The sequence below is a fragment of the Dendropsophus ebraccatus genome, chromosome 7 (genome assembly GCF_027789765.1).
Source record: "Dendropsophus ebraccatus isolate aDenEbr1 chromosome 7, aDenEbr1.pat, whole genome shotgun sequence".
Lineage (NCBI taxonomy): Eukaryota > Metazoa > Chordata > Amphibia > Anura > Hylidae > Dendropsophus > Dendropsophus ebraccatus.
The window spans coordinates 81554987-81699165 of NC_091460.1; positions in this window are offsets into that span (position 1 = coordinate 81554987).

The window sequence follows — 144179 nt, forward strand, 5'->3', positions numbered from 1 at the left end:
CCGCATGGAAATCCATGGTCGTGAGTTTCAACATTTCCATCCTCAAACAATGGTCTTGTTCATTTTTCACAGCGCTGTATACGATCCGTCCGTAAGCTCATACGTAGTGTGCACTGTGCGGGCGTATATCGTATACTTTCAAGCGAACACATCAACCTCAAAACTACGTGCGTATATTCGCGGTTCGCACTACGGATGGATTCATACGCAGTCTGAACATAGCCTCAAAGTGTACCTGTCGTTTGTAAAAACTTTTCAAATGTCATAGAGAGATGTCAAAAGTTTTTTTTTAGAAATGATGGTGACACTTTAAGATTATTTTTCATTTTCCATAAATATACTGTTTATTCCTCTTTTGTTTTGGTGGATATGCTGAAAAGAAGAAGTTAAAATCTGAACAACTTTTGTTTTTTGAAACTAATAGTAACATAGTATCATAGTTAATAAGGTTGAAAAAAGACAAGAATTCATCAGGTTTAACCTAGGGAAACCCTACTGTGTTAATCCAGAGGAAGGCAAAAAACCTGATGAGGCAGACGACAACCGCCCCGCCACAGAAAGGAACCCCCCACCTCCAATGGCAACCAGAATAATCCCTGGATCAAGGTATCATCAGAAGTCTAATGCCCATAATTTGTAATATTATATTTTTCAAGAAAAGCATCAATGCCTCCTTTGAACTAAAGGAATTAGCTATGACAACCTCATGTGGCAGAGAGTTCCAGGGTCTCGCTGCTTATACAGTAAAGAATCTGCATCGATGCTGATGATAAAATCTTCTTTCCTCTAGACGTAGAGTATGCCCCCTTGTCATTGTTACAGAAATAGGAGTAAAAAGACCACTACAAAGATCTCTGTACTGTCCATTCATATATTTGTACATTGTGATCAGATCGCCCCTTAGACGTCTTTTTTCTAGCATAAATAACCCCAAGCTTGATAATGTGTCTTGGTCTTGTAACCCACCTATTCCACCTATTTTATTTATAATGTTACACTGGTTCTCATCATTGGCCTTTAATATAAAACTTTCATAAAGTGGTTTAATATGAGTATCGCTAGTGTTCTGTATTCATTCTTTGTGCATTACGGTGTCACTGTGCTTTTACATTGCCAGTAAACAGCATGGCAAAAAAAGAAATACTCCTGTGAGATCAAGGATTTTTCTATCAAATTATATTCACAATGTGTAGAGAAATTAACTGCAGGTGTGTTGTAATTTTTTTCCAAGGTCATCTAGTGCTCAGGTTTAGAATTAAAATGCAATTTTAGTGACCTTTCTTGATAGAAATCAAAAGGAGTTTTGAAAGAGCAGTTCTATCTTGTATATATTCTCCCCCAATGTCCCAACAACACTTCCAGTGCAAGCTCTAAATCAGAAAGAAAAAATGTACATATATTGTCCAGATATTCTGGAATTTGGAAAAGTGCACCTAGGTCACTTAAGAATATACAGTGCCTATTTTACATCTGGAATTGACTCTAGTAAAGATCCTTCAATGCATTTGCACTACAGATTGTCCTCATAGCCATAATAATAAACAACATACAGTCAGACCACAGGTATTGAACTATGGGATACTGCCCTATGCTAAAGATACTAAACACCACAGCACTGTCAAGTATATGGAAATCTCCATCTCTGTTATACTGTTAGTTACATGGCAAACAATATAATAGACACACTAGGTCTGTGGATGCTTTAGTTCTTCAATCCCAACAGTTTGAAGCTGGAATGGCATTTCTCTGTCTTCTGCCTTTAATATAACCCTGGATAGAACGGCACCGTCACGGGGAAACCAGTGCCGCTGTCCGTTTTTTGAACCGTGGCCCGGTTCCCATGTATGGCGCCGGCAGGCTGGAGGCGGGCCGGCCTGCCCTCAGTCGGAGGAAACTCCCACCCCTCTATGACGCGGCTCCATTGATTCTAAAGGAGCCGCCTTATAGTGGGGAGGGATAGAACGGCGCAGTACACGGGAACCGCGCCACGATTCAAAAAAACAGACCACGGCACCTGCTTCCCCATGATGGTGCAGTTCTATCATACTAAAGAAGATGTACCTGATGGTACATCCTCTTTAAGAACATATGAAACCAAATGGGGGTGGGTGTAGGGAACAGACTGACAAAAGCATACATAAAAGTAATAAAGTTACAAATGATTTATACTGTTTTAGACTCTTTCTTAGAGGCTTCCAGACTATGCAGTTAATAGTACAGTAGTATCATGAACTTTACTCTCACGGTATGTTTCTTTCCACATGCACAGAGGTAAGTCATGGAGCATAATACTAACAATCAGAGCTAAACAGGGAAGTGCGGTGTTATTGGAGGCTGCCAGAATGGGAGCACAACTGCAACCAGTGTAAATAATAATAGTAATAATAATAATAATAATAATAATAATAATATTTATCTGTATAGTGCTAACAGATTACACAGTGCTTGCTTTTTTTTATGTTTTTTATAACAATACAAGTGTTACATTGACATACAATACAGAAAGAGTAAGGGACCTTCTTGTAACAGCTGACAGATGAGGAGGATTGGGGTGACACGAGGCAATAAGTGCTTTATTTGCATATGATCCAGTTATTGTACATAGAATCAGAAATCACCTATCAGTGTTGGGTGAGACAGTCACTAGCCAATTTCTGACTAATGATACAAAGTCCAAGAAAACGTCAGAGATATGGAGTAAAAAGAGAGGGGACAGCATCAGGGGAGACAAATTTAAGGAATGTTATAAGCGTGCCTTACAAGATGAGTTTTTAGGGCACGCTTAAAACGGAGAGTGTTAGGAATGAGTCTAATGTCTTTGGGTAGGGCGGTCCAAAGGACTGGTGCAGCACAAGCAAAGTCTTGGAGGCGGGAGTGAGAGGTTCTGGTTTTGGAAGATGATAGTGTAAGACCATTAGCAGAAGGTAGGATGGTAGGTGGAAATGAGGGAGGAGATGTATGGAGATGCAGAATTGTGGAGAACTTTATGGGTGAGGAGTTTGAACTGAATTCTGGATTTAATAGGCAACCAGCAGAGGGAGGAGCCGTCAGTGTCAGATGAGTCTGGCTGCTGCATTCAGAATAGACTGGAGAGTGAAGAGTTTAGAGAAAGGAAGGACGATTAGTAGAGAGTTACAGTAGTCAAGACGGCAATGGATCGTGCGATAGTAAGAGTCTGAGCTGTGTGGTAAGAAATGGGGGGGGGGGGATTCTGGAGAGGTTTTTGAGGTGTAGATGACAGGAGCATGCAAAAGCTTGGATATAAAATAAAAGATAGATCAGAGTCTAGCATGGGTCTGAGTGGGGACCTGGGATGTGACGTGTGAGGCCCACCCAGCCAATCAGCGGCTGTGACAGGACCTCTGATATTTCTAATATTGAGCAGTAGGCTCAAACTGTTAGACTAAGGGCCCCATTACACTGTGCGATAATCGGCTGAATCAGGCCAATTGTGTCTGACTATTGCTCTGTGTAATAGAGACAACAATCAATTGATGAAATGATCACTAATGATTATTGGGCAGTGTATATAGAATCATTAAGCGAGCACATTTCTAAAAGATCGGCGCTCGCTTACAGAAAGTCATTGGGCTGTAATAGGGCGCTTTGTTTTGTGTTTTATGTGCGCTGTTAAGGCTGGGTTCACACACAGTATATTTCAGGCAGTATTTGGTCCTCATGTCAGGTCCTCATAGCAACCAAAACCAGGAGTGGATTAAAAACACAGAAAGGATCTGTTCACACAATGCTGAAATTGAGTGGATGGCCGCCATATAACAGTAAATAACTGCCATTATTTCAATATAACAGCCGTTGTTTTAAAATAACAGCAAATATTTGCCATTAAATGACGGCCATCCACTTAATTACAACAGTGTGTGAACAGAGCCTTTCTGTGTTTTCAATCCACTCCTGGTTTTGGTTGCAATATGAGGACCTGACATGAGGACCAAATACTGCCTGAAATATACTGTGTGCCTTACTATGTGTGAAGACAAATAGCTGGACAAGGTCAGTGTGAAACCAAAATCCATTCCCTCGACTGTGCTTGTGTAATATGCCACCCATCTCGACGGACCGGAGATAGAGAACACCACTAGTGGGTTCCCTCCCATCCCTCCAAGATTGCTACAGGTTTTACTGTATATGTTTACTGTATATTAGGTATATCTCATATGTTATACCAAGGCATAACTGATTGCTAAAGATCTTTAAGAAAAACTGGCACCTTTTACCTTTTATTTTTTTTTCCATTCTTTCTCACATCAAATTACATTGTAAAATGTTTATTTTATTTTTTTTAATTTTTTGCTTAAAACTTTAATTACAAAGGATCATTAAACTTTAATTTGACATAACCATTAACAGTGATGTAGGAACAACATACTGCTATTCTGCACACTATTAAATTGTCCCGAAGATTTATCACAATTTGTAGAATGACTGCACTGTATTGCAGACTAAAATTATTTGTAAACAAATGCGGTTTAATGACATGAAAAAAACACATAATTTGGCACAAAAAGCAGATTTTATTACTATTAATTTAACAAACGGTGTAAAAATAACAGACCAGAAAGTAAAAGAACTAGCTCCAGGCGAGATGCTGTTCACTTCTTGTAGTTTATCAAACAAAAATGAAATAGTAAAACATCTTTTATAGTATTCCTTGGTTGCTGTGTTTATTTAATCTTTAGTTACTAGAAGTTTAGTTTCCCATTTTGATGGATTAATATGCCATAAAAATATTTTTTTTTAATAAAAAATATATAAATTTGCAATATTGTATCAAAAGTTATAGCTACTATGAAGTTGCACAGCTATAAAGTCTGGCAGATCAGCTCTAGCAAGTATTGCACAGCAGTGTTATTTGGAGAATAGCCAGATTGTCAGTGGTATCAAGGATCCAAGCCATACCCAGCACCATGTGAAGTGTATAGTTATGACCCGATAATGTTAAAATGTACTCATGAAGAGAGTACTCCAGGAATATGTTTAAAAAGAATTGCACAAGACTTTAAAGAAAACCCTTTATTTTTAATCTTTTTTTTCTTAAACCTGAATGATTTTGTTAACCTTTTAGAGTAGTGACAAGGCAATTTTAATGCTCTCACTGCTGTTGTTGAGCTCCTGAGAGACCCCACCATGATACACAGCTATATATATATAATTCTCTCTATTTTAGGGGTGGGATAAGAGCTGGGTTATTAGCTAGTAGTACTTACACAGCACCTTCTATTCCTTTACTTTTCGTCCAATCACAGGACAGCACTCCATGCAATGCCATAAAATATTGTTGATCAAAATGTACTGAACTGAATAGATTGCCATTATACTATAGGATGATTTAAACAGATGGCATATGTGGAAGAATGGGTTTGCAATGCTAGGGCTTTCACTGCTGCTTTTGTATTAATGAGAGGCCCCCCATTTTGCTCAGCTATTTTATATTCTCTTGATTTCAGGGGATGGGACCAGATCTAGGGTGATTGTCAGTAGTGCACACAAATAATGCTTCCTTTAACTAACTTTTATGGCCAATCACAGAACTGCACCCACTCATATCTGCAGTGCATTTACATTGTGCTTTCCTTTCAGGCATAGCATGGATCCCTCTTAAAAAGGTGTACAGGCTCACAGATTTCAGATACACAACCCAAGGTCTTCCCCTTTGTCATACACATAGTAATAGCTAAGGCTATGTGCCCAGCAGATCATCCACCATGGATTCCGCAGCTCGTCCGCGTGCATCTCCGCTACTCCCATAGGCTTCTTTCTATGTTTTGCCAGATTCCACTGTCCGCCCGAAGAATTAACCCGCTCATTTTCCGGGCGTACGATGAATGGCATGCATGGCAAACCATAAAATGAAGCCTATGGGACCAGCGGAGATGCATGTGGCGGATGAGCTGCAGAATTCATGGCGGGTGATCCGCTGGGATTTTGTAGCGTGCACAAACCCTAAGCCTTTTTCCATTTTTAGTGTTCTATATTGGTGTCTCAGAGACTGAGCTTATTACTACCCACTGAGCCTAAGAACAGACAGTAAACAGCAGATTACTGGAAGTGGAAACACCTTGTGGTCAAAGCCTTTTCCCAGGGTATGGAGTACATTTTTTGTAAAAATGGGAATTAGAAATCACATGGGCTTTTTTTTAGGAATTAAATGGAGAGAATTTGTTTAAAATGATAGTAGTGCATGTACACCTTTAGAGTGGGTTCACGGTGGATTTCATGCTGCAAGTTCCACATCAAAATTCTCTGTGATCCAGGTACTGTCATGTTGTATAGGTTTACATACTCAGGCTGGGTTCACAGACAGCATATTTCAGTCAGTATTGTGGTCCTCATATTGCAACCAAAACCAGGAGTGGATTGAAAACACAGAAAGGCTCTGTTCCCACACTGTTGACATTGAGTGGATGGCCGTCATTTAATGGCAAATATTTGCTGTTATTTTAAAACAACGTCTGGTGTATTGAAATAACGGCAGCTATTTACCGTTATATGGCGGCCATCCACTCGATTTCAACATTGTGTGAACAGAGCCTTTCTGTGTTTTTAATCCACTCCTGGTTGAGGTTGCAAAATACTGACCAAATACTGACTGAAATATATTGTGTGTGAACCCAGCCTCACAGTGCATTTTTCATTCCCCTGTGAGCATGTAAAGCCCCATCCACCTTAACCCACCGCTGCCCGGTGAATACTTTAACCATCCGCACTCCAGTCTGCTTATGCAGCTTCCGACATCCTAATGTCCCACTTAGCCAATCAGTGCTGGGGTGGGATGTCAGGGAGCCGGGAGCCACAGAAGCAGGCTGGAGCACGGATGGGTAAAGTATTCACCGGGCAGCAGTGGGTTAAGGGGGGTGGGGCTTTACATACTCGCAGCGGAATTAAAATTCCACTGTGAGCATGTAAACCTATACAAAATGACAGTACCAGAAATTGCAGCAGATTTCACTGTGGAACTCGCTGCAATCCGGTACGTGTGAAGCTACCCATAAAGGCTTAGCCCACATGGCCATTGTGCCATGCACACAGAGGGCCAAAGAACCTCCAATAATAAACACATGTGAGTTTACGTATATGTCTAAGTTGCTTTTTTTGCATATACTCATGTATATACATATACTACACTTATATGTACATTTTTACATAAAATAAGAATCATTGTATTTGTAACATTTTGTCTTGGAGATTTTTTTTTTATTCACTATTCAAGACTTACACCAGCATTGCTTGTTACACAATTTGCTTTATTGTTTTTAATATAGAGGTAGTACATGAGTCCTAGAAAAGAAATGCCACTGTTATCTGTGTTTTTTCATGAACACAACTTTGTTTAACTCCATTTTACAAAGCTATAAAGCTGAGTTCATTTGTGCACTTCCAGATATATTGTTTTATACGAGGTTTATAGTGAGAAAAAGAAACACCAAAAATATTTACTTCCATACTTCTTCATTACAAGTTCCAGTAAAGAAGTCTCCCTGCTCGGTGAATGGCTATTTAAGAACATGTTGTAATAAGTGAACTTAATAATTTATACTACAGATCTGCAAATATGACAGCTTTTTTTCTTAAGAATAAACCCAAAAGCATTATCGATATCCTACCTGAGCTATTTTATAAAGTAGAGACAATATCATCTTCGGTGCTTTAAGATACTTATGAGAATAAGAAAGATTTATCTCAGTGCAAAGACTTTGTTTCATTCTATAGAGTTAAAGTTTACTTTTTATAATAGTTAACACTAGTATTTTCTGACTGTAAATAACTGTTCTCTGGGGATGAAGCAGAATTTCCGCCTGCAAATCAGAAATATAACAAAATACTGTCTCATGAATAAATGATACCAAACTAATTTAAATGAGAGGAAACTTTTGTTCACCAATCTGTGAAATAGAATAAAACTGACTAGTGTAAAATAATGTTTTTAATTAATATTGTATATTGAGATCAGTTAAGCCAAACATTATTTATGGTGAGCAAATGTACTCGCCACATTTATTTCTAGGGAAATTATAAAAATATATCTTGGAAATGTGCATCTATAAAAATGCTATAATAATATGATATTAATAATGCGGCATGAATGAATTGTAAACAGCAACTGAAATAATACAAGCATAATTCTCACAGTAAGAGAATTTCAATAAAAATGTTATATGCATATATATATATATATATATATATATATATATATATATATATATATTTGCTTTAAAGGGAAATATGCATTCAATACCACCTCTTGGGGTCTTGAGAATAGCCATCAGTATAGATTTTACTTGTGCTTCAAAGGAGCCACTTCTATGGCTGCCCTCTTCCAAAAACAGAACAAAACCTGTGTGTTGTGTTGCAGCTTAACCCTATTCACTTCAATGGAGCCCACTTGTAATACCAGACACAAACGAGGGACAACGGAGGTATGGAACAATACTTAATAACTATTTTAATACTAGAGCATTACATTTTCTATTTATGCAAATATAGTAAATCACAGTGTTGCCTGTACCGTATGCCGCCAAGCCCTGACACATACTTCATCTCCTTCATCAGGGTGGAAGTTTTTTCTGGACCAACATAGAAATTAAAGCCAGATTCACATAGCCCTTTCCGTAGCCGCAGATTCTCAGCTATGGACAGGGCTATAAATGTGAATTTGTAATTGTCCACAACTGTCCACATTTGCATGGACCTCTTTATTTAGAATATGTGATAAGTGCTGCAACTACAGGCCGCAAAATGGCTTGCTTGTATATCGCATGTGTATGGGGCCATAGAAATGAATGGGTCCACATCCATAAATGCATGTGTTAATGGGGCCTAAAGCTGAGAAATATGTGATTTCCCTCTTGTTCTGTAGAATATACCATGGGTGCTCTCCTCTCTCTTTATACAGACACACATTGTGTGATTCACTCTTCATCCCCCTGGAGACTGCTGTGTGTGCTCTTCTTCATACCTACAGTACAGCCTGTGTGATGCACTCTTCCTGAAGGTTCGGATTCTTTACACCAGGGGTCCTCAACTGGCGGACCGCAGTCTAAACGTGGACCCTGGAGGCCAGCTGTCCGGACTCCGGCTGCAGCTCAGTATACCTGTATACAGAGCTGCGCTGTGCACAGCAACTATGAGCACTCGTAACAAGCACTCTGCCTCTGGTTTCGGCGCTTGAGTGATGTCAGGACAAGGGGAGAGCGGCCTCTAGTAACTGCTGCAGTGCGGCCACACGAGCGAAAAGAAGAGGAGACCCCGGACCCAGGTGAGTATAAGTGTTTGTATTTTTATGTTATACTATATGGGAGGGCGAGTGCACAGGGTGGGATATATACTACTGAGGGAGGAAACAGGGGGGGCTATATACTACTGGGGGGAACTCAAAGGGGGGCTATATACTACTGGGGGGCTATATACTACTTGGGGGGAGTGCACAGGGGGCTATATACTACTGGGGGGAGGTCACAGGGGGGCTATATACTACTGAAGGGGGAGCTCACAGCGGGCTATATACTACTGGGGAACACACAGGGGGGTTATATACTACTGGGGGGGCTATAAACTACTGGGGGGAGCTCACAGGGGGCTATATACTACTGGGGGGCTATATACTACTGGGGGAGTGCACAAGGGGGCTATATACTACTGGGGGGAGCTCACGGTGGCCTATATACTACTGGGGGAGTGCACAAGGGGCTATATACTACTGGGGGGAGCGCACAGGGGGGTTATATACTACTGAGGGGAGCTCACAGGGGGCTACATACTACAGGGGGGGCTATATACTACAGGGGGAGCACACAGGGGGCTATATACTACTGAGCGCACAGGGGGACTATATACTACTGGGGAAGCGCACATGGGTCTATATGCTACTGGGGGAGCAACAGGGAGGCTATATAAGGGCTAGCGAGAGAGAAAAAAAAGCCAGTTTTCCCACTAATAAGCATAAATTCTGTATGTGTAAATAGTTCAACAACTTTGTGAAAAGTTAACAAAAAAAAAACAGTTTTTTACTGATGTTCAGCTCGGACCTTGATATTACAATAGACCCCAGTAAGTGGACCTTCACTAAAAGTTGAGTACCCCTGCTTTACACCATCTTGACACTGCGATCTGCCATTTACAGCCTCCATCTCTGTAGCTATCTCCAATGCTGAATTCACACAAAGATTAGTTACAAAAGTTTCTGAGACTGTAAAATCTATTCCATATATCTGCAATGGGTTGTTTAGATTTTGCAAATATTATTCATTTAAAAGGAACAGCTGAAAAAGTTTTCACAACAGAAGCAGCAGAGTTTCATACTCTCCAACAAAACGGTGGAGAATTTGTAATTGGAACTGTTAAAGGGGTACTCTGGGCTGAGGGGAATTTTTTGCCTATGGCTGGGAAGGAGGTGGATGAGGACAATGACGTCCCCTTACCTCCCCAGTTCCAGCGTGCTGCTCCGGTCTGTGCTGCCCGGCCGCTTTCTGGTCTCTGCATTGGCTTGAGACGTGACGTTTCAAGTCTGCTTAGCCAGGCAGTTGCAGGGTGGGACCCCGCCTCTGCCACTGACTGGCTGAGGGGACTTGAAACGTCACGTCTCAAGCCCACGTCAGAGACCAGGAAGTGGCTGGGCAGGGCAGACCGGAGGTATGCGTTCCGGGACACGGCGCTGGAACCAGGGAGGTAAGGGGACATCATTGCCCTCATCCACCTTCTCCCCGGCCATATGCAAAAAAAGCTCCCAGCCCAGAGTACCCCTTTAAGTTGCCCAATTTTGCATTTAGGAAGCAAATGAATAATAACAAAGAAAATAGACCCCTATCATTATGCTGGGTTTTGGTATGCAGGGCAGGACCTCTTTCCATATCCTTTGGATTGATAGAATACTCCCTTGTACCATGCAGTCCCTCTAAGACAACCTGGTGACAGTATGAGCTATCTCTATAGTACATAAACTGTTGTGAGCTTACCAAGTGATCGTGGTACATAGTGGAAACTGTTAGGGATAAAAGGGCTTGGAAAGCTGAGCAAGATGTTAGGTAGTAGTTAGTCAATACAATGCGTATAAAAGAAATCAATCACAATGGATTTTATTTATTGACAGTGATCAGCAGAAATAAAGAATCTTTAATGCCAGAATGAAAACAAATTTCTACAAAGTGATCTATAGCCTTTATAATTGTTAAACATGTAGTTGAATCTATTAGAAATCCCCTCTCTCCACTTATCTATTCAGTAGAGATGCCTTTGGCAGCAATTAAAGCCTTGTATACAATGGCTTTCTATTACCTTTGTACATGTGAGAATTACATGGTTCCCTAGTTTCCCTATAAAATTATTTAATCTCTATTAAATTTACATCAAGGTTTTATTTAAGCTATTGAAAGGGGTATTCCAACCACTTAGGTCACATGGACACAATCCTCAGACCTCCTTTGCTTACCTTTTCAACTTTGGGCAGAGTACACTCACACAACTCCAGGGTGTCTCATACAGCATGGCTCCCATTTTCTGTTGACATCATTTATCACTGGGAGGCACCCCTTGGCAACAGGCTTCCTTCTCTGGAGAAAGGGATATCTGCCTATTCCTGCATTTTGAGACTCGGAACTGAGGCTCCACAGACCTCTTCTTTGCATATTCAAATCTTGTAGGGGGCAATCAGTGGAGACTCTGAAAGAGTACTCCATTGGATTTTTATCATTGATCTCCCTGAGCTCAGTGATAGTTGTGTTTTGTTGGAATATATATAGATATTTCATGTAAATGGCACATTTTTTCCATATTCGAGTGCTGCCTGTCTGTATCTTGTCTATATATATATATATATATATATATATATATATATATATATATATATAGACTTTTTGTGATTTTTTTTTCCTAATTTTCTATTTTACTATACAGTGAAAGGTGACACCAATATATAGATACAGATGTAGGCATAGTTAACATGATACCTGACACAACAATTGTGCCAGGGAGGTATGTAAGGTCAATTAGAACATTGAGTTAAATGCATCAATGTGATTAAGTTCACACTACGCATATTTCAGTCAGTATTGTGGTCCTCATACTGCAACCAAAACCAGGAGTGGATTACAAACACAGAAAGGATCTGTTCACACAATGTTGAAATTGAGTGGATGGCTGCCATTTAATGGCAAATATTTGCTGTTATTTTAAAACAACGGCTGTTGTATTGAAATATTGGCAGTTATTTACTGTTATATGGCGGCCATCCACTCAATTTCAACATTGTGTGAACAGAGCCTTTCTGTGTTTTTAATCCACTCCTGGTTTTGGTTGCAATACTGACTGAAATATACTGACTGAAATATACGTAGTGTGAACACAGCCATATATATCTGTACAACATATATTCACAGTAGCTGACACTTCCCCTTCCTTGTTGAATGACCTCTACATAGGTTACAGAGCATGCCTATAAAAATATCCCATTCAAATGAATAGAGTCTGGGTAGTCTATTATGCTGCTGATGATGATGATGATGATGATGATGAAAAAAATCAAATAATGTAAAAAAAAATCTGTATCTGTCTTTAATCAACAAAAAAATCAGATCTAGATGATACACTGTCTTTTAATTGATCCTGTGTACCTTTGGCTTTATTTTACAGTATATCTATTGTAGTATACCTTGGCTCCAAACCAAATTCATTATTAACCTAGAAATAATTCAAAATATATGCATTGTGAACATGAAAGTATTAACTCCTTAGTGACCACCGCACGCATATTCACGGCGGCCACTAATGGGCTTTATTCGCATGCGTTCGCCTTTTAACGGCGGTCGCATTGGAATAAATCACCGCCCAGTGGCGGCAGCAGAGCGGGTGATCAGCGGTCAGTGTGACCGCTGACACCCTCCTGTAACTGCCCGGAGCGGAGGATTCTCCGCTCCGGGCAGTTTAACCCGTTAAATGCCGCTGTCAAACCATGACAGCGGCATCTAATGGGTGCAGGTGTGTCCCGGTCGGCGCCGCGGGTCACTTACGCGATCGCGATGTCCCACGGCGCCGACCGGTGTCCTGGTGGTCTCCATGGTGATCCGGGGTACTAATGAAGGTCCCCGGGGTCACCATGGAGATGCCTCATGCTGACAGGGGTGGCTGTGGCTATTGCCTGTCAGCATGAGGCATGATACAATACATTGCAGTACATCAGGTACTGCAATGTATTGTATCAGTGATATAAGTATTTTACACTAGTGTACAGTAATGTACACTAGTGTAAAAGTAAAAAAAGTGAAAAAAGTGAGCACCAAACACAACACAGCCCCCCTTAATAATAAAAATGCATTACATTCCCCATACACAATAAAAGTTGACATAAAAGTGATCAAAAACACAAATCATATACATATTTGGTATTGTTACGTCCGTATTGTTATCTTCCCGCATAATATAAGCCCAAAACCAGCTCTGTCGCGCAAAAGATAAAAACGCTATGGATCTTGCAATGTGGCAACAGTTTTTGTGGGTTTTTGCTAGGAAGATAGTTAAAAAAAACCTACACAAATGTGGTATCGCCGTAACTGTAGCGACCCAGAGAATACATGTATTATGTTATTAGTGACCGCCGATACGGGTTTTTACGGCGATCACTAATGGGCTCTATTCTGCTGCCATCAGCTCTTTATGGCGATGGTGCAGAATAGTGCAGCAGCGCCGGTAATGGCCGCTGCCCCCTCCTCTCAGCTGTCGGAGGTAGCTGAGGGGTTGGGGTAGAATGTGGGGTCACTCCCGGCCAGTCCCCTCACCGGCGATCGCCGTTATTACCAGTATAACTGCGGCCACCGGTAACGGACATTGCCAGCGCAGCTGAACGCTTTCATCTCTTCTCACAGTGAATCCACAGTGAGAGGAGATAAAAACATGTCCCCCCCCTGTCCCCAGAATTAACCCTAGTGACCTGGTCACTGACCCTCCCCTCCCTGGGCGGCCATCTGATCCAAGATGGCTGCCGCCATCACTGTGAACAGACTCTGTTCACAGTGATGGATTCCTAAAAATGATCAAAGCTCCATTCTCTCCACCACCGGAGGTGGCAGAAAGAATGGGGCAATGATCCGGGACCACCCGGTGTGGTCCCAGTACAAGCGATCAGCGGTATATACTATATACCGCTGATCGCTTGTTCCAAATGGTACCGGCACTTTTTGACCCCTGTCACCAAAGTCAAAAGCTGCCCCGGATTAGCTGTAACACACAACTCAAACGTTATAGTGCCTTTACAAATCGGGGGTACCCGGCTATTCCACAATTGGTACTACAAACACAGAGGGCCAAGAGCCCAGACAAGCCGGGATAACCCCAAAAAACAAATAAAACATAACTTTTATTATAATATAAATAATAAATTTGTAAAGTGAGAATGTGAGTTAAAAACACTACTCCACAGTCAATCCCTATAGTTATATGAGTCCACTGACAGTGGTACTAATTAAAGTCTGACTTAGCTGCAGTCTAACCAGACCAATATGACTGTGGTAGTAGAATTTTAAAATCTGATCACCGCCTCCACAACTAGTTTCGCTCCTAAACGGAGCATCTTCAGGTGTAGGGCAAATGGCCATATTTTGATGTTTTTCACAAAAAAAACACAAGACAGTGACCAAATTTTCCTACTAACATAAAGTACCATATAGTACGAAAAAACAATCTCAGAATCGCTAGCATACGTTAAAGCATCACTGAGCTATAAGCGCATAAAGTGAGACAGGTCCGATTTTGAAAAATGAGCCTGGTCATTAAGGCCCAAATAGGCTTGGTCCCTAAGGGGTTAAGACTCAAAAAAAGGCACCTAGCAGTAGCATAATACAGTAACATAGAGACATGGTCAGTAATAATAATGAAACCTACTAAGTGCCTAATTGCCTATACTTTATTTTACTTGTTAAACCCGCCCTGGCTGGGAATGCCCACATATAGAGCTTTACTGTCCTCTTATAAGACAATGGTGGCCTATTGGTTAGCAGTGTTGAGCTGGTTTCTTCTTAGTACTTCACACTTTTCCCACACTCCAAAAACATACTAATAGGAATGTAGAATTTAGATAATGAGCCTCGATGTGCGTTCGATAAAGAAAGATTTTTGATCAGGTACAAAAGATGCGAGCAGGAAGAAAAGATCGCTGCCCCTTTTACACGGGACGATTATTGGCTGCAGGAGCGTCTCATAGCTTCTGATGCTCCTCTCCTGCAGAGATGCAAAAAGATGACAGACATAGCCACATACTGTATGAGGTCAAGAGCCTGAACCAGAATACTATGAGAATGAAACAACAAGCCATAGCCTGAACAGAAAAGAAAAAGATATGTAAGTCATAATGTAAGGCACAACAGCTGTTACAACTGGATTCACAGAAATCTCATGAACCTCTGATTAAAATGAAGCAACTGAAATGTAATGTATGAATGTAAAAAATAAATTATGTATCTTGAGTGGTTTGGAGGTCTCAGTGAGGTTTCTATTAGGATACAGAATGCATATCTAGCAGATAATATTTGTTAATTTTGTCACAAATGATATTTAAAATTCCAAAAGGATATGAATTCCATTTCCAATGATCTGTATTAAGTATTATTAAAGTCACAGCGATACATTCTACATGCATGAGCAAAGTATATCTGATTAGACCTTATGTTACTTGAATAATGCAAAAGAAATGCAAAGTTTCTACAATGATAATATCTGCTCTTTTAAACTACAGTAACATTTTACTCTGCAGTCATATTATATCCATAACCTGTACAGTATTTGGATTGTTTCCCATATCTAAATTACCATTACCTTGGCTCCAAACCAGATTCATGAATAAGCTAGAAATAATTCAAAATATATGCATTTTGAATGGGAAAGTATTGGAGAACCAGGACTGTTATTTTAAAGTGTTCAATTGTAAAGGTGATCGCATTGTTCTTACAATTTCCTATGCTTTGGAATTGTATGGAATTTTAAATGATTTTCTACTACAATGTAATTGAAGTTTCTCAGATGTTAAAAGAGAGTCTCGTTGTACAACCTGATGAAAAACATAATTGCAATTACCAATGGATAAACAGTCAGCACATAGCAGTAGCATAATACAGTAACAGGGAGATATGGTCAGTAGTAATAATAAAACTAAGCAAGTGCCTATTTGTAAAAAAATATTATACATTACATGTTAAGCCCTCACTGTCCGAGTATGCCCACATACAGAGCTGCACTGTCCTTATAAGACAATGGACATTTAAATAAAGGGAATTGTATAAAAGTGGTTGTCAAACTCCCCCAAATTTTCATTGATTACACAGGCTTTAGAAAAAAAAGTTCTCATCTCATCTGTTATTTTTCCCTATCATGTTTATCCCATGATTCCCAGAGTTGGATGAGAAGTTGCTTTCAATTTTCCTTTTTTTTTTTTTTTTTTCAATCAATGAGTAAGATAGCTTGAGGCTATGTTTCCTGCATGACAAAATAAAAGGAGGAAGAGCTGCTTAGCCACGACTGTCAGGTTAGATGCGCCAGGGATCAAAGTGGTTAAAAGGAATCTGTTGGGTGATACCAGGTACAGAGCTGCGGGCACAGGCAGATAGGTGATGGGGAGATAAAACAAATGATGCCGTTGTCATTGCTGATGGCCCTTTGCAGAGATATAAAATTGCATTTTTCCTAGGAAGCTGAAGTACCATAGAAGTGATGCCCTGTATGTCAATTGTTTAAGAAAGTTGGAGGCTGATCAAGAGTGTAGGGCATTGACTCTCTAAATTTTTTTCATGGATCCCATATCTGTGCATATTTATTATGAGTTCTGAGCTCCCAACTGGCGAGTTCTTCCATGCTACAAAAATAATCCATTTTTGTGGCCCATGCCGTAAATGAAGGTGGTTGGGTTAAATGCCATAGTGTAGGGATTAATAATTTTGCTGCTGTGAGCATATTTGGAGTTAGGTTGCATTTTTAGGGGAAAAGGATTGACAAGGGGCCCACAGTAAGATAAGGGGAGTAGAAAGAGGAATTTTGATTCCTGTGATTTTTGAAGATGGTGTCTAAAACTGAAGACCAGAAGTTTTTAAGTGACGGACAGATGATCCAGATATGTGAAATATTACCGTGTGATTTTCAACACCTCTACAAGAGGTTATTTTGAGATAGATTGAGGGTGTGTAACCACTCCAGAGTTCTATACCATCTGATTAAAATTTTGTATGAATTCTCCTGTACTCTCACACATCTGGAGAAACCGAAAGAATTTGGCTCGGTTTCATGTGTTGTACCACACATTGCTATCCTGGAATGTACATAGTTTTTGCTTTTGTTAATTTCTGTTAATTTTACTAGGCTTTTCCGAACATGCCTTTACAAATTGTATCCTAGTTTTCAAACTCTATCCGGAGTATCAAATCTCTAATAACTACATGACTGTATGGGCCTGCACGCCTATTTAAATACACTGTCACTCATTGCCTTTCCTTTTTTTTGTATAGAAAAAAAAGATAAAATTAATAAAAAGAAACTTGAAAAAAAAAGAAAAGAAAAAAGAAAGGTGGAGATGGGGGAGGAGGTGTGCATGTTGTGGCTCAGCATTACTTCTGTGGAACTTCAGCTTCCAAACCAAAAAATGCAATTTTATAAATATGCAAATGACCATCAGCATTTGGTTTATCTCCTGATCACCTATCTACCTGTGTCTGCAGCTCTGTACCTCAGATTCCTTTTAAGCATACCTTTTTTACTTGTTCAGAGAACCCAAGCCGATAACTTAAAATTTGGCGGGCTGGGCAACACATTTAAAGCATTCAGAAAGGGGTTCCCACCTTCTAAATTGATGGTTTTCCATTACTCCTGACATGTTTTACTGTACATGTATGACATCATCAAGGGTTCAGGACTGAGAGGCAATGTCAGTTCTTCACCTTGGCTCAGCCATCATTTTTTGTAGCCTATTCATAAATCTCTAGGTGAAGGTGAATTGTGGTAGCGTTATGCCTGTATTCCGAAACAATGTGAAAAGACAAGTCTTCAAATTATCCAATGCTGTAATCCTTAAGACATCTTTGAGTGCCTGTCTGGTTCATCTTGGCTGGCAGAAGTGCAGTATGTGCAGATGTTAGATATGATGTGTTAATTGTACAATGAACAATATCATTGTGGGGCTATGTTCACACTACGTATATTTGAGGCTGTATGTTTGAGGCTGTATAGCAACCAAAACAAGGAGTGGATTGAAAACACAGAAAGGCTCTGTTCACACAATGTTGTAATTGAGTGGATGGCCGTCATTTAATGGCAAATATTTGCTGTTATTTTAAAACAACGGCTGTTATATTGAAATAATGGCCGTTATTTACCGTTATATGGCCGCCATCCACTCAATTACAACATTATGTGATCAGAGCCTTTCTGTGTTTTTAATCCACTTCTGGTTTTGGGTGCTATAAGGACCTGACATGAGGACCAAATACAGCCTCAAATATACATAGTGTGAACCCAGCCTAATTAAAAAGGATACCACCGGAGAAGTAGAAGAGAGGATAGGGGCCTTCAGAAGGATGAGCTCCATGACAGGACAAGTGAAGGATGGAGTGTCACCCAGTACACTGAAGCCAATCTATAGCTGCTGAAAGCTTTCATTGCATTGCAAACAGATCCTTCACTTAATATGAATTGACTACGACATACACTAGGACTGTGAGACTTTTCTCAACTATTCATTTCTGTAACTCTTATTATTTTTAAAGAAGAAGCAATAAATATCCATTTTACTGTGGCGAGACGTAATATTCCAGTCAAGTGAGTGGGATATGAAAAAGAGGTTACCATTTTCTACAGCAGACTCCCCTTGAGTGTGTACTGCACTCTATATTGGTCTTGAGATAAAATGTAATAAAAACAAAATAAATTCTTTCAAATTTTGGCAGCTGTCTTAGGTTCTTGGAGTACCATAATGGATATAGACATGGAAGAGAATATCATGCATATACCCTATTCTTATCAAGTTAACTTCCAAAGGACAGTTCATTTTCAACAATTCACTTTCACCTTCCATTATATGTGTATTTTTTCGTGTTGTTAAAACTCCATAAAAAATTGCCTTAACCTAGGAATAACCACAATTACCTGTCTGAAACTCAACTGCGCATAATTTTAAATTCTGCTGAGACTGTATTTTCCTTTCTTTTTATAGGGATGGATAATGTTAATTTATCATAAGTGACAAATATTATACACTATGACCAGAGATGATGAATGGATAAATAAAAGGCCATTGTGAGATAGCTTTTCCAGTGCTGGTTCCTTAGCCTTAAGCCTATCCGTTGCTTTGGAATTCTTTTTCATAGCTTCAGCTTTTATACATTTTTTTGTTGCCATTTTTATATAAAGCTAGATTGATATTTGTTTTTATCTTATTCCAAATCATCACAATTTTATGCTGTAGGCCATATTAAACCGACATAAAATAATATTGATGACATTTGACTTAATAGCTATTACTGTTACAGCTTATAGCCTGAGAAACATCTCAGCTATAGTACATGGGATATTGACATGGGGAATACTCTGAGGGATAGATTAATATAGAAAATGATTTATTATCCCACTTAAAAATTCAAGTGGCTGTTGCTATCACATTTCCCAATATTACTTTATATGATTTAGAGCTATGTTATGAATATGCACATTGGGACCCTAGTTAAAACAAGAATTAATTGCATACTGAGAAAGTGTTAGCAGAATTGTGGCTTAGTTGAATTCCACACACAATGGTCTATTGTATATTTGTTTCAGTATACATATAGTAGAAGTGGCACCTGTGTAGTATAAATAATAATAATAATAATAATAACTATATTAATAATAATTATCATCATAAAAACACAACATATAGTATATTATTCAGGTATCAAAATTATCCCAAATATAGGAGGAAATAGTCCAGAATGGTAAAAAAAAAAACCTAGATTGTAGTATATTTGGAGATGTACTATACATCTGGTAAGTTAACACTAGTTCAATAGTTATTTTCATAGCACTTTCTGTATTCCTTCATGTAAAGTGAATTTAGCATTACCAGTTTTCTGAAACCCAACTTAGCCTGGTCTCAATGGAATTAAAACCACAACATACTATTTCCCAAAAGCATTGTACACACGGTAAAATGTTTGCCAAGTCATGCCCTTCTTATGGTGTGTTTACACAGAGAGATTTATCTGACAGATTTTTGAAGATGTTCACTAGTATGAGAATTCCCTGGATTAAAACCCCACCCCCCCACCCCCCCCCCCAAAAAAAAAAAAAAAAACCCACAGTGTGAATTTAGTGTGAATAACTATAGCAGTTTTTGGCATTTTGGCCCCTGTTTTCTTTTTTTTGTTGTTTTTGAGCACAAGTCATAGGATTCTTTATCATGGGATTCCAAGATTTTCATTGAAGAATTGAGGGGGAAAATGCATCCCCCACCCCCCCGCCAAAAAAAAAAGCAGGGAAACACCAAACTACCCTGTATAAAAAAAAAACGGCAAACACAAAAACATCATGTGGGCATTGCATTTCATATTATTTCATATTTTCCTATTGACTCTCAGCTAATATTTGTCCACAGGGTTTTTGAGTTGAAAAAAAAAAAAAAAACAACAACAACCACCATACTACTTTAATTCCTATACATGACTTTGTAACATCATGAATTATGAATGTATTTGCTCTTGGTTATAGTATCAGTATTTCCTGCATTCATTTTGTGACATTTACGTTTAGTTGCTGCAGCTTGCTCTCAATGCATAATGACTCCATCCATCTAGTTCAACTCACCAAGCGGAATGAAAGTGTTTTTCACTGATCTATTGACTCAGTATGAACTGTGCATTGTAACCAATGGCAGAAACTGCATTTAGACAAATGGTGGCAATTGGCAGCACTGATACACCGCTTTTTGCATAAAGAAAGAACAATTGCTGGACATTCTTATCAACGTTTTTTTTTTTTTACCATTATATGGTTATGTATGATGCAGAATGAATAAAAAGCAGACAAAATTAAATCACACAAATTTTTAATTAGCATTGCCATCCTGTATCAGAAGGCATTTGTTTCGTCAACTTTATGTAAAGAATTTATCTTTACAAGTTAAACAAGGTATCCCAAAATGCTCATGTATAGCATAGATACAACTATAGCCTTATTTATGCCTGACCATAGATAATAGAAGTAAATTATAAATCTTTGGCACTTCATGACACCAGTTGATTAGAAAGATTTTTTTTGTGAGTTACCTCTTTAGGCCCTTAAGGATGGAGCCAATTTTCATTTTTGGGCTTTTGTTTTTTCCTCTTCTTGTTTAAAAGACCATAGCTATTGTATTTCTTGACCTACGGACCAACATGAGACCTTATTTATTGTGCCACTAGTTGTACTTTGCAATCACACACTTAATATAAAATATGCTGTGAAACCAGAAAGAAATTATATGAGCGGTGAAATTGAAAATAAAACACTTTTTTTTTTAATTTGGGGTAGTTTTTTGTTCACACCATTAACCCTATGGTAGAACTGACATGTTATATATGTTCATCAAGTCTGTATGATTATAATGATATGCAACTTGCATAACTTTTATTTTATTTGATAGCTTTTAAATGAAAATCTTTTAAAAAAAACCTAAATGTTCCTTAAAATTGCTCTATTACCATGCTTATAACGCTTTTAACCATTGGTCTATAAGGCTGTGTGAGGTGTCATTCTTTGCGCCATGATCTATACTTTCTATCAGTACCTTGTTTGAGTATATGTTACTTTTTGATTGCTTATTATTATGCACTTATGCCGTTTACTACATATGATCAGGAATGTGATAATTTAATAGTTTGGGTGAATATGCATGCAGCGATACCAAATACGTTTGTTTATTTATTTTTATTTATAAAATGGGTAAAAGGGGGGGGGGGTGATTCAAACTTTTATTAGGAGAAGTTTTTTTTTTATTAATAACTTATATATCAATTTGAAGTCAACCTGGGTGACTTATTACTATCACTGATCTTATCATATTACTTCACTGATCTCTTATAGGGATCAGTGTAGTATACATTATATAGCACTGATCGATGAGATCAGTGCTGCATTGCTCTGGTCTGCTGCAGACCAGATCTGTAGATTACCAAGCCAGGATCAGTGTCATTCTGATGCTGAAGCCCAGACTGGTAAGAGGAAGGGATCCCTCCTCCATGATCGTATCATATGAGGGGGGGGGGGGGATCCAGCCCCTAGACCACCACAGAGGGGCTATGGAGGACTTTTAAATGCAGCTTTAATGGCTAATAGCCATGGTCCCTGGCTGTGATTCAGAGCAGCGGTTCAGAGCAAGGTCGCAGCACAGCCCCTCTCAGAACCCCCATAGTGTCGCCATGACTTAAATATATGTCATGGGTCGTTAAGAGGTTAAAAATGACAAGGTAGCCATGTTTAGTTGTGGTAGCATCACTATGACAACCACAGATGCCATATATAGCACAGTCCCAGACAGTCATAGACAGCGATACTGTAATATAATATTATCCTCCTCTGTGGTGATTACTTTACCCAGTTTTGTATCATCTGCAAAAATGGAGATTCTGCTCTGTAGCCCTTAAACAAGGTCAATTAATAAACATATTAAAAAGAAGTGCACCCAACACTGACCCCTGTGGCACCCCACTAGTAACTAAAACCCAATCTGAATATGTACCATCAATGACCACCCTCTGTTTTCTATCACTCAACCAGTTACTTATCCATTTGCATATGTTTTCACCTAGTCCCAGCATCCTCATTTTATAGACCAACCTTTCATGTGGCATAGGATCAAATGCCTTTGAAAGGTCCAGATAAACAACCTTCACAGCCTCCTCCAGGAGTATACAGAGAATACAGTGAAAACATGGAAGAACAGTGCTTAATACTAAAAAAACAAAACATTGATGAAGTCTTTTCGAGGAGGTCAGAAAACAATGTTCTGCTGCTTTCTTTAAATTTTAATCTAACTGGAGGTACACTTTAAGCTTAATTTTAATAAGTTCTAAAAACTCGAAAGGATGATATTTTCTTCAAATCTTGTACTTCAAAATGGAAATATCTAATTGCAATAACTCTAAAGCACCGAACAATTTGATTAATGTCAAGTATGTAAACTCTTGACCTAATCCTTTCTCTTACACAGTAGACTGTAATTCAGCTCCAAATATCAAAGTTGTAAATTTAAATTTCCTTGCTAAGTTTAAATTGAAAATCATTGCAGTAATAACAGAGAATATTGGATGAGTTTTGAAGTTATAGAATGACAAATGAGTGGCAGAGAATAGGAATGGAATAGCTGCACAGCTGTTCAGGTTATAAACAGGCATCAGGGAAGGCTGTATCAGTATAAAGCAGAAAATAATTTAGCGGTCAGCATATTCCTACAGACATCAATCCGTAGGTTTTTCAAATGTAAAGGGACATAAACACGTCTCTGTTACATATACATATACATATACATATACATATAACATATATTCTGCTGGAGGGAGGGGAAATATTATACCTCAGTGTACCTCTGATCCTATATGGAGAACCATCTTCTACTGATCAGTGTTCTTGTTAACACATTTATTTGTATAACTCTTCAGCAATGTTACCGCCACTCCATTGATCAGAAGACAATGTTTACTATATATAAAAAACTGACACATGAACAATAAAAGAATGTTTAAAAAAAAGCATAAATTAGTGGTGCAATTATACAACTTAGTAAAGCAGGCCCAAATCTCGCCAACTATTTAATTGTTGCAAAATAAATGAACTATTTGGCCATCATTTGGGCAATTGTGATTGCTTCCATACAGGCCAGACTCTGCTACTCGTATGTAGGATTCTAGTCTCTAATAAACTCAATTCTTCTGCAGTAAAATCAATGCTGTATATTTCCTTCGTAAAATAAAGGCATACCTGCCAGGAGGCAAGTTGATAATCTTGCCTCTGGCAGCATCTTGCAAAATCTCCAGAACAAAAATGATTTTAGACATTGTCTGTTTGTTTAACTCTCAGCTTGCCCAATCTTATCACATTAAGTCTCTCAGGAGAGGCAAGAGGTTAGGGTGTAGCAGCTGCTTCTGCTCCTTCTTCTCGACAGTCAACCCACAATTGAGTGAGTTTGCAAAAGTAAGGGCACAAGGTAGTATCTAGAAGAGACAGTGTACAGGTAGCAGCCACAGAATATGTTGCTTCTTCCTTCCTCATGCTTGTAGGTCACAGCTCGGGGCAGGGAGGGGGCAGGGTGTACCATAACCATAAGCACACTGGCCATTATGTGACTGCATACCAGCCAATAGGAGAAAGAAGAGAGTGCAGCCAAGAGTAGAATAACAGGAATATATGAATGCAGATAGGGGACCAGCATGGGGCTTTATTTCAGCCTAAACATCATGAATGACACATGCTTCTTCAGGAGTATCCCACAAGGCTAACCTGCATTGTATATGTAGTAAATTAGACATGTATTCTAGTTTACTGTCAAATGTTTGTCTGTGTTCAGAAAATGATCTAAACAAAGAAATTCTCCTACCCATTCTTTTTATTATTTCTATAACTATCAGATGTACTGGGGCATATTGCACAGCAACATCGGAATCAGGATTCAGTGACCCACTTTTACTACTTCAGGCATTAGGGATTGACCTATGTCATTCAAACAAACTTCAGAACTTCCTGGATAATGTAATTACATGAACTGCTCCACTCCGGCTCCCTGCGGAGGGTTGTCTATGATATTGCAGCACTGATGCAACTGCAACAAAATGAAATATGAACATATAGTAGCCTAGAGCCTCTTGCACACAGTAGGGTCTTGTGTACAGAGCCTATTATGAAATACTTGGAGTCCCTGTGGCCTTTTTCCACTGAGCCATACACTTTCAATCAGCAACCATATAGCGTTTAAGGGAGAACTGCTTCATAAATCAGCATCTGATGCATTATATAGAAAAAAAACCTCTGTATGCTTCTGTATGAAATCAGAGCCATATGGAGGTACAGTAAGGGCCTGTAGGAGTGTATGGCTAAAGCTCTATACAGCTTGGAGGCATATGGATCAGTTTTTTTTTTAGTTTTTAGGAAGAAATGGTGCATGTCTATGAAAAATATATGTTAGCCATGTCCATTTTTTGTTGACAAATTCGAGAAGATGTAAAAGTGTATTAAACATAAAAAAATTTACATTTCTATTGTGCAATTTGTTACAGAATCATGATTTTGCTCAGTAAATCTCCAGTAATTCATACAATTGCATAAATGCGCCCAGGTGATCTATCTGACTGACTCTCTAAGCTCTTTGGCTGCATTCCCACCTGAAGAGTAATGCATTCAGACAAAACCAAGCCCCCATTTGTCCACCAACAGCTGCACATGTTGCTGGCATTAGGGTGGTGTTTAGGCTCCATGCGGTGATGGTAAATGTTGGAACACTGTCTGGGTTCTTAGCTAATAGTCACAATGCAGCAAAAACATCATTGGCATGCATTTCGCTGCATTTTTCATATTGACTTTAGCTACAAACAATTTAATTATTAGCATTTTTCAAAACATTCGACATGTAATATGTTTTAATTAAGTGAACCAAGCATGCAGTGAAGTATAACTTTATTTATGTTTCTGTCTATGCAATGACGCAGTGTGATACTTGGAGATAATCAAGGATAGATTAACAGGTTAACCCCTTCCTGCATGAGGGCGTAACTGTACGTCCTCATGCAGGTGGGGGAGTTCAGAGGGGGGTGGCATGGTGACCCCGCTCTGAACCACTGTGGTCCCTTGTGCTATCTGTAGCCCAGGACTGCAGCAATTAGCGTGATCCGATCGCCATGGCCGCTAATTAGCCTTTTAAACGCAGCTGTCAATTTAAAATGCCTTTAAAATGCTCCTTTGCAGCTTCCCTGGTGTCTAGTGGGGAGGATCGCCCATCCATGACGTGTTTGCGGAGGAGCGGGGTCTGTGCCGTAATAAAAAATCCCCTCCCCTAATAAAAGTTTAAATCACCACCCTTTCCCCATTTTATATATAAAAATAAATAAATAAACATGTTTGGTATGACCGTGTGCGTAATTGCCCGAACTAGTAAATTATCACATTCCCAATCTCTCACGGTAAACGGCGTAAGCGTAAAAAAATTCCAAAGTGCAAAATTTAACATCTTTGGTCGCATCAAATCCAGAAAAATTGTAATAAAAAGCCATCAAAAAGTCACATATTGTCAATCAAGGTACCGATAGAAAGCAACGATCATGGAGCAAAAAATTACACCTCACACAGCCCCATAGACCAAAGGATAAAAGCGCTATAAGTATGGTAAAAGAGCGATTTTAAAGGAAAATTAATTTATTAAAAGGTTTTTATTTTTTAAAAGCCATCAAATAAAATAAAAAGTTACACAAGTTAAATCGTTGTAATCGTAACAACTTAAGGAACATGCATAACAAGTCAGTTTTACCCTAGGGCAAACAGCGTAAATACAAATACTCCCCAAATTTATTTCTGGTTTTGCAGCATAATTTTTTGCAAAGGTTAAGCCTGACATTGCAAAGTAAAATTAGTGGCGCAAAAAATAACGGCTCATGTGGGTCAGCCGGTGAAAAAATGCGAACGCTGTGGCCTTTTCAAACACGAGGAGGAAAAAACAAAGCGCAAAAAAAATAAATAGGTCTGGTCCTGAAGGGGTTATCAGTCAGGCAGATGTTGGGCTGTATAGCTACAGGTATAGCCATTATAACCAGGTGTATAGAGCTCTAGTGACACCATATCTGGAATACTGTGTCCAGTTCTGGAGGCCTCACCTATATGGAGATATTGAAAAAATAGAATTGGTGCAAAAAAGGGCTACAAAAAAAAGTTGGACGGTCTGAATTATTTCAATCTGTTTAGTCTGTATAAAAGAAGGACATGACAGGACATGACAGAAACCTTTTAAAGCAAATGTACCATCAGATACATTGCTGATTTAATTTTACCTTAATCGATCTGTGCCAGTATGGGAATGCCAGTAGCATGGTCTTTTTTTTTTTTTTTAAACGCCTCCCGGTTTCTGTGCTCGGCACCAGTCTTTTCCCGAGCACTGGCCAACCCTGGAGCACTGGGAGGAGGCGCGCTACCCCCCCCTCCCCTCTTGGATGCAGCTCCATTTTAATCAATGGAGCCATGGCACAGTGGGGATAATTGAATTTAAACATGGCTGGAATAAACTTATCCTAAACTTAATCCTAAAATGATAAAGTAATTATTAAAAGGGCAGACTAGATGGACCAAGTTGGCTTTTTCTGCCGACAATCTTCTATATTTCTATGTTACTTTTGCAGTAACGGCTATCCCCTTTTGGAACAAGAGTGGGATAGGCAAGTCAGGAAAGAAACCAGATAAACTTTCTTATGTATATGACCAGCTATAGGTATGAACAGCATCACAGCTTGTATTGATTCTGAGATGTTTTTAGTACATTTTTACATTGGAAAATTAAAACAGCAGCATGTATTACATTGTTATAATTGAGATTTTATAAAATATCATTCACACAGTGAAGATGGAAGCTGTGTATGATGGTTTCTTGGTTTCCAGTAGCTAATACAGTATGTATGTTTGAAAATAGCATTTAACCTCTGTCATGTTTGGATTCTAAATTCTTGATTTCCATTTTCAATTTTGTAACATGATTGAGGAAGAACAGTTCAAAGGAATCCAATATGGACCCAACTCATTCATCTGTATTTATCTAGAATTAACATTGTTGAGCTGTTGAAAATATTTTGCACCTATGTACATGCATGAAGAAAAAAGCTTGCATGTCCCAAAAAAGCTGAACATAGTTGATCAAAAGAACTCCTTCACAGCCACTGCATTTAAAGGGTTATCCATAATCCATGTTTATTTTTTTCTCACACCTGCACACAGCATTGAGTTTATGTAGAAGTAGATCCCAATACTTAAAATCAAGCTGGCATTGATTTTTGCATGCAGCCGAAAACTACAGTACATTTTGCAGCAGGAATAGTGTGTGCTCCCTTCATGCTGTACCATGCCAGTTCTACAGTCCTTAGTGCACTGATCTGCTCATCTCTCTTGATGAACATTCAAATGGTGTTCTGTAGTGACATCACTCCAGTGCTCTTCACTGCAGAGCGTTAGATAAATTTTTATGAAGAGGGACGGGCAGCTGAGCAAATTGGTGCACTTAGTACTACCCCCACCACAACTAACTAACATATTTATATGATTAAAGGATTTCTGGAAAATGGCAATGAGGATTAAGTTAAGAAAACTACCTTCTTTCTTACCGTCCCCGGTCCTATGGGAGCGGAACAGGTTAGATTCTTATTTCTTTGCTGTTATTTTCCCCTTTCACCCACCGCTGATTCCGTCCGCTGAAAGAATTCATTTGTCAATTCTTTGGGCGGAAGGCTGAATCCGCCTGTGCCCGGAATGGAGTCTATGGCATAGGCGGAGATGCGTGCGGGTGCGAGCTGGGGCGAGTGACGGAATCCACAGCACGTTATGCGTTTGGATTCCATAGTGTGCATGTACCCTTATATGTTTGCTGCAAAACTGTTTGCTGCAATTGATGTGTTTATTTTCTTCAATTTACACTGAACATTAGAAATAAGTAGGGATGAATCTAGCGCATTGCAAGCGATTTTCACCCGATTCGCTTCAAAAATGTGATTGGCATACATTTATATGGTTACTCTATAGGAAAAAGGGATTATTAATAATCCATTTCTCTTATAGAATAAGGAAAAAATCACTATTCAGCAGCTCTGTGTAGTCCCCACCCCTCCCCCTCTATATAGTAGCCGCCTGTTAAAGCAGGTGGCACTCTGGCTGGAGATAGGAGAAACAGTGCCTCCATCCCACACAGGAAGTGGGCGGAACGTGGACAGTCTGGAAAAGAAGGTGGTTCAGACGTCGACAGCATGGCAAGCCAGCAGCACCATGAGTCCCGAGCTCCAGCAGCCGCCATTACCGACAAGCCAGAGGACATGCCCAAGCCGCAGCCTGTCTCCACATCCTCTGAGCAGGTCTGCATGCCCTGGGATGAAGCACATGTGGCTCCTGACCCAGAAGTGGCAGGGACGCTAGAGACTCACATGTGTCAGGTCCCTGTCATCCCCTGGGAGGAAGGGGTAGTGATACAGCCCTGACTGATGGACCGCAGGCCACCGAGCCTGAAATACCACAGTGTTTCTTCAGGGCGGAGGACTGTCTGCAGTCGGTCCTCCAGGAGATTCCCAAAGCCTGTAAGGTACAGAAGCCCGTTCCAGACAGCAGACCGCACCGCAGCTGATGCAAAGTATCAGCAGTTCTACAAAGAGTGGGTGGACCGTGAGTGGGAGATCCGCCAGAGACTAAGTGAGCCCACTGAGAAGGATGCTCGTCCTTGCAGCTGCAGGGGACTGTATGAGAGTTCAGCCGTGACCGGGGGTATGGCTTCATAGAGGACAACAATGGACACAAATGGTACTTTGTTAACCAGGCCTTGGTGAAGCGTCGTGATCTGTCAGAACCTCTGCATTCTCTCTTCCCGGGAGAGCAGGTAGAGTTCACCCCCATGCTGGGGTCCCAAGGTTGGTAGGCAGCGGGTGTGACCAGAATACCGCCCCCACCTTACAACGGTATAGAGGACGACTGGTCTGATGATCCACAAAGGCCCTCCGTAGCCCTCCGCAAGACTCCAGAAGGGCTGCGCTTGCTACTGCTACCACCCTCACTCTCTGACAGGAGAGCCTCCGCGTCTAGCATAGCTGAACCCGCGCCACTCTCCCCTCTGGCTCCAGCAGCAGCTGCAGAAGCAGCTTCAATGGTTCTGGTCCCAGCCGCTCCACCAGTTCCAGCGGTTCCTGCAGCCGTTCCAGAAGCGGCCATCGAGGTACCAACAGCACCAGGAGAGGCCACCCTGGTGGTTGAGAAGCCAGTGCCTGCAGTGTCCACTGTGTCCTGGTCCACCAACCCTCCGGGAGTCCGGATGTCACCACCACCACCATTGTGGAGGCAAATGCCACCTGGCGTCTGCACCTCGGCCGGGAGTGAAGGTGCTCAGCGGTTCCAGCACTGCCACCAGAGTGGAGAAAGCTGTGTCCACAACACCTGCGGGGGTTTCAGCCGAGTCCTCCAACTCAGCACCATCAAGAGCAGCAGCAACGGCACAGCTTCAAGCCTTTCCACCACTCCCACTACGAGAAGAGTTACCACCCTTGTCCAGCGCTAAGGGCAGAGCCGGCATCTTGGCTCTCTACCAGAAGCAGTTGTGCTGAGTTAGTTGAGGTACTGTTTAACCAATTAGTGTCAGGACTGCCAAGTTTTATGTAGCTCAAGGACTACAGTGTAAAAAAGGTTTACAGTAACGTTTAAGAAATGTGCCTGGCATCTGCCATGATTTCCAAGTCTGCTTTTAAGAAGTTTTATGATCATTTGCAATATTTTAGTTAAGTAAAAGTGTCTGGTTCTTAAACCATGTAATGTGTTTATTTCACCATATTGCATTAACTTGCTATTGTTTGGGGGTGTGACAATCTGAGGGTTACACACTCGCTGGGATCCCCATCTCCTGTTTCTGAGATGGCTGGCACAACACAAACTTCAGTCCAGTCAGTGCTGAATGCTTTAAACTGACCACAGTCTCATTTGTTAGTCCAAGGAAAAACATAAAAAAAGACATAAGCAACACTTTGCAAATAAAGTAAAACCTAGGCTGTCTAGCCACTGACTGTACTACACAGCTTCCCTAGCTGTCACTTCTGAGCCCACTGCTGAACACTACCAGATCCACTGGTCTCACCAAGACTCCTTGGCTGCAGCTAACACAGGTCTAGCACTGCCTGTGTTTTCCAACCCTGGGAGTCTTCACCTGGGAGCCATCACCTGGGAATCTCTGAAGTCTCTAATAGAGCTCAGCCAGGTGGGTTTCAGAGCCTCATCAGCTCTTAGGTTGGAGTGGAGTATATGGACCAGGAGCTCCACCTAAACTCCAATTCCCACTCCAGAGGCACAGTACTGCCTCTTACAGTCACACCATGCCACAGGAGGTTATGTTCTGTTGGGGTTTATTGTGTGAAAAGACACACATCTGCCATGGAATGCCCATTCCAGTGTTCTCCCATCACCCAGATACTCTAATGGACGCTACCTAGGTAGTGAGCCACAGAGTTTTGTTTGTACTACTACACTGTTATTGTAGCCATGTGTACTTGTTGTTTACAGAAACACTCTAATATGGATGCTGTGATAAGTACAGAGAACAGGGATTAATGTAGTCCCTTGAGATCTGCCGCAGCAACAAGGAGCAAAGGAAGTCACACCTCTGTCTCCTCCAAGAATTGTGTGAGGACATGATTCGGAGAGCTCAACATCTGCCTCCACCACCTCGTCCAGCCATCACGCCACTGCACACCCAGTCAGAGTGGCGTACACACACTGCCAGCGCTGTCAGGGTGTCCTTCACCTGCGCAGCTTGGGTGAAAGAAGCCACACTGGGAACAAACTCCTGCGGGCAATGGAGGTTGATATCACAAAGCAGCTGACCCCTCGGCATTTTCAGGTGGGCAACGTAGTGGCTGACAATGGGCGTAACATCGTGTCTGCACTGCAGCGGGGTGATCTAATGCACATTCCTTGCATGGTCCATGTGCTTAACCTCATTGTGCATAGGTTTCTCCGCTCCTTCCCAGGACTGAAAGAACTCCTGAAGAAGCGCCGGACCGAGGTAGGGAACAGGACAAGACAGTGAACCCTAGCCACTAGAACCCATCTTCTGTCCCTACCTACTTGCCTTAACGGCCCTAAACAGCCGTGGACAACCGCGATGGCAGTCCCTACACTGATAAAGTGTAACACAAAACAGGACAGACAAAACAAACACAATAAGCCAGAGTAGACAATCCAGGTCAGCAACGTGGGGTGGCAAAAGTACAGAATCAAGATCCAAAAGAGTAGTCAAAGTCAGGCCGTAATGTCAGGACAGGTGGCAAAACAGGGAAGTCAGGAAACAAAGCCAAAGATCAGAAATACACAGAGAATAGCCGAGGTAAAAGCTCTAGCAGAGTATAACTGCAGGGAAATGAGGAGCTAGCTGATATTTATCTGGGATCAAGGACTGGGTCCAGCAGCTGATTGGATCAGCCCTGATCTTAGCACCCAGCCCAGCTGGACAGGCCTAAAGAAGGATTAACCCCAGCACTGCCAGAGTGTAACAGGCAATGCAGGTGTGGCAGGGAATGTAAGACAGCATTCAGACAGATAATGCAAATAAAAAAACAACCATAGGCTCAGAGCTTCCTTGGTCGCCCAGCACGGACTGAGGAGTGCAAAGTCACATTCCTGACACCTCTAGGGCCAAGACATTGCCCCTGATGGGGCTTCTGCTTTACAATGTCTAATGCTGTCCTGTGAGAAAGACTCTGCACTGATGTCCACTGCTGTCCATGGCGGAAATTGAATGATTGACAGGTTGATTGACATTTTTTAACTTTTGACTCTGTCACAGCAACATGGGGTGAAAAATTTGCCCTTCTTTAATAGTCCCACTATTGAAGCTACTATAGTTTAACTGTTTTAAATGAAATTCGGCTGGCGAATTTGTATTTGCGAACTTTTCAAAACAAATTTCCGAGTGATTTGCTCATCTCTAGAGATGAGCACTACTCGAGTCCTATCATTGGGCATTTGAATACCAGTGGCTGAAAAAATTGGATGCTGCCCTAAGGCTGCCTGAAAAACATCTATACAGCTACAGTATAAGCTGTCATAGGCCATAGGCTGTGTTCCTGGACTACAAATGAATGAAACAACAAATCTATTCAAATTTTTCATATATGTATAAGTACTTCCAAAACTGTATTCACAATTTTTACAATTAGTGACACGTACAAGTGAAGATGCAATACTGGGGCCCTGTCTTCCTGTTCTGCAGGGACGCTCTGAAGTCCATGTATCTATTAAGGCAGAGACCTCTGTTCCATCTGGGAGGCCAGTAGCTAGTGTGGTCTCTTTACATTTTGGAGGTGTAGCCCTCCTTTTTCAAGCGCATGAGAAGGGCTACACCTTCAATACATGGACTTTAGAGCGTCCCTGGAGGATGTGAAGATGGGGCCCTGGTATTGTATCCGCACTCATGGGTGATTGTAATAAGTGTGAAGACAGTTTTGGAACTGCTTGTACATATATGAAAAAGATTAATAAAAGAAAGCGTTTGCAACTGGCCACTGGTATTCAAATAATAATCAGTGCTGTATATACCCATACATAAAATACAAAGCCTTATGAGCAGCATGCAAGAATGAAATATGAACCATTGTTATACTGAGAAACTAATAAGGGTATTTTGTTAAAATAAAAAACATGTAATGTAAGCAGAGTGTAATCCTGGAATTCTTCCATAAACACGTCAAAAGAATCAGTGGCCTTCAGTGATCAGAGAATGGTGAAGTATGACTGAGCCAAGCAGGAATTCAGAATGAGCCTCTTCTGTGAATTTTCTGCAGCCTGAGACAGGACTCCAGGAAGAAGTAAAAGCTCCAGGAGATCAAATTTACTGTAACAAAAGCCAACAGATATTCGTGTAGGACACAGTACAAAATGGCATTCTAATAAACTTTATTATGATAAATGGAGCGTGACATATAAAACTTTTCAATCAGTAGAAGTAACCATATAATGAGGTCTTAAACATGCAATGTTTTTTAAGCAATTATAAAAAAAATTCCAAAAAACTAACTATTGACAGGTAAAGAATGAGCTTAATGCTCCTAAAGTACATCAAGAGATTCACGCATTATTACCTAAAATAATATATATCATAAGCAAGTGCATTGAGGAATACAACTCTGTAAGTCAACTCAAAACAGTGCTAGTAGTAAAAGTCACCAAGAAATATGGCATTATAAGGCAATCGGCTCCCTTTTCTATTCTAGCTGCTACCTCACATTGTTCAGTAATAACTATGGAAGCATACATTTTTCTTAGCAGTGATTCTATGCACTAGTCACTTGAGCTGAGCTTATTTTAGGTTTTGGATAATGTAATAGATAATGAACAAACCTCGAACCAAATAAGCACCACAAAATAACCAAAATTGGACTTTGATGTAATAGCTGAAGAGCTTTAAAGAGCACTTAAGCTGAAGTACATCCACAAGTTGTCAGGCAATGTGTCTACAGAAAAAGGGAATGGCCGGGCGATTACAACACATTTACAAATACACTTTGTCACTTTATTTTTCCATAATGAAACCATCTCTGTTGTGTGAACTCGGTGCACAAACTATCAGAATGGTTTAAAATTTGGGAAAAGACAGTTTTGTCTTTAAAATGCTCAGAGCTAAAAAGTGACTGTTTAAAGCGACTCTGTACCCACAATCTGACCCCCCTCCCCCCCAAACCACTTGTACCTTCGGATAGCTGCTTTTAATCCAAGATCTGTCCTGGGGTCTGTTCCGCAGGTGATGCAGTTATTGTCCTAAAAAAAATACTTTTAAATTTGAAGCCGGTGCCAAACGGGAGTATCTGTGCCCTAACTTTGCACCACCTCTCTGTCCCTCCTCCCCACCCTCTTCATCATTAGGAATGCTCCTGGCAGATTGCCTCCTATTCCCCACCTGTGGCAGCCCGGCACATGGGCTGGATCGTTAAGGACCTGTGCAATGTTCAGCATGGAGAAAATGTTTCAGTGGCATTCCTAATGATGAATAGGTTGGGGAGGAGGGACGGAGGGGTGGTGCAAAGTTAGGGCACAGATACTCCCGTTTGACACAGGCTTCAAATTTAAAAGTATTTTTTTAGGACAATAACTGCATCACCTGCTGAACGGACCGCAGGACAGATCTTAGATTGAAGGCAGCTATCCGAAGGTACAAGTGGTTTGGGGAGGTCAGATTGTGGGTACAGAGTCGCTTTAAATATGACTTGCATGTTTTACAGTGTGAAAGAATGAACATTGAATATACTGTATCACTGGATGCAGATTGAAAGGGTATTCTTTAAAGTTGTTTAAAGAAATGTATGGGTTTGTACAGGCATATTTTTTGTCACACGTGCACCTTATTGCTATGACAAACAAATGCCAAGCATAAATACTCTCTTGAGCATCCAGCTGCCATGGCAACAGTGTACAACCCAATTCTGGTGGCCTATTCCTATATGCAAGGGTTACCTGAGTATCTGATGACTTTCTTGGAAGTTGCTATTTGTACGCATTTTACTTGTTTAACCTGAATGTGTTTGACCTACTTTTTGTGTTTAAACCTTGCTTCTTGCCTCAATTCTTGCAGTACTCTTTGAACTTGTGATTAATCCTTTGGTTTGAAATATGACTTGTTCTTCTTATTATGCCTTTTTGGTGAGGGCCCCACGGTGCTATAGTGGGGGTATGGATGGTCACTTGCCAGATAGTAGAGTGTGACGCCACTCCTGTGGTGGTTGGCCGAGATGTAGCCGGACCCTAGTGTGTTGTGTCGTGATGCCAGTCCCGGTTGGGAACACAGGTATGGTAGCACACCTGCTTGTATTTAAAGGGCCGGATACAACTTGTTCCCCTGTGGTCAGTGACCTGCTGGGCTGCTGAGGGGTCCTTTGGGATATAGTCACAGGGGTCTGGAGTGGAGTAATGACCCCCTGGACTATTGGTACTGGCTCCCACGGAAAGGGAAAATGTCCCAAAGAGTGTGTGTACACTGTATTGGTGTGGGGCAAAGAATCACAGAGTCTCTTTACCATAAATAATCTCTTGTTTACTCTCAAAGTACTTGTGTGCAGCAGAACATACAGTTGTGCCTTGACAGGATACTGTATACTTGACAGTTCACTTGATAATACACTTGATAAGACAGGATCCTGACCTGTAATAGGAATATAGCAAGGAGTATAGTGGTGCTGACTGGGTTGCGAGTTGAGATATATGCAGAAGAATCAGAAGAGCAGAGAGGAGGATGTCGTAAGAGTCCCAACCCAAATAGTAATGTGCTCTGCCAGGATGTTGGAGAATGAGGTAGAAGAATACTTAAGAAGAAAGAGAGAATACTTGTGCCGGTGTTTTGACCTTTGGGTCTTCGCACCACCTATTGCCCTACCAGTGTCAGGGTACCCATCCTAGTGGGTGACACAAGCCCCACACCTTGTTACCTGGGATGAGCAGAATGCTGAGGGTTCCCTGTAGAGTTCCTAGACTTCTAGCAACTTTGCTCTATCCGGATCAGTTCCTAGCTTGTTTGCTGTTGGGGATACTGTCCTGCACTTTGACTCTCCTGGTCTATGGCGTGGGTTGAGATAATCTCTGACTTGTACTCTCCTGTGAAGGGTTTAACACTGCATAGTGCTGAGTAAGGCTACTTGAAGAGAAACTGTTAGGTGCATCTTGTCTTGCTTCCTCACCATACAGGAACCTGACTAAGACTACTCTTTAAGGCTGGGGACCTGGCAGAGGGCCAGGGCCCAAAGGGACCACTGTAGGGAGTATTCTAGCTTACGTTCTTCCCCTACAACGTCCAACACAAAAGACCTTTTCACTTCCTCTACCCATGTGACTTCCTATCTTCAGCATATCTAACGTGTGCTGTGAGTGGGTGAAGAGTGCATACATAAGAAGTAAAGTAAAAGATGATAGGACAGAAGAAGATTCTCCCATAGTTTCACAGATCTATGTGACACATAAATAAACAATAACCCTTTCCATACTTTCCGTGCAGCAACTGAGTACACATACCTATAATAGTGACATCTAGTGGTCAAAAGTTTATCAATACTTCATCGCCACCTACAATAAGTATAGGCTTTTGCAAAGGGTGTAACCAACACCCGTTGTGAGACACCACACCTTCACTTCACTCTCTGCTAGTGTAATGTCTTGGTGACCACCGGACTTAGGTCTGACTATCTACATGTGCCTTTATCCAAGGGTACATATTAAGGGTACCATAGGTCCACAGCTGTTTATAAGGTGTGGCTCCCTATCTTGCCCCCAAAAATGGCACCAATGTGTGGATAACCACTTTTACTACATTAACACTGTTTTATGGACCAAATCTATAGAATGTACAAGTGGAATTACGTATAAAACATTAAAATGTTATTGGGATTTTGCCTAAGAGATTTTATGTTGGCTACATAACCACACATGACCACACTTATGTAGCTGTAAGGTTTTATAAATGACACAGAAAAATGCTGTACTGCATCTACAGATCTCTGAGCCTCATGATGTGATAAGTGCAGCATTGGGTAAAACTAATACAACACATACATGTGTAATATACAAAACAACACACACAGTTATAACATAATTTTATACATATATATATATATATATATAATAGTTATTCAATTATATAATAGTCATATTTACTAGAGATGAGCGAGTAGTAAAATACTCGAAGGCTCAAAATTTGATTCAAATACTCCATAATGCTCGAAATTGAATATCGAATCCCATTGATGTCAAGACCAGAGAGACCAGAATTCCTGTCGGATGTGCAGTTTGTCAGACATGGGGCTGACAACACTGACCTGTCTGCACAGCAAACACAGTCTGTAGATTAGCTGTTAAGGACTTTTCATGCAAGTAAGAGTTTTACTTACGGCCCCTCCTCCTTTACTGAGTGCACTGTTCTCTGCTCCTGAGCCTGGTGCTGCTTCCAGGACTGCCCTGGTCAGGTGAGTAATCATTCTGTAGGGAGATGTAGAGATGCTGGAGGAGGGTATTGAGCAGGTCATCTCCTTTACCACACTAACCTCAGCTGTGAATCCAGTTTACATCCTGGAAGGCAGTCCCTAAAACCTAACCAACCTGTTGATCTAAAGCTGTTTTAAAACTACCATCCCCATAATGCTCTGGTAGCCTCCAGCTGTCAGATCAGGATGGGTGTTGTAGTTCTTGCTGTCAGATCAGGATGGAAGTTGTAGTTCCAGATGTCAGATCAGGGTGGGAGTTGTAATTCTAGCTGTCAGATGAGAATGAGTATTGTAGTTCCAGCTGTCAGATCAGGGTGGGAGTTGTAGCTGCAGCTGGGATGGGAGTTGTAGTTCTAGCTGTCAGATCAGGGAGAAAGTTGAAGTTTTAGCTGTCATATCCGAGTCAGAGATGCAGTTCCAGCTGTCAGGTCAGAATGGTAGTTGTAGTTCCAAATAAAAGATCAGGATAGGAGTTGCATTTCCAGATAAAAGTTCAGCATAGGAGATGTAGTTCTATAGTCAAATCAGGATAGAAAATACATTTTTGCAATGGGTTACATGGAGAGTGGAGGTGCGCAATCCATTACATTGAGACACTGAGGCAGGCGCGATTCCAAGCAGAATCTGCGTGAACAGGTCCTAACACAGAGCAATTCTCTGCCTTATCAGATATCGCTCTATGTTACAAGGCCAGCGATCAGCCGACAAGCAAGATTTTAAACCTGTCAAAAAATCCACTGTTGGTTGCACATTTCTCTGTGTATTCGGGGGTTGTGTGAATACACAGCCAATTAAATGCGTACATAATCTAGTCATTGTGCAGCACTGGCCGCAAATGTGACCCTAAACTGCTCTGCAGACTTTACCATCATTGTTGCTGGAAAGATAGAATTGTAGGTTTGGTACCAGTAAAATTTAATCGACCAATTACTTGGTCGCGTTATATGAATAGTTTTCTTTATTTGGTATAGCTGGTGGTGGTGGTGGTGGACTTTGTATGTGGTCTGGTGGGGATTGTGTTCCCAGTATAGTAGGAGGAAGAACAAGGCTAGAGGAAGAACAACTCTTAGCCTCTTCTCCTAGTCATCCTGACCCTTCATTTTAGGGAGGGGGCCCCAAGCCGACCTTTTGCATTGAGTTCCATGAGTTATTAGCTACTCCCCTTCCTAAGCTGCATTGAGCCCTTGGAGCAATAAATGAAGGTATTGCTAAGTGAAGTGAAGGGGCAAGAACAAAAAATCTGTACATGTTTAAAGTGTACTTATTCTCTTAAGCATATAGATTTGTTATACATGCAGTACAGTACAGATAATCAAATAATAAGTCCCACTTTAGGGTCCAACTCCATTCACATGTACTGTATTGCAGCAGATTTCATGGTTCTGACAGTAAAATACGCTGCAATTCTAATTTCTCTTAAAGGGGTGTCCAGCGAAAATCTTTTTCTTTCAAATCAACTGGTGTCAGAAAGTTATATAGATTTGAAATTTACTTAAAAAAAAGTCTTCTCATACTTACTCAGCTACTGTATGTCCTGCAGAAAATGTTGTTTTATTGTAAGTTGGACACAGTGCTCTCTACTGACATTGCTGGCTGAGACAGGAACTCTCCAGAGCAGGAGAGGTTTTCTATGAGGATTCATAGAAAACCGAGACAGAGTTCCTGTCTCGGCCACAGATGTCAGCAGAGAGCACTGTGTCAGACTGAAAATAAAACAACATTTCCTGCATGACATATAATAGCTAATAAGTATGGGAAGACTTGAGATTTTTTAATAGAAGTAAATTACAAATCTATGTAACTTTCTAAAATCAGTTGATTTGAAAAAAAAAAAAAAAAAAAAGAAGACTTTAGCTGGACAACCCCTTTAAAGTATATGGCACTATATTATTGCAGTGGATTTTCATTATACTGCAAGAATGTAGTGACATATTGGGCTGTTGGTATATGATCTGTCCGGCCGCAGAGCTCTGATGCGGGTGCATCAGTGCGCGCCCGCATCAGAGCTTCCCATAGCCCACAGTGAAGCGAGCGGCCGGAGCTGCTCGCTTTACTGTGTGAACTGACAGGTCTTTCTGCAGCCAGAATTCACTGTCAGTTTTTTCCGGCGGCATATGGGATCCCGGCCGGAGCGTATACGATGTGGGTACGCTGCGGCCGGGATCCCATTGCAAATAAGGCATTGTTCCACACCGCAAAACTACGGCCGTAGTTCTGTGGCGAGAACTACGGCCGTAGTTTTACATTGTGTGAACATAGCCTCATCCTTAAAGGGGTTATCCAGGATTAGCACAGCATAGCCACTTTCTCCCCAAACACAGTACCACACTGCCCCTGGGATGCTTGCAGGTTAAAAATATGATATGTGTTTTATCTGGAGTTTGTTGTGAGGTTCAGTAAGTTATTGTTTTCTATTAAAGGGCTTTTTTTCAAAATTATACTAGCTATTGATGACCTATCCTTCAGGTATCCCATCAAGGTTTAAGGGGTCCCTTTGTTTTGTTGATGGGCAGGGGTCCCCAGGGCCATCCTTAGGAAAAACAATAAATTTTTGCTTAAACAAAGCCTCTTTGCTATCATGTTGTACAATGCAGTATAAGTTAAAAGAGAAATAGGAGACTTAATAAAAAAAAAATAGGAGCAGTGTAAGAAAATTCGATCATTTGTTCTGTACAAAGCCAAGTAGTTCAGAGGTTAATACCTTTTATCTTACACAACCTAAGCAATGCAGCAAATATCCTGCTGGGAGATGACATCAGCTAAACATTTCCTTCCTCTGTGGTATACCTAGGAATTGATTTCTTGTTCATTTCATACTGCAACCAAGCATTTAATAACTGTATCAGCAAATAATATTTGAAAATAGTTTAGAATTATATAAACTCCAAAAGTCAGTTTTAAAAATAGTACAACAAGAACTAAAAACATTGCCAAACTTTCTGACAAAGCCTTGTCATTTTTGAAAGATTCTAAAGTCTCATTGTAAACTGATAGAAAGCAAATAATTTATTTATAATTGTATGTTTACACATAGCAGTTATTCTTTTTTTGTTTTCTCTAACAAGGTAAATGTGAAAATGCAATTTTTAAACCGCGTGGCATTTTTAAATGACAGTTTGTTAGGACCCCATGTCAAACATTAAAATTAAGGTTCTCCTGTGTGCATGTGTGGCTGGAATCAGGGTATAAACCCACACACTGTATACGCAGCAGATATGCAACAAATACGCAGCAGATTTGTTGGTACATATTTGATGCTTTGTTCAGTTATTTAGATCTAATCTGCTGCGAGTTTGCTGCGTATCGCAGCAGTAAATACGCTGCATATACGGTGTGTGGGTTTATACCCTCAGGGTACAAACACACACAGCGTATATGCAGCAGTTACGCAGCAAATACGCAGCAGATACGCAGCAGATACGCAGCAGATTTGATGGTGAAGATTTGATGCTGTGTTCAGTTATTTAGATCTAATCTGCTGCGGATCTTCTGCGGATCTGCTGCGTATTTGCTGCGGATTTGCTGCGTATCGCAGCAGTAAATACGCTGCGTATACGGTGTGTGTGTTTGTACCCTTAGGCGATGTTCACATGTTGTGAGACACCGGCCGTTCTATTATGTAATGTGTAATATCCATTTAGATTTGTCCACAGCTGTGACTGTCCCATAAGCGTCATAAAGGGAGGTTATTTAACCCCCTGAGTGGCATCTAGTGTTCAGTCTGCTTTTGCCCTTGACAAAGCCACTGCTGTGGTGAAAAAGTTGGGTGGGAGAAAAACGTCTTAGTTTATAATAATAAAGCTATGTATATGAGAGATGGATATGGAGGATAGATTAGCTGGCTAACGGACAGAGAAACTAATACTCTACTTTTACTAATTTTAAACAATTTAAAGATTTAAAAATTTACATTTAAAGATTTAAAGACTTACATTTTAATAATAGTAATAAAAATAATAATAATTTTAGTTAGGTAGAAGAAAAAGTGTCAATAGAGACTGCACAGTCTCCTCTTTTTCTATGTTAATATATGTAGACTAGGGATGGTCCGAACCTGCCGAAGTTCGGGTTGGTATGAACCTGAGCGCTTGGCAGCAGATTCCCGCTGTCTGCCCGCTCCGTGGAGCGGGCGGATCCAGCGGGAGTAACGCCTGGAAAACTGGGATACAGCCTATGGCTATGGCTGTATCCCAGTTTTCCAGGCGGTCCACCCGCTGGATCCTCCCGCTCCACGGAGCGGGCAGACAGTGGGAATCATTACCGAGGGTTCGGGACTATCCCTAATGTAGACACTTTCTACCTAATAGGTATTAAAACTGTTATTTTTACCGGCTGTTCTGTGACCCAGCCGTGTCACAGAACAGCTGGTGCCAGAGAAGATCATCCAGCAAAGATCTTCATTTCTGATCAATTAATCATTGCACAAAACGGAGCATGCGGCCAGAGCCGAACTCTTCATTGTATGAACTGACATGTCTGTGCGGCCGCTATTTAATGAATAGCGGCCAAAGAAAATGGACATGTCGGTTTTTGACATGGCTGGATGGGATCCCGGCCAGACCATATCTCCTTTGGGGGCAGAGCTGAGGGTGTTGTGTGTGAGGAGCAGCGCAGGGGAGGAGATGGATGGAGGGACAAGTACTCAGTGCTTCAACAAGGAGGGACATGCCACCATGACTCCAATGTACTGTATGAGGAAGAGAGGGTGAGTCACTGAGGGAAGGACTACAAGTCCCAGCACAACACAGCTGTAGTCCTTTCATAGTACATATAACATTCAGATGTCTGCAGCAGGTGCCCCCACCTCCATGTCTGACATTATTCTACAGTGTAATGAGAGCAGATGACTGTATCTAATCTCACTGTGTGTGATACCATCGGCTGGTGCTTTGTATCTAGGTGCCGCTCAGTGGATAGAGGTACCCAGCCAGGGAGATAAGGGATAGGCCACGCCCACTTTCTCTCAGCCAGAAGAAAAATTAATTTATTCTTCTGAGCCAAACAACTGGGGATATCTCAGCGAGCGTACAAGCTATCAACGCAGTTCAGGGCTCTTTTTAAAGGGTAACACGTGGGCTTTTTATTTGAGAAATTTCATTTTTTGGCTACTGAAATTATAGTTATGCTTTAATACAGTGAATTCCTAGGTGCATTGCTTCTCAAAACACAGGACTAACCAGATACCCCTCATCAGATGGGTCCTTCCCAGAGGGATATCCGAAGTCCTGTGTTTTGAGACTTTTAAATGAGGCTCTACAGGCTCTTTTTTATATATTAGTTTGTCAGATAGTCAGTGTCTGTGTCAGTCAGTTAGTGTTTGTGTCAATAATGTTTGTTTGTGTATGTTAGTGGTGTCTCAAGTGATTATGCATAGTGTGTGGATCATGGGTGCATAGTGGATGGATAAGGGGCCCGCTGAGGCTCTGCCTGCCTCTGCTTAATTGACAGCCAGCTGAAAGCTGAGCCCTGCTTCCAAATGTTTGTATTATCAAGATATATTGGTGTATGTACATGTACATTTAATAATAAACAAATGCAATTACAATGCTAGATATTAACATATGTAATTGGAAGAACAAATAAAATGTTATGATACAGTACAGAAGTTAATCCAGCAAAAAACAATTTAGAATGCTATAAATAGATGCCTTATGGAAATATATTTAGAGCGATTGCTGGGAGCATAAAGGATATTGTAATGTAGCAAACTAAAGATACGCTATTACAATTCAAATTGAATTGCAAAGCTTGAAGGCTGGAAGAAGTAGTAATTTTCTCATACATCACATTGCTTCTCACAGCTCAAAGATACATAATACACTGAAATAAGACATGTTAATATACAGTATAGTTATGTTATGCCTACATGAACTATAGTGAAGGGGGAAATCTAGATATACTTTACTGCCAAATAGATGAATGTAAATAGTGTTTAAGAAAAGTTCCCTTTTAGTAAACCTCTGTTTAGATATTAAAGGGGAACTGCGGTTAAAAAGAACCAATCAGCACGATTGTGCTGATATAGTGCTGATTTCCCAAGATTGTTTCTTGACAATCAGAGGTCTATGACCTGAAGCATCCTTCAAATCACTATATATATAATTCTCATCTCACCTCTCCTAGACCCTGTTGTGTTTCTTAAAGTACAAAAGAGGTCACATTCAGTCACTCGGAGTCTCTCTTTGTCCAAAGGGGAAGCAAAAATTGTGCTAGATTTAATGCCCAACAAATCACTAAATAAGTGTTAGTCCATATTTTATCCCAAGCTTTCAGCTTGGAGAAAGTACAGCTAGTCCAAAACTGTGATCTATGTGCATCCATGTATGTAAGGAGAGACTCCAAGTTACCAGGAGATTCCTTTAACAGGAACGCCCCTTTTTTAAAAAGGCTAAAATGTTCTTTTTAAGTGCAGATGGGCCCGATTGTCGTAAAAATATTCGCAAATGGTCTATTTGCGAATATTTTATTTGCATCAGGCCAATCTGCGCCTCCTGCACCAGTGGGGAGGAGATGGGGCGTAATGGGGGTTCGGCTGCATGCAGAGGGGGTGTGGCCTCTAAGTGTGCTGCATTTATCAATTTTCCGGGGGGAAAAATTACAGTGAAACCTACGCCAGCTCTGAGCTGGCGTAGGTTTCAATTTATTCGCATGGACTGGCTCAGTGCGCACTGGATTTATGTAGAGGCAGTGCGCCTCTACATAAATCCTCTGAGCTCTGGAGCTGCGGGGACATTTGTAAGCCCGGCGTAAAAAACAGACTTAATAAATGTCCCCCATTGTGTTTACTGTGCAAAGCAGAAACAGACTGAGGCAGTAAGGTACAGATACAGGGGCATTTGGTTCAGAGGCTCAATGCATGCTGGGAGATGTAGTTTCCTGGTCAGGTGCCATGATGTAAAACTGTGATCATTTGTAAAAGTTCTGGGGCTAGGAGCAGTGTAGACAAGTGCATGCCCCTGAGGCTCTAAAGTGTAATCTATTGCATTTATTCAGTCTAATTTTTGTAAATTTCGTTTAAAAATCCCTTCAAGGCACAAAATCCCCCCTTCAAAAAATAGAATGAAAAAATAACTTAGTGTGCCTTCACACCTACCGACTCGCAGCGTTAATAACGCTGCAAGTCGGCTAGGTCCTGGCAGATCACTGTCAGTACATACACGTAGCGGTCTGAACGACCGCTGCGTGTATGTAAATCTGCCGGCTGCTTAACCCCTTCTGATGTCGGCTGGCCGCCTCCGCTCAGCTCTGTATACATTACCTCCTCGCTCCACGGGGTCCTGGCGTCCTGCTCTCTCACCCGGCCAATCAGTGGCTGCGGCAGGGGAAAACACTGATTGGCCGGGCGCGAGAGCAGGACGCCGGGACCCCGTGGAGCGAGGAGGTAATGTATACAGAGCTGAGCGGGAGGCGGCCGGCATCAGAAGGGGTTAAGCAGCCAGCAGATTTACATACACGCAGCGGTCGTTCAGACCACTGCGTGTATGTAATGACAGTGATCTGCCAGGACCTAGTTATTAACGCTGTGAGTCGGTAGGTGTGAAGGCACCCTTAAAATGAATACCTCTAACAGGTACCATACCATAGAATTATTATATTAGAAATGAGCAACTATGTGAGCAATTATGTGAGAAAATGAGCAACTATATTCACTGCACGATTTTGCAGTCCTGGTACCTGTCCTGGTAGACATGCTAGACAGGCTAGGCATTATAACACATTTTTTTTAACCCAGGACAATTTCCTTACGTCCAGATAACTATAGGAACAACCTACTCATCACTAAGAAATGAAATACACTATATGTATTGTATGGACATTACATGTGTAAGTGAGGGAGGACAAACACAGACATGCATTACAGTGATGTCCATTTCGTGCACATGTGTGCACTTTCTCTGGCTGAATCAATGCACTCTTTAATCATTGGATTCATCTGTTTCATAAGGTATATAACATTTGTGAAAAAGTGGGCTGCTCTACAAAGCTAACTGAATTGTGTGGTACTGTAATAGGATGCCACCACTGCTGGAAGTCAGTTTGACCCATGATTAACTGGAAGGGATCTTGAAAAGGTAAAGTGTTTAGAAACCACAGCAACTCTGCCCCAGGAGCTTCATGACATGGATTTTCCATGGTCGAGCAGCTGCATGCAAACTTCATTAAGCACAATGCAATATTTAGTATGGAGTGGTGTATGCATGTGGCCACAAAAATAAACTATAGGCTTGAGATGAATGTAAAACATTAGTTAGAGTCACCCGTAAAAAAAGGTTATTCCATAGAAAAAATGTTTAACACAAAAGCATTATTTAAACAATAAGTCATTTTTCTGATGACACATTCCCTTCAACCCTTAGGCGACCCTGGACGTACCCGTATGTCCAGGGCCGCCTCCATGTGTTTGAACCGCCGTGGTCCCAGGTGTCACTCGTAGCCCGGGACCGCGGCTATTAGCGGGCACGGTCCGATCGCCGTGCCCGCTAAGGGTGCGTTCACACCTACAGGATCTGCAGCAGATCTGCAGCAGATTTGATGCTGTGTTCAGTTATTTAAATGAAATCTGCTGCAGAAAATCAGCTGCAGATCCTGTAGGTGTGAACGCACCATTATAAAGTAATCGGATGCAGCTGTCAAAGTTGACAGCTGCATCCGATTACTTGAATGCAGCTGTCAAAGTTGACAGCTGCATCCGATTACTTGAATGCAGCCATCCCTGGTGTCTAGTGGGGTAGATCGCTCCTCCGGGACGTTGTCCCAGAGGAGCAATCCACGCATCTTACTCCTTCCGGGGTCAGCGTCGTATTGGTACCCGGGGGGCTTTTAGTATAAGTGTAAAAAAAAAAAAGTGTTATTATCAATAAAAAGCCCCCTCCCCTAATAAAAGTCAGAATCACCCCCCTTTTCCTATGTTATAAATAAAAATAAATAAATAAACACGTTTGGTATCGCCGCATGCGTAATTGCCCAAACTATCAATTAATCAAATTCCTGATCTCACACGGTAAATGGCGTAAGCGCCAAAAAAATCCAAAAGTGCAAAATTGTACATTTTTGGTTGCATCAAATCCAATTTTTTTAAAATAAAAAGCGATCAAAAAGTCGCATATGTGCAATTAAGGTATCTATAGAAAGAACACATCATGGCGCAAAAAATGACACCTCAAACAGCCCCATAGACCAAAAGATAAAAGCGATGTAAGCCTGGGAATGGAGCGATTTTAAGGAACATATATTTGTTAACAATGGTTTGAATTTTTTACAGGCCATTAGATATTAATTAAAGTTATACATGTTATATATCATTGTAATCGTAACGACTTGAGGAACATATATAACAAGTCAGTTTTACACCAGGGCGAATGGCGTAAAAACGAAATCCCCCAAGTAAAAGAAATGCGTTTTTTTTTTTTTCAATTTCACCACACATTGAATTTTTTTCTGGTTTCGCATGTACTTTATGCAAAAATTCAGCCTGTCATTGCAAAGAACAATTAGTGACACATAAAATAAGGGCTCATGTGGGTCTCTAGGTGAAAAAATGCAAGTGCTATGGCCTTTTAAGCACAAGGAGGGAAAAACGAAAAACAAAAATTGAAATTGGCCCCGTCGTCTAAGGGTTAAATATGACAGACAGCAAAAGAGTCAGGATAAGACACTGCCCCTCAGTCTGCGAAGCATTTCATGGGGAGATATAGGCTTAAAAGTGGCAATAATGTCTGAGGAAAGGTGTAATTAGGAAAGCAGATGAACCACCAATAGACATACTCAAGAGACTCTGCCCTATTCTTTAACCCCTTAGCGACCCATGACGTATCTGATACGTCATGGTGCAACTCGGGGTGTTCAGAGCGGAGTCCCGCCGGGACCGCGCTCTGAACGGCGCTGATCCCGGGTGACACGTGCAGCAGGGCAGTGCCTCTATTAGCCGGCGCGGGTCCCGTTGCCGCGCCGGCTAATTAAGCCTCTAAGTGCAGCTGTCAAACCTGACAGCTGCACTTAGAGGCACTGCGCCGCACGTCCCTGGTGTCTAGTGGGACGGATCTCCCCCCCGCGATGCGATCGCGGGGGGGGGGAGATCCGTTCTTCTGCCCGTGCCGGGCCTCAGCGTCGGAATGACGCTGATCCCGGCTCGGCAATAGATTGCTATGGCCTGCAGCAGGCCATAGTAATCTATGACCGATCTAATCGATCTTTGCTGTGTATATACACAGCATTGATCTCTATGAGAGATCAGTGCTGTCTATATACAAGTCCCCCAGGGGGGCTTCTAGTTACAGTAAAAAAAAAAGTAAAAAAGTGTTTTCATTAATAAAAAATCCCCTCCCCTAATAAAAGTCCAAATCACCCCCCTTTTCCCATTTTATAAATATAAATTAATAAATAAATAAACATATTTAGTATCGCCGCGCGCGTAATCGCCCGAACTATTAATTAATCACATTCCTGATCTCGCACGGTAAACGGCGTCAGCGCAAAAAAATTCCAAAGTGCAAAATTGCGCATTTTTGGTCGCATCAAATCCAGAAAAAATGTAATAAAAAACGATCAAAAAGTCGTATATGCGCAATCAAGGTACCGATAGAAAGAACACATCATGGCGCAAAAACTGACACCTCACACAGCCCCATAGACCAAAGGATGAAAGCGCTATAAGCCTGGGAATGGAGCGATTTTAAGGAACGTATATTTGTTAACAATGGTTTGAATTTTTTACAGGCCATCAGATACAATATAAGTTATACATGTTATATATCAAAGTAATCGTAACGACTTGAGGAACATGCATAACAAGTCAGTTTTACCATAAGACGGACGGCGTAAATGCAAAACTCCCCGAAATCAAAACAAATTCGTTTTTTTTTCAATTTGACAGCGCAAATGATTTTTTTCCGGTTTCGCAGCATATGTTATGGAAAAATAATGCCTGTCATTGCAAAGTACAATTGGTATCGCAAAAAATAAGCGCTCATATACGTCTCTAGGTGAAAAAGTGCAAGCGCTATGGACTTTTAAACTTAAAATGGAATAAGCAAAAGCGCAAAAACGAAAATAGGCTTTGACCTTAAGGGGTTAAAGAGTACCTATCATTTAAACAAATGCATGACATGTCATAGGGACATGATAGAGGTTTGTACCTGTCAGGGTTCTGGTGCTTATACCCCCGCCTATCACTACAATTTCTTCATCTCCGTCTCACTGCTAATGTAGATGTGTAATCAGCCGATTACAGGACCAAGAGTCGAATCCACACCAGGTATAATAAGCGCAGGAGTATTCAAATTTGCACACAACGGTGCAACCAGGGATCATCCAGAGGTAGATGGCATAGTAAACATATACTCTTTATTGCAACGCGTTTTGGCCCTATATTGTCTAATATGGGCCTTTATCGTTGCTTGATAAAGGCCCATGTTAGACAATATAGGGCCAAAACGCGTTGCAATAAAGAGTATATGTTTACTATGCCATCTACCTCTGGATGATCCCTGGTTGCACCGTTGTGTGCAAATTTGAATACTCCTGCGCTTATTATACCTGGTGTGGATTCGACTCTTGGTCCTGTAATCGGCTGATTACACATCTGCATTTGCTTCTCCCACCGTTGGTGGTGACGTCCCCCAGTACAGCTGCGGAGTACACCCTTTTATGCTGCATATAGAGTTGTGCCTAAATTTTGCACAACCTATCCAGATGAGTGGATCCCTGTAAGACCCTGCTACCATTCACCTGGTTATCTTTTATTACATGAGGAAGCGCCCCCTGTCTCTTTTTTTCTCATCACTGCTAATGTAGCAGTTAACAGAATTATAATGGATCTCTATGGAACTTCCGGTACTTGCTGTACCAGAAGTTCCATAGGGCTCCATTAGAAGTGAGACGGAGATGAAGAGGAAGAGCAAGTGCTGCTGCACGTGTCTGCCCCTTAATTCTAACGACCTTCGGGGGTCTCAGAACCCGGACCCCTACCAATAAAAATCTCTGACATGTTGCTATGATATGTCAGACTTTTGTTTTAATGATAGGTACCCTTTAACTCCTTGATTGCTACTGGGATTAATGTAGGAATTGGTAGGATGCTTGTAATAATTACATTTATAGGAATGTGAATGTAGTATTATATACTATCTGCGGTGTGATTGCATTAATGATAAACCTGTAAATGTAATTTAGGCCAAAATATACACCTACTGGTAAATACGTTTCTATGTATATATCGTACTACCGCCTGCTTTTCGCAGATTGACTGGAATCCTGGGGGAGATTGTTGCTCTCTCTGTTATAATGTATAATGTAGAAGGTGAATGATTCTCTACACATCACTACATTGTCTCTTGAGGCAAAAACACCCGTGTGATTTACTAGACTGTAAATGTTTCCTGGGTTTTGACACATGTAAAAATTTGTATTTATACAGTGTTTTTTTTATTCACCAAAGAAATAAACAGAATATTATGAAATTCCTCCCACCCTTCAAGTACTCCTTAAATCAGATTTTTATACTGTTGGGATACGCTATAAAGTCACAAAAATTGTATATTGTTATTAAATTCAAAATGGTTACATATTTTAAACTGGCTGCTGTTTTGGCAGGAAAAAAATCCTATCTAGTTTCAATAGGAAATGTACAATAAGTCTTTTGGTGCCAGGGGCATAAATGTATTTAACATTATTTAAGCTTCTCTTGTCAATTCAGTGGTTTGAGTTTTTAATGATGGCAGCTAAATAAGAAAGACTCCCTAAAGGAAACAATATTATTGCTAATATTATCTCCCGTGTTCCATTAAAAACAAATCTTTTCAATTATATTGTTTCCTGAATCAAAAGCTGGTTTATAAACAAAATGTAAGAAAGAGTAATAAAAATGATGAAATTCTAATTGAAAAACACACTAAATAGAATTGTGAGCAAAATCTATTAGGATAAAACACAGGGAGCGTGTTAAAAGTTCTGTAATAAAAGTGCTATTTCAGTAAAAAAAAATATCTCAGACTGTATAGGCGACAATTCCATCTGAAAAGTGGTCTATGGGCAAAATATACGCCAGCATAATGGCAGAACATTATAGCAACATATACCATGGCATATTCACGCCGATCTATTGAATTCAGTTAAACATAGTCTAGTAGAAACAATCATAGGTCTATTAAACTCAGTAGACACAGTGCAGATAGTATATATCTGTACAATGTTCTGTGGACCAGACTGTGCTCTGTTCCCCCGGGGAGGCGCGGGGGGGGGGGGGGGGGGGTGTTTAGTTTAACTTACCCTACGGTCTTCTCCCGATCTTCTATCAGGAGCACTGCTTGAGCCGCTGATTGGCTGACTATGGTCTGCTCAGCCAATCAGCGACTGCAGCAATGTCCCTGCTACAATTGCTCATGCTGGGATGGCTTTTTTGAAGAGGCAGAGCCTGACACACTTAGATCTCAGTGTGCCAGGGTCTGCTGAAGATCGATGTCATTGGGGTGAGTATCAAAAAGGTTCCCCCTTATCCCCCCCAGCACTGTACCCATCCCAGCAATTAAGGGGGGCAATTTATACCTGCTAACACTAGGCCCCAACTTAGTAATGGATTCCGTCTATCAGACAGCTTCCACTAAGTCTGAAAGTAAGTAAAGAGAAAGAAAACAACAACACAATAGAAAAAAGTATTTTATTCTTTGACCATTTCATAAAAAAAAACAAAAAACTGGTCATCGACGTAGTCCAATGAATATGAAGTAATCCATAGGATACCGATGTGTGAAAAACAAAAGGGAAAAAGACAAAAAAAAGGGCCAGGAGCAGAACACCCATAATTGTGACAGGTATCCTGCACCTTACAGTAGGCAGCATCTTAGCAGATGCCACTTACAGCATAGCACACATGTCTTCCATACTTAATCCTTTGTGTGCCAGACTGAAAAATGTGGATCCATGGCATCCTCAATTAACCCCTTGGGGGCCACATTAATGTCACAATGTACTCATTACAGCAAGCAAGGAGTTAATTGCCCCCCTTTCTTGCAGGGATGGGTGCAGTGCTGGGGGAGAAAGGGGGCCCTATTTATACTGACCCTGACATCTTCGATCTTCAGCAGAGCCTGGCACACTGAGATACAAGTGTGCCAGGCTCTGCCTCTTCATAAATGATGCCCCAGCAGGAGGGTCTGCTTCAGCTGTTGATTGGCCGTGGCTCCTTCATGGGCAGTGGTGGCAGGAGGAGGCAATGTGCGGCAGACTCCTCCTTCCGCCAGGTCCCAGCTAGGGACAGCAGGGGGAGGCAGGGACAGTATGACTTGCAGGGACAGGGAAGGACGTTTTTTTTTGTTTTTTTTTGCGCTCACACCTCTTATCTTGCAAGATCAGAAATGTAATAATTTTATAGTTTGGGTGATTCCGCATAACAAATATGTTTATTACTATTTTTGTTTATTTTTTATCTATAAAATAGGAAAAGGGGTGGTGAATTTTTATTGTTATAGGACTTTTTTTATTAATGAAAAATACTTTTTTACAGTAATTTGTGGTGCCCCTAGGGGTCTCCTACGAGCAATACAATAATTGCTTATAGCGATTAAAGCAGTACATATGTACTGCATTGATTGAGGTAATCAGCACTTGATTACTAGGAGCTGCTGAAGGCAGCATCTAGTCATAGCCAAACTAGGGCCAGCATTGTTTTGTTACGGAGGCCTGGCCTGGGACAGTAAAGAATGACAATCAGCTTCTTATCATCACATTGTAGAAAGCTAATCTGGCCACTAGACCAGCACGGAGGGATTTTACAGGCCATCTAAAAGCTGCTGTCAGTTTTGACGGCAGCATTTAAATGGTTAATTAGCTGTCATTAACAATTGGTTTGTGCCGGCTAATAGCTGAGGTCCCCGACTACTTTTACTATGATACAATATAAGTAGCATGATGCAGAATGGTCTTGAGCCCCATTTGGCATACATTTACATCATTTGTCAATAAAGGGTCATTTTTTTTTCAAATTTAAGGGTCCAGGTGACATGGGTGTTGGATAGCTCAACCCCATATATATATGTATACAATAGTTATTGGAAAATATTGTATACTATACATTTTTTCCCTGTCCCCGTCATAAACTCACTTGACCATGTGTGAGCACCATCCTCTTTTGCTATTAATGAACCACTCCCAGCCATTTCCTGGGACCTTGAGAACCTTCTAATGTTGCCAGGGGAATGGGTGTAATGCAGTATTATTCTGTTCCATGGAGCCAGCCAATCACAGCCAGTTCAGATGCTCCAGACTTCCTTAGTAATGTATTTAATCAGGACTATCTGAGCCTCACTAGCTTTTTTTTGCCTTGTACTCAGCTTTCCCAATATCAGGTGTTTACTTGGACAGTGGTTTATTTCTATTATTATTATTTCTATTGTACAGACTGACATTTAGGTAATGAAGACAAAATTAAATACATTAAACATTCTCTTCAATGCCATACAAAACACCACTGCATTATATGTTATAAATTTAATAGAAAATTCTGTACGTTATAGATTAAAACTGCATGAAGAATAAGAAAATGTAGTGCTAGACGTATTCTAAGCAGAAAACTAGAGGATGGTAATTTGTGTGAGACATCACCTTAAATCCCATCATGCTAAATACGAAGTAATGGTGTGACAGGACTAATTGAAGCAAGTCTAAGCTTAACCATAGACAAGAGTATTATAAAAGATGACACAGATCCTATCATGGATTGATTATAGGCTGATTTCCTACTGATTCCATTTTAATCTTAGGAGAGTAAGAAGAAATCTGATTAAGGACAGGACAAAAACAATTAACATCACTGACTCTAACAAAGACCATCTAATAAAGTTTACAGGCATCAGCATATAAGTGATGGAAATGTATACAATTGCTTCATGAGAATAAGCTGTGACAGACTTTTACAAGTTAACTAATTAACTAAAATTGTATAACTATTCCCTCCTATGTCCTCTGTTACTACCCAGTTACCCATTAATAGTTTGAAGACTATCTGCATTACAAGCATTTATATGATTATTATTATTTAATTGTATATTGTCCAGTCCAGTTAGTTTACCCAGGTGTCACTCTAAGGTACATAAAATGAAAGTTAGGATAGATTCTTAAAGGACAGTTTTAAAAAATTGACACGTGGCAGGGACAGGGGGAACACAACAAACAACCACTTCTTTCCTCTGCCTGTGCCCCAGAAGTACCGAGTCACAAGCTGTGGAAACCCCGCCGGAAAATATTTTCTGCCAAGTTCCAATGTTGTGTGTGCAGGAAGTGTGCAGGGTCCTGGGTCTGTGGCGATGTGAGCCGGAGCAGTGAGCAGTGGCCAGTGCCAATTTTTTTAAACAGCCGCTGATCCTGCTTCTCTTCCTGTCGCGGGGTACACCTGTGCGTGAGTGGCTGATTAGCGTGGTGGCCTTCAGGCTGAGAAGAGGAGCTGCGGGGAGCTGCATGAGGACGGAGAGGCAGGACCGAGGGTACTGGTGGAGCACCGGGAGCAGCTGTAATGAGAGTGCATGTATAAGCTGCCTGTATGAGTGTGCATGTATGAGCTGTTGGTATGAGAGCGCCTGTATGAGTGTGCACGTATGAGATGCCTGTATGAGTGTGCATGTATTAGCTGCCTGTATGAGTGTGCATGTATGAGATGCATGAATGAGTGTGCATGTATGTATGAGCTGTCTGTATGAGAGTGCATGTATGAGATGTCTGTATGAGTATGCATGTATGAGCTGCCTGTATGAGTGTCCCTAGTAGTTAGGTGCTGTTACCAGGATTATTGGCCATACGCCTATTGGTTACTGTATGAGGGTCTAGTTTTGGCTGCAAGAGGCATAGTGGGTAGGGAATCGGCTGGAGCACACAGCTGATCATTGCCTCACTGCCTCTCACAGCACGCCTCAGTAGCAACTTTGACTTTCTAACATGTAGAAATGACAGCTGCTGTGTGGGTGTGCGCACAGGGACAGTGCTGATTGGTCTGCAGTTGCGGCCAATCAGAGGGCAGCAGGGACAAACAAATCTGCATGGCACAAAAGATGACTAAAGCCAGTGACAGAGGAGTTCGGTTAGTGACCTCGAGTGGAGGATTATTAATATGCAACTTCTGGTGGGGTGAAATAGGGACCAAAAATAAAAAGAAGCTGCAGAAACCCATTGTGTAAGCATATTGTAAAGTTAAAAAACTTTACCTAACCCTTTCATTGAAGGTTAGTTTTATTTCACCGGAGTACACCTTTAAGTCAGGTGTGTATTCCTTGTGTCCTAATTTACTGTTTAGTCTCCACTATTATTTCTTATCTGCCATACCTCCCTTTCTCATTATTAGCTTTAAGTTCTGATAATTCTGGCATATTTTACGCTGATCATAAATAAGAGGGAAAAGATCTGATTACATTCTCTATTATACATGAAGGTTCATTCAATTAAAGGGGTTTTCTAGGCTTGGAAAAACATAGCAGCTTTCTTCTGGAAACAGCATCACTCTTGTCGTCAGTTAGGGTTTCATTTTGCAGCTCATTTCCATTTTAGTGAACGGAGCTGAATTGTAATACCACACACAAACTGAGGACAGCTGTGGTGCTGTTTTTGCAAGAGAGTATATGTGCTTTTGTGAGTATATGTCAGAGTATATGTGAAATCCTGGATAGCCCTTTGAATTTCTTCTACTCAACAGGGCAGGGCAGATGTTCACACAACGTTTTTTCCTGTCCACTGTTTAGCCATCCCTCAGTGCAATGACAGCTGCTGCTACATTATTCTAGTTTAGGTGGACTGATTGCCCTTTGGGTGTGTCTTTAATTGAAAAACCATTAAATTTAATAGTAAAAACAGTGAAAGGACGGTGAAAAAAGAAAAACTGTCTGCGAACAACTAAAAAATAACGTCTGCTGTTTGCAATAGACCTCAGAAAATAATTGCCATGATCATTATTTTGATATCCGCGCAGACGTCTGTCATTTTATACACTGTGTGCATCGGACATCCGTCATTGCATTGAGTTCAACAATGGACGTCTTTTTAAATTGAAAAAGCGTCCATTTTTTTAACGTTGTGTGAACACAGCCTCAATCTGTATAAGCCCCTTCATGCTGCAGCTAGTTTGGGCCTTAATGACCAGGCTAATTTTTCAAAATCTGACCTGTCTCACTTTATGCTCTCATAGCTCAGTGATGCTTTAACGTATGCTAGCGATTCTGAGAATGTTTTTTCATCACATATGGCACTTTATGTTAGTGGCAAAATTTGGTCACTACTTTGTGTATTTTTTGTGAAAAACATCAAAATATCATGAAAAATTAAAAAAATTAGCATTTTATGAACTTTGAAATTCTCTGCTTCTAAAAAAAGAAAGTCGTAGCACATAAATTAGTTACTAAGTCACATTACCAATATGTCTTTTTTATTCTGGCATCATCTGGTAAACATATTTTACTTTTTTAGGGTGTTATGGGGCTTAGAAGTTTATCAGCAAATTATCACATTTTCGTGAAAGTTTCCAAAACTGATTTTTTTAGGGACCAGTTCTTTTTTGAAATAGATTTAGAAGTCTGGTATCCTGAAAACCCCCATAAGTGACCCCATTTAGGAAATTACACACCTTAAAGAATTAATCTAGGGGTATAGTGAGCATTTTAACCCTACAGGGGCTGGAGGAAAATATTCACAATTAGGCAGTAAAAAAATGGAAAATTAAAATTTTCCAATAATATATACGTTTAGATTAAAGTTTCTCATTTTCAAAAGGAACATGAGAGAAAAAGCACCCCAAAATATTTTAACGCAGGTTCTCTTGAGTACAATGGTACCCCATATGTGGGCGTAAACCACTGTATGGGCACACAGCAGGGCTCAGAAGGAAGGGAGCGCCAATTAGCTTTTCCAATGCAGATTTTGCTGAAGAAGTTTCTGAGCGCCAGGTGCGTTTGCAGAGCCCCTGTAGTGTCAGCAGAGAGAAAAAAAACCATAAGTCACCCCATTTTGGAAAGTGCACCCCTCAAAGAATTCATCTTGGTGTGAGGTGAGCATTTTGATCCCACAGGTATTACAGGAAAGTATTCAAAAGAAGACAGTAAAAATGAAAAACTCGAATTCTTCCAATAATATGTTGGTTTAGTTTGAAATTTCTCAATTTCACGAGGAACAGGAGAGAAATGTCACCTCAATATATGTAACGCAGGTTCTCCTGAGTAGAACGGTACCCCATATGTGGGCATAAACCACTGTGTGGGCACACAGCAGGCTTAGAAGGGAAGGAGCGCCAATTAGCATTTTCAGTGCAGATTTTTCTGAAGAAGTTTCTGAGCGCCAGGTGCGTTTGCAGCGCCCCTGTAGTGTTAGCAGAATAGATTCCCCCCAAAAGTCACCCCATTTTGGAAAGTGCACCCCTCAAAGAATTCATCTTGGGGTGTGGTGACCATTTTGACCCCACAGGTATTAGAGGACAGTATTCAAAATTGGCCAGTAAAAATGAAAAACTCGAATTTTTCCAATAATATGTTGGTTTAGTTTGAAATTTCTCAATTTAATGAGGAACAGGAGAGAAAACGTACCCCAAAATCTGTACAACGGTACAGGGCTCAGAAGGGAAGGAGTGCCAATTTACTGGAGCAAAACCGCAGCTAGTAATGGTTATTAGAATAGCGCAGTTACTAAAATAAAATAAAAAAATTAGATTACAGGTAATGTGGGGTGGTTACGGGCAACCAGGGGTGGTTATGGGCAACCTGAGGTGGTTACAGGTAATCTGGGGTGGTTACGGACAGTCTGGGGTGGTTATGGGCAACCTGCTGTGGTTACGGCAACCTGGGGTGGTTACAGGCAACGTGGGGTGGTTACGAGCAACCTGCAGTGCTTACAGACAATCTGGGGTGGTTACGGGCAACGTGGGGTGGTTACGACAATGTGGGGTGGTTACGGATAAACTGAAGTGCTTATAGGTAATCTCGGGTGGGTACCTGTAAACTGGCATGGTTACCGCAATCTGGAGGGGGTCATTGGCAATTTGGGGTGGTCAGAGGCAACATGCAGTGGTCAGAGGCAACCTGCGGTGGTCGGAGGAAACCTGCGGTGGTCAGAGGCAACCTGCGGTGGTCAGAGGCGACGTGGCGTGGTCAGAGGCGACGTGGCGTGGTCAGAGGCGATGTGCGCTGGTTACAGGCAACGTGAGGTGGTTACGGGCAACCTGCTGTGCTTACAGACAATCTGGGGTGGTTACAGGCAACGTGGGGTGGTTACGGATAAACTGAAGTTCTTATAGGCAATCTGGGGTGGTTACCTGTAATCTGGCATGGACACCGCAATCTGGAGGGGGTCATTGGTAATTTGGGGTGGTCAGAGGCAACGTGGCGTGGTCAGAGGCGCTGTGGCATGGCCAGAGGCATCGTGGCATGGTCAGAGGCATCGTGGCGTGGTCAGAGGCAAGGTGCGGTGGTCAGAGGCAAGGTGCGGTGGTCAGAGGCAAGGTGCGGTGGTCAGAGGCAACGTGGGGTGGTCAGAGGCAACGTGCGGTGGTCAGAGGCATCGTGGCGGGGTAAGAGGCAACGTGCGGTGGTTACGTGCAATCTGGGGGGTTACATGTAATCTGGTGTGATTACGGGAAACCTGGGGGTTTATGTGCAACCTGAAAGGGTTACAGACAATCTGGAGGGGGTCACTGGCAATTTGGGGTGGTTACGGGTAATGTGCAGTGGTTACGGGCAACGTGCGGTGGTTGCGGGCAACGTGCGGTGGTTACGGGCAACGTGCGGTGGTTACATGCAACGTGCGGTGGTTACGGGCAACGTGTGGTGGTTACGGGTAATATGGGGGGGCTAGGGGTAATTTGGGAGTAAACTGCAATTATTACTATAATAAAAAGTGTGTGTTTTATTTTTTTGTATGTTTGTCACTTTTTGTACTTTATACATTCATTTTCACTGTATTACTATGATTACTGTGATATTTTCTATCACAGTAATCATAGTTCAGTGACAGAGACCGAATTGGTCTCTGTTACTTCAAATTTTCCAGAGTTGGCTGGTTGTGAAGCGCATGCACACTTCATAACCAGCCAGGACCCCGAAGAGGAAGGAGCTCCAGGATCAGGTAACGTATAAGGGGAAGGGGGGGTGACTGGGGGACGGGGGTGACAGGGGGGGGGTGGGGGGCGACTTGGGGGGTGGGGGGACATCACTTTTTATCCCCTGTCACCAATCATTTATGGTGACAGGGGATAAAAAGTGCCGGCGGCACATGGTACAAGCGATCAGCGGTATATAGTATATACCGCTGATCGCTTGTACCGGGACCCCACAGGGGGGTCCCCGATGACTGCCCCATGCTCTCCGCTACCTCCGGTGGCGGAGAGCATGGGGCTTTCATTCATTTAAACTTTTCCATCCCTGCGAACAAACATCGTTTGTTCGCAGGGATGGTGGCGGCCATCTTGGAAATGATGGCCGCCGGGGGAGGGGGGTTAGTTATCGGGGCACTAGGGGGGTCTGATCTGGGGTCTGATATACACTTATTTCATCTCCCCTTTACCGACGGCCGCCGCTATAACGTTAATAGCGGCAATCGTCGGTAAGGGGGGGGGCCAGGACGGACCCCACACACTGCCCCAACCCCTAAGCTACCTCCGGTAGCTGGGGGGATGGGGTAGGGGCCGTCCCGGCCCCGCAGCCTTATTCTCTGCCATCGCCGTAAAAAGCTGATGGCAGCAGAATAAGGACCCTTAGTGACCGCCATAAAAAGCCCTATCGGCGGTCACTAAGGGTTTAATAAATACTAGTAAAATTTGTGCCTTTGTGCTACATATTAAGCCATTTATATTGTTGTTGGTGTGTTAAATCGGTTAAAAACTCCCTGATCTAATTTTTTTAAAAATGGTAAATCCTAAAATCCTAAAATCCTAAAATCAGTCTAGTCTGAAAATTAATTGCCATCTATTTGCCTGAACAATAAAGCTCCCAGTGTTAAAAAAAATTGTTTCTGTCTACTTTTCTTGTATAAAGTGTATTCATACTTTTCTTGCCATACCTGCCACTCACGTAACATTCAGCTGCTGGTATGAGGTGTATGTGGCTCTCGTGACCGACCACCGACAATCTCTGTGGAGGTTTTTTCCCTTTGTTCAGGAAGATATAGGGGCAGCCATAGCTCTCTTGCTGCGGCTTAACCTGTGTATGGGGATAACAGAGGGAGTATGGGAGAGATAACTGATGGCTGAACGATCATTCCGTCGTCAGTTATTGAAGGTGTACAGCCAGCTTTAGACTCTGCAACCTGACCCTCTTTGTCTTGCACCACTACTTTCGCATTCCCTTTTCTTAATGTCATGGACTGCAATAACGTTTTAGGCTATGTTCCCACAGCGTATCTTTTTGAAAAAGTACAACTGTTGTTGCATCTGGCAACAACAGCCGTACTTTGTACGAAAGGACATGCTGCCTTATCGTCTATGGGATCCCGGCCGAAGCGTATACACATAGTATACGCTTCGGCCGGGATCTCTCACGGCGCCGTAGAAAACTGACATGTCAGTGAATAGCGACCGCAGAAAGCCCTGTCAGTGCACACTATGAAGTGAACGGCTGCAGCCGCACGCTTTATAGTGTGCTGTGGAGTGTTCTGATGCGGGCGCGCACTGATGCGCCCGCATCAGAACTCTGCAGCATGAAAGATCATCGGCCGGGATGATCTTTTCAGAGATTGCCCGTTCTGTGACTCGGGCCGGGTCACGGAAAGGCCGGTCTAATACTACGTGGGAACAAAGCCTTATATTGTAATATGAGAAGCCTTACACTACTACATTAATTATTTTTTCCCAACCCTTTTCAGCTATTATTATGATAATTGGCCAATGTGAATAAAGGAGCAAATGAAAAATAACCCATAAACCCACCAATCGTGCCTATGTAAAAATTATCAGTATTGGTAATAGTACATATGATTTGCTGACATTACTCTTCAGAGCTGTTGACAGATAGCAGATCCTCAGCCATGAGTTTTCCCTGATGCTAGTTATTTGAAGAATTGTGGCGTGTAAGCTAGCCTTGACTTTACAACTAAACAACAAGAAAATACCAGTAAATAAATATGAGATCTCTTTGATACACAACTAGTTCTTCCAAGGAACATCTCCCTATCCATACAAGAGAAGTCTGTAACATTGCCTAATATAATTGACACATCTCTTCTTGCCTTTATTAATGTAAATAACTTTTCCCACATTTTTTTGTATTATTCAATTAAAGTCTCAGAGGAAATAAAATTAAGTATACTCTGTCAGCAGAGTGTCTATGCAGAAAACAAACAGTGTATTCTAAATTCATTATTTTACAAGATTCTATCATTTTAACTGTAGGGAACGTTGTAGCATATCCAAGAGACCCCATTAATAGAACACAAGTAAAACTCATTTTCATTAAAAATCCGGCATCTGTGCTACTCTCTGCTGGGCATTGCCTCAGTACTACAAACAATCAAATCCAGGCACATTATACATCTGCCATCTTTTATAATCTAAACTGCCTGGAGAAGGAACAATACATTTATTTTTTATAATGAATAGAAAGCATCTGAATGTCAACCAGTCAACACAAGCTGGCGTTCGGTTGTGAAACATCACATTTTTAGCAGCCACTACCAGTGAATTATTGATGCTCTCATCATTTAGGGAATAGATCACATCACTGGGGTAATTAGCACCCCGCCACCACTGCCTATCACTGTTAATGTGTCACCAGAGAACAAAGCATTGAGCAATTTTTCTCCTAGATGCCTTTGTTTACAGGCTATTTGGGATGTCTAAATTACACACCTGCACTAAAAGACAGTATTCAACAGGTAGATCAAAAATACACATGATATATATATATATATATATATATATATATATATATATATATATATATATATATATATATATATATATCCATCTTAATGGAGTTCTGAATGTCTGTCTTTTCATTAAAACCGTGATTAAAAATATTGTTTTTCTCCTGTTAGTAAATTACACAGAATAAATGATATTTGAAAAAAGTCAGCAGTAGCTGCAGTTCCCTGACTTCCCAGGATTGTTACCTACAAAAATTGAAAGGAAAATGAAAGCAATTGAATATTTCATTTAACCATATTTTGCGAGATAATAGTGTGACAAGCTGAGAAATGTGAGCTGTTTTCTGCATTTCACAATCAGACTAACATTGGAATGGCGCCACTTATTGGGGCCGAGAAGTACAGATATAGCTATTGATTTTCTGTTCAGGTCTAGGCAGTAGTGATTTTTCTTTATTTTTATCATATTTTAAATACTGCCATGCCATGGCCAACTGCTGCTCTGATTTGTAGTTGTCTAATAGCTCTTCACTTTTTCACATGAAAAATATAAGAAAACTGGACTTCTTTACACCGATTCAGCGCCGCCATTTTTTTTTTTTACTCTTGTATGTTTTATGCATTTTTTTTTAATTCAAAGAGAATTTAACCTCATTATCTACAGCAAGTTGACTGAACATTAGAAATTAAACACAGAAGAGAGTGTAAAACTACATACACACAGTAGGGGACAAAATACTGCCTGCGGCCATGAAAAGACCCAGAACAGATGAAAGCTAACATGCAAATAAAACAACTACATTAACAATATAGTTCACATAAATTGAATATACGTTGCATAGGGGGGGTGAATAAAGCCTAAATGTTTAGGGTTGGTATATACAGTATGCTGGGAAAGCATATAACCAAGGAACCTAAGGAACATAAACTCCCAATGTACATATACAACTGCATGCTATACATAAGTTTTTGGGGCAGTATACATTTTTTAAGGTGGACAAATACACAGTGCAGCAAGTCAAAATATAAAAATGTACATTGATATGAGTCTGCTCAGCAGATGCCAAAAGTGCACGTGTTTGACATCAGACTGGATCTATGGACACACTGGGACCCATTTATCAAAGATTGCACCCCTGGCATACGCCACAGAATGGTGAAAATCATGGCAGAAATCTACACCTACAATCATGGCAGAAATTTCTGTGCAAGTCCTGCAACAGGTACAGCAGTATGCCATTAAATGTATGCCACATATTTTCTGGTATGAACATAGGTAGACATTTTAAGCCATGTGTTTCTCCTTTAGGAGAATATTGAAATGTATGCAGAGACATATAGGAATATAGGATATGCAAAATTGTTCTCTCCCAAACACAAAAAATCTCCAGGGTCATTAAAGGATCCACACATTGACTTGTGGAGATGCTCTGTGCTGGTTAAAAATGTGTGTGTGTGTGATTAAACAGCAAAGCCAAAATTTCTCTAGAAATGAAAAGTTACCTTTCCATAAACTGTTTTGGGGTTGTTACCTCCTATCAGTACAGAGCAGGGTGCTAACTGGCTAGAGAGGTGTTGGACTATGGGGGTAATATTTCTGCTTATAGGCCATTTTTTTTTCCACTGAGAAAACAGATATACAGAGGAGCTCACCCCCAGAAGGCAAAGAGCTTGCTATCTCCAATAAATCACAAACAGCAAGCTGTTTTCCTTCAGAAATAGAGCTACTTCGCAAACCCAAAGGTAGGCATGGAAAGTCATAGTTCATAGCCAAACAACATTTTATTTTGTCTAGCGTTCTCACATTTTGGAAAAAAAAAAAAAGAAGGTAAATGTATGATGTTGGCACCTAAAAATATATCTTTGTTCTGCTATTTCTTATCATTATAATGAAGCACAAAATGATTTTGCAAATGAATATTTAGTGTTCTACTTGTAGGGCTAGTTCCAGAAATAATATATTACATAACCATAACATCAGTTTTCTTTTTATGTGTAGATTCTCTTTTACTTATTGCAGCATGAGGTAGGTCTGGATATTGTTACTTTAATGAGAAGTAATTTAAATCTTTGAATTTATTCTTGGCAAATTGCACATGTTCAGTTTATCTGTAAGTGGTTTACTAAAAATATTATAAACAATACATTTGACAAGAAAGCACAGTATGTTAGTTACGGATATTGCATTTATGAGAGAACACTATAATGGCTCATTTTAGTGCAACCTGAATTTGGTTCAGTTCACTTGCTTAAAATTTATAGTAAACGATAATTATGATAAATTGTGGGAAAAAGAACTAAACCTTCTATTCTATGTTCTATTGTGGCTCCATATGAGTTGAATAGACCCACAATCAGGTACTTTATAACATATATATGTTATATATATATATATATATATATATATATATATATATACACATATATATATATATATATATATATATTTTTTTTTTTTTTTTTTTTAGTTTTTTTTTAGTTTTTTTTTTTAGTTTTTTTCCCAGTTCCCATTGATCTTTGCTCTGTAAATTGTTGTCACTAAAGGAGCTGTCCACTCTGACCGGAGGTATCCCAGGATCCGGGAATCGTGCCAGGCTCCGTGTCACAATGACAGTCTATAGGAGACTTGCGCCTTCTCTCTCTGCGTCTCTCTGCGCTGAAGGTTGGACATGTCCATTCTTCAGCGTGGAGAGAGGAGGTGCACAAGCCTCCCATAGACTGTCATTGTGACATGGAGGCTGGCGGAATTCCACCAGTTTCGCTCCGTGTGAGCGGAGCCTTAGTCAGCTTCTATAGTGACAGTGGGAAGAAACAGAAAGCAGCAGGGGCCATAAGCCATCAGAATAGCAATGATGGTGGATCAGAGCCGTATGTATGGTTGCCTTTTATTCTGAAAACATCCCTAGCCAAATCTAAAAAATTAAAAAATATTGACAGAAATCAGATGATTACTTTTCTTTGAATATGAAAACTTAGATCTACTGATGCATAAGTTGCAAACTCTTGATAAAAATTTGAATAGTAGACAGAGATGAAAATGCACACTGTAGAATTCACCCCAATTCTTGTACAAATTGGACCAAAAAGGTACTGAATGGGGTGTTTAGATAGTTACATAGTTTTAAGACTGAAAAAATACAGACATCCATCCAGTTCAGCCTATTACCTTTTAGTGTTCTTCCAGAGAAAGGCAGAAAAACCCATGAGGTAAAAGACAATTTTCATAATTTTATTTTCATATCGATGTCAGTTTGTAGAAGTTTCCCAAGAAAGAATAATAATAAAATGTATCATCATTATTATGGTTGGGTTCAATGTCTATGTCTGGAACATCAGCCTCAGTTTTTTATTCAAAAACTAAGCACAACTGATGCAAAAATGTACCAACTGTCATCTGGCCTGAAATGTCCAAGCTGGTCTTATCTGAAAAGTTAGGTAGGAAAACCCTGCAGGCAGGCTCGGACTGGGCCACCGGGGGGCCGGGGAAATCCCCGGTGGGTCCCGAGCTGGAGTGGGCCCCCTGCTCCTAGGGGGGCCGGGGGCCGCACCTCCCTTTTTAACTGGAAGCGATCGCAACAATCGCTTCCAGTTAAGTGTAAGCAGTGTTCTGATTGACAGGGCGGGAAGCCTTAGGCTTCCCGCCCTGTCAATCACTCTTGTGACCGCAAGCAGAGATTTGCTTGCGATCACAAGAGTGTCGCAAGCTCCGTTGCGAGGTCCCGCCAGCGCCATCACTGACCTCAATGTGCGTCGCAGCGGCTAGGACTTCCGGTTCATGGAGCGCATACCGGAAGTCCCAGCCACTGCGGCGCACACTGAGGTCAGTGATGGCGCTAGCGGGACTTCACATCGGAGCTGCTGATCTGTCAGAGAAGAGGAGGCCAGCGTCCTACGGGGGAGCGTGAGGTTAAGTGAGTTGTATTGTTGTTTTTTTTTTTCTTATCAGAGGGGGCAAGATAGGAGAGGCTATATACAGGGGGAGGACAACATAACGGGGGCTGTATACAGGGGAGGACAACATAAGGGGGGCTATATACAGGGGAGGACAACATAAGGGGGGCTGTATACAGGGGGGAGGACAACATAAGGGGGGCTATATACAGGGGAGGACAACATAAGGGGGGCTATATACAGGGGGGAGGACAACATAACGGGGGCTGTATACAGGGAAGGACAACATAAGGGGGGCTATATACAGGGGAGGACAACATAAGGGGGGCTATATACAGGGAGAGGACAACATAGGGGGGCTGTATACAGGGTGAGGACAACATAAGGGGGGCTATATACAGGGGGGAGGACAACATAAGGGGGTCTGTATACAGGGTGAGGACAACATAAGCGGGGCTATATACAGGGGGAGGACAACATAAGGGGGGCTATATACAGGGGAGGACAACATAAGGGGGGCTATATACAGGGAGAGGACAACATAGGGGGGCTATATACAGGGGGAGGACAACATAAGGGGGGCTATATACAGGGGAAGGACAGCATAAGGGGGGCTATATACAGTGGGGAGGACAACATAAGGGGGGCTATATACAGGGGGAGGACAACATAAGGGGGGCTATATACAGGGGGAGGACAACATAAGGGGGGCTATATACAGGGAGAGGACAACATAAGGGGGGCTATATACAGGGGGAGGACAACATAAGGGGGGCTATATACAAGGGGAGGACAACATAATGGGGCTATATACAGGGTGAGGACAACATAAGGGGGGCTATATATAGGGGAGAACAACATAAGGGGGGGGCTATATACAGGGGGGAGGACAACATAAGGGGGGCTGTATACAGGGGGAGGACAACATAAGGGGCTATATACAGGGGGAGGACAACATAAGGGGGCTATATACAGGGGGGGGATAACATAAGGGGGCTATATACAGGGGGAGGACAACATAAGGGGGGCTTTATACAGGGGAGAACAACATAAGGGGGGCTATATACAGGGTGAGGACAACATAAGGGGGGCTATATACAGGGGGAGGACAACATAAGGGGGTCTGTATACAGGGGGAGTACAACATAAGGGGGTCTGTATACAGGGGGAGTACAACATAAGGGGGCTATATACAGGGGGAGGACAACATAAGGGGGGGCTGTATACAGGGGGAGAACAACATAAGGGGGGCTGTATACAGGGTGAGGACAACATAAGGGGTTATATACAGGGTGAGGAAAACATAAGGGGGGCTATATGCAGGGGGAGGACAACATAAGGGGGTCTGTATACAGGGGGAGTACAACATAAGGGGGTCTGTATACAGGGGGAGTACAACATAAGGGGGGCTATATACAGGGGGAGGACAACATAAGGAGGGCTATACACAGGGGGAGGACAACATGAGGGGGGCTGTATACAGGGGAGGACAACATAAGGGGGGCTATATACAGGGAAGGACAACATAAGGGGTGCTGTATACAGGGAAGGACAACATAAGGGGGGCTATATGCAGGGGGAGGACAACATAAGGGGGCTATATACAGGGGTAGGACAACATAAGGGGGCTATATACAGGGGGAGGACAACATAAGGGGGGCTGTATACAGGGGGAGGACAACATAAGGGGGGCTGTATACAGGGGAAGGACAACATAAGGGGGGCTATATACAGGTGGAGGACAACATAAGGGGGGCTATATACAGGGGGAGGACAACATAAGGGGGGCTATATACAGGGGGAGGACAACATAAGGGGTTATATACAGGGGAAGGAAAACATAAGGGGGCTTTATGGGGCAAGGACAACATAAGGGGGCTATATGGGGGAATAGACAACATAAGTGGCTATATGGGGGTAGGGATGGACAACATAAGGGGGCTATCTATATTGAAGGATGGATAACACAAACGGGCCAGTTATAAGGGGGATAACACAGGGAGCCATCTATAAGGGACACTGGATGGAGGACAACACTGAGGAGGCATCTATAAAGGGCACTACACAGAGGGGGGCAACAATGGGGGGCATCTATAAGGGTAACTATACTGGGTGCGGTGTGTATACAATAGGGCATGCACAGAGGGGGGCATCTACTTTAGTGGACTACACAGAGGGGTCATCTATAAGGGGACTACACAGAGGGGGCCATATACTATTGGGCAGGGATAGGGAACCTTGGCTCTCCAGCTGTTGCAAAACTACAGCTTTAGCTGTGGCTGTCCAGGCATGATGAGAGTTGTAGTTTTGCAACAGGTGGAGAGCCGAGGTTCCCTACCCCTGATATAGGGAATGCACAGAGGTTGTCATCTACTGTAAGGGGATTACACAGAGGGGGATCTCTACTATAGTAGAGGCACACAGGGCCATCTATATGGAGGACTGAACAAGGGGCCATCTACAAGGTGTGTACTATATATATATATATATATATATATATATATATATTATATATACACACACACACGCTACAAATAGTCAGGGCTAACCACTAAGAGAGATGAGGATGGTGACAGAGTGAGAAGCCTAATATGTTTCTCTGGCAGATTCTGTGGATTCGTGGCTTGGAGAAGTTCTCATAACAGCCCAGGGTGGATGGAGAAGAAGATGAAAAGGGAAGAACTCCAATCAGAGAAGACGTCCTCTGTGAGTCGCTAAATCTATGTGCACTGTAACGTATATATTGTAGAGCTGGGGCTACCTCTATATGACTGTTTGAAGGGATATTGATCTTTGTTCAGAGGATTTTATTCAGTAGCAGCGGTGGTGTTAGTCAGTATGTGGTGGTATCATTTGTTACTTGTAATCTGGTGCAGTGTTCATTGGTCTTAGTATACCAGATTTGGTCAGTAACAATATGGTAGCAATGGTTGTGGTGTGGCGGTAATATTTCCCCCTTGTATACTGGTAATATTGGTCATAGTATACAGGATTTGGTCAGTAACAGTATAGCGGTAATATGTATGGTGATACTATTTCCCTCCTGTATACTGGTATTATTGGTAATATCGGTCTTGGTATACAGGATTTGGTCAGTTACTGTATAGCGGTAATATGTGTGGGGATATTTGCTCTTTGTATACTGGTGTTATTGGTAGCTGTATGACTTGTATCTAAGTATTCAGTGTTATCATGCAAAAAAAATTGTCTTATAGCCCAATTACACTGGCCAATTATTGGTAACAAGTGCTCCTAGGAAGTCTATTCAGCCGATAATCGGCCCATGTAAAAGTGCCAGAGATCTGCTGACATGCGAGCAAATGCCCCATAGTCGGCTGATTTGATCTTTTGTGTGGCTGTAAAGATCATTGCTGTCGGCTGCACATCACCTGCCCTGCTGATTAGCAATCATTTGCAGCCCTATGCTGCCCCATATCACGCAGTGTTAATGGACCCTTATTAATGTTATCATAGATAAGTGCGGTGGCAGAAGGGTGGGCCCCAAGAATGATTTCCCCTGGTGGGCCCAAGGCACTCCAGTCCGACACTGCCTGCAGGACATGTTTTCATATCCACAATCTAGACTGATCCAGCATTGACAACAATGGGACTGGGTATGACATCAGTTTCTCTCATTTTTTTTTAAACATGAGCCCTAAGACGTGAACCATTTTGTTGTATATGTACATGGGATAAAGAGAAAACATAAGAAGGAGAAATCTGCCCAGAATGGCTAGTAATATAGAAAAAAAAATATAATTCCTCATGTGCTATTTTAACTAGTTTATAAACAGTTGCATTTATAGCACTAATATTAAAAATACCTATTGTTAAACAAAATAGTTTAAATTTCTATGAAGATTTATTATGTTTTGTCTACTTTTGTCTCATTCACTTTAACCACTTAACAGTCACATTAAGGCTATGTTCACATTAAAGGAACAGGCCAGCATCTATCAGGAAAAAGTGGTGGTCTATTCATAATGACAGCTGGAAATAATGATCATGATCATTATTTGTGGCCATCATTATTAATAGATGGCCTTCTCTTCCCAATAAATGCTGGCTTTTTACTGTAGTTGGAACATAGCCGCCAATTGGAAAACCCTCCTGATAGATAATGGTACTCAGCCAATCAGAGGCTAAAGCTGGACTCCACTGCAGCCACTGATTGGCTGAACAGAGAAGTTTATGAGTTCTGAGGCCAGGGAACAGATGTGGAGCCCAAGGGGTTAGTATAACTATCCACACCTCCCAACAGGCTTTTATATACAAGATGCTGACGGGGGAGGCTCCCATCCTCTGTCAAATCCTTTGCATTTTGGATGGTATTGACTGTGGTGATAATAACGACTACCAGCAATAGACTCCTCCATTCCCATCAGTGGTAGTAAGATCCCAGCTGTATATTACAGCTGATCCTGCTGCTATGGCACTGCAGAATGACAAAAGGAACTTCCTGTGTCATTCTCTCTTTAAATGGTGCAGTCTCTATAGACTATGGCATGTAAAGTGTTAAGCTGTCGGGAACTGACTACTCTCCATTCCTGATGGCTGCAGTGGGGTCCCAGCTGTGTGTCACAGACCCGGCTGATTGATTTTGGGAAGTTCAGTGCAGAGTCCCTCGCGAGGCAAGACTTTAATGGTCTAGGTTATTCAGCCAACCAGTAGCAAAACTGCTACTGTAGGTGGTTAAACTTAAAGTACAATTGTGCCAAACCCACTTTGCCAGCATTTCCTATTATACTATTTCCTATATATAAGTCAAGTGATGCTTGCTCACTTTAATACAGATGACTCTATTGTCTTACAGTATATATGACTCTAATAGGAAAGTCATCTGTAGACAAAATACAGATAAAGCAACTTTTCACGGATTCACTGATCTCTAAAAAAAATGTTGCAATTTCATCATAATATGCAAAGTATCGGGTATAAAGTAAATTTCGTGCACTTTGAGTTAATGTACCACTGTATATAATTCTAAAATGGGATATCTTTGAATAAGCAATGAATGTAATATTCATATTCAGGAAATGGGTAGATGGCACATAGACACTAGCCATAAAATATCTCATCATCTTGCCTAACTCCAGTGTTTTATATCATTACAGTTAGTATATAATCACAATAGTCCAAGCTGTCTAATTTTCTGTAAATACTGTCATCCTTACAAGGGACTGGCTTGTAATGTGGTGTTAGTCTGCTACTTCCAAGTATTGTTTTAAATCTTTTTAAATGGATATTGTGCAAATAGGGTTACAAAATGTTGTAGGAATCTTAATAAGAGAGCTGACAGGAACAAGATGAAAGAAAACTGGTGTTTACTCGACTAGCCATGTTGTCCGTGTAATTAACTTGGAAATACATCAAAGCATGATTATGTTCTATAGCCTCTTTCTGTGAGCTAAGCCAAAGGAACAAAGTATTCTCTGCGCCAAACAAAGTATGTCAAACAGAATAAGATTAATTAACTACACAAGTGTGAAAATCTGTCATCGATGTACACAATGATCTAGGTGTGTAATATTAGTAAAATGTAGGTCAGAGGAATTGCTGCAAACAGGAATAATGAAAGAGAATACTACGTAATGACTAAAATGACGAAAATTATATATATATATATATATATATATATATATATATATATATATATATACACATTGTGGGGCACATTCATCAAAGATGTACCCCTAGTGTACGCCACAGAAAAGGTGCAGTTTCTTGTCTCCTCTGTGTCATGCATCAGCTGCAAGCCCCACTCTCCTAACACTGTAGATAAAAACAATACGGTTTATTCTTGAAAAAAGGTATAAAACATGGCAGGAATCTAAACCTGCATTGGAGCAGGGGTAGATTTCTGATCAAGCCCTGTGACAGGCATTGGTCCCGCGAACTTTACTAAGAGGCATGTGCCTTGGTAAATTAGGTGGGATAATTTAGGACAGGGCTTCAAGACTGGTCTTAATAAATAACTTCCTCTATGTATATAATTTTATAGAATAAATATATAAAGTCTCACCTGCCCATTTTTTTTCTTAGAGTTGTTGAACCACTTTATTTATTGGATTATACATGTGAGGCTGGTGACTGCCTCTGCCTCGGTCATGCATTCCACTCATTATACCTGTCTAAAATGGGGTTTAATATACAATAAAGCTGGCTTCTACTTATCTGGATGTTACCTACCTAATTTATAAATGTCTCATTAATGGGTGTAGTAAATATCGCAGTAACGCAATTTAAAATAAAATGTATTGCATGCTTGTGCTGCTGCTGCTGCTGAATCTTTGTGTTTGCTTTTGCACTGAAATCACAGCAAATTTGCACATGACCATTTATTTAAATTTGATAGAACCTGTCTGTAAAAATAGTACAAATATTAATTACAACAAGCTAATATAGTCACAGATGTGAAGGTTATGGGGGCAGCAAAAGTTAAATACGTTGTCAAACAGGAGATAAATAGAAAGGGGCAACAATGTGTTTTCTAGTCATTCTTTATTATGGCATGTAATGCAGGTAACAAAGAATAATTTATGGTTTCAACAGCCCAGCGTATTTGTATGGGAAAGACTTAAAATGTTGTATCTTTTACATTTTATAATAATAAATTCATAATACATGACATTGACCAATAAAGTAAATGGGTGTCTGTTAGTGAGGAGTGCAACTCGAGCATGCATGGACCACTTTGCATTTTAATTCTGATGGCTGACGAAGTTGGATGCAGATCTAAGGAGTCCTGAAAAACCTATATCCATGTTGTCAAGGACACCCTAGAGCTGCATCCAACTTCATCGGCCAACGGTATTCAAATGCAGAGCGATCCAACTTAAGGCGCACTTGAGACATGCTCATCTCCAGTGTCTGTATGATAGAATATTTACTATGGGATTACAATGAAAGCTGACTCCTCTATAAAGATAAAACAGGAAGAACTCAAAATAGGTGATGGTGACCGCTCCCCTTCCATACACAAGTACCTCTGCACAGGTATAAAACTATCCAACAGTCAATAAATTAGCTACAACCTACTGTTTCTAATGGTCTATGTAGCTGCTGTAAAGCATCTCTCTAAATGGTGTTAACATGGCAGAGCAGAAGCTTAAGCAATATGGGGGAGATTTATCAAACTGGTGTAAAGTAGAACTGGCTCAGTTTCCCCTAGCAACCAATCAGATTCCACTTTTCATTCCTCACAGACTCTTTGGAAAATGAAAAATGGAATCTGATTGGTTGTATAAAATTATAACTGCAATATTGGTATATTAACTATGTAAATGTGAGATTATCAAATTTTATATCCCCATTCACCATATTAAGTTGACCTTGTAAGATGTAACCCTAACACTAAACAGATTAACTTCTCCTGGGACTTGGCCTTCACAATAAAGAAGTAAAGAATGAATTTGATAAAAATGCACTTAGAATCTCAGTTTTATGTTTACAGTAAATATACCAGTAATGCAATTCAAACTTTTTCACATAAATTGTTCATACCGGTGAAATGCCGCAGTCTCTCCTCCCGGCCAGCAGAGGAAGCTGCCTTCATTTCATACAGCAATCTGAGAGAAGCCAGGACCCAGAGCAGAAGGGTAGATTCAAAGCCCAGAAAACAGGAAGTGCTGCTGTGTTAGCTGGACGTATATGTACTGAGGTAAGAGCAGGACCTGTGACTGAAAAAAGGGTTTAACCAGACTTAACCCAAGGTGTGAGGCAGCTCAGGACACCTGCAAACCACAGCTACAGACCTCTGGCAGAGCGTGTGCCACAGATCCAGGGGAGACAGGAGTTCCAGTACCAGCCACGAGTAGTTCAGCCACAGTACTGCTACCAGTGTGAACAGAAATCAACCAGTAAGTGGAGCCACACTTTGGGGAACAGACTAAGTGCAGCTCAGTACAGGGGAGTGTATGGTTCAGCTGAAGAGAAACAGGTTACTGCCCCAAGTAGTCATTGTGTGGGACCTAGTGCTTTCCGTAACCCTGGGAGATGGTGTGTGAAGGAGAGGGAGACTCCCTTTGCAAAGGTGTGCGGCCGAAGACAGGGTTAATAACTAACAAAACTACCTACTTTTTTGATGTAAAGACTGTACGTTGCTGTTCATATTACTAGTTTAAGTAAAGTTATATTCTTCAAAAGCCAGTATCTGACCCTATTACTGCACGCCTCCAGTACATTACACCGGCATTTGCAGAGTGCTGCTGTATTTTTTGCAGTGCATTGCAGCCATGGCATTATATATCTGTGCATTTACCTGATTCTAGCATTTCTGCTTCCTGAAATAAAAACTGAAATAGTCCCTTCGCTTTCTATAAGCCCCTCCCTTCATATAAGTTATCAGCCCCCTTTGGTCCTCCATGCTGTAAATACCCCTCTTTTTTGTGCTTACATTGTAACAAAATGCCTCCCCACTATTACTCTGCTACCAAACAATAATACCACGTTCTGTGCCCTCTAGTTATATTACTGCCCCTTTCTGTGCCCCAAGTAGTATAATTCACCTTCTGTGCCTCAAGGCAGTAATAATGCCTTCTTCTTCTGTCTTCTTCAGTGCCTCAAAGTGCTAATAATGCCCCCTCTATGTCCCTAAATTATAAAAATGCCCCTTCTGTGCTCCCAAATTGTAATAATGCCTCCATCTGTACCCTAAAGTAGTAATAATGTCCCTTCTATGCCTCCAATTAATAATAGGGCCCCTGTCTGTGCCCACAAGTAGTGATAATGCCTCCTTCTGAGCCCCTAAGTAGTTATTGTGTCTCCTTCTGTACCTAATGTAGTGTGATTGCCTCCTTCTGTACCCCCAAGTTGTAATATTCTCTCCTTCTGTGCTCTATCCCTAATCACAAAATTTGTTGCAGCAAAATAGAAAACAAAAAGCTAGTTACCTCTCTATTGACTTCCACACAGCTGGGCCCCACTGGATGCTGCCTCATGCAGGCTGCACACTAGTATTTCTGAGCAGCTTTTGCAGAGAAGATATCCCCAGATACTCCATATCACATCTAGACCACAGTCCTAATGCAGCTATATTCACACTACGTCAAAAAAAGAGAAAAGGCATCCGCTTTTTCTATTTAAAAAGACGTCCGCTATTGCCGTGATGTAATTGACTTCAATGCATTGCACTGAAGTCAATGGAATGACAAACATGCAATGCACACAATGAATAAAATGACAAACGTCTGCAGGGACGTCAAAATAAAGATCATGTTAATTGTTTTTGGACATCTTTTGCAAACAGTGGACGTTATTTTTTAGTTGTTCACACACCGTTTTTCTTTTTTCTCTGTCCTTTTTACTGTTAAATTCAATGGCCTTTTCTGGTTCAAAGTTTTTAGTTAAAGACACACCCACAGGCCAATTAGACCACCCAAACTAGAATAATGTACCGATAGCTGTCATTGCACTACTGACGGGCGACCAAACAGCGAAATCATGTACGTCATTTTAAACTTAATTTTTTCTTTTAAATAGCAGAGAGGGTTTCCCTGGCTTTGGTATGGTGACTATTAAGGCGTTTAGGTTTTCACCTGGAAGTGGCCCAACTGCATCACCTGTTGGAAGAAGTTGGTTAGATAGGGAGTTAAGAGAATGCTAAATTTCTTATAATAACTACTGGTGAACCCATCTGGGCCTGGAGCCTTGTCGTGGGGGAGAGAATGAATAATTTTTAGAATTTCGGAGGAGGTAATAGAAGCATTTAGGGCTTGGAGATGTTGTTGGTTAAGTGAGGGGAGGTGTAAGTTAGATAGGAATTGTTGAATTGCTTTCTCTGAAGGGGGGAGTAGAGATGGGTCTTGTTCAGGATTATATAATGAGAAATAGTAGTCCTTAAATCTATTAGCTATGTCTAGAGGGGAATAAAGAAGGGCATTAGAATGTGATTGATGTGTGGGATACGAGATCTAGTGTGGCGAGCTTTAACTTGTGCGGCATTAGTTTGCCTGATTTGTTACTCTGTGAGTAGTAAGTAGCTTTTAATTTTCTGAAGCGTTTTTCTTATGATAGTAACATAGCATTTCTAAGATCTATTCTTAGGTTTCTTATCCTTTCAGCTAAGGCTTGAGTAGGTGAGGATTTATTTTCCTTCTCTAATATTTTTATATCCTGTAAAATTTTTGTGACCACAGCGTCCCTCGCTCTCTTTGCTTGAGCACTGTATTTGATAAATGATCCTATAATGTATGCGTTGTGTGTATTCCACAACAAAGCAGGATTAGTGGTAGAGGGGGAGTTTATTTTAAAGAATTCCTCTAGATCCTTTTGCAGGGCAAAATGATATTGGTGGTGAGATAGTAAAAATGGGCTGCAGCGCCAGAGAAATGAACTTACCAAGAACAGATCTTTTTAAGTATTTTCAAATTCGCCATAAATTAAAAGACTTGACCCCATCTGGTCTGTTCTATGAATCTGCAATCTCCTCCTATTATTCTTCTGGTGGGAAAGGCCAACAATATCTCTATGCCAAACTAGAATCAGTTGGACAATTCAATAAAACCCACCCACTGAAATCATGGGAACAAGAATTAAGTATGACTTTTCTAGATTCTGAGTGGCATAGCGGTTTCTGTTGTATCCACAAATATCTTAAATGCAGCTCGCATGTAGAGTCGGCAATCAAGACAATCCTTCGTTGGAACTATACTCCAGCTAAACTAGCAACCATATACCCCAATGTTGAAGATTGCTGCTGGAGACTCTGCTCTGAGAAAGGTTCCCTTTTACATATTCTATGGTCATGCCTAGTTATTATTTCATATTGGCAAAATGCAGAGACCTCTTGCAATCAGTAATACCTATTCCCCTTTTCTGGTCCCCCCCAATTTACTTTACTTTTAATCAATATGGAGAGCCTACCACACCGTTTTAGACCCTTTTGTTGTAAATTCCTGATTATATCAAAAATCGTATTGGTCAGGCATTGGAAAAACCCTGAATCTCCTAAACTGAACGAAGTTATTGACTCCATCAATAATACCTTTATCTATGAACGTATCATTGCCTTAGGCTCTATACGATACTCCAAATTTGCAGAGGAATGGTCCCCATTAATGAACTCCCTATGAAATAAAATATTTCAACAATATCCTAATATTGTTGCGCCAGATGAGACCTTATTAACTGATGCTCAACAATTACTTCTTACTGCATACCACTGTTGGCTATACAGCCATTGTTTTTTCTGTTTTATGCTTTCACTATAACTAATTTGTTCATTCAAAGAAATGTAACGAAATCTATTAACCACTTATTCTATAAAAGAACTATTCTAAATCTAAGAGAAGTACCACATATTTGTATGTAGACTTGTAAACTGAAATTTATGTTATAGTAAAATTGTATCTCTCTGCTCAATATTCTCAAACTGTTTATACCAAAAATTTCTTCAATAGAAACTATTGAAACCTAAATAGCAGAGAGGAAATACTGTTGTGTGAAAATAGCCTAAAAGTAAGAAAGACTGATTGCTCACTGCTTCCTTTGAACTGGGTCTGCGCCCTTACGTGTTAAGGATAGAGATGAGCGAACCTCGAGCATGCTCGAGTCCATCCGAACCCGAACGTTCGGCATTTGATTAGTGGTGACTGCTGAACTTGGATAAAGCCCTAAGGCTATGTGGAAAACATGGATATAGTCATTGGCTGTATCCACGTTTTCCAGACAACCTTGGAGCTTTATCCAAGTTCAGCAGCCCCCGCTAATCAAATGCTGAACGTTTGGGTTCGGATGGACTCGAACCTGAACCCGGTTCGCTCATCTCTAGTTAAGGACTTAGACACAGTTGACAGCAGTGCATACAGAAGAAGAGGCTTCTATCACCAAGCTCCATTCTCCTGTACTGTATTGAGCGGCCATACATATAATATATGCATGGCTGCTCACTTTGCAGGCGTGGCTTTTTGTTGCTCCCACGTAGGCTTTTTAACCTGTCACCTATGGCAAAATGCTCATCTCCCCTCAAGGCAGATGGAAGCAAATGCAACAAGAATAAACTCAGAAGAACAACACAACTACAAGATAAAGAAACAAGGACTACACAAAAAACAAACCAAGAATCGACTTTACTGAATGAAACACATTACAAGGTAGAGGCATACATGGAATACTGGCTTTTAAAATCACAGAGCATATACTACATAATCTATACCACACTGCAAAGGTCAAACATACTTAAAGAAAGGCTTATTAATGAGAGAGAAACATCATCTCCAATGAGACCTGACAAAATAACTGCCCCAACTAAAGTAATGGACAGGAGAGAAAGAAAAAGGATAATCCCTGCTATTTAGGAAATTTTGTGGCTCACTGAGGCGACACTCCAGCCCTAGGTCATACCCCCCTTCCATAAAAGCTTTTTATATATACAGCACATCAATCAACCATAATACCATGTTGTTAAAATTATCTTTAATATTGTGTAAGCCCCCTTAAAGGGTAACTGTCATGTTTTCAGTACAAGCTATTTAAAAAAACTCTGTTTCATTAGGCAACCTGTAATAATGCTTTTATTTGTATAGCGCACACAGCACTTCACATACTTTTTGCCTGTCCCCAACAAGGCTCACAATCTAAATTCACCTATCTGTATGTTTTTGGGTGTGGGAGGAAACTGGAGTACCTGGAGGAAACCCACGCAAACACAGAGCTTATACAAACTCTTTGCAGATGTTGCCCTTTTTGGGATTTGAACTCCCGACCCCAGCGCTGCAAGGCTACAGTGCTAACCACTGAGCCACCATGCTGCCCCTGTACTTAAACTATACTCATTATAAGGCAAATCCGTCTTCATTGTAAAGAAGCAAGTAAAGACGGGTTCTGCTATGTCCATAATATTTTATGGAGGGGGGAGGGGCCGAAGGAGCAGGAAGAAGAGACATGAAGGTCAGCTGTTTGTAGACTGTCTGGGCATCTAAAACGCTGGATTCAGAGGTCAGAAAGGTCAGTGCTCATCTAGGAACTTGCTGAGGGAAGATTGCAGGATTGCAGAAGTGCTGTGTTGTGCAGGACTGCTATTTCTCTCCTCCGTGCTCACTCACTCCTCTCAGCCCCTCCCCGCTCCATAGAGCATAATGGACATAATGGAGGGGGGAAGTAAAAAAAAACAGAAGGATACTCTTTTGCTAAATAAAACCCATTACAAAATCGCTTGTACAATAGATATTTATTGATTTCTGAAAAATGACGTTTAAATGACAGTTACGCTTTAAATAAGTAGTCTGATTTTTTTTTTTTATCCTTCTCACAGGCTGGCACATAATGATCAGTGTCTTCCCGGTAATATGGCGGTGTTCGGAGCCCACGTGACCTAATCAGTTTCAACTTTGCAGCTCAGGATCGCAACGCTGCGGGACAACGATCATCATTGGTAAGTATATGCACAAGCCTAAAGCAGGGGGAAGAATAGAAAAAAACTGGACTGGCTGGTAACAGCCGAAATGCGTCTATCTTATATGTACTTTTTCACATGCTGTTTTATGAAAGCTTTGCCTACAATAAAATCAAGTGTTTTTAAGGAACATTTTGGATTTTTCGCTGCGGACTGTTCCCCGTAAAGTTCCTCTTGCAAGTGGACATTTCCCTTCTTATTATTATAGCCAAGGGGGTCTTATTCACTGGCACTTGTGACAAGGAATAGTAGTATTTATGTCCCATTTTAACAGACTGCCTGATAACTGTTCTCAGAGTTTTTACAATATCCCCAGAATAGTTGGATGTTGCACAATGGTTCACCGAAGGATATTTATTGTGTGAGTTTTTAATAGCTCTTGTAGTTTCTAGAGTGGCATAAGGCTATAGAAATGTTTCGTGATGGGGTATATATTATGGAGGATAATGTCCTCTAACTGTGATATAACAACCTTCTAATTCTACTACCACTAAGATGGAGGTAAATAAGTTATTTATATGGGGATAGTGCCACTACTGGTGCCAATAGATTGATGGGACAGGCCAAGTATGTAACCTAATTTGGGGGGGAGGGTTAACCAGGAATGTGAAAGGTGTTGTATACTTTATTGGACAGGGGTTGGAAGGAATTTGATGCAGATTTGAATCTGTTTTGTAATATTTTTGTCATGTGTGTTTTACAGATTTTAAAGGTTTGCATCAACTGACTTTTCAGTAATCCGACTAAGCAAGAACTCCACTGAACAGGAACACTGGGCTAACTTTACCCAAAGCACCCACAGACTGGTTGGGGTGCAAACCGCTGGCTTTACAGATTCAGAGACTTGTTTCAACGCACACTGCTGGCTTTACAGCCACACAGACTGGTGTGTATGCACCTTGTTTTCAAAGCACCCAAAGCCTAGATTCAAAGGACACTGATCAATTTTCCCACACACTGGCATAACTTGTCCCACAGCATCCACAGACACCCACCCACAATAGATTCTCCTATCCTCTCCTCTCTTTCCTTATTTCTCTCTATTTCTTTCCCTGCTTTGCCCTTAATTTCTGAAGCGATTCTTCTCTCCTCTGCACACACAGCCGACTGCCCACCTCCAGGAAGTGAAGCTGAAACACACACTTTATACAGGGGGAGGGAGAGGTGCTAACTTAACAGTGGGGCTTGCAGGTGATTGGATGGCTCAGGGGATCATGGATAATCCCGTGCTTCCACCAAGTGACAATATTGTAAGCTAACATGTGCGGTGCCATTGCGACCGCCACGTTTAAAGAATTTTGGAGCAAATTGCACTGAATTCACTTTGCTCAAGGAAGCGAATGGACAGTGTGATTTACAGCAAATCTGGAATTTTCAGTGACCAGTCCTCCTCGAGTGCCCCTTGCTTTATTGGAGTGATAGGTTGAGAGCACAAGCAGAGGTCAGTACAGTTAATGTCCAATCCATATATAATAGACCCAACAGATCTCGGCCCACCTCCAATTCCATTCAAACAGCCCAGCCCAAACAGAAATACCTTCAATTGAGATCTGCCATCATTGACTATAATGTAAAAAAAGACAAATGTGCACTTTCCCTTCGTGTCCCTTTTTTTCAGACGGACAAAAAATTTGTGCATGAACTAATTTTGTGTTCCTCCAGAAAAACAGAACACTGATGGATTTGATGAAAACTGAGCACATGTGATGCAAATAGAGCACAAGAAAAATACCTTGGTGCAATGGTGAGTTTGATGGATCTACTAGATTCTGTTTTTCTGTTATCAAAACAGAATTGTGTTGAAAAGTAAAACTGTGGCGGAAAGTAAAATGCTGATGTGAACCTTGCTTTAGTATATTGTAAGGATGGTTATTAACTGTATCATTGCAGTTTGATAGGTATGGATTGACCTAATTTTTACCTAGACATTGATCCAGGAACACTGGATCTGGAATACTGAGTCCAGTTCTGGAGACTTTACCTACATAAAAATATTGATAAAATAGAACTGTCCAAAGACTGGCTACAGAAATGTTGCAGGGTGTGAGGCATAAGACATATTAGGAAAGACTTAAGGATCTAAATCTGTATAGTCTGGAAGAAAGAAGGAAAAGGTGGGACATAATCAAAACCTTAGATATATTAAAGGATTAAATAGGGTTCAAGAGGGGAAATTTTCTTTTATTAAAAACTGTACACAAGAACAAGAGGACATAATTTGAGGTTAGCTGGGAGAAAAGTCAGAAACAACAAAATAAAATATTACTGAACTGAAAGAGTAGAAGATGCTTAGAGAAAACTTCCAGCGGATGAGGTTGGTAAATCTACAATAACTGAATGTAAACATGCTAGGGATAAACATATAACTATTCTAAGATAATAAGAAGGGAAATACTAAAAGGGCAGACTAGATGGGCCCAGTGGTCTTTTTCTGTCTGCAGTATTCTATGTTTTTATACATAACGTAGTTTCTAATGTTTATCACTACTAAAAGGCACATACACGATGTAATCATTAATGTAAGCCATCATCAATAGCCTTGAAGATCTTTGCCTGTACATCTATAACAGTCACACATGACACTTCTTTTATGTCTATTAAATAGCTATTTGACAACGTCTAACTTATTTCTCATTCTCCGGATGTGTAATTATTACACGTTTACATAATTTTCTTAACAAATTGTTTTAACACCAGTCTTTAAATCATTGTTTTTCCTAGCAAGGTGGCAGATACTTTTCAATCAGCAGGAAATCCTAAGAGCTAAAAGCTTTGCATATAATTGTCATTCCATGCTGTTCTCCCGCTTTCCCTAAATGGTGTAATTTTTCTTTCTTTTTATTTTTCAGTTATGCTCAACTAAATTGCCTACAAAGAAAAAAAAATAGATCCCCTATGATTTACTTCATCTAGAGGAAGAATTATTTTTGCAGACAAATTTAGATATTGTGTTGTCTGTTTCCTTTGACAAGTACAATTAGAACTGACATGCCACCATATTTTATTATGCCTTCCTGATCAAACGAACAATACAGTTTCATGAACTTCAAGTCCAAAGAGACAATAACACTTATTCTAACATATTTATTATTTTACATTAAGTTTATTTTTCCTACTGCAAAATATATCAAACGGTAGAGAAATCAGTATTCAGTCAATGTTTGCAATTCTCAGACTTCCTCCTCTAATGATTAAAAAACATGGGATTATTTTTCTTGTACATTCAATATTTGTCCTCATTAATATCTCCTTGAAGATAACTCAAAAAGAAAGACACTGACCAATATGGAAGATGTTGGTTAGTACATAAGAAATTATTTTAAAGAACAAAAGGAAGTCAATTCAAAAAGGCAGATAACTGCTGCTACCATAATTATGCCATTAATGCACAGTAAGCCTACCCCTATCTGATGCTTGGATTCCAAGAGGTGCCGCCAATGCCAAGAGACTCTCTGGGTGTAATCCCATAAATAGAAACAAAAGTCCCCAGCACGCCAATCCCACAAAAACTTCATTATTTAACCCCTTCAGGACCGGGCTAATTTCTGTTTTTGCGTTTTCGTATTTTCCTCCTCATGTTTAACCCCTAGACAACCTAGGACGTGCCGATACGTCCTTGAAGTCTGTGCCCAGATGACCCTGGACGTACCCTGGACAACCCTGGACGTAGGCGGCACCTCACCGTTAATGACATGTTGCAGCGATCGCGCTGCAGGGTCACATTAACTCCTTAAACGCCGGGGGTCCCGATCATTGAAATGGACCGCCGGAGGTCTCTTACCTTCCTCCGTGCGGTCCAATTGGCGATCTGTTCACTGAGCCTGCACAGGCAGGCTCAATGAGCAGAGCGCCGATAACACTGATCAATGCTATGCCTATGGCATAGCAATGCTCCGTGTAGTAAATAAATCTAATGTATGTAGAAGTCCCCCAAAGGGACTTAAAATGTATAAAAAAAGTGAAAATCACTCATACACTACCCCAAAACTCCTCCCCCAATAAAAGTTTAAATCAGCCCCCTTCCCATTATATAAATAAAACATATAAAAATAAACAAATAAACAAATAATATACCGTAGCGTGCGTAATTGTCCGATCTATTAAAATATAACAAGCGCCCTTACGAACGGTGAACGGCGTAGACGAAAAGAGGGAAAAAAGTGCGCGGATTACCGATTTTATGTTACATTATATATAAAAAAAAATTATAAAAAGTGATAAAAACGTCTGATCTTCACAAATATGGTATTAATAAAAACTAGAGATCATGGCGGAAAAAATTACACCACATACAGCCCTGTAGGTGAAAAAGTAAAACTGTTATAAGCGTCACAATAGGCCTATTTTATTAATAACTAATTGCCAAAAAAAAGGATTTCATAAAAAAAAAAAATATATATAACATTAGAGAATCTGTGTAAACCTGCATATGGTTGTGTTCGGGCTGACCTATAGAATAATGGTATCATGTCGCTTTTACCATATAGTGCATTATGTAGACACAGGAACCCCCCTAAACGTTACCATATTGCATTCATTTTTACGTTTTCACCTATTTATATCTTCATAAATAATATATTTGGGATTCCGTCATACATGTTATGGTAAAATGAAAGATGCCATTACAAAGTACAACTATTCCTGTAACATATTGTAGATTGAAAACTGAAAGTGCTAGAGCTCTTAGAAGGGGCAGAGGGAAAAATGAAAACGCAAAGATCAAAATTTGCGCGGTCCACTGGGTCATTTTGGGCCTGATTCTCAAAGGGTTAAAAGGCCATAGCTCTTGCATTTTTTCACCTACAGACCAACATAAGCTATTATTTTTTGCACAACTAATTGTACTTTGCAATGGAAGACTTAATTTTTCCATTCAATATGTTGTGAAACCCTAAAAAAAAATTTGTGCAGTGAAATTGAAAAAAAAAAAAAAGGAATTTGTTTTCATTTTGGGGGTGTCGTGTTTACGCCATTAGTTTTATACTAAAACTGATATGTTATGTATTTTCGTCAAGTCAGTACGATTACAATGATAAGTAATTTATATCACTTTTATTTTATCTTACTGCTTTTAAAAAATCAAAACCTTTTTTTTTTTTTTAAACTAAATGTGTTTAAAATTCCCATCTTTATAATGTTTTTATCCTTTGGTTTATGGTGCTGAGTAAGGTGTTATTTGCATATGATAAAAAACACCTAAAATACCAGCGCTGCCAGAAGCCTGGGGAAAGAGGTGTGAAGCAGATTACTAGGCAATATGGCTATCTGCACGTCGTGGGTAAAATTAATAGACCACTAGAATACAAGTTCCGCACTATACCGAGGTATCAACAGACAGCACTGCAATGTAAAGTACTATACTCTGTTGTATGAAAACCATGGGATAGTGTACATAACAGAAAAAAACCCGAAGGTGAATAGGAATACTGTTGGAATAAGAGACTGACCTGTTTGTATACGGGAGCGGCTGATTTCAGGGACAAGGTAATGAACTAGCAGATGATGAAGTAGTTGTATCCACATCAGCGATCAGTTGATAGATGAATAGTTACTTGTATTCCAACTTGTATATCCAATATATGAAAAGGGTAGATCTTTCTTGTGGCAGATGGCGTGCTCCGGCTGGTAGCGCATACACTTCTGCCGAACGGTAAGTTCAGTCACTGATGTCACAGCAGTTGCAACGGATCCTGGTTAGGGTCAGAAGGCTACTGCACTTCTCTGTGTTTTAAGAATCACGACTCTCTTTGCCAAGAAGACAATATTTACATGTGATTGGGTATATGCAACTTTTTGATCACTTTTTATTACAATTTTTCTGTATCTGATGTGACAAGAAATCTGTTGTTTACTGTGTGAGATCAGGAATGTGCTGATTTAATAGTTCGGGCGATTACGCACGCAGTGATACCAAACATGTTTGTTTATTTAATTATTTATTTTTATTTATAAAATGGGAAAAGGGGGGTGATTCAAACTTTTATTTGGGGAGGGGATTTTTCATTAATAAAAACACTTTTTTTAAAAAAATTCATACTTTATCTTTTAGTCTCTCTGGGGGACTTCTATTATTACTGCAATGATTTCCCATAGATATCACTGCAGTATACTTAACCCCTTGCCTCTTCAGCCTGTTTTGGCCTTAAAGAGAACCAATCATGGACGAAAGTTAAAAAAAAAAATTATTCCCTAATTAGATGCAAATCATAATTTTATTGACATTTGCAAATATAATTCATTATTTTTATTCCCTTTTTACTTTCCTGTCTCGAGCCGCTTCTTTTCAAAAGAGTCAGCGCGAGACAGGAAACTCCCGTCATGCAGAGTGGCAGGAAAGGTTCCCATGATCCTTTGCCTGCCGCTCCGTTAATACCCAGTGATCTCTTGCTATACAGCACAAGATCGCTGTGTATTATCTAAAGTCCCTCTTCTCTAATCTATTTATGAAGATACAGACTGCCTCTGCAGTCTGTATCTTATAATTTACCTAATCCTCTTCTTCGGTGCAGCAAGGCCGGCGGCGCCATCTTGATTACGTCACTTGGGTTCCAGCGGTGGAACGCAAGGCCCGTAATCAAGATGGCGGTGCCCAGCCTTGCGGCACAGAAGCAGAGGATAGGTAAAGTATAAAGATACAGACTGATGAAGTCTATCTTTGAAGATACAGACTGCCTTTGCAGTCTGTATCTTTATACTTTACCAGATCCTCTGTTCCCTGGCTGTTCCGGCAGCGCCGCCATCTTATTGACGTCACGCTGGAACGCACCGCTGGAACACAAGTGACGTCATTAAGATGGCGGCGCCCACCGGAACAGCCAGGGAACAGAGGATGAGGTAAAGTATAAAGATACAGACTGCAAATGCAGTTTGTATCTTCATGAATAGACTTAGGGAGAGATGTACTTTATAGGGACAGTTATATTTAGGTGATTGTTTCTCTTTAATGCCTGGGGCCTATTTTTAAAATCCGACCTGTCTCTCTTTATGTAGTTATAACTCTGCGATGCTTTTAACTATCGCGGTTATTCTGAGATTGTTTTTTCATGACATATTCCTCTTTATGTTGTGGTATACTTTGGTTGATACACTCAGTAGTTTTCTGTAAAAAAACACAACATTTGCGCAAAAATTAAAAAAATTTACAATTCCTTATATTCAAAATTCTCTTTTTCTGAGAAAAATAGTTATGTCACATAAACTAATTAGTACTGCAACATCTACAACATGTCTACTTCATGGTGACGTCATTTGGTGAACTTCTTTTTACTTGGTAGGATGTTAGAGGGCTTCAAATTTTGCAGCGATTTTTCACATTTTCAGGAAAATTTCAAATTCTGATTTTATTAGGGACCAGTTCAGTTCTGAAGTGGATTTGTGGAGCCTGTATGTTAGTAACCCCCATAAATCCCTCCATTGTAAAAACTGCACCCCTCAAAGTATTCAAAGTATCATTTTATAAGTTTATTAACCCTTTAGATGTTTCGCAGAAATTTAAGTTGGAAGGGGAAATTTAACATTTTCATTTTTTTGGCAGATGTTCCATTTTAATCCATTTTTTTTCCTCTTGAAGGAGAAATGGAACTCAATATTTATATCCCATGTTTCAATGTTTCTAGAAATTCCCCATATGTGACCGCAGTGCGTCACCTGACTCAACCACAGGCCTCAGACATGACAGAAGCCTTGTGTATTTTGAGGGTCTTTTTTTATTTGTTTTTTATAGCCATTATACCATGTCATGGAGGCCTTGCGGTGCCAAAATATTTGTGTAAGACAAGTTGACGATTCCAACGGCACCATTCTGGGGGACATGTGACACCCTGATAATTTTTTATTTAATTTTTTATGAGGTGGTACGAATAAAACACACAATTTAGCAGCTGTTTTTCATTATTTTTTTGTACGCCGTTTATTATACTTCACATATGACATGTTATTGTTATTCATCAGGTCGGCACAATTACAGTGATATCCATTTTATATACCTTTTGTTATAGTTTATGGCATTTATACTATATATACTGTTTGTGTCTTGCATATTGGAAGACCTGTACTATTTAAATTTTTTCGCCAATGGGGGGATTTTTTTTTTTCGGCATAACCTGATGTTTTTAGTGGTACGCCTTTGGGTACATGTGTGTTTTGATGTTTGATGTTTTTTCTGTATTTTTTAGAGGGCGGGATTAAAAAAAATTGTCATTATGGTTAGTTTTTTTTTTTTAATGGCATTAATCGGGCGGTATAATTAATGTAACGGGTTAATAGACAGGGTCATTACGGATGTGGTGATACCAAATATGTGTACTTTATTTATAGGGGATTATTTATAAAGGGGGATAGAGAATGTGAATATTTATTTATATTTATGTATTTTATTTATTCATGTATTTATTTAATTATTTAATTTATTTGTTTTATCAATTTATTTATTTACATATTTATGTGTGTGTGTGTGTGTTTTCTTTTCAGGTACATATATACAGTATAATGCATTGCAGCACATGATCAGTGCTGTAATGCATTATACTGTATAATGAATGAGCAGTCAGTGTTACGCACTGACTGCTTATTCTTACAATCGGTCCCCTGCCTTAGTGCAGGGGCCTGATCGTTATATATCATAGTAACCCAGACGCACCTGGAAGCGCCTGGGTTACTATGGTAACCCCCGAAGTCGGGGGTTGTGGAGCACGGGGGGTAGTTTGGCCGCAGATCTGGGAGGGGGAATGGCCTGGGGGAGGACAGCATGGGGGGGGGACAGCACAGGGGATGCAGAGCACGGGTAAGGAGAGCAAATGGGGATGGCACAGATCCTGGGATGGGCGGAGCACAGGGAGGGAGATCGGGGGGGGGAACGATCCGGGGGGTTGGGGGAACAGGCCGGGGGAACATCAGGCAGTGGCGGCGGGAGGAGGCAACATGCCGCAGCCTCCTCCTGCTGCCCGATCTCCCTATAAGCCACAAATCTCCCTATAGACGCTGCGGTCGCATCGAACGCAGCATTTATGGGGTTAACTGCCTGGTGGGAGCGCAGCTCCCCTCCGGGCAGTGGCAGCAGGAGGAGGCTGTGTGACACGGCCTCCTATTGCTCCCCGATCTTACTTAGGGAGAGAGGGGGAAGGCAGGGAAAACATGACGTTTGGGAAACGTCATGTTGCAGGAACTACCTGCTTTACATGACGTTTCCAAAACGTCATTTTGCAGAAAGGGGCGGCGTAAATATTTATTAAAGTATTGTATTGCCCCCCCCCCCCAACAGTTATACAAAACACCAATATACACTTATTACAAAAAATGCACATAGAGTGCTTTTTTACCCTGCACTTACTACTGCATCAAGGCTTCACTTCCTGGATATATTGGTGATGTCATGACCCAACTCCCAGAGCTGTGCGGGCTGTGGCTGCGGGAGAGGATGATGGCGGGGGCACACTGAGGGACACAGGGCACTGGAGGGACACTGAGCATCCCTCTGCCATCTTCCTCTCCAGCAGCCACAGCCTGCACAGCTCTGGGAGTCGGGTCGTGACATCACCATTTTATCCAGGAAGTGAAGCCTTGATGCAGTAGTAAGTGCAGGGAAAAAGTACTTTATAAGCATTTACCGTAATAAGCGTATATTGGTGATTTCTATAACTTTTGGGGGGCAATATAATACTTTAATTAATTTTTTTGCTGGACTTCTCCTTTAATACAACAATGATCGGTTACAGTATTGCTCTGGTCTGCAGATGAGATTCATTGATTGCCAAGCTGGGATCAGCATCAGTGCAACGCTGAGCCCCGCCCTGGTAAGGAGAAGGGATCTTCCCTCCGCAATCGCATCGCAGGGGGAGATCCCCCCACTAGACACCAAGGAAAAGGGCACATAGTACATTTAAATGCAACCATAATGAACAGAAAGCCGCGGCACCCTTCTCCTTCAGCAACAATGTTGTTTATTCAGCCAACAGGTGATACAGCGTGAACATCAACAGGCAACAGCTGATTCACACGTCACAGCGTGCTTCGTCACAGCCTCAGTATCAAAGCATATCCCTCCCCCTTATATACATAAACACACCAAGTGGTACTTGTACAAAAGATACAAACAAAACATTAAAAAATGTGTTACATACATATTAAGGTATATACAATGATCCAATCAATACAAAGTGTAAATACTTACAGCTTATAGTAAGTTACCAGCAGGTACCATGGATGGAGGACCGGTCGTTTAACCCTAGCGGACCCAAAGCATTCATTTTAAGTATTAGGTCAGTTTCCTTGCGTAACAATTGGACCTGGCGATCTCCCCCTGCTGGTGATGAACTCAAACGCACCAGACCCATAAATTTCATGAACCGGACATACATGGGGCGTAAAGTCTTACCGATATAGAACGTGCCACATGACTATACGCCCTATGTATGTCCGGTTCTCAGAGCATGTACGATCAATTCGTACTGGGAAAGGCTGCCCGAAATTGATAGATCATATGCGCAGATTCCATAATAGTAATGCTTCAGAAATGAAATTTATGGGTCTGGTGCGTTTGAGTTCGTCACCAGCAGGGGGAGATGGCCATCTAGTCTGCCCTTTTATTGTTTCCCTTCTTATTATCTTAGGATAGATATATGTTTATCCCAGGCAGGTTTTAATTGTGTTATGGTACTGCATCTGGTGCCCATAATGAATCGCACTAATGCTGCTCTATGATTAGCTAGCACCTGTATTACTCCTAGCCACAGATGGAGCAGCAAGCAGCACTACCGGGTGGTGTGACGGATGGTTACCAGTAAACCATAACAAAGGTATCAATAAATATACATGAGATGAGTTTCATCATTAAAACCACTGGTTCAGTATTCAATTTGCTTCTCTATTGCATACCCTATGTTCCCAAATAGCCACCTCTAACATTCCTAAGCATTTTTCCAATTTCATAAAACACTGTTTTTATGTAGTGACTAAGATGTTTGTATGTCGAAAAGCAACCTTTTATACCTGTGCTTTCTATGATTAAATATTTTATGGGATTGACGAGCTGCAGACTTTTGCTTCTATCAAAGAAGTAAGGTGTTGGAGTAAACCAGTAAAATGATCTCTTAGGGTACAAACCCACTTGACGTATTTGCTGCGTGAATCAGTCTTAAAAATAAGCAGGCAAAACGCAGGTTGGCTTTATACAATTGTTCTGTGTTAAAATACGCAATTGCGTATTTTTGAAGCGTGAAGCTTGTTGTTAGCAAAGCATCAGTTGTTAACAACCTGTGCGAAAAATGCATGTAGCTTCACGCTTCAAAAATACGCAATTGCGTATTTTAACGCAGAACAATTGTATAAAGCCAACCTGCGTTTTGCCTGCTTATTTTTAAGACTGATTCACGCAGCAAATACGTCAAGTGGGTTTGTACCCTAAAGCTGAAAACCCAAAGCAAAAGTCATCTTTTACCAACCACATCTGCTGGAAGTTTGTTACAATCATCTACTACTCTTTCACTAAAGAAAAATATTTCTGAAGTTGCTAACTAACCTCTCACTGTGTCCTCTTGTTCTTGAGTTTAGTTTTTTACTGAAAACACTTCCCTCCTGAATCTTATTTAGTCTTTTTACATACTTAAAGATTTCCTTCTTTCCTCCAGGCTATACAGATTTAAATCCTCAAGTCTTCCCTGATATGTTTTATGCCTGACATCCTCTACCATTTTGTTAGCCCGTCTTTGGACCCATTTTATTCATTCTTTTTTCCCTAATAAGTCATTAACTTTTTGAACAGCGCCCTGGCTAGTCTTGTAATTAATAACTAGTTTGTTATTAATGTAAAATGTTATCTTCATATGGGCCCTATGTAAGTCTGGAATATATATTGTAATTATCTTTATTAACTGCAGAAAAACTAGAATGCTGCATAAACAATGAACCTCCCAATTTAACTCCCAATTGTCTGTACAGTTTTACTATTTGCTGCTGGTAAATGTAAAGGTAAAAGCATAAAGGGGTTGTTAAATTTTGATTTTGAAACCCTGTTTAGTAGCCAATATTGCTTTGAGAGTTATGGCCCCTGGCGAATACTAATCAACTGAGAGGGAGTCAAAATGACAGCTACTGTATATTTCCTGATATGACATATGCAAAGATATTTTATTTCTGTAGAGTCAATTCCTTTTAACCTAAAGGGGTATCTCTGGCTCAGCTTTCTGTAATACACTGATCACTGGGATCTGGCCGTTGCTCCCTCCCCCATGCAGAAAATGAAGAATAAATCACATAAACATGTGACCACTATGGCCTCCATTCATTCTCTATGAGCCGCTAAGTGTTTCGAAGGGTTGAACTCAGGATTTTTTGGTGGCCTCATAAAGAGTGAATGAAGCAAAGGTGCAGTGAGTGATACACCCCCCCCCCCCCCCTCAGCGATTAGCTTTTTAACGAGCTCAGATGTGAATACCCCTTTAAGCACTGAGAGAGGTCCTGACAAATGGGTTAAACGGATCCATAAACCCACCCCATACACATGATAAAGGAGTTCTAGTATTCATAACACATATCAGGGCTTTGCTATACGAAATATGATTGGCATGTCACATTACAATTGTGCCTGTGAATTCCTGGTATTGTCTATAAATGTAAACTGTAAATTAATTCTTAGAATGTAAAATTATATGCATTTTAATTCGTAACATTTTATGAAATAGTCTTAGGAAGTTAGAACACTACCCATGAATTATTTATGAAAAGTGCCACTTAGTTTGATGTGTTTTTATTGATATTACTGACAGCATGACTATAAACATTAATAAGGAATATTGCATAATAGACCTTAACTGTTGCTGCAAACATCATAAATAAATCATTGGCAAAGTTTATAAATGACAAATCATTGTGTGAATTTATTTCTACAGTTTACCCTTATTAATTAATACTAAACAAAATGATTATAATATGTGGTAATTCAGCTGGCCACAAAGTTACAGCTAATACATGGAGCGGGGAAAACATATGGCTCACATTTGCTTGTATAAACTGCCCATAACAACCAATCATAGCTTCACATTCTTCTCAGATGAAAGCTAAGCTGTGATTGGTTGATATGAGAAGTTTACATTAGTTTCTATTTCCCACACACAGATAAATCTAGGCCAAATTATTGTTTTTCATGAAAGATTTGCAAAGTTTTCAGAATTTTCATAAACATATTTCATAACCAGGAATTTAGGCATTAAACTACAAAAAAATTACTAACCAAAGATAAACTTCACATGTAAACTATTTATTATTCAAAAATATTTTTCAGAAATTATTTGGGAGCTTGAGAATCTGTTTACATCATATTTAGTCTTCTGTTGGAGGTATAAGTTAGGAGGACTAACCACTGTAACACTACTGTACCAGTACTGTACAGGCATTAAGTACAATACATTGCCTGCTCAATTAGAAAAGCCCAGGGTAAGTCCCTACAACCTAACTGTTCATATATCTACAGTCACATCATTGGCACTTCCCTGGGGAACCAAGCCAGTCTTTGTCTCCTCCTCTGGTGGTCCCTTTGGAGCGATGGTATGGCAAACAGCCACTTACTTTTTATTTTATGTTCATACTTTTGGAACATATTAAAAAGGTACCTTTTTATATAACATTACATAAGACTGGATTTGAAAGGAATATAGAAAAATTTGTTTTATGATACTCCTTGCTTGACAATAGATACTATTTTAGCTCATAAGGTCCTGATGGTGGTCTGTAAATGCTCTACTACATGAAACGATTACACAAGACGATTTAGCCGTTAAGACCGGTAATTGGCTTGTGTAATAGAAGACAACAATCAGCTGCCGTGAACGATGTCGGCTGATCACTGTCTGTCTTTGTCTTTTAACATGTTGAAAGACAAACGACTAAGGTAGCAGCAATCTTCTGCCGTCGAATAGGAGCGGCGGCATCAGACCGCTGCTATCTGCTATGGGCTGCCCGGACAATCTAGCAATCACCAGGGCAGCCCCCCTGCAGCTCCCCATGGCCACCCCTGCTCTTACCCGCTCGCTACCAACGATTGTAATAGCAACGGCAGCAAGGAGGAGCAAGTGAGCGATGAAAGTGCTTGTTTGTCCCTCTACACCGGAATGGATTCAGTAAGCAATGAAATGTGATATTTTGGGGACGCTGCTAAAATGTGAAAATTGGAGCTAGAGAGGAGCTCAAGAAAAAAATCTTCAGAAAAGATAAGTGGTACGAGGGGGCGTTAAGAAGTTCCTGGCTTTGCACAGAACTAATCGTGTCATATTTTTGAAAGTACACATTTATTCAACATATTTCCCCTCTGATTGATGCATTTGTTACAGTGGCTACAGTGAAGGCAGGGAAGCCGACTGCTATGGGGCCCCTGCATGAAGGGGGCCCGAGGAAGCCTGCCCTGCCTTCATGGTAGGTACCCCGCTCCCCCAGGGGTCCAGAGAGGAAGAGGGACCCCCACTGCACTGTTCAGCCACCTCACTGTAGTGCCGGGTGAGCCGGCTGAACAGAGGAGCAGGACCTGCCAGACGGCACAGGAGAGGGATTAAGGACCTTTGGGTCACATGACCCAAAGGTCCTCAATACTTTTATGTGAAGATCAGCCCGGACTACAGGAGGAGGAGGGGGAAAGCCTGGGAGCTGTAAGTGCTGTGTATGTGTGTCAGTGAGTGTATATATGCATCTGTGGGTATATGTATATGTCAGTGTGTGTATATATGTATCTGTGTATATATTTATATGTCAGTATGTGTATGTCTCTGTGGCTATATATATGTGTGTATATATCAGCAATGTCTGTAGCACTGGTGTATATGTGTGTGTTTGTGTATGTCAGCAATGTCTGTAGCACTGGTGTATATGTGTGTGTTTGTGTATGTCAGCAATATCTGTAGCACTGGTGTATATGTGTGTGTTTGTGTATGTCAGCAATGTCTGTAGCACTGTTGTATATGTGTGTGTTTGTGTATGTCAGCAATGTCTGTAGCACTGTTGTATATGTGTGTGTTTGCTCCCAAAGATGTTCTGCAGCAGCTTCTATTAATGCTGGGCTCTAATAAAAGAACCCACCATTAATATCTGCAGCATTTTCTTTTATTTCTGGTTGAGTATTTCTTATTACACTGAGATGATTTCCCTGTGTACAGTCTATTCATGGTGTATACATCAGCACTAGTGTAATCACATTACAGCGTATATATGTGTGTATGTCAGTGGCGTATCTGTATATATGTTAATGGTGCCTCTGTGTGTGTATATGTGCGTCAATGTCTGTGTTTGGCGGGGGCGTACAGGATTTATGGGGCCCCATACAGTTTTTTGCTATGGGGCCCCATGAATCCTAGCTACGCCCCTGATTTGTTACATCGTTGTTGCAACTTTTCTTGTCTATTCATAAAGAAATCATGTGATAGGTGGTCAAACATGCTCCCAGCAGCATGTTTGATGTCAACAATGTCTTTAAAAAGATGACCATTAAAGTGTTTCTTCAAGTTAGGAAACAGATAGAAGTCAGAAGGGGCAGGTCAGATGCATAGAGGGGATGATGGATCAATTGAAAACCCAGGGCCTTCAATTTTGCATTCATTAATTTGGAGGTGAGTGTTTAAAAATGTTGGCACCCTCTTCACAAAAAGCTTGTGCATGTCTATGATATTGATAATAATCAAACCAACATGCTCCAGGAAGATGTCCAGTATCTTGGCTACCTTTTTGGAGGACATTTGCGGTCCTCAAAAATCAGCTTATGGACAGCATCACTTGTTGCCAGGTCTGTTGATGTGGTGGGGCTCCCACTGCAGGGTTTATCTTCAATAGTGAAATGTGCAGTCTTGGAACAAGAAACCCAGGTTTTGACAGTGTTGTAGGAAGAACACTTCAATGTGCAGATGCAGACTGTGCCTGAAGAAACAAAAACTCCAGGGCAAGCCGTAACTCCACAGATGTGAAAATTGATTGAGCTTCTACTATCTCAAGTTGCACCTGAGATTAAAAATAAGTTATGACAATTGTAAGCGTATTTTCATACAGAGCAGAAGTGGCAGAATTCTGAGGCGGATCACTCTGCCGTGGAATCACACCTGCCTTGCAGTGAGCACTGGCATCTTAGACTAGTGGTACAGCAGGTTCACGACTCCAGTTTTGTTGAAGACACATTTTATACTGTACTTTCCTCATGACTTGACAATCTAACACCTATCAATCTCATGAGGAACTTGCTGGCACATTCTAAAATTCAGCAAAAACTGTGGGACAGTACATGCTCCCTTAAAATGACATAAAAGAATACAATTGATTGATAATATACAAATCATTATCAATAGAGAACTAAAAACAGCTCAAATTGAAGCATTATATATATATATATATATATATATATATATATACATACAGTGTGTATATATATATATATATATATATATATATATATATATATATATACATATATGTAATATACATAGGCAAAACCTTTTGCACAGTAATGTGTGAGCCTGGGGATCAATAGTATTGGAGGAAATGTCAAACAGTAAAAAAAAAAACCCTAATTTATGAATTTTAAATTATTAACAGACAATAAAGAAGAATTGTAAAATATCAGTATAATGTCAAATAATGCAGAAGAAAATTGGATGGTTCAAAAAGAAATAAAGGGATATAAAAGCCTCACAACCTAAAAGAAGAATACATACAGGAGTGTTCTGATGAGACTAGTAACCCAATAAGCCCTGTGCTTATTGCCAGTATCTGCTGGCTTTGTTAGGGATAAAGTAGCACAGTTTCTAAAAAGTAATATAACGCTGTCATACATAGGAGTCCTTAATGTACTCATAACTTTTGTACAGAGCAGAATTTGGACAGAGTAGATTTTAATTTTAGGAGATTTTGCTGGAAGAAATAAAGTAAAAGGAAATACCAAATATTATCTAATACAGGAATGTTTGTACAGTACTTTACATAAAGAGAGTACAATGATAATCATAAATTATCATATAAAAAAGAGACAAATTTCAGTGTACATACTATTTCTAAATCAATAAAAAAAAAAAAAGTAAAAATTATATAAGGGATGTCACATTCCCCTTCACTCTCCACCACATCCACTTCATTGGTCCACTACGTCATCCCCACTGCCTGCTAGGATTTGCCTGTGTTATCCACCTTGCTAACCATTCAATTAAATAAGTTTTCAATCTCTAGTATAATATATGAGGAAAAATACAGAACATATTGATGGGGTTTGCCCATAGAATTTCAAATTAAATGTACAACTAGGTACATTGTTTGATGTTTTTTACATAAACTGACCGGCACTGATGCCGATGTCCTTTTTTTTAAACCGCCGCCTGATTCCAGCACATAGCGCTGGTTTATTACCAAGCACCGGCTGGGCCTGAAGCACTGGAGGTGGGCCCGCCACCCACCAGTGGGATGATCTTCCCTGCCCTTGTTGACATTGCTCAATTAATTCTAACGGAACCAAGTCACAGAGGGGAGGGGCTTTAGTCACAATGGGGGCCAATAGACTGACCCTCTGCACGGGAACTGGACAGTGGTTCAAAAAAAGTACCAAGGCACTGGCATTCCAGCGCTGGCGCCAGTCTGTTCATGTAAAAACCACCAAGTGATGTACCAAGTGGTACATTCTATTTAGGTCTACAGGTGTATATGAAAGCCATCACTGTGTTTGTCTAGGTCAGATCAAATATATAGCCATGTGGTGGTAACATAGTGAGGTTGTTTTATGGTAGCTTATATGGGTTACAGCTTGCAGACTCTTGTTCTAAAATGACAGGCATCTGTCTACAAACGGCTTCCTCCTGCATGCTGTAATATTTTACTGATGAGGCAAGGATGCTGACATGGTGGTAGTGCCAGTAGGCTGCTGCTCCAGCAGAAAAGTAGGTGGCCTAGCTACAATATAGCACAAGGTTCTGGTTCCTCACTTGGTCTTGCTTTTCAGAGTCCAAAATCATGGATCATCTCTTATGTAGATGGCACAGAAATGCATTTATAATTAAACTAGCACTTGGCTGTAAGCAGGATCCAGGCTAATAAAGCAATGGTCATTTAATAAATCTTGCATAGATGCATCACTTTAAGGATCAGGCACCAGTGCAATATCTGTACCAGGCTTCTTCAAAAGGTCACAAATAATTAAATATTGATATTTATAGCACACTTAAAGCTGGGTTCACACTACGTATATTTGAGGCTGTATGTTTGAGGCTGTATAGCAACCAAAACAAGGAGTGGATTGAAAACACAGAAAGGCTATGTTCACATAATGTTGTAATTGAGTGGATGGCCGTCATTTAATGGCAAATATTTGCTGTTATTTTAAAACAACGGCTGTTATATTGAAATAATGGAAGTTATTTACCGTTATATGGCGGCCATCCACTCAATTTCAACATTGTGTGAACAGATCCTTTCTGGGTTTTCAATCCACTCCTGGTTTTGGTTGCTATGAGGACCTGACATGAGGACCAAATACAGCCTGAAATATACATAGTGTGAACCCAGCCTAAACGTGTAACAGGACCATTTTGGACAACTTTAGGCTCCAAGGCCCAAATGCATCTGCAGCCTCCTAACACCCTATAGTTATGTCTCTGTGTTAACCCCTTAGGGACCAAGCCTGTTTGGGCCTTAATGACCAGGCTCATTTTTCAAAATCTGACCTGTCTCACTTTATGCGCTTATAGCTCAGTGATGCTTTAACGTATGCTAGAGATTCTGAGATTGTTTTTTCGTAACATATGGTTCTTTATGTTAGTGGCAAAATTTGGTCACTGTCTTGTGTGTTTTTTTGTGAAAAACATCAAAATATAATGAAAAATTAGAAAATTTTGCACTTTACGAACTTTGAAATTCTTTGCTTCTAAAAAAAAAAGGCACATGACAAAAATTAGTTAGTAAGTCACATTATCAATATGTCCTCTTTATTCTGGCTTCATTTCGTAAACATATTTCACTTTTTTAGGGTGTTACGGGGCTTAGAAATGTATCAGCAAACTATCAAATTTTCATGAAAATTCCAAAACTGATTTTTTTAGGGACCAGTTCTTTTTTTAAGTTGATTTAGGAGACTTGTTTACTGTAAACCCCATAAATGACCCCATTTTGGAAACTAAACACCTTAAAGAATTAATCTAGGGGTATAATGAGCATTTTAACCTTACAGGGGCTAGAGGAAAGTATTCACAATTAGGCCGGAAAAAAATGGAAAATAGAAATTTTCCAATAATATATTTGTTAAGATTAAAGTATCTCATTTTCATAATAAACATGAGAGAAAATGCACCCCAAATTTTGTAACGCAGATTCTCCTGAGTACAATGGTACCCCATATGTTGGCGTAAACCACTGTATGGGCACACAGCGGGGCTCAAAAGGGAAGGAGCGCCAATTAGCATTTCCATTTCAGATTTTGCTGAAGAAGTTTCTGAGCGCCAGGTGCGTTTGCAGAGCCCCTGTAGTGTCAGCAGAATAGAACCCCCCCCCAAAAGTCACCCCATTTTGGAAAGTACACCCCTCAAAGAATACATCTTGGGGTGTGGTGACCATTTTGACCCCACAGGTATTAGAGGAAAGTATTCAAAAGAAGACAGTAAAAATGAAAAAAATAGAATTTTTACAATAACATGTTTGTTTAGTTTGAAATTTCTCAATTTCACGAGGAACAGGGGAGAAAACTCACCCCAATATATGTAACACAGGTACTCCTGAGTAGAACGGTACCCCATATGTGGGAATAAACCACTGTGTGGGCACACAGCGGGCCTCAGAAGGAAGGGAGCGCCAATTAGCACTTTCAGTGCATGATTTTTCTGAAGAAGTTTCTGAGAGTCAGGTGCGTTTGCAGTGCCCCTGTAATGTCTACAGAATAGAACCCCCCCAAAAGTTACCCCATTTTGGAAAGTACACCCCTCAAGGAATTCATCTTGGGGTGTGGTGAGCATGGAGGTATCAGGTATTGGAGGAAAGTATTCAAAACTAGACCGTAAAAATGAAAAAAATAAATTTTTTCCAATAACATGTTTGTTTGGTTTGAAATTTCTCAATTTCACTAGGAACAGGGGAGAAAAAGCACCCCAAAATTTGTAACAGAGGTTCTCCTGAGTACAATGGTATCCCATATGTGGGCATAAACCCCTGTATGGGCACACAGCAGGGCTCAGAAGAGAAGGAGTGTCATTTTAGTTACAGGCAATATGTGGGTGTTTACTGGTTATCTGGGGTGGTAATGGACAATCTCGGGGTGTTTACTGGCTATCTGAGGTAGCAACAGGCAATCTAGTGGGGTTATGGGCAATCGGGTGGTTACGAGCAGTCTGTGGCAATCTGGGGTGGTTACGGGCAATCTGTGGTGGTTACGGGCTGTCTGGAATGGTTATGGGCTATCTGGGGGGATACGGGCAATCTGGGGTAGTGACAGGCAATCTGGGGTAGTGACAGGCAATCTGGGGTAGTGACGGGCAATCTGGGGTGGTGACGGGCAATCTGGGGTGGTTATGGGCTGTCTGGGATGGTTATGGGCTGTCTGGGATGGTTATGGGCTATCTGGGGTGGATACGGGCAATCTGGGGTGGATACGGGCAATCTGGGAAGATTACAGGCAATCTAGGGTGGTTACAGGCAATCTGGGGTGGTTACGGGCAATCTGGGGTGGTGACGGTCAATCTGGGGTGGTTACGGTCAATCTGGGGTGGTCACGGGCAATATGGGGGTGTTCACTGACTATCTGGGGTTGCAACGGGCAATCTGGGGTGGTGACGGGAAATCTGGGGTGGTGACGGGCAATCTGGGCTGGTTGCGAGCAATCTGGGCTGGTTGCGAGCAATCTGGGCTGGTTACAGGCAATTTGGGGTAGTTACAGGCAGTCTGTGGCAATCTGGGGTGGTTACGGGCAATCTGTGGTGGTTACGGGCTGTCTGGAATGGTTATGGGCTATCTGGGGGGATACGGGCAATCTGGGGTAGTGACAGGCAATCTGGGGTAGTGACAGGCAATCTGGGGTAGTGACGGGCAATCTGGATTGGTGACGGGCAATCTGGGGTGGTTATGGGCTGTCTGGGATGGTTATGGGCTGTCTGGGATGGTTATGGGCTATCTGGGGTGGATACGGGCAATCTGGGGTGGATACGGGCAATCTGGGAAGATTACAGGCAATCTAGGGTGGTTACAGGCAATCTGGGGTGGTTACGGGCAATCTGGGGTGGTGACGGTCAATCTGGGGTGGTTACGGTCAATTTGGGGTGGTCACGGGCAATCTGGGGTGGTTACGGGCAATCTGGGGGTGTTTACTGGCTGTATGGGGTGGTTTTGGCAATCTTGGGGTGTTTACTGGCTATCTAGGGGTGGTTACTGGCTATCTGGGGTGGTGATGGGCAATCTGGGGGTGTTCACTGGCTATCTGGGGTGGTGATGGTCAATCTGGGGGTGTTCTTTGACTATATGGGGTTGCAACGGGCAATCTGGGGTGGTGACGGGAAATCTGGGGTGGTGACGGGCAATCTGGGCTGGTTGCAAGCAATCTGGGCTGGTTGCGAGCAATCTGGGCTGGTTACAGGCAATTTGGGGTAGTTACAGGCAGTCTGTGGCAATCTGGGGTGGTTACGGGCAATCTGTGGTGGTTACGGGCTGTCTGGAATGGTTATGGGCTATCTGGGGGGATACGGGCAATCTGGGGTAGTGACAGGCAATCTGGGGTAAGAAGTAAAATCCACGGCACTCAAAATAATGCAGAAGTGATAGTTTATTTTACAGTGATACAGAAAGGTTGTATACTCCGACCAGTATGAAATATATAGTAGAAATAGTAGAGATCGTGACTATAAAGCGAGCTTTCGGCCCATCCCGGGCCTTCCTCAGGCTAGTAGATCTCTGTAATGGATGAACATGGTATCAATCCAAAGTGTACATGACATAGGGGGTATACACAAATAAATCGAATAAAATATGAACCAAAATGAAGTAATACAATGCATAAGACAAAGACAAATATATATATACATGTATTTACAGTGGGATGCAGAGGAGCTAATGATAGGCAGTTAACATAATGCATCCAGGTCAGCAGTCCTACTAATGACTAATAATACTAATGAATCAGCGCATAGGATAGAGCGAATATGAGGTAAGTATATAGGAGGACCACGCAGGGTAGGTGGTAGCTTAGTACATATAGAGGAGGAGGTGTACAAACCTGGGAGAGAAGACAAGGGTAAGGGTGGGTAGGACATAAGTGGCAGTAGAGGCTCTAGCAGCATGGGAGTCAGGGTGGAATAAAGGTTGGAGTGGGATAGAGATAGGGAGATAATGGCAGGGATGGAGAGAATCAGAAGATGTAATATGAGAGGTCCGATGTCTTACCACTTGTAGTGCATGGGTCCAGGATCTCGGTGGAGTGTGGGCCAGAGCGACTGTGCGCGCTATAAGAGCCGCACTTCCGGGGTCACGTGATCGCGCGTCATGGTCACATGGGCGCGTGCGTCTGACGTCATCGCGACCGTGCGCGCCGTAAGGGCTGCCCTACCTGGGTCACATGATCAGGCGTTGTGGTCACATGTGCGCGTGCGTATGACGTCATCGCGCATGGGAGGCGGAACTGGAGTCCATGGTGTTGTGAATAGTGGAACTGAGGGCAAGAAGTGTGGGCAGCAGCAGCCCGAAGATTGTAATAGAAGAGAGAGTGTTGTAGAAGAAGTGTATAGGAGCCAATAACGCAAAGATAATGAAATGAGAGCACAATATGTGTGTATGGCATGGACCAATGAATAGAGAAAAATAGAAAATAGAAAGAAACGGAAAAAGAGAAGGGGATAGATAGAAAGGCTAGAGTGAGTGAAAAGGGGCAAAAGGAGAGGAGAGAAAGGGGGGAGGGAAGGAAAAAAGGAGGAGGGAGGGGGGGGGGGAAGGAAAAGGGGTGGAAAGGGGGGAAGAAAAAGGAAACGAAGGAGGGGAGAGCCGGGGATACGATAATACATCACATGGGGGAAGGACAAATGGGAGAAAACACTAGGGAATAGTAATTACAGGCAGAGACTGGACATGGACGGTTACCATAGTTACCATATCAGTGAAAAGGATGCTATCATGGGAATATATTCTAACCCTGGAAGGATGTAATAAAGATAAAGTCAGTACATGGTAAATGCAGGTAAGGTACGTCAATCAGTCAAGCCTGAAAATTAGCATAAGACGGCATAAAACATGGGGAATCTATGTTCAGATGTTATAAACCCTATCATACGCCCGATTTAATCCATGTGGTTCAATGGTGTTGAGCGTATGTATCCAGAAGGCTTCTCTACGTTTAAGGAGTTCCACCCTATTGCCCCCTCTCCTAGGTTGCTCCACTTCTTCGAGGACCTGAAACCGTAGTTGTGCTATCGTGTGGCCCATTGTATGAAAATGGGCGGGGATGGGAAGCAGTAGGTTTTTACAACGTATGGTGGATTTGTGTTTGGAAATGCGGTCTCGGACACGCTGGGTAGTTTCCCCAACGTATCCGAGACCGCATGGACATTTGACCAGATAAACCACGAAGCTGGAGTCACAGGTATAAAAGCCTTGGATGGGAAATTGCTTGCCTGTATGGGGATGTGTGAAATGTTCTCCCCTAGTAACGGCTGAGCACTGAGCGCAATGGAGGCAAGGAAATGTACCTTTCTTGGGAGGACCCAAAAAACGTTGTCTCTTCGAGATAAAACTACCAATGTCAGCCCGTACTAGATGGTCACGCAGGTTTTTCTCTCGCTTATGGCAAACCATAGGGAGAGATTGTAATACGTCTATCTTGGGGAAAGAGTTTTTCAGTATAGGCCAGTGTTTGCGGACAATACCCACAATTCTAGGGCTGCTTGGATGGTATTTGTGTACAAAGGGCAGACGTGGTAAGCTGTGGGTCTCTGGTCTAGGGGTGGTTGCAGTGTTGGAGAGGATCCTGTTCGGATAGCCGCGTTCTCGAAATTTTAAGGACATTTCTTCTAGTCTATTTTGTCGTATAAGAGGATCACTAACAATACGGTTAACTCGGCTGTATTGTGAGATAGGTAAGGATTTTTTCACATTAGGTGGGTGATTGCTGGAGAAGTGTAGGAGGTTGTTCCTATCAGTGGGTTTGCGGTATAAGTCTATATGGAGAAAGCCTGACGGGTCTTTGTTTATTGTTGTGTCCAAAAAATCTATGGAGGTGGGATTATGGTGTAGTGTGAATTGAAGTTCCGGGTAGATGGAGTTGATGTGTGTATGGAAAGCCAGGAGGGAGTCGATGTTTCCACGCCATATGCAAAAGATGTCATCTATATAGCGGTGCCAAGTGTGTGCATGTTCCTGGAAGGATGGAAGGTTGTATATGTGATCGTTTTCAAAACGGTCCATGTAGATGTTGGCATAAGGCGGGGCAACATTCGACCCCATTGCTGTACCTTGGGTCTGTAGGTACAGCTGATCACCAAACATGAAGAAATTGTTATGTAGTATCAAGTGTAATAGTTCGAGACAAAATTCCTGTTCACTAGGGGAGAATTGGTTGTCCAGTAGAAGATGTTGGACAGCCGTGAGGCCTTTCTTGTGTTGAATGGATGTATATAGGCTGGAGACGTCCCAGGTGACCAGTAGGCTGTCTGGGGGAATAGGTGAAATGCGTCTGATAGAGGAGAGAAATTGGGAAGTGTCGAGGAGAAAAGAGCGAGTTTGTTTGACTAGAGGGGTGAGAATTTTTTCCAGTGTGATGGATAATGGAGCTAGTAGTGAGTCCGTTGAAGCCACTATTGGTCTACCTGGAGGGTGGTCTAAACGTTTGTGAATTTTGGGTAAGATGTAAAATACCGGTGTTATGGGATGGTGGTTAATGAGGAAATCTTGTGTTTTGGAGTCAATGAGGCCTAATGTAAGATACTTATCGGTGAGTTGTTGTATCTGCAGCTTGAGAGAAGGGGTGGGATCGTGACTGAGGGGCACATATACGTTGGTGTCAGAAAGTTGGTTACGTATTTCTTCTATGTAGTCTGACTTGTTCATGATCACCAAAGCCCCGCCCTTGTCCGCGGGCTTGATGATCAGATCTTTGGTCTTTTCCAGAGTATGTAGAGCCTGATATTCATCCACCGTCAGATTGGACCTATAGGGTAAGCCCATCTGATTCGTGGTTTTAAGAAAGTCGTTAATATCACGCTGGACCAGTTCAATATAAGTTTCTACAGCGTGTTGAGACTGAGGGGGATTGTATCTGCTCTTCTGGCGTAGTCCGAGATTAGAAATGGAAAAGATAGGGACCGGGTCTCTATTACGATTCCATTCCGGAGGATTAGTAGTGAAGTGGGCTTTGAGGCGGATTTGGCGGAAGAACCTATGCAGGTCCTCCTCCAAAGTAAACGTGTCCAGAGTCTTGGTGGGGCAGAATGAAAGTCCCTTTCCCAGCAGAGACATTTCTGCTGGGGTAAGGTTGTGAGAGGAAATATTGACAATTAGATTTGACTGACCTGTGTTTGGGTCTGTGTCCCCGGAATGTCTCTTTCGGTATTTGGTCCTTTGGCCCCGCCTCGTGCGCCTCCTCTTCCTCTGGATCGATTCGGTTGGCTGGTTGGCTGCTTTCCTAAAAAACGACCTCGACGATCTCTCGGGCGTCCCTCACTGGAGCTGGTCGAGGGATCACGGGAGTGGTGGTCTCTAGGATAGGACAGCTGATCTTGCCACTTGTATACTCTGTCGTATAGGTAATCCTCAGTGTCTCGTATGAATTTGTTTCTTTTCACGTTTTCTGTGCTAGACCGAAATTCCTCTATTGTTTTGTCGTTTTTTTCTCGGAGAGTGGTCCACTCACTGGTAGATAGTTGCTCGGATAGCTGAGTCTCGATGCTTTCCACCTTCTTTGTGGATTCCTCTATTTTTCTTTGTAATGTTTTAATGGTTAGTAAGATAATGTCAAAAGAACTCTTGTTCAGAATGTTCTCGAATTGAAGACAGAATTCTGGGTCTTCCTTAAACAGGGTCGGCCGAAGGCGACTACGTAGTCCTCTCGGGATCCTCTCAACCTTGTAATATTCTGTTAAGGTCGCTATATGTAACTCGAATGCTGTTAACTTGCGCCTTTCACGTTCGTAATCTCTTGAACGAAGGACAGATGTAGGGATCTGTAGGAATTCCCTCGTTGCTCTTACAGTGGAGATGATCTGGGCCGCTTCCTCAGCATCAAAGGATAGGGTCTGAGACATCGTCTGGGTCATGGAGGGTGCAAACACGGTAGTAATAGCAATGTAGGGTAAATCAGTGTTGCACACCTCTAGTTTCTAGGTTGGTGCTCAGTGGGTTATGGTTCTTCAACCATGTACATCCATAAGAAGTAAAATCCACGGCACTCAAAATAATGCAGAAGTGATAGTTTATTTTACAGTGATACAGAAAGGTTGTATACTCCGACCAGTATGAAATATATAGTAGAAATAGTAGAGATCGTGACTATAAAGCGAGCTTTCGGCCCATCCCGGGCCTTCCTCAGGCTAGTAGATCTCTGTAATGGATGAACATGGTATCAATCCAAAGTGTACATGACATAGGGGGTATACACAAATAAATCGAATAAAATATGAACCAAAATGAAGTAATACAATGCATAAGACAAAGACAAATATATATATACATGTATTTACAGTGGGATGCAGAGGAGCTAATGATAGGCAGTTAACATAATGCATCCAGGTCAGCAGTCCTACTAATGACTAATAATACTAATGAATCAGCGCATAGGATAGAGCGAATATGAGGTAAGTATATAGGAGGACCACGCAGGGTAGGTGGTAGCTTAGTACATATAGAGGAGGAGGTGTACAAACCTGGGAGAGAAGACAAGGGTAAGGGTGGGTAGGACATAAGTGGCAGTAGAGGCTCTAGCAGCATGGGAGTCAGGGTGGAATAAAGGTTGGAGTGGGATAGAGATAGGGAGATAATGGCAGGGATGGAGAGAATCAGAAGATGTAATATGAGAGGTCCGATGTCTTACCACTTGTAGTGTATTATCGTATCCCCGGCTCTCCCCTCCTTCGTTTCCTTTTTCTTCCCCCCTTTCCACCCCTTTTCCTTCCCCCCCCCCTCCCTCCTCCTTTTTTCCTTCCCTCCCCCCTTTCTCTCCTCTCCTTTTGCCCCTTTTCACTCACTCTAGCCTTTCTATCTATCCCCTTCTCTTTTTCCGTTTCTTTCTATTTTCTATTTTTCTCTATTCATTGGTCCATGCCATACACACATATTGTGCTCTCATTTCATTATCTTTGCGTTATTGGCTCCTATACACTTCTTCTACAACACTCTCTCTTCTATTACAATCTTCGGGCTGCTGCTGCCCACACTTCTTGCCCTCAGTTCCACTATTCACAACACCATGGACTCTAGTTCCGCCTCCCATGCGCGATGACGTCATACGCACGCGCACATGTGACCACAACGCCTGATCATGTGACCCAGGTAGGGCAGCCCTTACGGCGCGCACGGTCGCGATGACGTCAGACGCACGCGCCCATGTGACCATGACGCGCGATCACGTGACCCCGGAAGTGCGGCTCTTATAGCGCGCACAGTCGCTCTGGCCCACACTCCACCGAGATCCTGGACCCATGCACTACAAGTGGTAAGACATCGGACCTCTCATATTACATCTTCTGATTCTCTCCATCCCTGCCATTATCTCCCTATCTCTATCCCACTCCAACCTTTATTCCACCCTGACTCCCATGCTGCTAGAGCCTCTACTGCCACTTATGTCCTACCCACCCTTACCCTTGTCTTCTCTCCCAGGTTTGTACACCTCCTCCTCTATATGTACTAAGCTACCACCTACCCTGCGTGGTCCTCCTATATACTTACCTCATATTCGCTCTATCCTATGCGCTGATTCATTAGTATTATTAGTCATTAGTAGGACTGCTGACCTGGATGCATTATGCTAACTGCCTATCATTAGCTCCTCTGCATCCCACTGTAAATACATGTATATATATATATTTGTCTTTGTCTTATGCATTGTATTACTTCATTTTGGTTCATATTTTATTCGATTTATTTGTGTATACCCCCTATGTCATGTACACTTTGGATTGATACCATGTTCATCCATTACAGAGATCTACTAGCCTGAGGAAGGCCCGGGATGGGCCGAAAGCTCGCTTTATAGTCACGATCTCTACTATTTCTACTATATATTTCATACTGGTCGGAGTATACAACCTTTCTGTATCACTGTAAAATAAACTATCACTTCTGCATTATTTTGAGTGCCGTGGATTTTACTTCTTATGGATGTACATGGTTGAAGAACCATAACCCACTGAGCACCAACCTAGAAACTAGAGGTGTGCAACACTGATTTACCCTACAAGGCAATTTGGGGTAGTGACAGGCAATCTGGGGTAGTGACGGGCAATCTGGGGTGGTGACGGGCAATCTGGGGTGGTTACGGGCTGTCTTGGATGGTTATGGGCTGTCTGGGATGGTTATGGGCTATCTGGGGTGGATACGGGCAATCTGGGGTGGATACGGGCAATCTGGGAAGATTACAGGCAATCTAGGGTGGTTACAGGCAATCTGGGGTGGTTACGGGCAATCTGGGGTGGTGACGGTCAATCTGGGGTGGTTACGGTCAATCTGGGGTGGTCACGGGCAATATGGGGGTGTTCACTGACTATCTGGGGTTGCAACGGGCAATCTGGGGTGGTGACGGGAAATCTGGGGTGGTGACGGGCAATCTGGGCTGGTTGCGAGCAATCTGGGCTGGTTGCGAGCAATCTGGGCTGGTTACAGGCAATTTGGGGTAGTTACAGGCAGTCTGTGGCAATCTGGGGTGGTTACGGGCAATCTGTGGTGGTTACGGGCTGTCTGGAATGGTTATGGGTTATATAAGGGGATACGGGCAATCTGGGGTAGTGACAGGCAATCTGGGGTAGTGACAGGCAATCTGGGGTAGTGACGGGCAATCTAGATTGGTGACGGGCAATCTGGGGTGGTTATGGGCTGTCTGGGATGGTTATGGGCTGTCTGGGATGGTTATGGGCTATCTGGGGTGGATACGGGCAATCTGGGGTGGATACGGGCAATCTGGGAAGATTACAGGCAATCTAGGGTGGTTACAGGCAATCTGGGGTGGTTACGGGCAATCTGGGGTGGTGACGGTCAATCTGGGGTGGTTACGGTCAATCTGGGGTGGTCACGGGCAATCTGGGGTGGTTACGGGCAATCTGGGGGTGTTTACTGGCTGTATGGGGTGGTTTTGGCAATCTTGGGGTGTTTACTGGCTATCTAGGGGTGGTGATGGGCAATCTGGGGGTGTTCACTGGCTATCTGGGGTGGTGATGGTCAATCTGGGGGTGTTCTTTGACTATATGGGGTTGCAACGGGCAATCTGGGGTGGTGACGGGAAATCTGGGGTGGTGACGGGCAATCTGGGCTGGTTGCGAGCAATCTGGGCTGGTTGCGAGCAATCTGGGCTGGTTACAGGCAATTTGGGGTAGTTACAGACAGTCTGTGGCAATCTGGGGTGGTTACGGGTAATCTGTGGTGGTTACGGGCTGTCTGGAATGGTTATGGGCTATCTGGGGGGGATACGGACAATCTGGGGAGATTATGGGCAATCTGGGGAGATTACGGGCAATCTGGGGAGATTACGGACAATCTGGGGTAGTGACAGGCAATTTGGGGTAGTGACAGGCAATCTGGGGTAGTGACAGGCAATCTGGGGTGGTGACGGGCAATATGGGGTGGTGACGGGCAATATGGGGTGGTTATGGGCTGTCTGGGATGGTTATGGGCTATCTGGGGTGGATACGGGCAATCTGGGGTGGATACGGGCAATCTGGGGTGGATACGGGCAATCTGGGAAGATTACAGGCAATCTAGGGTGGTTACGGGCAATCTGGGGTGGTTACGGGCAATCTGGGGTGGTGACGGGCAATCTGGGGTGGTTACAGGTAATCTGGGGTGGTTACAAGTAATCCAGGGTGGTTACAAGTAATCCAGGGCACTTGACTTTGGTGACAGGCGTAAAAAAGTGGCACCATTTGAAACAAGTGATCAGTGGTATATAGTATATACCGCTGATCACTTGTACTGGGACCACACCGGGTGGTCACCGATCATTGCCCCATACTCTCCGCTTTGATCATTTTTAGGAATCCATCACTGTGAACAGAGTCTGTTCACAGAGATGGCGGGAGCCATCTTGGATCAGATGGCCGCCCTGGGAGGGGAGGGTCAGTGACCAGGTCACTAGGGTTAATTCTCGGGACAGGGGGGGACATGTTTTCATCTCCTCTCACTGTGGATTCACTGTGAGAAGAGATGAAAACGTTCAGCTGCGCTGGCAATGTCTGTTACCAGTGGCCGGTGGCCGATCGCCGGTGAGGGGACTGGCCGGGACTGACCCCACACTCTGCCCCAACCCCTCAGCTACCTCCGGTAGCTGAGAGGAGGGGGCTGCAGGCATTACCGGTGCTGCTGCACTATTCTGCGCCATCGCCATAAAGAGCTGATGGCAGCAGAATAGAGCCCATTAGTGAACGCCGTAAAAATCCATATGGATTGATAAAATACAGCTATTCTGGTACTGTTTTTTTTATTATTTTTTTTACAGCGTGTGTCGTGCGATATAATTATTGACATAGTTTTATAGATTAGGTCGTTACGGACGTGGCGATACCAAATATGTATAGGATTTGTGTTTTTGATCACTTTTATGTCACGTTTTATTGGGTATAGGGAATGTAATGCATCTTTATTATTGGGGGGGGCTGGGGGGGGCTGTGTTGTGTTTGGTGCACATTTTTTTCCACTTTTTTTTACTTTTACACTAGTGTACATTACTGTACACTAGTGTAAAATTCTTTGATCACTGATACAATACATTGCAGTACCTGATGTACTGCAATGTATTGTATCATGCCTCATGCTGACAGGCAATAGCCACAGCCACCCCTGTCAGCATGAGGCATCTCCATGGTGACCCCGGGGACCTTCATTAGGACCCCGGGATCACCATGGAGACATCAAGACCCTGGATGGCACCGTGGGACATCGCGATCACGTAAGTGACCCACGGCGCCGTCCGGGATCCACCGGGACCCATTAGATGCCGCTGTCACGCTTTGACAGCGGCATTTAACGGGTTAAACTGCCCGGAACGGAGAATCCTCCGCTCCGGGCAGTTACAGGAGGGTGTCAGCGGTCACACTGACTGCTGATCACCCGTCCTGCAGCCGCCGCCGGGCGGTAATTTATTCCGATGCGCCCGCCATTAAAAGGCGTACGCATCGAAATAAAGCCCATTAGTGGCCGCCGTGAAAAGGCAGCATGGCGGTCACTAAGGGGTTAAATCTTTTTCAAACTGTTTTTTTTTTTTAGTGTTTTAAAACTTTATATAAATGCCAGGAGCCTGAGACATTAGTTTATGAGTTGTGGACATTTTTAAACTCTATTGAGAATCCTATAGGAAAACACCTATAAACTTACCATATATAGCACATACTTTGCTATATCTTTGTATCTGTGTAGCTTCTTTAACAGTTTTGCCAAGGTTTGAATAAAATCAATATGGCGTTGTTCCCTTCCAGTCTCCATGCTATTCTTCCTAGTATATTCTAGAACTTTGGACAATCCTACTGTGGAAATTTAAGCCAGGACTCCATCTGCCACTAGGCGCCCAAGTGTTATGGGGGAGGGGGGGACGACAAGTGTTGAGGGGGAGTAAAAAAAATCAGGGCCGGGACAAGGAGTTTTGGTGCCCTAGGCAGAGAAGGCAAATGGCGCCCCCCCCCCAGTGTAGACTGTACACTATGCGGGGACAGCCAGGAGGCTATACTGTATGTGGGGGCTGATATTTGGTCATCACAGGCTCAGCAGAGTATTACCACACTGCAGACTATATGGGAGAGTCCAGTATGTATATTGTACCCCCTGAATCTAACAGGACCATGTATACAGTACCCCCTGAATCTAACAGGACCATGTATACTGTACCCCCTGACTGTAACAGGACCATGTATACTGTACCCCCTGACTATAACAGGACCATGTATACTGTACCCCCTGACTGTAACAACATCATGTATACTGTACCCCCTGACTGTAACAGGACCGTGTATACTGTACCCCCTGACTGTAACAGGACCATGTATACTGTGCCCCTGACTGTAACAGGACATGTATACTGTACCCCCTGAATGTAACAGGACCATGTATACTGTACCCCCTAACTGTAACAGGACCATGTATACTGTACCCCCTGACTGTAACAGGACCATGTATACTGTGCCCCCTGACTGTAACAGGACCATGTATACTGTGCCCCCTGACTGTAACAGGACCATGTATACTGTACCCTCTGAATGTAACAGGACCATGTATACTGTGCCCCCTGACTGTAACAGGACCATGTATACTGTGCCCCCTGACTGTAAATCACTGGTGTCAGGGGGATTAGCCTGTACACAATAAACAGAATATAAGTGTTCACCAGCCTGTGGCTCCCGAGCTGTGGCAGGACTACAACTCCTATCATGCTGTGACTGTTGTAGTTTTGGAGCAGCTGGTGACCCACAGGTTGGGGAACAATATGGGAAGTGCTGTGTATAAAGGAGCAGTGCAGGGATATGGGGCAGTGTTATATGGGGCAGCCCTGTGACCTAGGTGACCTCCCTCTCCCAGCATTCCCAGTTCTCCCAGCATTCCCAGCTCTCCCAGCATTCCCAGCCTTCCTACACCTAAATAATGATGAGAGTCAGTCAGTGAACTCACCAGACAGCAGCCCAGCAGTCGGTACAGCCTCCAGCAGTCAGGGAGGTGGTCACATGGTGAGGAGGGGGCGGGGCCTCTGTAGGTCCTGGCAGGTCCTGCAGGTCCTGGCAGGTCAATGATTTTTTTTTTTTAAAGAAATTGAAATTGCGCCCCCTGTAACTTACCACTAGATGGCGCCCTAGGCCATCGCTTACCCTGGCCTACCCTTTGTCCCGGCCCTGAAAAAAATATATAAATACTACTGCTGTAGCGGCTGCTGCCATGTGTCAATGTTCTATTTTGGTTGAATCCACATGGCTCAGAACTGCTGCAAAACTCACTTGCAGATTTCACCACTTTCTGTGTATAGGGAGTGTGGTACTTGACTGGTCACTAACTAAGTTGTTGTTGGTGATGCTACTTTTCTGGTGGTTGGTCGGTTGTGTACAGCTCAGCCGGTGATGGTAATTTCATGATGCCAGTGCTAGTTCAGCACACAGGTGTAGTGGTAATACCTGCTTTGTAGAGGATGGCTGGCTGTACTGCTCCCCAATTGTCAGTGACCTGCCAGGATGTGATGGGTTCCTTGGTCTCTTTTCACCGTAGTCCTGAGTGGCAATTGACCCACCCTGGCTATCGGCACCACCACCCACAGAAAGGGGGAAAATGACACAAGGTGTGTAGCGGATGTGTATAAGTGCTGATGCTGATGTAAAGAAGACTGAGTCCCAGTAAAATAAATAGAACAGCTTTACTGTACAGTCTCTTAGAAATACAAAACACTTTGGCAGCAGATAGGGAATCTTGATACAGACTTTAGTACTTCACTGGATCTGTTCTACGGAGATACTTGTAAATGCTGAATACAATAGAGGTACTGTAGCTGTAGCAGTGCTTAAATAGTTGAGAGTTTAGGGTAGAGTGGAGCACGTAGAGGAGAAAAGTTTGTCAAGGGGATTCCAACCCATAGTAGTACTGTGCTTTGCCGGAACTTTTGGAAGGATACTTAACTCCTTAAGGACCTGGCCAATTTCGATTTTTGCACTTCCGTTTTTTTTCCTCCTTGTGCTTAAAAGGACATAGCACTTGTATTTTTTTTGCCTAGAAACCCACATGAGCCCTTATTTTTTGCGCCACTGATTGTACTTCGCAATGACAGGCTGAATTTTTTCATAAAAAACACTGCAAAACCAGAAAATAAATGTGTGGTAAAATTGAAAAAAACAAACATCTTGTTTATTTGGAGTGTATTTGTTTTTACGCCGTTCGCCCTGGGGTAAATTATATATGTAACATGTATAACTTTTCTTTTATGTGATGGCTTGTAAAAAATTCAAACCATTGTTAACAAAAATATGTTCCTTAAAATCGCTCCATTCCCAGGCTTATAGCGCTTTTATCCTTTGGTCTATGGGGCTGTGTGAGGTGTCATTTTTTGCGCTATGATGTGTTCTTTCTATCGGTACCTTGATTGCGCATATACAACTTTTTGATCGCATTTTATTACAATTTTTCTGGATTTATTGCGACCAAAAATGTGCAATTTTGCACTTTGGGATTTTTTTGCGCTTATGCCGTTTACCGTGTGAGATTAGGAATGTGATTAATTTATATTTTGGGCGATTACACACGCGGCGATACCAAACATGTTTATTTATTTATTTGTTTATTTATTTATTTGTTTATTTTTGTTTATAACATTGGAAAAGGGGGGTGATTCAGAGTATGTGCACTCTGATCTCTCATTGAGATCTATGCTGCATAGATATACAGCATAGATCAATGAGATAGGCACTCAATTGCTTTCGCCTGCTGCAGCCAAAAGCATTCGAGTGCCGAGCCGGGATCAGCGCCATTACGGAGCAGACCCCGGCCGGTGAAGACACGGAGATCGCTCCTCCGGGACAATGTCCCGTAGGGGGGGGGGGCCATCTCCGCCACTAGACCACCACGGATGGGTGGAAGTTAGTAATCAGATGCAGCTGTCAACTTTGACAGCTGCATCTGATTACTTTATTAGCGGGCATGACGATTGGACCGTGCCCGCTAATAGCCGCGGCCCTGGGCTACATGCCGCACCCAAGACAGCGGCGGTTCAGAGCGGGGTCGCCGCACGGCCCCGCTCTGAACTCCCCGAGGCGGCCGCAGGGCGTAAATATACTCCCGTGGTCATTAAGAGGTTAAGAGATACTTGAGATTGAGAAGTTTACTTGTGCCTGTGTTTAGACTGATGCCTGACCACCTTCTGTTCTACAGTGTTGAGTTATCTGTCCTAATAGGGTGACACAAGCCCCAGTGGTGCTTACCTAGGTGAAGTGTCTGAGGTTCCCTGGTGTCACCTGCACTGCGAGATAAAATATGTAGATCTTCTTTACAGTAGCTCTGTTCTATCCAGGCTAGTTTGTTTGTGTGTGTGGAAAGCTGAGTGTCTCTGACTGTGTCTCAGACTCACTAACACAACTGGGCTGTCCCAGATAAGGGTCCTGGCAAATCCAGGCCCTGGCTCGACTACAGCAGGGATGTCTTTCTCCCATGAGAATCAAAGTAAGACTGAAGCTACACTTCCTCTCACCAAGTGACTACTTCCTACAAGGGTGTGTAAGAGCCCCTGTGAGTGGTGGAAAGGAATGTGTGAACAGAAGAGAAGGAAAGTGATAGGTCAGGAAATAAGAGTATCTCTATTGGTAAGAACTAATTGGTAGGTTGTGAATAGGTCAGCACTCCCGGGTGCTGACCTATTTACAACCTACCAATTAGTTCTTTCTGAATCCAGCGTCTAGCACACTCCAGGACTCGTGCACCCAACCCATCTTCCTTACAAGCCTGGAGCCAGACGTTAACATATGCTGGGTGAGCTGATCTCTCTCCTCTATACTTTTGCCTTTATCTCTATTGGTAAATAAAATTCATTATACATACATAAATACATAAGGAACAGTAACCTTTTGCTTACTCCAGCTGTGCCACAGAAAAGAGCATACATACAATAAACAATGTTCATCACCACTTAGCTTGGAGTGAAACAGCTTTTGCGACAGGTGTGACATAGGAAACACCCATGGTGGGACACCACAGGAGACCCACAGATTATGATAAATAACACAGATCTTATTCAGATGTATTTGTGACAGATCTGCATGAAACAATTCTCACACTTGCAGAATACCTCAACAAAAAAGCAACTGGCACGGCTTCTGTCACTGGTGGCAACCGTGCAAGATTTCCATGAGCAGGCAGATAAATACAGTGGTGCTCAGCAAATATAAGACATAGTCCATTTGTAATACCATCAACGAAGAAGGATGCGGCACTCACCAATATTCAGTGCAAATTTCTTTATTTCACAACCTGCAGTTACATTTTAGCTTCTGTATGCATGAGAAGATGCCTGTACTGACCTGAGTGAATTCTGGTATCTTCTCATGCATACCACAGCTAAGATGTAACTGCACATTGTGGAATAAAGAAATTTGCACTAAACATTGGAGAGTGCCGCATCCTTCTTCAATGATGGTATTGTAGAATAACTCTAATGGGGTGTATTCAGTCTGAGTGGCCACTTCATAGTAAAATTGTTCAGTGTACAGTATCGGTAGGTATACTTGTAGCCCTTACTGACAGCAGCTCCCTGTGTACCTCATAGAGCTAAAATCAGTCTCCCCTCCTCCAGGCTGTGATGGCCTGCTCTGTGGTGTTTCTGTCCATAAGATGGCTGGCAGGGAGGAGCATATGACCATGCCCCACCTCCAGTGTCCTCCATAGACATATACAGGCTCAGTGGTGGACACTGGGGAGCAGGGCAGTTACTAATAATGTACACTGAGCAATTTTACGATAAAGTGGCCAACCCCTTTAAGGCAGTACAACCTGTAGCTATGACCCTGCTGAGACACCATTGGGTAGTAGGAAAGTAGCAGGTAAAGAAGAATGTGGGACCACCTCCTAATATATGCATACGTTATAAAGAGGTTTGGCTGGGACACCCCTTTTTATTTTAATTCCCGTGGATTGATTTCTCAAGTAAATATGAATCACTTTTACTATGACCATATATACATTGAAATATATTTGCTAGCTGCTTTCATATTTGTTTCTAAATTAATTCCTTACTACAGGGGCATCTGATCATGATTTGATAGACTGTTTAATGTTGAATAAGGACAAGTTTCCCTGCATGCTAAAGCTTATAAAACTCATATGGACTCAATGTATATTATGTTCATTATGTCAGTGCTTATAGCCCTTGTACAAATCTTTATAGTGTTCAGTGTCATTCATGTCTTTTTCCAAGAAAGAAAATGGAGCAAATTAGCAACATCAGGAATAAAGAATTACACAGAGTTCATGCAGAAAAAGTTGGAAAAAAAAACAAAAAAAAAAACGGGGAAACTGCAATAAGTAAAAAGATTGGCACAATGTGTTTATAGCGGTATTAGTTTATTCTTTGAAATTGATTTCTAACTACAGAGGAGCGCTGTTAATTTGCTTCATTTTGTGCATTAAATTCACAGCAATTTGCTACTAAATTTGCTAAACATGACGGCAGCATATGTTAGTTTACAGTACTGTAAATGACAGAAGCAAAGGATTATCCATAATCTCTTACCGTCCAATCATCTGCAAGCCCCACTGTGATGTCAGCAACTCCCTCTCCCCCTGTATATATGGGGTGATTCACTTTCTGGAGACGGGCAGTCAGCTGTATGTGTGGTGGAGAGTAGGTTGCAGCAGGCAGTTAGAGCAGGGAGACAAATACTGTACAGAGAGATAGGGACAGAGAGGAGAAGATAAGAGGGTGGATAGTGAGTAGATTCTGGGTAGATTGTGTTCAAGAACATTTATCAGCCAGTCACCATGTGTGTCAATAAAAATGAAACATGAGTGCTACTATTACTTGCCACACAGGCCAGTGACTAAAAACCCAATGGCTATGGTAACAACAAGGGAAATGTCCTCTTTGAGAAACATAGTCATGGGGATTTGTGCCTGGATAGTACTCTTTTGGGGGTATGGGTTGCATGGTGCACTTTGTGGAGGCATGTGGATAATATATACCTGTGTTGGAAATGGTTTTACCCTTAGGGGACACAGCTAGTTTTGGCGTTCATGACACAGCCAAAGTTTTTAAATATGACACGTGTATAAATCACTTTGGAATGCTTTTACCAATCCTTGTGATTCCAAGAATGTTTTCTCATGACATGTTCCACTCTTTGATGGTGGTAAGTTCGAACTGTGCCAGATGCGACCAGTTATCAACCTTTTTGGTTCAAAACTGCATTGGGTCAAAAATATTTAGGGGTACAGGTGACTCCAACTATGACTCCACCTGTAATTTCAGCTGCTGCTGGATGGAGACTTCTGACCTTTTGGCTTTTCTGACCCTGGCTTTTGTACCCCAACTATCATTGTTCTTTGGCTCCCCTAACCTTTGGCTATCTTTACCAGACTTGTCTGTGGATCATGATCAATCATGTTGCTTTGTTAGAAGAATTCCCTGCCTGGCTCTCTTGACTGCTTGCAGGCCTAGCAATCCCAGGAATTTCAAGGCTGCCTTCCAAATGCTTACTGTCATCCCATTCCTGAAATAGATCCTCTGAGTACAGTGGCTGAGAGTCCGGCAGGATTTTACTCTGCTCCGTCTCCTGTCGTGTCTTGTCCGCAAGTCAATCTTTTGTGGATCATCAGTCAGAAAGCTTTGGACAAACCTTGCACAGTGAGGACCCTTCCAATGATTGCTGCCTCTGGGATTGACTACTGGCTGCTGTGAAGCTGGAACTTTAAATGATCCATTCCACAATATTAGCCTGGCTAGTAGCCACCTGGTGACTGGGTCTCACTGGAACCTGTAACCTTCACCCAAACCTGTTAGGATGGCCACTACCAAGACCCCATGTTCCACCACTTCCACCCTCTTGACTGCTACCTCTCCCACTGCCACTGGCTAAACCCTGAAAAGGGACAGACTTCTTTAGACACTTCAAAATCCTTGCAGAAGACAATTTATTGCAACACAATGGGAGGTGATCAGAACATGTTAAATGGTATATTACCAGGGGATAGGGTGTGTTGCATCATCATAACAGGATGAGTTGCAGGGAGACACAAGATGAGCTGTTTAATGGCGTTGATACATGTTAGGGCCACGGCGGCGTCCCGTTCTCCGGACCGCCGCCGCACCCTCTCTCCTACAGCTGCAGCAGCCGGTGTCCGTAGGCAGGGACCCGGCGCTGCTGTTGCTTTGGCCCCGGGGGGCGCCTCACCTCACCGCGCTCCTGTCCGTCGCTGTGCCGGCCGGCGCGCGCGTCCCCGCCTCCTAGGGCGCACGTGCGCCGGCTGTCTCAGATTTAAAGGGGGCAGTGCGCTCCTAATTGGTCCATATGTCAATCACTCCCCTATAAGTTCCAGCTCTGCCCCATTCCAGGTGTTGGAGCCTCTACATGCTTCCCATAGCATTTGGCCCAGCTCCCTGTTGTTCCTGACCTTAGTCCTTGTCCCTTGTTCCTGTCTTCAGTCCTTGTCCCTAGTCCTTGCCCGCTGCCTTCCCATTGTTCCTGAGTCCTGTCCGCCACCTGCGAGCACATCTACAGTCCTCTGCCTGCACTACTGCCTACTGCTCCTGCCACGCCTCGCCTGCCGTCACTAGCAACCAAGCCAAGGGTAGCGACCTGGGGGTCGCCTGCCACAGCAAGTCCATCCCGCCTTGCGGCGGGCTCTGGTGAAAACCAGCGGCCCCTTAGACTCCGCTCCCTGGTGAGGTTAGTGCTATCGCTAGTGACGGTCCAGTGGATCCACTACTCCAGGCGTTACAATACAACAATGTCCACTACTTTTCTGGGAGAAAATTGATATTACGCAGCAGATCAACCAAGGTCCACTGCTGTCCATGGCAGAAATTGAATGATTGACTGGCTGATTGATATATTTTTAAATTGTCATTTTCCAAAATTTGACACTGTTAGAAAAACATGTGTTGTAAAAATTATTACTCTTTAATAGCCCCACTATTGTAGCTACTATAGTTTGGCTGTTTGTGTGCAATTCACGAATATTTACCAATCTGACTCAAAATTCGCAAACCTCTGAAGATGAATTTTGGACTGCTTTAATTATCTCTAATTCTAACCTGTTGTTATGTTTCCATAGTGCACAGAACACTGAGAATGAATGTAATCTTCTCAGGGCCCTTTTACATGTACAGATAAATTGCCTCAGCTCTTGTTTAGCAAATGACATGTGATTTTTTTTCTTTTAAACGAAAAGAAGATAAATAATAGTCATTAATACGATCATAATATATGTTGATCTCTGCGAATGGTGAGTGTTTACACTGAAAGACTTGCAAACGATTAACAATGAGTTGACATACAAATGAATTTTTGTTTGCCATTTGATCCGAATGAATTTGCCGTTTGCCATTATCATTTGAATTCAAACTATTTAACAATTTATTGCATGATAATCGCCTTGTGTAAAAGGCCCCTTACCTTTATCTTTATAACTACATCCTTCAGTGCACCGATTCCCTACATAATTGCCTCTATAATGGAATAGTCGGGAAAGGGATCCTATATTCCACAGGTGTCAAACTCAGGCCCTCCAGCTATTACAAAACTACAATTCCCATCCCTCCTGGACAGCAAAAGCTAAAGCTTTGCCTCTTCAGGTATGATGAGAATTATACTTTTCTAACAGCTGGAGGGCCTGAGTTTGACTCCCCTGCTCTATTCCATTATAGCAGGAAATTAATTAACAGTATATTTTTCTTTTAAATTTTTCTGTTGTAAATAAAAAAAAAAGCAAAATAGGAATGAAAATTTGCTGTTTTAAGTAAATAAAAGCTAAAACCAGTAGTGGTATTACTGCCGTGGATCGCTAATACTGCTACCTGTCATAGTGGGCAATACTGCACCTCAAGTGTGTTAGATGCACCCAAGCATGCTTCCCCTGATGTCCCTGTTGTAGTCCAGAGGTAATTGCATCATTTTCTGAGGTGTCATTGTCGACTTGATGACCTTCAAGTGGTCGACTTTAGGTTTCCAAGAAAGTAGCATGCAACTTCAATTGACTCCAATAGGATTCGATATTCAATTGAATTGTCGAGCATTCAGAAGTATTCAAATCGAATTTCAAGCCTAATTATTGTTCCATAACAAGAGTGCATTAGTGTACTCACTCCTATCCATTTTATATGAATTTGCTTCACTTCTAGTTAAAGGCTGTAAACATGTGTCACAGTTACATAACTAACATTACACCTAACAGTATATTTCCTATCCTATTGAATGACATTTCAATTGATAGCTTTCCTATAATGTATATAGGTTCATCTGTAAGTAAGCATCTTGGATTCTTGGAGTACGCTGTAATTTGCAATCAGAATGCTTTCTGCTTTTATAATTTCAATCTGTCTTACATATGTCAAGTTATGGAAACAGAACATTCAATGAAAGTATAGCAGTTAAGTGCAATTTATTAAATTTAAATTCATCATGTTGCCATAGTTGTTAAAGGACAACTCCCACAAAATTTTTTTTTTTTGCTTATTTATGGTGTGTTCACACCTACAGGATCTGCAGCTGATTTTCTGCAGCAGATTTCATTTAAATAACTGAACACAGCATCAAATCTGCTGCAGATCTGCTGCAGATCCTGTAGGTGTGAACGCACCCTTAACACACATTACAAAGTTATATAACTTTGTAATGTGGTTAAATACCCGGTCTGGCCCCCTTCCCCCACTTTCGAACCCCCGACCCCCCCCCCCCCCCCCCCCCCCGGAAGTTAAAGAAATGATACATTACCTATAACGGGCGTCAACGTCCTCTACTCCCAGGCGCCATCTTGAGACGACGACATCAGAGCCGGGAGGCAGTCCGGGTCTTCCTCCTCCTCGGCGTCTTCATGGAAAGTGAATGGGATAGAAAAGGCTGCTTCTGGCACATGCGCACCAGCAGCCTTTTCATTGGCTGGAGCGCATCACATGGCTTCCAGCTTGCTCAGCCCTGATTGGCTGAGCTTGCTGGAAGCCATGTGATGCGCTCCAGCCAATAAAAAGGCTGCTGCTGCGCAAGCGCACTGGCAGCCTTTTCCATCCCCTGGACCCGGAAGTAAGAGACATCGCTGGACGGCGGTGACGGAGAGGTGGACGGCGGGCGAATCGAGTGGCGATCGTCACCGAAGGGATGGTGAGTATGGTGTCTGTGTTTTTTTTTTTTGTTTTTTTTTTTTTGGGGGGGGGGGGTCCCGCGGGAGTTGTCCTTTAAAATCCAACACACAAACGCGCACACATATAAAGTTCCTGCTGAACATATAAAGTTTCAGCTGCACACTATAGATCTACTGTTCAGCTCCCTGAGGCTACCAGCCACTGAGTATAGGATGGTGGGAAAGCTGGGTGACCATATTATACTGAGTATAGGAGGGTGGGAAAGCTGGCTGACCATATTATACTGGGTATAAGATGTGGGAAAGCTGGATGACCTCCATCCTTCTGAGCACAAGATACTGGGAAAGCTGGGTGACCTCCATCATACTGAGTACAAGATGCTGGAGTACTGTACTGTATGGTTCTGTATGAGTGCGTACTCTTCTGTATGGTTCTGATGGGTGTATATTGTTCTGTATGGGTGCATGTTGTTCTGTATAGTTCTGTATTGGTGCATATTGTTCTGTATGGGTGTACATTTTTCTTTATAGGTGCATATTGTACTGTATAGTTCTGTATAGGTTTATATTGTTCTGTATGGTTCTGCATGGGTGTATATTGTACTGTATGGTTCTGTATGGGAGTATATTGTACTGTATGGTTCTGTATGGGTGTATATTGTACTGTATTGTTCTGTATGGGAGTATATTGTACTGTATGGTTCTGTATGGGTGTATTTTGTTCTGTATGGTTCTGTATGGGTGTATATTGTACTGTATGGTTCTGTATGAGTGTGTATTGTTCTGTATGGTTGTATATGGGTGTATATTACACTGTATTGTTCTGTATGAGTACATATTGTTCTCTATGGGTGCGTATGGTTCTGTATGGGTGTGCATTGTTCTGTATGGGTGCATGTTGTTCTGTATAGTTCTGTATGGGTGTATATTGTTCTGTATCCTTCTGTATGGGTGTATATTGTTCTGTATCCTTCTGTATGGGTGTATTATGTTCTGTATGGTTCTGTATGAGTGTATTTTGCACTGTATGGTTCTGTATGAGTGCGTATTGTTGTGTATGGTTCTGTATGGGTGTATATTGTTCTGTGTGGGTGCATATTGTACTGTATAGTTCTGTATGGGTGCGTATTGTTCTGTAGGGATGTATATTGTTCTGTCTGGTTCTGTATGGGTGTATATTGTACTGTATGGGTGCATATTGGTCTGTATAGTTCTGTATAGGTGCATATTGTACTGTATAGTTCTGTATAGGTGTATATTGTTCTGTATGGGTGTATAAAGTACTGTATAGCCTTTTATTCACACGTTGTAACAGTGCGGCTGTATTTGCGGCTGTAATTGTGCGGCGGTATTTTTGGTGGTTCGTGTGTATGCTTGGAAGTATAGGATATGCGGCTGCACAGTGCACACTATGTCTGAATCTACGGCCCTATCGTAAACGGACCCGTAAAAAATGAACAAGACCATTGTTTGCGGCTGAACATGCGGCCGAGGATTGACAGGCGGTCCGTACGGAGTACTTCAAAAATAGCCGGCAATGATGCCGAATGCCGATGCCTCTAATAGTTAATATATTAAATTACTAAAACACATTTTCTTTGTAATCAAGACACTTTCGTTGGTCAATAATTTATTTCTAACGAATCCATCATTTTGCAATTAAATATACTGTTAAAAAAAATAGATATATAAATAAATATATATTTATCTATATATTTATTTTTTGACAGTATATTGAATTGCACAATGATGGATTCGTTAGAATTAAATTATTGACCAACGAAACTGAATTTATTTCCATGAAAATGTGTTTTATTCATTAAATATTAATTAGTACAGGAAGCTCTATAAGCCGGTAATTCATATTCCCGGCAATAGAGCGTTCTGTACTAATCATCACTTTACTTTAATTAAAACATCAAATGTTTCTTCTAATTATGTTATGACAATAGCATTATTAGAAGAAACATTTAGAATTATATGTGCGCTCAGCTGATTGGCTGTTCGGCTGAGCGCACATATAATGAGCCGGTCCGCAGCACAGTGACTTCATTGTGCTGCGGACCAGCGAAGAGGACACATCGGGACATCGGATGGTGAGTATAGAGCTCTCCCCACCCCCTCCCCGGCACTGCACCCCTCCCAGCAAGGAAGGGGGGGTTAGTTAACCCCTTCCTTGCTGGGATGGGTGCAGTCTGACATCAGTCTGGCCCCCAGGGGGTTAAGGGGGATGCAATACATCCTCCCTTAACCCCTTGGGGGTCAGACTGTAAGCAGCGATCTGTAAAGATGCTGCATACTGTAAGGAGCACAACACCGCTCACAATGATGGGTGTTGTGCTCCTGTTTGTGTGTTTTTTGTGTGTTTCTCCCTTTTTGTTTTTCAGATATCGGTATCCTGGGGATTACGTCGGATTCCATTGACTACGTCGATGACCAGCGGTTGTTCTTTGAATTTTTTTAATAAAATGGTCAATGAGGGGTGTGGGGGTGTTTTTATTTGAATAAAAAAATATTTTAAACTTGTGTCTTGTCTTTATTTCTTTACTTTATAGACTTAGTAGTGGAAGCCGTCTAATAGACGGAATCCATTACTAAGTTGGGGCCTAGTGTTAGCCGGTATAAAATGGCTAACACTAACCCCCCATTATTACCCCAGTACCCAATGCCACCAGGGGTACTGGGAAGAGCCGGGTGCCAGTGGTCCCGGAGCGTCAAAATTGGCGCTCCTGGACCGGGCGGCAGCAGGGTGGTAAGATTTAGGCTGGGGAGGGCCTAAACCAATGGCTCTTCCCACCCTGGTGTTACCAGGCTGCTGTCGTTTGGTTTTTAACCCGGCTGGTTATAAAAATAGGGGGGACCCTATGCGTTTTTTTTTTAAAATAAATAAATAATTAAAAAAAAACGCATAGGGTGCTGGGGAGGGGGTGGGGAGAGCTCTATACTCACCCCGATGTGTCCTCTTCGCTGGTCCGCAGCACAATGAAGTCACTGTGCTGCGGACCGGCTCATTATATGTGCGCTCAGCCGAACAGCCAATCAGCTGAGCGCACATATAATTCTAAATGTTTCTTCTAATAATGCTATTGTCACAACATAATTAGAAGAAACATTTGATGTTTTCATTAAAGTAAAGTGATGATTAATACAGAATGCTCTATTGCCGGCATATGAATTAACGGCTTATAGAGCTTCCTGTACTAATTAATATTTAATTAATAAAACACATTTTCGTTGAAATAAATACAGTTTCTTTGTTCAATAATTTAATTCTAACGAATCCATCATTGTGCAATTAAATATACTGTCAAAAAATAAATATATATATAAATATACATTTATTTATATATATATTTATTTTAACAGTATATTTAATTGCAAAATGATGGAATCGTTTACATTTAATTATTGAACAATAAAAGGGACTTTATTAGACAGAAAATGTGTTTTATTAATTCAATATATTAACCATGAGAGACATCGGCTATAGTGCAGAGGATCGCAAACCCCGGTAATAGCAATTCATGTAAACTGTGTTCCCTGCTTTCCCAGATGCATCCAGAGGTGTTTCCATCACTTTCTTAACATTTTATTTCTTATTTTTAGTTGAACCTGATTTCCAAGTAAATGACCGTATGTTTTGAGCTGCATGTCTATTTTTTCCCACGGCCGGAGTTTCACCCGCACATTTACAGCCGCATAAAAAAAACAGCCGCACAGTTACAGCGTGTGAACCCAGCCTAGTTCTGTATGAGTGCCTATTGTTCTGTATGGGTGTATATTGTACTGTATGGTTCTGTATGAGTGCCTATTGTTCTGTACGGTTCTGTATGGGTGTATATTGTACTGTATGGTTCTGTATGAGTGCGTATTGTTCTGTATGGTTGTGTATGGGTTTATATTGTTCTGCATTGTTCTGTATGGGTGCATATTGTTCTGTATGGGTGCCTATTGTTCTGTATGTTTCTGTATGGGTGCATATTGTACTGTATAGTTCTGTATGAGTGCCTATTGTCCTATATGGGTGTATAGTAACATAGTAACATAGTAACATAGTAAATAGGGTTGAAAGAAGACAAGAGTCCATCAGGTTCAACCTAGGAAAATCCTACTGTGTTGATCCAGGAAGGCGAAAAACCCCTATGGGGCAGAAGACAAACGCCCCACCACAGGGAGAAACTCCCCCCCCCCCCTCCCCCGACTGCAATGGCAACCAGAACAATCCCCGGATCAACGTATCACCAGAAATCTAATGCCCATAACTTGTAATATTATATTTTTCAAGAAAAGCATCCAGGCCTCCCTTGAACTTATTTACTGAATCAGCCATGACAACATCATGTGGCAGAGAGTTCCACAGTCTTACCGCTCGTACAGTAAAGAACCCGCGTCGATGCTGATGATGAAATCTTCTTTCCTCTAGACGTAGAGGATGCCCCCTTGTCATTGTTACAGACCTAGGAGTAAAAAGACCACTACAAAAATCTCTGTACTGTCCATTCATATATTTGTACATTGTGATCAGATCGCCCCTAAGACGTCTTTTTTCTAGCGTAAATAACCCCAAGCTTGATAACCTGTCCTGGTACTGTAACCCACCCATTCCCTTAATGACCTTTGTTGCCCTCCTCTGCACCCGCTCTAGTTCAGCTGTGTCCTTCTTATATACCGGTGCCCAAAACTGTACACAGTATTCCATGTGTGGTCTGACCAGTGATTTATAAAGAGGCAAAACTATGTTCTCATCTTTAGCATCTATGCCTCTTTTGATGCATCCCATTATTTTATTAGCCTTGGCAGCTGCTGCCTGGCACTGATCACTAAAGTTGAGTTTACTGTCCACCAATACCCCCAGGTCCTTTTCGGAAGTAGTTTTACCCAGTGTTTTATTATTTAGCACATAACTGTACTTATTATTTCTATGGCCCAAATGCATAACCTTACATTTATCCACATTAAACTTCATTTGCCATTTCTCCGCCCAAGCCTCTAGCTTCTCCAAATCCCTCTGTAATATGATATTATCCTCCTCTGTACTGATTACTTTACCCAGTTTAGTATCATCTGCAAAAATGGAGATTCTACTCTGTAGCCCCTCTACAAGATCATTAATAAAAATATTAAAAAGAAGTGGACCCAACACTGACCCCTGTGGTACCCCACTAGTAACTAAAACCCAATCTGAATATGTTCCGTCAATGACCACCCTCTGTTTTCTATCACACAACCAGTTACTTACCCATTTGCATACGTTTTCCCCGAGTCCCAGCATCCTCATTTTGTAGACCAACCTTTCATGCGGCACAGTATCAAATGCCTTTGAAAAGTCCAGATACACAACATCCACACCCTCCCCCAGGTCCAGTCTATAACTTACCTCTTCATAGAAGCCGATCAGATTAGTCTGACAGGACCGATCCCTCATAAATCCATGCTGGTGCTGAGTCATAAGATTATTTTCATTAAGATACTCCAGTATAGCATCTCTTACAATCCCCTCAAATACTTTACCTACTATAGATGTTAGACTTACGGGCCTGTAGTTTCCAGGATCACTCCTTGACCCCTTCTTGAATATTGGTACCACATTAGCTATGCGCCAGTCCTGTGGAAGAATCCCTGTCGTAATAGAATCTTTAAATAATAGGAATAACGGTCTGTCTAACATAGTATTTAATTCTTGCAAAACTCTAGGATGGATACCTTCTGGGCCCGGTGACTTATGGATTTTAATATTTTTAAGGCGTTTCCCCACTTCTTGTTGTGTTAGGCAGGTGAGATTTATGGGAGGATTAACATTATCCCTAGTCATATCGTCTGTTATGGGATTCTCCTCTGTGAATACAGTAGAGAAGAATGTATTTAGTAGATTGGCCTTTTCCTCTTCCCCCTCCACCATTACACCCAGATTATTTTTGAGGGGACCAACATTTTCGGTTTTAAGTCTTTTGTTATTTATATAGGTGAAGAACATTTTGGGATTTGTTTTACTTTCTGTGGCTATCCTTCTTTCTGTTGCTATTTTTGCTTCTTTTATTTGTGTTTTACACATTCTATTCTTCTGTCTATAGTTGCTCAATGCTTCCCCACTACCTTCTTGTTTTAGTAGTCTGAATGCTTGTTTCTTATCATTTATTGCACCCCTTACAGCTGTATTTAACCACATTGGATTTCTCTTATTTCTACTACGTTTATTCCCATATGGTATGTGTCGTTCACACGATTTACACAGGATGCTCTTAAATATGTCCCATTTCTCTTGTGTACTTTTATTTCTGAAGGCATTGTCCCAGTCTATGTTCCCAAGGTCCTCTCTTAGTTTTTGGAAATTAGCCTTCCTGAAATTTAATGTTTTTGTAGCCCCTCTGCTAATCATTTTATTGAAGGATAATTGAAAACTTACTATGTTATGGTCACTATTACCTAGGTGACCCCCCACCTCTATTTTTGATATTCTGTCGGGCCTATTGGTTAAGATCAGGTCCAGAAGGGCCCCCCCTCTTGTTGGTTCCTCTACTAGTTGGGAAAGGTAATTATCTTTTACTATTTCCAAAAACATGCTTCCCTTCCTGGAGCTGCAGGTTTCTGCTTTCCAGTTGATATTTGGGTAGTTAAAGTCCCCCATAATAATGACTTCCCCCTGCTTCGCTGCCGCATCTATTTGTCTTATAAGATGATTTTCTGATTCTTCCACTATACTTGGCGGTTTATAAATCACTCCTATAAGAATTTTATTATTCTTCGTCCCTCCCCTTATTTCTACCCAAAGAGACTCCACATTATCATCACATATATCCTCCCGCAGAATAGGCTTAAGGCATGATTTAACATATAGACAGACCCCTCCCCCTTTCTTATTTTTACGGTCATTTCTGAATAGACTATAACCCTGGATATTAACGGCCCAGTCATAGGTCTCATCCAGCCATGTCTCGCTTATCCCCACTATATCATATTTCTCTTCAACCATTATGAGTTCTAATTCCTCAGCTTTATTAGTGAGGCTTCGAGCATTAGTATACATACATTTAATATATTTGTCCATATTCCCTTTCCTTTTATCACTAGTGACTATTCTAACCCCTCCCGCCGCTCCACCCCCAGTTCCATAATCTAGGCCCAGCTCTCCATCTACTCTGTCTTTACTTACTATATTGTAGTTGCCCTCCCCCCCGGTCCCTAGTTTAAACACTCCTCCAACCTCTTAGCCATCTTCTCCCCCAGCACGGCTGCACCCTCCCCATTGAGATGCAGCCCGTCCCTACCGTAGAGCCTGTAACCGACCGAGAAGTCGGCCCAGTTCTCCATGAACCCAAACCCCTCTACCCTACACCAGCTCTTGAGCCACTTATTTACCTCCCTAATCTCCCGCTGTCTCTCAGGTGTGGCTCGTGGTACAGGTAATATTTCGGAAAATATCACCTTGGAGGTCCTAGTTTTAAGCTTCCTGCCTAAGTCCCTGAAATCATTTTTAAGGACCCGCCACCTACCTCTAACTTTATCATTGGTGCCAATGTGCACCATGACTGCTGGGTCATCGCCAGCCCCTCCCAGTAATCTGTCAGCCCGATCCGCGATGTGACGAACTCAAGCGCCAGGAAGGCAACACACTGTTCGACGATCCCGGTCTTTGTGACAGATTGCCCTGTCTGTCCCCCTAATAATTGAGTCCCCCACTACCAGTACCTGCCTGGCCTGCCCTGAACTCCTGTTTCCCACCTTACTGGAGCAGACACCCCCCTGGCTTTCAGAGGCAGTGTCCTGCTGCAGCAATGCCACCCCTGAATCAACATCCCCCTCATCCGCCAATTTGGCAAACTTGTTGGGGTGTGCCAGATCAGGACTGGCCTCCCTCACACTCTTCCCTCTACCCCTTTTTCTAACTGTGACCCAACTAGCTGCCTCTTCCTCCTGTACCTCCATGCTATCACACTCTCCCCCATCTACCCCTTGGAGTGCTTGCTCAGTCAGAAGCAGACCCCTTTCCAGTTTGCCAATGCATCTCAATCGTTGCAGCCGCTCATTTAGATCCAGGATCTGGGCTTCCAAACCAGCAACATGCACACATCTCCCACAATGGTATGCACCCTCGATCGGTTGATCAAGGATTGCATACATCGCACAAGATGTACATTGGGCCGCATTGTCAAACATGGCGCTCATTTATATGGGGATATTATGTATAAAGAAAGAAAAAACAAACAAGCAACAAAAGCAAACAATGTGTTCAAAAGCAAATAAACAATTTGTTTTCCTCTAAAACTCCCCGAATCTAAAGTCCCAGAATATTAAAGTCCCACACTTGAGACAAAAACACACTTCAGATCAAAAACTCGCACACTCCAAAACTCGCTCACAATACAATATAGAAGTACTTAGCTTGCAGAGTTTGTTGCTTCTGGCTCCTGTGTTGGAGAGTATGTTGTACTGTATTGTTCTGTATGAGTACGTATTGTTCTCTATGGGTGTGCATTGTTCCGTATGGTTCTGTATGGATGTATATTGTTCTGTACGAGTGTGTAAGGGGTGCAGGTGGATGGCGACAAACTCACTCTGACAGCTGAGTAATGTTGGGATAACTTTACTGTAGATAATTCAGCAGTACAACCACAACTCTTTAACTTGTATAACAGGTAGATTCCTATATAGCAGGGACACTGTCTCTTTATGAAGCTAGATAAGTAGCAGGGAGGATATCACTTCAGTCTATGTGGTGTAGCACAACTATATACAGTCTCTCAGGGGGCCCCACTTCCTGACTCTGCTGGTAACAATGGACTCCCCTGCAGCACCAGCTCTGTCTCCCCTGAGCAGTACCTTTCTCCTTGCTGCAGTGATGAGGCTGGCTGGACACTCCTGTGTCAGTGTCTCTTTGTCCCAGGTGCTCTGCACTCCACTTGCTAGCACTGGGCTGTGTTGCTCTCTTCCTTCACTGCTGCACACTGCTCTGTCTGCTGTAGCTCTTATGGACCTGGCTGAGCTGTAGTGCTTTCTGTGGATCACCTTGTCACACCTCTCTTTAGCTCTGGCACAGGTCACTGCCCCTGACCTCCAGCACTGGAATCTTCTCTCTCTACAGGAACTGGGTGGGTCACACTTCCTGAGTCTCTGGCTTTTCCTTCCCCAGTTACCTCTGTTACTCCTAGCTGGGAACTGACTCCCTCTGCTGGACGGAGGTGATAACATCCAACCTCTATGCTCTAATACTGCAGCAGAACCTTCTGGCATTACACCTTCCCCCCCTCGTTTGAGGGTAGCCGTCCCGGCAACCTGCAAACCCAAGACATAGTCCTCATAACGTGCAGGCATCCTTCCAAAGTTAGCACGTCCAGAATGTCTTAGCTCAACTGAAGGCTCCACAGAGGGAGCGTTGTTCTCCTCTTGCTGCATATCTTCCCTTCTTTCCAAGGGGGTTGGATCTGGTTGGGGTGGTACCCACCATTCCTCTTCCCCAGAGGGTACCGTGGGCATGTTGATACTCTCTGGCTGGGGTTCAGGAACTCTTCTCAGAAAAGTGCATGGTCTAAGCATATTTCGATGCACTATGCGCATCGGTCCAGTTGCACCCTCCGGTCTTACCTCATACACTGGTATGGTTGGGTTGGGTTGCCGGATCACCTCATATGGCGTGACTTCCCACCGCCACTGCAGCTTTCCAGCCCTTCTGGCTGTGCGATTGCGTACCATTACCCGATCTCCCACCTGTAACGGCAACTCCTTCAATTTCTTGTTTGCTGGTAATGTGCGGGGGCCAAGGCGCTGGGCGACCAGGTCGTACATTTCTTGTACCTTCTTCCGATGGTCTCCCATCCAAGTCTCAGGGGTCCACCCTTCACCTTCTCCACTGTCAGGCATCATCATGGTCAGAGGGCATCTCCCATTTCTCCCAAACATCAACAAGAAGGGTGAATAACCCGTGGCTGAGTGTAAAGTGTTGTTGTACACCCACACTAACTCTGCAATGTAGTCTGGCCATCTCTCCTTTTTCTGTTCCTCCAGTGTCCTCAAGAGCTGTAGAAGGGTTCTGTTCAGGCGCTCACATGCGCCATTTCCCTGTGGATGGTAAGGTGTTGTGCGTGTCTTCCGAATCTGGTACAACCGACAGAGCTCCTCTATCACTCTTCCTTCAAAGCAAGCCCCTTGGTCAGAGTGCAGTTGTGTAGGACAACCATAAGGCAGAATGAAATTTTTCCACAGGCACTGTGCTGCTGATTCAGCAGTTTGGTCCCGGGTGGGGACCGCTACAGCAAACTTCGTAAAGTGGTCCACCATGACCAGCAAATACTTGTATCCTCTCGGGGACTCTCCTACTGTAAGATAGTCCATCATCACAAGTTGTAGTGGGTAGCTTGTCTGTATAACACCAATTGGGGCCTGCTGATCCCCAGCTCTTGCTAGGTTGCAGTTTCGGCAGCTTCTGCAAATGTCCTGGGCCACCTTTTGTGAGTTAGGATGATAGAAGAATCTCTGTAGCCATGCCCAAGTCTTGGCAGGTCCAAAATGCCCTTTCCTTTCATGCATCCACTCAGCTACGTTGCTTACCTCACTATCTGGTATTACTACTTGCCAGGTGGGACCAATCTCTGTGGGGAGTTGTACTCTTCTGCATAGGACTCCCTCTCGGAAGGTCAGACGGCCCCTCTGCAGCCACTTCTTTCCAAATGATGTCAAGGTCTCACACTCCCTGTACGCTGGCTGGTGATCAGTAAGGAGCCATTCTCTTACTCTGGCAATTTGTGGGTCTTGCTGTTGGCAGTCCTGCCACTCCTCCATGGACCTTCCCGCAGTGATCTCGACAGCCTGCTCCACCCCCTGAACCGGAGCACTCTTCAGTGGTTTAGGCACTTTCATGAAATTGGGGGTCTCGACCTCTTCCCGCTCTTCGTCTGTGGGGCCACTGGGATTCTCCAACGGGTTACGAGACAAGGCATCTGCATTAGCATTACTCCGCCCCGGCCTGTATTGTGTCTTGAAGTTAAATTTACTAAGTCGAGCTGCCCACCGCTGCTCCAAGGCCCCCAGCTTGGCATTATTCAGGTGAACCAGTGGGTTATTGTCAGTCATCAACACAAACTCGACTCCTGTCAAGATGTCCGCAAACTTTTCTGTCACCGCCCACACCACTGCCAGGAGCTCAAGTTTGAAGGAGCTTTAGTTGTCAGGGTTCTTCTCACTCTCCCGCAGAGTTCTGCTGGCATATGCTATTACTCGTTCTTGACCATCTTGCTCTTGGGTCAGTACAGCTCCAAGTCCCCTCAGGCTTCCATCAGTTTGCAGCACAAATGGCTTTGTGAAATCAGCATAGGCCAGGATAGGGGCACTGGTCAACAATTTCTTCAGCTCCCTAAAGGCCAGTTCGGCCTCCTCAGCCCAGACGAATGGCTTTCCTTTTGTATCTCCAGGCAAGCACCCCTGGAGGAGCGCATACAGAGGCGCTGCTACCTGGGCAAACTCCTTGATGAATCGCCGGTAATATCCAACCAGCCCCAGGAAGGCCCGAAGCTCACTGCTGTTGCTGGGTGTGGGCCACTGTTTAACGGCCTGAATCTTTGAGTCTATGGGCTGGACTCCTTGCCTTGTTACCACATGACCTAGATACTCAATGCTCTTCTGGAACAAGTGGCACTTAGTGGGTTTTAACTTCAGCCCATGCTCCTCTAGGCGGCCGAGGACCACGTCTAACCGCTCCAAATGTTCTGCAAAACTTGATGAAAAGATGATTATGTCATCTAGGTAGATCAGCAGGCATTCAAAATTCAGATCACCCAAGCACAGTTCCATTAGCCTCTGGAATGTAGCTGGTGCATTGTTCAGTCCAAAAGGCATGCGGAGGAACTCATACAGTCCCATAGATGTAACAAAGGCAGTCTTCTCTCTGTCTTTTTCTGCCATTGGCACTTGCCAGTACCCACTTGCCAGGTCAAGGGTAGAGAAGAATTTGGCACGGCCTAGCGCTGCCAAAGATTCCTCAATTCGAGGTAATGGGTAGGCATCCCGGACTGTACAACGGCGCCTGTTGTCAACACAGAATCGCAGGGTCCCATCCTTTTTCTTTACCAGCACAATTGGTGAGGCCCAGGGGCTCCTGCTAGGCTGAATGATGTGACTTTCCTGCATATGTTTCAGCAGGGCCTTGACCTCCTGATACAGTGCTGGGGGTATTTGTCGGTACCGTTACCGTACTGGTCGAGCATCTCCAGTTGGAATTTCATGTTCAAGCGTCTGTGTCTTCCCAAAGTCTGCTTCGTGCCGGGAAAAAGCATTTGGGTGAGATCCCAGGACCCTGACTAACTGCTCCCTCTCCTCGGGAGTCATCTCTGCACCTTCCAAATGTACTTCGTTCAAGAGCTGCCCTCCTGTAGTCCTGACAGCTTCAGTTCTTACTTGGCACAATGTCAGGGTGGTGGTGGCCATATCAGTTGACTTGATGTGCCAGCTAGGCTCCTGTATGGCTTCAACCTCCTCAATAGGAAACACATCTGCCACCAGTTCTCTAGGTGCCAGTACCACACTGTGGCTGTTAATGTTCATTATTCTCATCAGGACTTGGCCACTCTGGACTGTGCACAAGGTTCGTCCCACTGCTACCCCTTCTTTCTGTAGCACAGGCTCTACCATCACTGTAGCTCCTAGCAATTGGTGGCTGGTGCCCACTGGTAGGGGTACTACTACTTCATGGCCTGCTGGCACTTCCAAAGAAGTTGAACAGGGTACTCTCACACATCCCACTTTTCCTGCAAGGCAGGACAGGGTTGCCTGCATCCGGCACTGTTTCAGCGATCTCTGGAGGGCCACTTGTGGAGGTTTCAGGTTTGGGACATTCTTCCAATACTTGGGACCCAGCTCTTGAGCCATCAGACCATCTAATTCTTTTAACACATTCATTCCCAATATCACAGGGACTTCTGGGTCCATTGCACTCTGTACCACCACCACTCCTTTCTTCTTCATAAATCGGCCCCAAAGCTCAATGTCAACTTGCATGACTCCAACTATTGGAATAGGCAGACTATTGGCAGCTTTAAGATTTACCCATTCTGTACTTCCCTGGTGCAAGGAGGAGGGAAAGTAAGTCTCAAAGACTTTCCTGGCCATCGTCGTCACTTGTGACCCCGTGTCTAGTAGACAGGACAGTTCTATTCCATTAAACTTGGCTCTAACGACTGGACTTTCTCCTACTAAGTCCATAGCTTCCAGAAGGGGGCACAAATCTGTACTTCCTCCTGCGATTTGCCCCTCAATCGCAGGTGGAACTAGTTTAAATCTCTCCTGTTGCTGACAATGCCACGGTTGGGGCAGTTTCTGGCTAGGTGCCCCTCCTGATTACATGTCCAGCATCTTCTTGCCGGTTGAGCCTCTCTGTAGGACTGTCTGGATGCAGGACAGGACTCCCCTCGGTAATGAGTCTGAGGTGCAGCCCTCTCCACTGTTATAGTCAGTGCCTCCTTGAGTTCTCTAATCACTTCTTCCAATGATGAGACACGTGCCTCCATATTTTTCTCTTTGACTGGCAGCACCTCTGCTTGCTGGGCTATTGTGACAATAGTACCTTGTTCCTCCTTTTCCAGAGTAATAGCTTCCTTAAGCACCTCATGTAAGGTTGAGTGTGGCTCTAGCTTGAATCTCTCACGTAGGGTTCTCCTTAAAGGCTGGCTCCTCAGGCCGAGAAGAAACTGATCACGCAACACTACTTCCGCATTAGTAAAGGAGGTGGCTCCCCGTCCTTCTTTTCTTTGTAATGTGGCCATAAGCTCTTGCAAGCCATTTGAATACTGGGGCAATGACTCATCTTCCCCCTGATATCTGGTGAAGAATTTCTTCCTCAGCATAGCTTCAGATGTTGTATCCCCATACACATCTTCAAGGATGCTTGAGATCTGTTCAAACGTCTGTCTCAGCCTTGCTGGTTGTAGCAATACTGTTTTTCTGGCTTCCCCTTCTAATGTGTTCAAGGCTAGCTCTGCTCTCAGATGTGGGGCAATATTACACAGGCGTGCGGCTCCCTCCAGCCTCTCTCTCCAGTCCTCTAGTAACACACTGGATCCATTAAACTTAGGCAGATGACTCAGTAGCGCCCCCACTGGAATCATGGGCTGCATGCCGCTAACAGATGATGTTGCTCCTTCTGTCGCCATATCCATTTCCATCCTGCCGACTACGCCACGTGTAAGGGGTGCAGGTGGATGGCGACAAACTCACTCTGACAGCTGAGTAATGTTGGGATAACTTTACTGTAGATAATTCAGCAGTACAACCACAACTCTTTAACTTGTATAACAGGTAGATTCCTATATAGCAGGGACACTGTCTCTTTATGAAGCTAGATAAGTAGCAGGGAGGATATCACTTCAGTCTATGTGGTGTAGCACAACTATATACAGTCTCTCAGGGGGCCCCACTTCCTGACTCTGCTGGTAACAATGGACTCCCCTGCAGCACCAGCTCTGTCTCCCCTGAGCAGTACCTTTCTCCTTGCTGCAGTGATGAGGCTGGCTGGACACTCCTGTGTCAGTGTCTCTTTGTCCCAGGTGCTCTACACTCCACTTGCTAGCACTGGGCTGTGTTGCTCTCTTCCTTCACTGCTGCACACTGCTCTGTCTGCTGTAGCTCTTATGGACCTGGCTGAGCTGTAGTGCTTTCTGTGGATCACCTTGTCACACCTCTCTTTAGCTCTGGCACAGGTCACTGCCCCTGACCTCCAGCACTGGAATCTTCTCTCTCTACAGGAACTAGGTGGGTCACACTTCCTGAGTCTCTGGCTTTTCCTTCCCCAGTTACCTCTGTTACTCCTAGCTGGGAACTGACTCCCTCTGCTGGACGGAGGTGATAACATCCAACCTCTATGCTCTAATACTGCAGCAGAACCTTCTGGCATTACAAGTGCATATTGTTCTGTATAGGTGTGTATTGTTCTATCTGGAGCAGTTTTGCAGCATCTGCATTTTTTATTTCATTCTTCTCCTTCAATGATCAGGAGCAGGAAAAAAAACACAAATGTGTGTGTGTGTGGATATTACTCACATAGGCCAGGATCACTCTATGTAAAAACAACTGCCGTATTTTATAACAAATGGCTGTGCAAAAAAATGCATAGTGTGAACCTGGCTATACATTGCAAATACACATACATGTTACAGACACATATACACCGTTCAGTCATACATACAGTCTCACTTACTTTTGTGCAGTATAACTGGACGTCTTCTAGCACAAATAGGAATCTTAATGCTATGGTGAACAGCTAGAAGTGTGTGGGGGCACAGCAGACAGAAGGGGAGAACACAGCAGTTGGGGGGGGGTAACAGTGCAGCTTTAAGAGGTACATAATAGCTACAGGTAGAGAGGGGCAAAGCAGTCTGTGGGAGAGTGGGAGAGGATGCAGTTATAGAGCGAACAGGGCAGCAGCTACAAGGGGTTGTGTGTTTGCTTCTCTCAGACCAGCTCTGCAGACAGCCCCCTCCTCTCTGCCCCGACCTCCCTCCTATCTACAGCCCGAAGTACCTGACATTTCCAGCTGAGCCCAGAGCAGGACAGGTTGGGGGATTGTCAGGAAGCAGAGGCCCTGGAGGTCGCTGTGTAGCTGGAGGTGAGAGTCTTACTTCTCACCACACTGTGTAATACAGGTATAATGTCCCTTTGGTGTTGTGCGGTGATGGGTTGTGTTGCTGGGTGGTGTAGTGCAACCTTAGGGCTCACCTTCTGAAACCTTCCTGTCACGGTGGGGTCCGAGTTTGCTGGGGCCCTTGTCTTCTTCAGCATACACACAGGGACATATAATTTTTAATAAAAGTCTTCACACAATAGCGGTGAAAGTATATTAAGACTTTACTTGAAGGATAACTATGTATAATCCAATACAGGGGCATCTGATGACGGTAAACTGTTGGCTTGATCAGAGTCCTTTGCTTCAGGGGGATGGTTACCTTGGTTACTATAGCTTAGACCTGGTGGATAAATAGGGTTTCAAGTAGACAGACCTGTTCCAGGGACTTTGCTGTTTTCCAGCCTTTATAAGGTACGTGTGAATAGGTACTTGAAGTTACTGAAGAGACTTGACGCTGTCAACGCTCACTATCATGTAGGAGGAAGACGCATGGACACACTGACTTTTAAGCCAGGAAGATGTGGACGGTGAATTCGAGACCCTCTATCACTTCACCAATCCGACAGCAGGCTCTAATAAATTCAGAGGATGTCCTGCTGAGACTTGAAGACACATATTAGTCCTTATGGCTGACGGGAAACAGGTTAGGGGGTTGAAGATGGAGTCTGACAGGATTACTGAGGTGACGTAGGGAGGTTAGATATGTAGAATCGTGCAGAAGAGGTAGTGACCATAGTAGGTGTACACTTCCCAAAAGGACGGAGTCTTTGTGGCGCAGGGAGATCTCAGGACACGTAGGTAATGAGAAGGGTTATTTTATTGCATAGCGGCAACGCGTTTCTAGGCTACAGAGCCTCTTTTTCAAGCCAAAATGATATGCATCGAGATCTCCTTTTCACATTATGCGCATTGAGGTGTTGTGCTCTCAGTACAACCGGACCAGGTAAGCACACCCATCACTCCTACTTATCCTATATGACCCGTTACTGATTCACCCAGGGAGCGCCTATCTTTTTGTGTTTCCAGCTATTATCTACTGTAGGGAGGTTTGATGTGACTCTGGCAATGCCAGACTACCAACTATCAACTGACAAGACCGCACAGCCCTTCTGGGTAGAAGGTGGGCGGAGCTAGCTTTCCCCTGGCCAATCACTAGAGTGTGATAGGTTGCAGGGGAGGAGCACTGATCAAGCTCAACACTTGTATTATTAGCGATTAATACATAACAACATATTGAATAAATATATGACAGAAAACACTATCTCCATAAGAGAGTTATGAAAAAGCAGCAAATACATAGGTCCCAATACAGACTGTTTAAGGTTGCCAATAGCAACAATACATCTCCAGACGCCTGACAAAAAATACCTTTCTGGGCCATTACACAGGGAGTTCGGCAGTCTGCACATTAATTGTATCTGCAGACTGCTGATCTCCTCTCTGGCAGCACAGGCAGCTACTGTTGTGAGGACACACAGAACCACCCCAAGGCCTGCTGGGGGCAGCTGGAGCATTAGGCACTTATGGTACAACAGTCTGTGAGTGTGACTGAATTAGAATAATAGACTGTGCTTCCCTTCACTGCACTGCTGTCCTCTCCCCCTTCAGTCCTTCTGTAGGGGCAGGAAGTCCTGGGCCAGGAGGAACATGGGACGAGTTCACAGGGGGCGGAGCTGCTTCAGCCCGCCCGCATCACAGACCGGCCCTGCAGCCCTCTTTATATGGCAGAGAGGAGAACGCTGGGGCCTTAGTGTGGCCCTGTAATGTACTGGGCCCGGCCCGGGGGGCAGATGCCACCCTTCCCCTCGACCCAGCCCGCCCCTGGTGACCCCTTTAATGCTGTGAAAGCTGAGTGACCCCTTCATAATGGGTAAGCTGAGAGACTCCCTTTATGCTGAAAAGGCTTAGTGGCCCCCTTCATGCTGGGAAAGCTGTGTGACCGACTTCATGCTGGGAAATCTGGGTGACCAACTTTAAGCTGGGAAAGCTGGGTGACTAACTTTATGCTGGTAAAGTGGGTATCCCCCTTCATGCTGGGAAAGCTGGGTGACCCTCGTCATGCTGAGAAAACTGTGTGAGCCCCTTTAGTATGTGTGACCACTATGCCGACCAAGCACAACCACCCACACCACCCCCGCTGCAACATGTGGTTTGTTTACCGTTGCCAGGTCACTCTTCTTCATCAAGGTGGCAGGCAATAGCTAATTGGCCTCTTCTGGCAGGCGGTGGGCTGTGCCTAAACCTCCCTGCATCATTGGAGGAGCAAGAGAGCTGCCTGTGCTCTGCTGCTCCACCAATGAAGCAGGGAGCGGCAGAGAGGCTGTGTATGTGTCAGCGTGGCCTCTGAGTTACCACGCCGATTCAAGTTAGCTGGTGCCTCCCCCCTTCCCCCTCCAGTCATGGCCCTATGCAATGGGAGGCCAGGCATAGCAGCCAGCGGCCTCAGGAGCAGGGGGCCCCCTGTCAAGTGCTAACGCTCACTGGGCATTTCAGTGAACCTTTGTGCGCCCAGGAGCATCCACCCCCCAACCTCCGCCCCTCCCAAATATACCAGGCTCTTTATCGTGCTCCTTAAACCATTCCTGAACAATGTGTACATTGTGACAGAGTGTATTGTCCTGCTTAAAGAGGTCCCTGTCATTTGGGAACACATTTGCCATGACGGTGTGTACTTCATTTGCAATAATGTATAGGTAGATGCTTCATATTAAAGCAGCCTCCACATGAATGCCCAATTGCCTAGGTTTACCCAAAGTTTTGCCTAGAGCTCACATTGTCTTTGATAGTTATCCCTCTTTTTATAATACATCCTAGTGCAATATCTTCCACAGGTAAGTCACATACATACACATGGCCGGCGTTAGGGGGGGCAAACAGGGCAATTGCCTAGGGCCCCCATCCCCCAGGGGGCCCCCTGCAGCTGTCGTGATTCCTGGGTGTCAGATTCAGGTATACAGGGCAGCAGCCTCCACCAGGGCAGAGGGAGCTCTCTGCTGTAACTACTCCCGAGCACAGGCTGACAGAGCAGCTGGAGCCGACACAGCCCCCTCCTCCTCCTTCCCTGAGGTCTCGTACACACCAGGCTTCCTGTCTTGCTGCTGCAGCCGGTGTCATATTACACTGCTCGGCAATTGGGACAACAGGAAAGAGGAAGTCAGCAGCAGGCAGCAGCAGCATGATAATCCCCGCCCGGATCAGCTGCTATGCACTACCTGCTACTAGTGTAAGTATGTGTATGGAGTGTACATAGTGTAGTGCAGTGATTTTCAACCTTTTTTGAGCCGCGGCACACTTTTTATACTTAAAAAATCCCGGGGCACACCACCAACCAAAATGGCACAAAATGACACTAAAACAGTACATATTATACATATAGTTAATAATATAGATTCTAAATGTATTTATACTCACTCAGTGTGAAACCTGGGCCTGTTTTCTTCTCCCCCCCTGTGCTTCTCTCCACCATACTTCTCCCCCCTACTTCTCTCCTGTGCTTCTCTCCACCAAACTTCTCCCCCCTGCTTCTCTCCTGTGCTTCTCTCCAACATACTTCTCCCCCCTGCTTCTCTCCACCATACTTCTCCCCCCTGCTTCTCTCCTGTGCTTCTCTCCACCATACTTCTCCCCCCTACTTCTCTCCTGTGCTTCTCTCCACCATACTTCTCCCCCCTGCTTCTCTCCTGTGCCTCTCTCCACCATACTTCTCCCCCCTGCTTCTCTCCTGTGCCTCTCTCCACCATACTTCTCCCCCTGCTTCTCTCCTGTGCTTCTCTCCACCATACTTCTCCCCCCTGCTTTTTTCCTGTGCTTCTCTCCCCCATGCTTCTCTCCTGTGCTTCTGTCCACCATACTTCTCTCCCCCCTGCTTCTCTCCACCAAACTTCTCTCCCCCCTGCTTCTCTCCGCTGTTTCTCTCCCCCATCCCCATGTTTCTCTCCACCCTGTTTCTCCCCCATCCCCAGGTTTCTCTCCCCCATTGTTTTCTCCTGTTTCACAGGGGCACCATAGTTTGGGGAACTTTCCCCGCGGCACACCCGACCATGTGTCGCGGCACACTAGTGTGCCACGGCACACTGGTTGAAAATCACTGGTGTAGTGTATACTGTTCTATAATGTGTATGGGGGGGTGTACTGTTTTATAATGTGTATGGGGGGGGGACTGTTATATAATGTGTATGGGGGGGACTTTTCTATAATGTGTATGGGGTGTGTGTGTATTCTTATATAACGTATAGTCAATGTGTAAGTGTGCGTGTATGTGTACTGGAGGTTTACATATGCATAATAAGTGTTTTTAGATATGTGTGAGGTTGTATATGTGGGTACTATATAATGTGTGTGTGTGTATGATTATATCATGTGTTTAGGGGGTGTACTAATATATAATATATATTCAAAGGGGGAGATTTATCAAACATGGTGTAAAGTGAAACTGGCTCAGTTGCCCTTAGCAACCAATCAGATTCCACCTTTCATTCCTCACAGACTCTTTGGAAAATGAAAGGTGGAATCTGATTGGTTGCTAGGGGCAACTTAGCAAGTTTCAATTTACACCATGTTTGATAAATCTCCCCCAAGGTGTATGGTGTGTGTGTCTGTGTGTGTACTGGATGTTTATGCATAAAAATGTGTGTTTAAATATGTGTGAGATTGTATGTGTGAGGCCAGGTTTACACTACGTATAACACTGCCTGTTCTGTGACCCGGTTGGATCACAGAACGGCCAGTGTTACTAAAGATCATCCTGGATGGTACTGCAGTACAGGCCGGATGATCTTCAGTTCTGCTGAACTCAGATGTGGGCACACCCATGTGCACCAGCATCCGAATTCCCCACTGCTCACAATGGAGCGTGCGGACGGAGCCTGATGCTCCATTGTTTGAACTGACAGGTTCTCTGCGGCCGCTATTCAATGAATAGTGGCCACAGAAAACTGACATGTCGGTTTTTAGTGTGGCCAGATGAAACCCCGGCTGGAGTGTATACCACTATATATACACTGTATAAGGTGTATTGTATTATATCTATAATATATTGAGGTATTAAAACGATGCTGTCATTTGTTGTATCTTGTGACATGTCATTCAGAGACCTATGGCGATTACCAGTTATAAGCGGGTGATGTGCGCAGTAGTGTGCGCCACTCCCTGGCCGGCTGCAAGGTCTGATTTCTAGTCTGTGGAGTGAGTGAATCAGCCAGGGAGTGAATTGCACTACTGCATGCTTCACCCACTTACAGTATAACTGACAATTTCAGCTGGCCTCTCCTCGACATGTCAGAAGTTTAGATAAGTGACAATACCGCTGTGCAGCGCAGCCAGTGGCGTAGCCACCGTGGTCGCGGGGGTCGCCGCCGCGACCGGGCCCGCCACAAGGGGGGCCCGCGGGGCCCCCCGATCAATCACTCTTGTGACCGCAAGCATTGTTTTGCTTGCGGTCACAAGAGACTGGCTCCGTCTTTCCCCCGGCTTCTGCGCGGCTGCCGGGGGTGTCGCGTCTTACCCCCGGCAGCGAGCGCATCCCAGAACTCCCTGCGCTCCTTGGTCCCTGACTTCCGGTTTCCGGCGCGCAGGGAGTTCTGGGATGCGCGCGCTGCCGGGGATAAGACGCGACACCCCCGGCAGCCGCGCAGCAGCCGGGGACAGACCGAAGGCGAAGGAGTGAGGATCAACGTGGGAGCGCGATGTCAGGTGAGTTAAGTTTTGTTTTTTTATCAGCCTGCACGGGTGGGGGGAAAGGAGGGGGCCATCTATGAGGGTGGGGGGAAAGAGGGGGCAATCTATGAGGGTGGGGGGGAAGGAGGGGGGCATCTATGAGGGTGGGGGGAAAGAGGTGCCATCTATGAGGGTGGGGGGAAGGAGGGGGACATCTATAAGGGTGGGGGGAAAGGAGGGGGCCATCTATGAGGGTGGGGGGGGAAGGAGGGGGGCATCTATGAGGGTGGGGGGAAGGAGGGGGGCATCTATGAGGGTGGGGGGAAGGAGGGGGGCATCTATGAGGGTGGGGGGAAGGAGGGGGCCATCTATGAGGGTGGGGGGAAAGAGGGGCCATCTATGAGGGTGGGGGGAAGGAGGGGGACATCTATAAGGGTGGGGGGGGAAGGAGGGGGGCATCTATGAGGGTGGGGGGGAAGGAGGGGGGCATCTATGAGGGTGGGGGGGAAGGAGGGGGGCATCTATGAGGGTGGGGGGGAAGGAGGGGGGCATCTATGAGGGTGGGGGGAAGGAGGGGGGCATCTATGAGGGTGGGGGGAAGGAGGGGGCCATCTATGAGGGTGGGGGGAAAGAGGGGCCATCTATGAGGGTGGGGGGAAGGAGGGGGACATCTATAAGGGTGGGGGGAAGGAGGGGGACATCTATAAGGGTGGGGGGAAAGGAGGGGGGCATCTATGAGGGTGGGGGGGAAGGAGGGGGGCATCTATGAGGGTGGGGGGGAAGGAGGGGGCCATCTATGAGGGTGGGGGGGAAGGAGGGGGCCATCTATGAGGGTGGGGGGAAAGGAGGGGGGCATCTATGAGGGTGGGGGGGAAAGAGGGGCCATCTATGAGGGTGGGGGGGAAGGAGGGGGGCATCTATGAGGGTGGGGGGGAAGGAGGGGGGCATCTATGAGGGTGGGGGGAAAGAAGGGGGGAATCTATGAGGGTGGGGGGAAGGAGGGGGCCATCTATGAGGGTGGGGGGAAAGGAGGGGGCCATCTATGAGGGTGGGGGGGAAGGAGGGGGGCATCTATGAGGGTGGGGGGGAAGGAGGGGGGCATCTATGAGGGTGGGGGGAAAGAGGGGGCCATCTATGAGGGTGGGGGGAAAGAGGGGGCCATCTATGAGGGTGGGGGGAAAGGAGGGGGGCATCTATGAGGGTGGGGGGGAAGGAGGGGGGCATCTATGAGGGTGGGGGGAAAGGAGGGGGGCATCTATGAGGGTGGGGGGAAGGAGGGGGCCATCTATGAGGGTGGGGGGGGAAAGAGGGGGCATCTATGAGGGTGGGGGGAAGGAGGGGGCCATCTATGAGGGTGGGGGGGGGAAGAGGAGCCATCTATGAGGGTGAAAGGAAAGAGGGGGCCATCTATGAGGGTGGGGGGAAAGAGGGGCCATCTATGAGGGTGAGGGGAAAGAGGGGGCCATCTATGAGGGTGGGGGGGAAAGGGACCATCTATAAGGGTGGGGGGGAAAGGGGACCATCTATAAGGGAGGGAGGAAGGGGACCAACTATAAAGGGGGGGAAAGGGGACCATCTATAAGGGAGGGAGGAAGGGGACCATCTATAAGGGTGGGGGGGAAAGGGGACCATCTATAAGGGAGGGAGGAAGGGGACCATCTATAAAGGGGGGGAAAGGGGACCATCTATAAGGGAGGGGGGGAAAGGGGACCATCTATAAGGGAGGAGGGGGGGAAGGGGACCATCTATAAGGGAGGGGGGGGGGAGAGGGGACCATCTATAAGGGAGGGTGGGGGGAGAGGGGGCCATTCATAAGGGAGGGTGGGGGGAGAGGGGACCATCCATAAGGGAGGGTGAGGAGAGAGGGGGCCATCTATAAGGGAGGGGGTAGAGGGGGCCATCTATAAGGGAGGGGGTAGAGGGGGCCATCTATAAGGGAGGGGGTAGAGGGGGCCATCTATAAGGGAGGGGGTAGAGGGGGGCAACATAGGGGGAGAGGGAATACATAGAGGGGGGCATATATTATTAGGAGGTCACATAGAGTCAGGCTACCCACTAAATGAGGGTGTAAAGGGGACAGTACAGATGTGCAGTGTGTATATAGGTGAGGATGGTGTCAGAGTGTGGAGCCTAATATGTCTGTCTGGCAGATTCTGTGGATTCGTGGCTCGGAGAAGTTCTCATA